The 119,269-nt window shown below is 40.9% G+C and overlaps 3 protein-coding genes and 1 pseudogene across 7 annotated transcripts; 2 read left to right on the top strand and 2 right to left on the bottom strand.

Moving 5' to 3' along the window:
* On the bottom strand, positions 10,978-12,252 carry LOC102160176 (annotated as a pseudogene).
* On the bottom strand, positions 22,708-80,124 carry GLYATL2 (glycine-N-acyltransferase like 2). Of its 2 annotated transcripts, XM_005660879.3 has the most exons (8): positions 80,011-80,124; positions 40,609-41,466; positions 40,356-40,465; positions 29,280-29,396; positions 28,269-28,376; positions 26,756-26,882; positions 26,482-26,662; positions 22,708-23,501 (listed from the first exon to the last, which is right to left on the bottom strand). In XM_005660879.3, exons 4-8 carry the CDS (start codon positions 29,355-29,357, stop codon positions 23,093-23,095), a joined length of 903 nt encoding a protein of 300 aa, XP_005660936.1. In that variant the 5' UTR covers positions 29,358-29,396; positions 40,356-40,465; positions 40,609-41,466; positions 80,011-80,124; the 3' UTR covers positions 22,708-23,092. The 2 variants fall into 2 exon arrangements, with proteins under 2 accessions (XP_005660936.1, XP_005660935.1); XM_005660878.3 differs by lacking the exons at positions 40,356-40,465; positions 40,609-41,466; positions 80,011-80,124 and adding an exon at positions 28,882-28,957 and having other exon boundaries at positions 29,280-29,373.
* FAM111B (family with sequence similarity 111 member B) lies at positions 80,831-91,525 on the top strand. 4 transcript variants are annotated; one of them, XM_003353861.3, is made up of 4 exons: positions 80,831-81,028; positions 81,326-81,375; positions 82,230-82,395; positions 89,247-91,525. In XM_003353861.3, the coding sequence occupies exons 3-4, from the start codon at positions 82,315-82,317 to the stop codon at positions 91,362-91,364; spliced, it is 2,199 nt and encodes a 732-aa protein (XP_003353909.1). In that variant the 5' UTR covers positions 80,831-81,028; positions 81,326-81,375; positions 82,230-82,314; the 3' UTR covers positions 91,365-91,525. The 4 variants fall into 4 exon arrangements, with proteins under 4 accessions (XP_003353909.1, XP_013849754.1, XP_005660933.1 ...); XM_013994300.2 differs by having other exon boundaries at positions 80,888-81,028; positions 82,307-82,395; XM_005660876.3 differs by having other exon boundaries at positions 80,888-81,028; positions 82,281-82,395.
* On the top strand, positions 96,720-109,688 carry FAM111A (family with sequence similarity 111 member A). The gene is made up of 3 exons (XM_021084702.1): positions 96,720-96,760; positions 99,353-99,407; positions 104,864-109,688. Exons 1-3 carry the CDS (start codon positions 96,720-96,722, stop codon positions 106,661-106,663), a joined length of 1,896 nt encoding a protein of 631 aa, XP_020940361.1. The 3' UTR covers positions 106,664-109,688.

Here is a 119,269-nt window from a genome sequence, read left to right as displayed (position 1 = left end):
CAATACAAAAAAAAAAAAAAAAAAAAAAAACGACCCCATCCAAAAATGGGCAGGATATCTAAACAGATGATTCTCCAAAGAAGACATACACATGGACAAAAAAAAAACATGAAAAGTTGTTCAACATCACTCATTACTAGAGAAATGCAAATCACAACCACTATGAGGTACCACCTTACACCAGCCAGAATGGCCATCATCAAAAAGTCTACAAACAATAAATGCTGAAGAGAGTGTGGACAAAAGGGAACCCTATTACACTGCTGGTGGGAATGTAAATTGGTGCAACCACTGTGGAACGCAATATGGAGATTCCTCAGAAAGCTAAAAATGGAACTACCATTTGATCCAGCAATCCCACTCTTGGGCATCTATCCAGAGAAAGCCATGACTTGCAAAGACACATGTACTCTGATGTTCATTGCAGCACTATTTGCAATAGGCAAGATATGGAAACAACCTAAATGTCCATCAACAGAGGAGTGGATCAAGAAGATGTGGTATATATACCCAATGGAATATTACCCAGCCATTAAAAGGAAAGAAATAACTGCATTTGCATCAACATGGTTGGACCCTGAAATTATCATGCCTAGTGAAGTCAGCCATACAATGAGACATCAACATCAAATGCTTTCACTGACATGTGGAATCTGAAAAAAGGACAGAATGAACTTCTTTGCAGAGCAGATACTGACTCACAGACTTTGAAAAACTTATGGTCTGCAAAGGAGACAGTTTGGGGGGTTGGAGGATGCACTGGGGTTGTGGGATGGAAATCCTATAAAACTGGATTGTGATGATCATTGTACAACTACAAATATAATAAATTCATTGAGTAATAAAAAGAAAAAAATAGGTATTTGTAAGACATTCCATCCAAAAGCAACAGAATACACATTCTTCTCAAGTGCACCCAGAACATTCAGCTTTACTGCTGATTACAATTTTTTCTTTCTTTCTAGCCACCCATGCATGTCTTTGGCCATGTGACATCCCCCCTCCAACACAATCGCGGCTTCAGAGCTGCTTTATAGAGGCACACAGTTCCACTGGTTCCAACCACAAGGAAAGGAGATGTGATGCAGATTGTGATTGATTTTCTGTACGGTTTTGTTGGCTTTGTCTGTATGCATATATGTGGGGAAGCCACGTTCATCCAGAGCCTGGATGTGGACACACAGCAAATGGGTGATGAGACCCTGGCCCCGGTACTCAGGCAGGGTGGCCCCCATCCGTATCTCCTGTCTGGTCCATCAGGGACCAAGATATAGGGGTGCCCTCAGGCCCCAGCAAGCAGATGGAGAGAAAGTTGCGGATACATCGCTCAATGAATCTCTGGCTCCTCTCGTTGCCACCAAAATGCCAGAACTTATTCACCAAGGCAGCGTGGGTAACATCCATGGATGAGACTTGAAACATCTCTTGGTTACTATTGAAAACAAGGGGAGAGAACAGCCCATAAACCACACATACTGTGGAGTGATGTATTTGTTTGCCCCCAAATCATCTTCAGACAATCAGAGCACAAGGTATAGATTCTGCATCCAGATGGCCTGGACCCATCGTCTGGCTACTGAGTTGTCTTCAGGAGGCTGTATAATGTTCCTATGCCTCCATTTCTTCTTTATAAAGTGGGACTATTCACCGAACCTTCTTCAAAATCTGATATGAATATAATAAGAGCAATTCCATCAGAAGTACCTAAGACTTGTGCTCACACACAGTAAAATGCATAGTTCTTCTCAGCAACACAGTGACTGACTCTCCAGTTAACATGAGAGACATGCTGCGGCCCCTATTTTACAGGTAAGAAACATACATAAACAGAAAAGAGACAAGTGCCCCAAAGTACATGCCAGCAAGCTATTTATGAAGATCGAGCTTAGAATCCCGAAATCTTAGAATGTTGGTGTCAGGGGGCCCTTGGCCACTGTGGGATGCTGAAGACCAGAGAAGGGCGGTGATGAGGGCAGGCAGCCCCTAGGGTACAGAGCACTGAATGTGAAGCCTTCTGCAAGACATAAAGGGGCTTTAGGAGGTGACCTAGAAAGAATCCTGGAGTTCCCATTGTGCCTCAGCGGGTTAAGAACCCAACATAGTATCCTTGAGGATGCGGGTTCCATCCCTGGCCCCACTCAGTGGGTTAAGGATCTAGCAGTGTCAGCTATGGCATAGGTTGCAGATGCCACTTGGATCTGGCTTTGCTGTGGCTGTGGTGTAGACCTATAGCTGCAGCTCCAATTTGAGCCCTAGCCCAAACAGTTCCATATGCCAGAGGCGTGGCCATAAACAGAAAGAGAGGGAAGAAAAGAATCCATATGAGGAATTACGAGGTATAGACTCAAGCCCATTATGCCCTTAACCGTCCACATGACCTGAACATTAACTTTGACAATTCTTGAAAAGCTTCCAGAGTTATAGAACCTAAGATTTCGAAGAGGACAAGGATAAGTTCTTGGGTCATCACACAGCAAAGATCATAGTAAATTCAAACCCTAGCTGCAGGCCTTTTCAGCTATGCTGGCCTCATACCATCCTTCTTGTAATTATGTAGCAACTATGTGCCCTATGTCCAAACCAGTGGCCCTGCTAATCAGTTTTGCTTCCTCAACCTTGCTTAGTTTTTTAGGTAGGAACACTGTCTGCTCGGGGACGGTGGAGGTCTGGGGCTGCTTACATGGGAAAAACAAGACCATGTATTCTATAAAATTTGCTGAGAACAAAGACCTGGTACTCAGACTCTGGAGGTGACTCCTCTGAGCCCGCACCAGTGCTGAATAAACCTTGCTTTTCCACATCTCCGAGTGTGGTTTGTCTCCTTCCTCTGCCATGGTTTCTACAGTTTCTGCAACATAGTCACCTGTTGAAGTACATTTGAGTTGTTTCTAGTTTTGGCGATTACAAATAAAACTGCTGTGAGCAATCATGTACAAATCTTTCAACACATGCTTTTATTCCTATTGTGTAAATATGAGGAAGTGCATCTTCATGGTTATCTAATGAGCATGTGTTTAAACTTTGTAAGAAACTGCCAAACTGCTCTTCCAAAGTGGCTACACTTTTATATTCCCAAAGCAGTGGGTGAGATTTCCACCTGGTCTACCTTCTCTCCAACACTGTTCCCAATGATTTCTTATGCAGCCATATTCAGAAATCATTGCTAGAGTAAGTAAAATCCTTGACAACCCCCTTCAAGTCAATAAAGCAAGAAAATCTGTAGAGCTAATTCTCAAGACAGACCAAAGACGGGGGCCAAAATGTACTTTGATAGATGCAGTTCTCTGATGGACTGACAATATTGAACTTCACCCAAACCCTATTATCCTGGACAACAGCACTGTTTAAAGAAACCCCTCTATTCCCCTTGTGTTCCTGAAATGTCTTCCTGCAAGGAACTGTCCTTCTCCAAAGTCTTTCTTTGGTTTTGTAAGAACATCCCCCTTGTTACCTAGAACAAGGCCAGATACTAACTCTTCAAATTCCCAATCTTTGCCTTAAGATGATGAGCTGAATTGTGAAGCTTCCACTGATAAATTAGAACAAAATGCTTCTTAAACAAAGCTTGGTTAAGTTTCTCTCCTTCCCCTGCCTAGGTCAAGTTAGCACAGACGCCTTCTTCACAGTACCTACCACAATAAGCTGAATTTAGGATAAAACATTCTCTGAGAGGTGTTGATCTCAACTCTTTCTTCCCACTTCCTCACACTGGATTCTTTCTAGCCCTTTTCCTATTCACTTATAAATTGTTATCTTGACCTTTATCCTCAACTGTACCATCTGAACAAAATGTTCTGAGGTCTTAACCAAGATTACTGGGCTTGGCCAAATATTAAAGTTCTCTCCATGCAGAGATCTGAACCTGGACTCACCCTCAGCCTGAGTCAACACTGGTATCCAGAAAGATCTTCCATAAACATGCTGACTTCTCATTAAAGAAAAACCCTTTTCTGCCTGAGCTTTCAGATGTTTCCAGATCTTATGGTCTGAGAGTTCTCCCTGTTGAAATAATGCCCTCTTCTTATTACAGGAATATCCTCCCCCCATAAACAGTCTTTTCAGATAGAGTCTCTCCTTACCTAAGTCTGGCCTTGTTTTGTATTTAATGATACTTTGGAGTAGCTCCATTATAAGTTAAAGAGACTTGTGTGGTTAGCCTGGAAACCTAAGTGTTGATGTATTGATCTTCCATGCAGTCATTCATGTATTCAACCACTCAATACATATTTATTGGGGACTCATTATATTCTCGACACATGAGGAAAAGGGTCACCCCAGCTAGGCTGAACTACATTTCCCAGTCCTGTGCATTTCCAATTAGGGTGGCCCATGGAGAGATTCCCACAGAGGATCTGGGGGGCAGAATTAAGCAGCAGGCATTTTGCAGCTAACCTCACGACACAAGGTAGAGGCTGGGCTGGCAGGTGTATGCCTCTCTCCTGGGTCTGCCTTCAATTTGTCTGTCACCTGGGTCAGGTATGGGTGTTTAGCTCCCTAACAAAGGAATCCAATATCTGTGGGTCACCCATTCTACCAAGGTCAGAGTCAGTAGGACCAAGAAAGTTTCTCTGGCCCTGTGAGCCCCAGGTTGTGCCATGCTTTTCAGCTTGTCTTTCTCCCTTGGACTTCCCAGTGTGGCTCAACAGAAACGAATCTGACTAGTATCCATGAGGACGTGGGTTCAATCCCCGGCCTTGGTCAGTGGATTAAGGATTCGGTATTGCTGTGAGAAAAAAAAATAGCTTGTTCTTTCTCCCTCCTGCTTTCCTCTCCCAGCTACCTTCCCCTGTGTACTTCAGTCTTCAGAACCAGGTGGGAAGAAACAGCCTCACAGAAACTACAGAAACTGCTGAACTAGTACACGCAATTGCCTAAGGTCAAGTATCTGTATCAAATCTACTTCTGCTTCTCTCTTTGGACCCTAACTGATGCTCAGACACTGAACGCTGTGCAACTGTGAGCTTAGAGTAAGCCATCATAGTTAGAGTCCCTGTGGCCTAAGAATTCATAATCTAATAAGGAAAATACACAACTGAAACATGCCTCATAGAAAGAGTTAACTTATATCCCATATATATATACATATATACATATACATACATACATATATATACATGTATATACATATACACAGCTATATATACATATATACAGCTGCTGTGGGCAGTCCTGGGACTGGTAGAATTCACTTAAGCTCTGTAGATAAATATTTTTTACTATCAAGTTTAAAGCTTTAGTTTCTTCTGTTGTCCTTCTCTTCCACACAAGACCACAGAATATTTCTTTAACTCAGTATCTGATTTATCAACTCTGGCCTTTCTTTATTTCGTTTATGCCCTACATCCAGAAGACCTTCAAAAATACAGCTTTTTCTCCCTTTTCGAAGTCTTACTTAAATTTCATTTTTCTCACTACTGACACCTTCTAGTCCCTCAATCCAAAAAGAACAAATTACTCTCTCTTTCCACACTCCCCTGAGATTATGTACATATTTCAATCACAAAGTGTGTTACAGTAACTTACAGTTTAACTTCTAGATTATCAGTCCTCTGGGCAGGGCCTCAGATTATTATTCTCGATGTTTATTACACTGTCAGATACACAGTATGGATTCAATAAATGTCTGTTTAGCAACTGAATGTATGAAATATTTGTATTAACATGACCATCTGTTTAGTCACTCTACTTACCAAGGACAAAGATTCATTCATTCAACAGGTAACTTTAGAAGGTCATTGGTATTCTGGGCATGGGAATTTGTACCAGGCACTTGGTTGAGAAAAGCCTCAGACCAGAATAGAGGGAACTATGCCATCTATCTTGGAGGTATCAAGACAGCAGAAGCTTACCATTTTTAAAGATTAACCTTACATTGGCTAGGAGCGTTTCACAAAAAGATTACATGAAAATAGGAAGAAAAATTGAATTTGATGTCAGATTCCTAGAGTACATTTGGGAGAACTTTCTGCACATGCATGCACATATACACTGAAAACACAAACATGGAGTAGAGTAAATGCAGTTGACTAAAACTGAGAACACCCATTTTGGTGAGTTGCTAGTATTAATAATGCACAAAGCCCTATAAAGAACACTTTGAAACTTTTGACAAAGTCATCCCAGTACTTGGGATTCATCCAAAGAAAAACAATTCAGGAGTTCCCATCATGGCTCAGTGCAATGAACCCAACTAGTATCCATGAGGGTGCCAGCTTGATCTGTGGCCTCGCTCAGTGGGTTAAGGATTTGGCGTTGCTCTGAGCTGCAGTATAGGTTGCAGACAGTGGCTCACATCTGGCATTGCTGTGGCTGTGCTGTAGGCAGCCAGCTGCAGCTCTGATTGGATTCCTAGCCTGGGAACCTTCATATGCTGCAGCTGCAGCCCTAAAAAAAGAAAAAAAAAAATTCAGATGAAGAAAAATGCTCTGAAAAATTTTATAAAGCAGGACAATATTGACTTGCAGGAAAGTGCTGAACACAGTCTCAGTGTCTCTCTCTAAAGATAGCATACATAAATAATGATCTATCATTTCACTACTCTAAAACCCATTAACATGGAAGTTAGGATATATATGTTGCCATACGAGAGAGCCTTAAGATGAACATGAAAAGGATGAAAAGTGACAGTGGGAAAATTCTAACTATATATATATATATATATATATATATTGTGGCCACATTTACATAAAGCACATACATCAAGATAAAAAAAATTAGAAGGGAACACCAAATAATATAGGAACATTATAGCTGAGATTTTTTTAAATTATATTTGTTATGGTCTTAAATTAACAGTTAATCTCATCTGTACTGCAGTCCTATTACTATAATCCACATTATCTCTTTGAAACCTTTATCAAGGCAATTAATTTCCCTGGTCATCATTTATCCAAAAAAAAAAAAATCTAATTACCTTAGAATGTTACTAGAGTATGTCTACAAGCTGTTATATAAATGTCACTCTGGTTTTTTCCTTCCCAGAGGCTGTTAAATTTTCTGTCACTCATCTATCAGTTGCAGGCTCCCTAATCTCTCCAGAGTCATCAATTCAGTACAAAAGCCTATCTTTATCCAGTCAAAAACTTCTCACAGAATTAGGACACTGCCCTTCACAGAGTAGGTGCTGGATACAGATTTCTCAAAGAGAAGAGCTTCTTCTTTTTTTTTTTTTTTTTTTTTTTTCCTCACCTGGCATAATTCTAGACAGAGGTAAGCTCAGACATTCTATCCACACCCAACTGTAGCATTTTGATTCATTCCACTTCAGTGGGGAAAGAGAAGGAAATGAGTCTGAGAGCAGTGATCCTCCTTTGTCCTCATCTACAAAGCCGTCTTCTCATTCAGACTCTGCAGATTCCCAGACACTAACAAGAGGCAGCAGATGATTCTAGGAAATGAAATATATTTTCTGGGTACAGTATCTTCAAAAGTGTACTTTAATCTGTTTGATCCCAAAACTGCTGAACTGAGGTTCTTAAGAGAACCCATGGACCAACCTGCACCTCTGGCAGCAGAGTGTGAGGTAGAGTCACTCCCTCTGCACCCCATGTTCAAATATATGGCTCTGTAATATTGAGACATTGGCAGAGTGCCCCTTGAGGGTCTTTTTCCATAAGTCTGAGACTCTCTCTGGTCCTAACGATCCTGCCCATACTCAGAAAATCTGAGCTGTGAAACCAGCTAAGATCTAGGAAGCAGGTGGATCTTTATAAGAAATGCTTATTTCCTTCCTCCCCCTTTCACAAATACCTGCAGCTAAAGCAAGAGACAGCTACTGTTTAGGCTTAATGTATAGAATCAGAGTGTTGCCGGAGGCCAGCTCCGGCGGCCAGGGAGTGTACACTTTTTCCCGAAGAAGATGGACGGACGTCGGCTTTTGCATCAGAGACAGCTTCTTTGTCCCTTCTTTCAGGGCGCTGGACTGCTCAAACTTTATTGGCAACAGTGGTTGATTATATAGACAGTTTTTCACTACAGATTACATTACAGTGTTAAAAGTACATTGGTTAACTATTACATGGTATAGCAGCTATACATCATGTTTTAAGATCTCTATCTTAATTAAAGTTAGTGAGTACTTTGAAGAGGCCATAGACACAAGAATTTGGCATTCACAAACCTTGTTTGTAGACTGGTGCTTATCTTCAAAGCGTTGTGGCAGGGAGACAGTGTAAGTAAATATAAACCAACTTAATTAAACTAGCTATCACTTAAAAGCTTTTAAAATCAAAGACAAAACTCACAGCTAGGTTTTTTGGATAATATATGTCTAACTTTTATGAACCTCATTAAGATCCTAACTCTAAAGTTTACAATATAACTAGTTAATAGATAAACACTATGTTTTAACTAAATTGGATTAAAATAGGGGAAAGTCCTTCAGGATGAAATTCTTATTATATTATTGTTGTAACTTTGTTAAATCACAAATCACCACAGGAAAATAGGAATGGAAAATAAGAACAATAAGTAAATAATCAGGAAAGACTGAGGAAAACTGAATAACAAATAAAACAACAGGAAAGACTAGGTCACCCGAGAAACAATCCATGTTCTCTGGTGCAAACATGGAAATTATTATCCCAGGAAAGCCCCAATTCTTCCCCATCAACATCAAAATGAAAGCTGTGTAACCTGAGGCCTGCCCTCGGCTGGCTTGTACCGTGCAGGCAGGCTTTCATCCTGACCAGAGGCCCACCTTCAGCATGCACAGCATGCACCGTTCAGGTGAGTTTCATCCTGACCAGAAGCCCACCTTCGGCTTGTACCGTTCAGGTGAGCTCCCTTCCTTGGTTAGGAACCTGCCTTCAGGGGTTTTTTTTTGCCATCAGGCAAGGTCCTTGTTTTGAGTCCCTGCATTGTCTGGCTCCCCACATCAGAGCTTTTTTTTTTTTTTTTTTTTTTTACCATAAGTAGTTACTTACATGCAAAAACTAAAAGGTTTAGAATGTCCCCCTCCCTTTTAGAATAAGCTCACATAGAATAAACAGAAAGAAAAACATATTCAGACATGTCACAATTAAACTACTGAAAATTCCATAGAAAGATAAAACCTTAAAATCATCCAGAGGAAAAAAAGCATGTATTACAATAAGGGTATAAAGATACAAATAATGGCTGACTTTCAGAAGATACAAAAGGTCTAAAAGATAGTGTTACTGAGTCCAAGCTCTATTGCTTGGCATGCAGCAGCCAATAAATTGAGAGACAACTTGTTGAGGCAAGGAATAGCGACTTTATTCAGAAAACTGGCAGTTTAAGGAGATGGTAGACTAATGTCCCAAAAGATCCGTTTGCCTGAGTCAGAATTCAGGCTTCTTTTATACTTAAAGGGTAGAGAGTAAAGTCAGTCATTTCCTGTTCTGGTCAGCCTCTGGAGGGGATGTGTTAATTTCTTCCTTCCTGTAGTAATTCACAGGTGGGCCTGGTCAGGATGTTTCCTGTGAGCTCAACAAAGGTATTTATTTTATTTTATTTTATTTTATTTTATTTTATTTTATTTTATTTTATTGTATTATTTTATTTTATTTTATTTTATTTTATTTATTTTATTTTACATGTTTTGTCTTTTTAGGGCCTCACCTGATGCGTATGAAAGTTCCCAGGCTAGGGGTCGAATTGGAAGTGTAGCTGCTGGCCTATGCCACAGCCACAGCCACAGCCACACTGGATCTTTAACCCACTGAGCAAGGCCAGAGATAAAACCTGTGTCCTCATGGATACTAGTCAGATCTGTTACTGCTGAGCCACAGTGGGAACTCCTCAACGCTCATTACCCAGGAGGCAGGGTTCCCACAGATGGGCCATTATGTGTAATTTAAGTTTATAGGCAACATCTCTTTAGTGATTAACCTGTAATAGAATGCAAAGTTTCTTCCCTGTCACAATTCCCCACTGTCAATGTCCTTTCCACAGTCCTGTGAGGAAGGGAACAAAGAATGCTCTGGCTACTTCCTGCTGAATGGGGGCAATGAATATGCCTTAAAATCTTTAGTCAGGAGCAAAATCCTATTTGCTTTTTTATTTACAACTATTTGAACATGATGAAACCCCTTAGAACTTTGTTGTCTAATTTATAATTGAACTTAGGGTTTTGGGTTCTAGTTCTCAATACATATGCCAAATTCTTGAACGAATTAAATAGGTTGACCCTTCTCTAGCTACAATGAAATTACTATTTACTTCAGTGGGGTAGGCAGACCTGCTTAAGGCAAGCTTATAAATAGAGGTTAGTATAGTGCCCCAAATTTTAACATAATTGCTAACTGCTAGTACTTTTAGAGCATTTATAGATTCTCCTATCCAGGCAGACACCTAGAATGCCTACTACACAGTATTCAAAGGGGCCTAATTTAAGCCTGCTTCGGGGAGCCACTGATACATACCAGGGCATCTGGAAAGGCCTTATCCCAAGTTAAACTTGTATTCATTTTCTTGTTTTTTCCATTGATTGTGGTCTCTAAGATGAATGCAGTTCCAATGCCTTAACCCAAATCAGGGGATAATTTCCTTAAAGAGAACTTTCAATTAAAGGGTACTGATTTTAAAAACTAATAACTTAAAACTGCCGCGCACAAAACAAATGGTCCACAAAACATTCTCCTTTCCAAATGAAGGTTTTATGATGTATTGCTATAATTTTTTTTTTTTTTTTTTTTGCTTTTTAGGGCCACACCCATGGCATATGGAGGTTTCCAGACTAGAGGTAGAATCAGAGCAGTAGCTGCTGGCCTATGCCACAGCCGCACAGGATCCAAACATCATCTGTGGCCTACACCATAGCTCACAGCAATGCCAGATCCTTCCCACTGAATAAGGCCAGGAATCAAACCTGCAGCCTCATGGATGCTGGTCAGATTCATTAACCACTGAGCCATGATGGGAGCTCCTGCATTGCTATAATTAACCAGTCTTTTACTATTAACCTTAAATGGCCAATTTATTCAAATAATTCTGAGACCATTCTTCCACCATAGATTAATACTGGGGTGGCAGGTATTGCAGATAATATTCTTTTACCTTCTGGGCAGACTTGGTGGCCTTGCAAGCTCTAGCACCCTTCTTGTCCACTGCTTTGATGACACCCACAGCAACTGTCTATCTTATGTCACAAACAGTAAAACAACCCAGAGGAGAATAGTCAGAGATGCTCTCAGCACACATGGACTTGCCAGGAACCATAGCAACAATGGCAGCATGACCAGATTTCAAGAGTTTCAGGCCATCTTCCAGCTTTCGTCCAGGATGACACTCAATCTTCTCCTTCAGCTCGACAAACTTGCAGTCACTGTGAGCTATATAAGAGTCCAAGATGGGGACATATCCAGCACTGATTTGGCCTGGGTGGTTCAAGATATCACTTGAGCTGTGAAGTCAGCTGCTTCAATTGGAGGGTCATTTTTGCTGTCATCCGTCACATTGCCATGATGAACATCTTTGACAGACACCTTCTTGATGTTGAAGCCAACGTGTCTCCCGGATGGGCTTTACTCAAAGCATCAGGATGCATTTCAGCAGTCTGTTCTTTGGTTGTAACATTGCTGGAGCAAAGGTGACCACCATGTCAGGTTTTAGAACACCAGTCTCCACTCGACCTAACAGGGACAGTCCCAATCCCAATTCTATAGACATCCTGGAGGGGCAGATGCACGGACTTGTCAGTTGGACAACTTGGTGGCAGGATGCAATCCAGAGCTTCAGGCAGCTTGGTTCCACTGGCATTGCCATCCTATGGGTGACTTTCCTTCCTATGAGCCAAGGCATGCTAGCACTTGGCAGCAGCACATTATCACCTTTCCAACCAGAAATCAGTACCAATACTGCTGTGTCAGATTTGTAGCCAGTTTTCTTCCTGTAGGTGCTGACTTCCTTAACAATTTCCTCATGTCTCTTCTGGCTGTAGGTGGCTCGGTGGACTCCATTTCATTAACCCCAACAATTCGTTGTCTCACATCCAGAGTGTGGACCAGACGGGCATGCTCACAGGTCCATCCATTGCTGGAGACAGCCACATCAAATTCACCAACACTGACAGCAACAGTCAGGACAGCACAGGCAGCCTGGGGTGTGCCTGTAATCAAGTGTTTGATGAAGTTTATGTCCAGAGGCATCAGTGATGGTCACGTAATACTTGCTGGTCTTGAATTTCCACAGGCAGAGATCCATGATGTTACCATGCTCGGCTTTCAGTTTGTCCAAGACCCAGGAACACCATTCAGAGACTTTGTCCAGGTGGGATATGCTTCCTCCCATCCTGAAAATTTTCGATAAACACTAGCAGGTATCTGAAATTTCCTCTTCCTTTAGGCATTTGAGCAAAGCCCATTTACCAGTCTTTGGTGGGTCACATTCTTCTGGGTTGGGTCCTCATCTGGGGACAGGTTATTTTTAGCACAAATCATACAACCCAGAGTGACTCACTGTATGGTCATTTGTAGGTTAGGACCCTTATATATTTTTGAGTCCATTGTAAAGGGACATCTTTCCCATGATGGGCACTATTGCGAGTGTGCTTCACACAGTGGCCAAGGGCACCTCAGGGATCAAACCAATTCCTTGGGCACTGTGTCTCCAGAGAGTTGTGATCCAAATGAAATTCCACTCTTTGTCCCTCTCTGTCCTTTTCTGAATGCCCTGGCTGGTATTTGGACAAATCAATCTGGGGAAGAAGTAATCCTCTTGCCTCAGGATATTGTTTTAGGTTAGGTGTCCCGGTGACCCTTTTTAGTGGGATTTGTATCGTTCATGTGTTTTTGGCTTTCCCTGGGGTGTCGTTAGCCCATACATCTGGCCTTACCTTTTCTTAGCCCTGAGGGTTGGGGCAGGGGGAGAACTCTGTCACCTTTCCTGGGGTTTTTTGGAGAACCATCTGCAGGCTTGAAGCATGTTCTGATGCGACTCTGATATCAAGCTGTTTTATTGAAAAATGTTGGGGTGCAGTCTATCAGGAAAACTAATTAGCTCTTTCCTCACTGTTAATTTTAACCAGGACTCCGGTGGGGAATTAGGCATCTCAAGTTCAAGAGCGCCCCTGGGCCTCTTCATTCATCGGTGTTCCTCTCTTTCTGCCATATGAGAGGCTCTATCCAGGGCAATCTGTTTTCCACTGTTCATCCTCCTTAGAGTAAGCACATTGTTCCCTCCCCAGGGGTAGTTTGCCTTTCTCTGGTTGCTCAGTTGGGAATCTAATGCTGCTACTAAAACGTTTCATTTCATGTCTTTTTTTTCTTCCCTTGTTGTCTCCTGTTAACACTTTAAAAACAGTATTTACGATTGAGAGGGGTTCATCCCAACTGTGCCCTCTTATTTTTGCAACTTTCTGCTGATATCTAAGGTGCTTTTCCTGCCTCCAAAAGGTCAAATTTACCACTATGATACTTTCAGGATCTGCATTAATATGATATCTGTAGGCCTGATACATCCTTTTGAAAAATTCAGAGAGGTCTTCATTTGTTTTTCTGAATTTCTCATAAGTCTTTTGCTTTGCTTACCCCTTTCGAAGCCCTGCCAAGATGCACCAGTAAGTAGTGCTCTAATCAGGGCATGCTTCCCTCACTGGGGGGGGGGGTCCCCAATTTGGTTCAGCTATAGGTACTGACAACTGGGCTTCAGGTATAGAGGATCCTCCCTATCGGGGGGTGGCAATCTTTCCAGTGAAAGAAGTCTGAGAAACCCAGCTGTCTGGTGTTTTTTGTTTGGCCCCTTTGATGAGATAACAGAAACGGAAGTTGTCCTGCTCTGGCAGTGACTCGACCCAAATTGGGCACTGGATCAGGTCTTAGTTTCTGGGGCACAGGGACTCATATCTGGTATCACTGTCTAACATTTTCTAACTGATCCCTAGAAGGAGGGTAAGTCCTGTGCTCCAGTGTCAGGAATTAGAGCTGGATAGGAATGGAAGGTGGTGCAAGGGGTGACTATATTGGTATAATGGCAAGAGCGGCTGGGAGAGTTAAGGAGGAGTTAAGGTTTGAAGCAGCATATCCTGACTTTTATTCTCTCCTTTTCTCATTTTCCCTGATGTAATAGCACAAATGCTTACATGTAAAGGATTTGATCATTCTTCTCCACTCCTTCACAGAATAGCGATAGAGTCATTCAAAAAGCCACTGTTAAATCATTAATACCAGTTGATCATGTCTAATCATTAAAAGGATGCCCTTTTGCTTTGGTATTAACCAAATGACCTGAATTCTAGGATGGGGCTCAGGCGATTTCAGGAACCAAATGGAACCTTTCTCTTCTCCCTGGAACTATTTCATTCTTGGATAAGAACAGAAAGGGTTTTTGTTTGTTTAATTTTCCTTTTGTCCATTTGACATCAGTAAAAGTTTTAAATATCATAAAATTGGTTTGTCTGTAACTGAAGAAACTGTACCAATCAAAATGAAATGAAAAACCCAAAGGACACAGAAAATCCTAAATAAACTCTGAAGTTTTATCTAGGGGTTTTACATATATGAACAACGCAGGAAACCATAAATGACATAATTAACACAGCAAGGGAGCACAGGGTCCTAAGATAACCCTGTCTAAACCCTTTGTGGAGATCCTAGCAGGTACTGCGGCCACACATTGTTACCACAAAATAGCATCTTTCTATAAGTCGTAAGTTCATAGCTGTAATCAGATCACTTATGTGAATTGTACCTCAGAGGAATTTCTTTAGGGATAGTTGAAACATTCCTCATTTTAAAAGGCAGAAATGCCAGGCAAACAAAACACAAACAGTACACATACAATTGCTAGCATCCAAAGAAACAAACAAACTGGTTCACAAATCCAGTAAAAGTCCAAAATCTCTTTCCTCTCTCCAGCAGGGTACCCCACTTAAGTACAAAACAAATTGGCTTATTCTGGAGAAAAAGCCCCCAGTGGCTAGGAAATAAAGTTTCTGGCTGTGCATGCCAGAGAAACTTACCCTATCATATGGAGTTTGAGGTCTCCCAGATGTCAATTCTTCGTTCTAACTGCCAAGCATTGAGGCTGCTGATGCTGCTTTGGGGAATTTAGGAGGACTGCTCCTCAGGATAGGGGATCCCAGCACCACTAGGGCCTTACTCAGAAATTCCCAAACAGGGGCTGTTGGCCATGAGCAGCAAGACTCCCGGCTGACTTTTCAAAATTTCTTACAGAGTACAAGCTTGTACTACTCCCAGCACCACAAGCCAGTGAATTGAGAGACGACTTGTTGGGGCCAGGAATAGTAACTTTATTCAGAAAGCTGGCAGACTAAGGAGATGGGGGACTAGTGTTGCAAAGAACCAGCTTGCCTGAGTTGGAACTCAGGCTTCTTTTATTCTAAAAGGGGAGGGAGTGAAGCCAGTCGTTTACTGGTTCTGGTCGGCCTCTGGAGGGGCTGCGTTAATTTCTTCCTTCCTGCAGTCATTCACAGATGGGCCTGGTTGGGATGTTTCCTGTGAGATAAACAAAGGTATTTTAGCTTAACACTCATTACCTGGGAGGCAGGGTTCCCAGAGATGGGCCATTATATATAATTTAATCTTATAGGCAACATCTCTTTAGTGATTAACTTGTAGTAGAATATAGGTAGAGTAGGCTCTTCATATGATAATAGAATGATATTTTTTAAATGCTGAAAAAAAATAACTCTCAACATAAAATTCCATATTAAACAAAGTATCTTTTCAACATGGAGGCAAAATACAAAATATTCTCAAATAAGCAAAGCGGATCTGCCCTACAAGAAAAAAGTCTGTGGGCCAAAAAGAAATTAGATTAAATGACATTTTTGGAATAGCAGTTAGAAAGGGAGACCATTGAAAATATGAAATAGTTTTAAACGATTTTTTTTCTTAAATTTCTAAGAAATAATTGACTATTTTTAATTAAATATATAATAACTGTTTATTACAGAGTTAGGACAAATGTAGAGGTAAATTATTTAACAATGCACCAAAAGGGGGCAAATGGAATTACATTATTATTAAGTTCTTACATTATGTGTGAAATGGGATACCATTAATTCAAGATAAAATGTGATGAGGATTCATAGTCATAATTCTTAAAGAACCACTGGTTGAAGGGTCCTTGGAAAGACTGTCAATTACATTCAAAGCCTATGGAATCAGAGAACAACAAGAAAAGATCCAGGGTCCTCTACCAAGGCAGTCCTATCTTATTCATTCAAGCCTCGCTGGGACAATTAACGGATTAAAAGAAGGAGCAGTGAACTTTGAAAAACCCAGGTAAATTTACTGAGCTCTCTAAAAATCCCTCATCAGAAAAATGAAAGATTGGACTTGGTGATCTATAGTTTTTTTTGTTTTTTGTTTTCACTCTGGGTCATTTATTATCTGAAATTTTATTTATTTTTATTTTTTTCCCTACTGTACAGCATGGGGATCAAGTTACCCCTACAAGTATGCACTTTTTTCCCCACCCTTTGTTCTGTTGCAATATGAGTATCTAGACATAGTTCTCAATGCTACTCAGCAGGATCTCCTTGTAAATCTATTCTAAGTTGTATCTGATAACCCCAAGCTCCCGATCCCTCCCACTCCCTCCCTCTCCCCCCAGGCAGCCACAAGTCTATTCTCCAAGTCCATGATTTTCTTTTTTGTGGAGATGTTCATTTGTGCTGGCTATTAGATTACAGTTATAAGGGATATCATATGGTATTTGTCTTTGTCTTTCTGACTCATTTCACTCAGGATGAGAGTCTCTAGTTCCATCCATGTTGCTGCAAATGGCATTATGTCATTCTTTTTATGGCTGAGTAGTATTCCATTGTGTATATATACCACATCTTCCTATGCCAGTCTTCTGTCGATGGACATTTGGGTTGTTTCCATGTCCTGGCTATTGTGAATAGGATTGCAGTGAACATGAGGGTGCATGTATCTCTTTTAAGTAGAGTTTTGTCCGGATAGATGCCCAAGAGTGGGATTTCAGGGTCATATGGAAGTTCTATGTATAGATTTCTAAGGTACCTCCAAACTGTTCTCCATAGTGGTTGTACCAGCTTACATTCCCACCAACAGTGCAGGAGGGTTCTCTTTTCTCCACACCCCCTCCAGCACTTGTTATTTGTGTACTTATGAATGATGGCCATTCTGATTGGTGTGAGGTAGTATCTCATGGTAGTTTTGATTTGCATTTCTCTTATAATCAGCGATGTTGAGCATTTTTTCGTGAGTTTGTTGGCCATCTGTATTCACGATGAGGGATTTTTCAGATTTAATTAAAGCCGATCCTCTTCATTCTGAGGTACAATGCCAACTCTCTTCCTTCCTACCTCCAGAAACAAAGGAAAAGAAATCACAGCTAGGCCCAGACTCTCCTCAGTACATGTCAGGCAATCAAAACACCCCCTAGGTTAAGAACCAGGTTCAGGCTTGGAGAAGTAGTGGTGCGTTATGCAATAATCCCACCTCCCACCCTCTGAGTCAAAAAATGGCTCCGAATCCAAACAGTTTAGAATCCTGACAGTTCTTCTTTTTTTTGTCTTTTTAGGGCTGCACCCGCAGCATAGGGAGGTTCCCAGGCTAGGGATCTAATCAGAGCTACAGCTGCTGACCTACACCACAGCCACAGCAAAGCCCGATCTGAGCCACGTCTGTGACCTACACCACAGCTCAGGGCAACACTGGATCCTTAACCCACTGAGCAAGGCCAGGGATCAAACCCACAGCCTCATGGTTCATAGCCAGATTCCTTAACGACTGAGCCCCTACAGGAACATCCTCCTGACCGTTCTTAATGCTGCAGCTGAGAGAATCTACAAGCCACTTTGGTCATTTGCCCTTCTGTGTTCTCTACTGTCCAGGGTACCAGTTCCTCAGTCTAACCTAATCCTTCCCTGCTGCAGGGTTAAACCCAATCCTTCTTTCTGACCTTGGGGAGATGGCAGTTCCCCAGCCCATCCCCTCACAGATGCCCTAAGGACTCCCTCTCAAAGGATCAGACATCCCTCCTATCCTCCCACCCTCCTAAATATAAATTTAGGACAGGGAAGCTTTAGGGCTCTCCCAGGACCAACAAGACTTAGAAAAGAAGAAGGGGAAAAAAAAAAAGAACCACTGGTTGAGCCATCAGAACATGACAATCTCCTAGGAAGTGTAATGTCAGTCGGAATTTCTCCCTGTGTGTCTCTTTCAGGTTAATAGGTCTCTGGCAGCCAAATCACAGTCATAAGGAGGACGAACCTTAGGATGAAACCAATAGTGATGAAAGAAAGAGAAAGAACCTGGTTTCTTGATGATGTCCTTGAGCTGCTGATAGGCACCTTTCTCAAGCCTGGTCCACATTTGGACTCTCAATTTGGTGAGATAACCGATTTCCTTATTACTCAGGTCATTTCGAATCAGGGCTTTTTTTTTTTTTTTTCCTTGCTTGAAGCCAAAAGCACCCCAAATAATATACCATATAACCATGTCATAAAATCATGTAAACTGTGTTTATCAAAAGACTTTATTAATATGGGAACTATGTATGTCATGACAGTAAGTATAAAAACATTGAATATAAAATGTTAATGCTTTTCCTTCAAGGATTTGAGATATCAAAGGGTCTAATATTATTTTACGAGCTTCTAATATACACCGGATACTGGGCCTGTTAGGATATATTATTTTTTACTCTATCCTTACAACTACTCTATGAAATTTCATTCATTCATTTATTTTTTATTTATTATTTACATCCAGTCATTATTCATTCATTAAACAGGCATTTACTGATAAGTTCCTAGCTAGGGACTAAAGTTTCAGCGATCTTTGCCTTCATGGAAATTACTTTCCATTGTCGAGGAGGGAGCATACATTTTACAAATAATTGTACAAGTATTTAATTGCATTTAGGATGAGTTATATAAAGGAGAAATACAGAGTGCTAAGAGAATACGCATCAGGGGAAACAGGTCTAGGTGGGGTACTAGTGATAGACAAGTCACAGAAAACTTCCCTTTTGGAGTCATTCTCTTTTTTTGGCTGCACCTGTGGAGTGTGGAATTGCCCAGGCCAAGGATCAAACCCAGGCCACAACTGTAACCAGAGCTGCAGCAGTGACAGTAATGGATTCTTAGCCCCCTGCATCACAAGGGAACTCCCCAAAGTCATTCTTAAGTTTGAATCTGAATGCTGCAGAGGTGTTTGCAGGGAGGGAATCAGAGCGTAGAGAACCAGAGGGAATACCTAAGGGAATTAAATTGGATAATTTCTGAGGTCTGTTCAATTCAAACATCTAAAGATATCTTTTTTTTTTTCTTTTTAGGGCTGCACCTGCAGCATATGGAGGTTCCCAGGCTAGGGGTAGACTAGGAACTATAGCGGCTAGCCTACGCCACAGCCATGCCAGATCCTAGCCGCGCCTGCGACCTACACCACAGCTCACAGCAGCACCGAATACGTCACCTGCTGAACAAGTCCAGGGATTGAACCTGCATCCTCATGGATCCTAGTTGGGTTCATTAACCACTGAACCAGGACAGGAACTCCTAAAGATGTCTTAATTACTTCTAAGCTTTGACCTACACATAATAAGTCTCATCAACTTAGAAGCAAGTGGCAGTATTCCTTTATGGGTTTTTTTGTATTTCTGCAGTATCCACTGAAATTTATTCTTTTTCAGTTCTTATTTTATTTATTTGAGTTCTTTCTTTCCTCTTCTTCGTGCGTCTGGCCAGAGGTTTATAAATTTTGTTTACCCTTTCAAAGAATCAGCTCTTGGTTTTATTGATTATTTTCTATTTTTTTTTGAATCTCTATTTTATTGATTTCCTCTCTGATCTTTATGATTTCCTTCCTTCTGTTGACTTTAGGTTTTGTTCGTTTTTATTTTTCTAATTCTTTTAGGAGGTAGCTTAAGTTGTTGATTTGAAATTTTTCTTTTCTTTTTTCTTTTTTTGGCTTTTTGCCTTTTTCTAGGGCCACTCCCGTGGCATATGGAGGTTCCCAGGCCAGGGGTCCAATTGGAGGTGTAGCTGCCAGCCTACACCAGAGCCACAGCAACGTGGGACCTGAGCTGCATCTGCAACCTACACCACAGCTCACAGCAATGCTGGATCCTTAACCCACTGAGTGAGGCCAGGGATCGAACTCACAACCTTATGGTTCTTAGATTTGTTTCTGCTGCGCCACAACAGGAACTCTGAAAAAAGCATATTAATAATTGTTTACTACATGCTTTACAGTAGAAGACAAGACACATTTCTCATATGTGAATGTAAATATGATAAACACACGCCAGGAATGAGTAAATAAACAAAAAGATGTAAGGCAGTTGACGAATGACTGTGACTATAAGCCTGAGTCTTGTATCCAGGTTGTTAATAATTATGGAACTACAGCAATGGTTCTCAACAGGGTGGTTTTATTGCCAGGGGTCTTTTGATAATGTCTGAGGACAGTGCCATCACAACGAGGAGGTGCTACTTTTATCTAGTGGAGAAAAGCCAAAGATATTGTTGAAATCCTGCAATGCAAAGGATAGCTCCCATAGCAAAGAATTATCCACTTCAAAATGTCAGTGGCATCTAGGTAGAGAAACTCTGACTGAGTCTAAACAATTTAGACTTGTACCTGTTGTTCATGTAGCAGTAATTGTTCCTTTATATTGCTTAGTAGTATTACAATGTATAAATATACAAAAACTTTTTTACTAGTTGTTTGCAAGCACTACAACTTTAAATTGATGGACATTGGTGTTATTCCGAGCTTTTTACTACCATAAATAAATAAGGCTGCTATAAGCATTTACCATCTCTCAATGCACATTTTTTTTTCTCTTAGATAAATACTTGGGAGTGGGTTTCTGCATTGTATGATAAGTGTAGAGTTAACTTTATAAGTAACTGCCAAAATATTTTCAAAAATGGTGACAGCCAAAGCTTGAAGTGACCCATATAGTAATTTTTTTAGGGTACTTATTTTTAGGTTGATATATTATGGATACTCAATAATTTTTCATCTTTCTTTGATGAATGTTTGAAGTTTGTTCCAGAAGTCATTTGCATTTCTGGAAGATCACATCGATTCTGTGGAAGCAGTTTTAGACATTGTCAGTCTATTTTGCTCTGCCTTGGTCCTAAAACATAAGCATTATACCTGAGCTGTTCATCTCACAACTCATTATGGTCCTTCAGGGATTTCAAAGGAAAAGCCTGAAGTGTTCACCACTCCCTTACTTTGGTAAGATCTGTACTCTCTTCCGGACAGAATGATTGTTTACCCCCAAAGTCATATATTAAAACCCTATCCACCACTATAAGATAGTATTAGGAGGTGGGGTTTTTGGGAGATAATTAAGATGAGAAGGGGCCATGAGGATGGAGCACTCACGAATGGGATTAGTGTCTTTATAAGAGTCATGAGACAACTTGCTTCCTCTCTCTGCTCACCACCATGTGAAGATACAATAAGTCAACCATCTGCAACATGAAAGATGGCCCTCACTAGAACTTGACCATTTTGTCACCCCAGTCTTGAACTTCCAGCCTCCTGAACCATATGAAATAAATTTCTGTTATTTGTAAGCCACTTTGTCTATGGCACTTTGTTGCAGCAGCCCAAAGGGATGGAATTCCAGTATTAAGAGGCTATTCGCATCTCTGCACAGCTCTTTCAGTCTTCCAGCTCTTGGTATTTACTTGAGTCTTCAGATGTAATACCCACATATGCATCTTTCAAGAGTCAACTAAGGATTTAGAGGAAACTTGATAGTATACATTTTATGAGGTCCTGCTGTATAGCACAGGGAACTATAGCCAGCCTCTTGGGATAGACCATGATGGAAGAAAATACGAGAAAAAGAATGTGTGTGTGAGTATATATATATATATATATATATATATATATATATATGAAAATATGCTAAAATATGAGAAAAAGAGTGTGTATTTGTGTGTGTGTGTATATATATATTTCTGGTATACAGCTGATCATTTAGCTGTATACCAGAAATTGGCACAACATTGTAAAACAACTCTACTTTATTAAAAAGAAAAAGAAGATAGATTTTGTGACTTTTCCCAGTTGACCTCCTTTTACGACATTCCCATTCAATGTCCAGTGGTTAGTGGACATTTGGTTCTGTCCAAGACATCCATATGACATCTGGCTCACGCCAAAGGACTTTGATATTTGGCGTTGCGCAAAACCATTTAGCACGGACCAAATGTCCCACAAGGATAGTAACAAATGTCCTTGTCAAAAGAGAGATAGATGGAGATCTGAATACAGAAGTGAGGGCTGTGTGAAGACGATAGAAGTGGAGGGAGAGCAGATGCACAGCCTCAAGCCAAGTAATGTAGACAGCTTCTGCAAGCCCAAAAGGTAAGAAAATGAATTCTCCTCTAGAGACTCCAGAAAAGACCGACTTCACCAACACTTAGATTTTCATCCTCTAAGACCTCTTTCAGAAATTTAAGATAATAAATTTTTGCTACTTTAAGTCATTACGTTTCTGATAGTTTGTTACAACAATGTCGGGAAACTAATATAGCAAACACATAAAAATCATGTTGAAAATATGAAGTTAAGCCTCACAACTCAACCTACAAAGCCCTTGGGTTAAAAAGCTAGTCAGAAAACCAAACTCTCTGATGGCCATATAATTTAATTCAGTATAGTCCCTCAAAGCACTCTAGAAGGTACCAAGAACCGAAGGCAATGATGGTGGGGTATTCTGAAGGATCCTTTGGAAAAAAAAAACTCTGTAGGAGGAAGAGGACAGTACCGAGAGGACACATTTTTTCAAAACAGATTTTTTTTTGTTTTATTTTCAAACATAGAAGCATGAAAAAGTATGATTCTTTCAAGAAAGGAGTCTTCCAAAAAGAAAATATTGCTTCTAAAGGGTTATCTTGGTGGTAATGATTGACACTGGGTAATTTTAACTGCAATATCTATCACTCAGAATTTTAAAAAGTCACAAAAGTATAACATCCAACGTGCAAGCTTCTAATTTTCTGCAATCTGGAGGAGAAGGAAGGCAAAATTTTTATATGTGTTGACTTACATAATGCACGAACCCCAGATAATTGGATTTTTTTGTGTGCGCTAACATAGATGACCATGTTTTTTGCATTCTTTTTTCACTGATAAGAAAGGCTTGAAATGGGCAATGGCACCAATCAACAATATTTTTTAGGGGTGCATATCCACTGATGCCAGCCACAAAGACTCTCCTTACACCCAACAGTTCTCATTAGCTTTTGAATTTCTTCTTTCTCTTCTGCCACATGTAAATAAAATGGCATGTTTTTTGAAATAAGATATGATATAAAGTGGTAAGCAATTTGCCACATGTTGCCTTGGCCTCTGTATTTGGGAACAGTGTAACCCATTCTCAACTCACAGGACTGTTCCATCACAACCCAAGAGACTGGACACTCCTCTGGACCCCACACACCAAATCCTGGAAAATTCTGGAGACAGCGTTCAACATATTTCAAGCTCCTCTCATTTTTTCCAAAGTCCCAGTGCTCATTTACAAGCCCCGCATATGAGGCATCCAAGAAGATAGTCCTAAAGTTTTCTTTCCTGTCAAGAAAAAAATGTGCATTTATCTAACCAACATTTAAGGAACAATCAGGATTGCAGAAAATGAATATGACACATCCCTTCCCCTAAGGAACCTACAGCCTTGAGGAGGAAATGCATGCACACACATACACACACTGCTTTTTATATGCCTGCTTCAAAATGTTCCCAGATAGTTGAGAGAGAAAAAACCTTATGTCCTCTATGACACATTTCACAGTGGAGAGTCAGCAAAATATAGTATAGTGTATTTCAAAAAGGCCCAACCAAATACCCCAAGAAAAGAGAAAATGCGTTCCTAAAAGAGCGAGGATTGTAGACAAGAGCAACCCTCTATATGGCTGAATTTTCTTCAAAGACCATGTATAAAGTATGGATTTTTGTAGGGGACTGAGAAGTTCACACTGCTGTGTATAACAGGGAAAGGCTGAAGTTCCTGTATGGCTCAGCAGGTCAAGGATCCAATATTGTCACTGCTGTGGCTCAGGTCACTGCAATGGTATGGGTTTGAACCCTAGCTTGGGAATTTCCATATGCTGCAGGCATGGCCAAAACTTTTTTTAAAAAAATAAAAAATAACGGGATAGGCTATAGGGATATATTGAACAGCATAGGGAAATGTGGCTATTATTTTGAGGTGACTGTAAGTACAACTTATAAAATTGTTGAGCCTCTATATGTTGTACACCTGAAATTAACAGGATGTTGTCAATCAACTATACTTGAATTCAAAAATGTGGATTTTGAGTTCTACTCCACAAAATATCTAAATGTACAAGACAACATTTCTTTCGACATATATTTCAATAAAATGTATATTAAAGGGAGATGACAGCCATTTTGATCTTATGGTTTTCTGTGTCCCAAAACTCACCACCACATACTTCTAGGAAAGTACAAAAAGGCAGTTTAAGAAGTGACACTACGGGAAAAAGCGTCTTGGATTTTGGGTGGTAACAATTAGGGTTTTAGTCCTGATTATCTCATTGGGCAAGCTATCTGAGAAGGCGTTTTCTCACCTGTAAAACAGAATAACATCCTCTGTAAGTAGGAGGGGCTGAGAAAGAGAAAAATTCTCAAAGAAGTTTTACTTCTCATGAAAATGGAAGAGTTTTCAGGAATTTGTCAATTTCAAAGTCACTTCACATTTACCAGAGAGTGGGTTCACTGGGCACTAAACTGTCTACACATGGGTGAGGTGTTTTGTTTTTTGTTTTTCTCTCTTTTGCATCCTTGAACTGATCCTGGCCCTACTTCCTCAAAGATCTCAAGCATCCTCACCTGCCTTTTTCCTACGGTACAAACCCAGAGTGGCAAGATATCAAAATACACATTTGGGCTTATAGGAAAGAATCACCTTAGAATAAGCACTTCATTCCATATTTCCAGAATTATAATATCAAGTATTATTTACTTCTCATTTATCATATGTCCCTGTAGATTTGTTTCTCTAAAAACCCTCCTGGGAACATAGTTAAGACAAAGCAGGATTCAAATATTGTTGGCTCTCCTGGCTAAATCAGTTGCATGAATATAATGCATATTTTTGAAGGAATGATACAATTAGGAAGCATAAATGGATATTGATGGAAAATAATTATTTCTTTTTATCTGAAACCCTATTATGCAGTTACCTTCTCTAGATGAAACTATAATATAATATATTTACATAATCTTCTAGAGGCATTCTATGGAAGTTTAGATGTGTACATACTGGGATGGCATATACAGTATACCCTGTTCCGTCCATCTTATTTGTTGTTGTTTCACTTAACAATATATTAGCTATGGAGTTTTTTCTTTATCAATTCACACAGAGCTCTCTATTCTTATTGATGACTTCATATTATTCCAGTGTTTGGATTGTACTGTAACAAGTCTATCCATGTCCCTATTGAAGGACACAAATTTTTTCACATGTTTTGTTATCATATATTCATATGTTATATGTACCATCCAATTTTGTAGTATCTTTCATTTAATAAACATATTATTTTACCCAACCATTTCAATTCCAGGAATCCAGCTTTCAGTAATATTTATGCAACTTGTGCAATGATCTATTTACACAGACATTTATTGCAGAATTTTTGCTATTAGAAAGAACTGGAGATAAATCAAAAGTGTGTTAATATAGGCATACATAATTCTGCATCTCCCTCTTAAGGAAACCTATGCAGCTGTCAAAATAAATGAAAGCTATCCATATGGGCTTACATGAAAGATGCATATAACACATTGCTGAGTGAAAAGAGTAAGTTGCAGGATAGTACGTGCATATTTGGTAGGAAAAAAACTAACAAAGCAACTCACACCTACAGAGTATAAGCATCCACAGCAATGTAAGAGAATTTACACTTGGACAGGAAGATTGTGAGGAATCCCAGTGGGCAACTTTCACTTTTTACTTTGTATACATGTATGCCCTGTATAGCATGCAGTATTTTTGCAAAAAATGAAAAGTTTCAGTAAAGATTTTTCAATGCCATTATGATGTCCAATATTCTTCCAGGAGGATTCTTATGAAACCTAAGGGAATTAATATATGTAAAAAAGATATCTCTCTTTTTTTTTTTTTTTTGGTCTTTTTAGGGCTTCAGCTGGGGCATAAGGAAGTTCCTAGGCTAGAGGTCGAATCAGAGCTGCAGCCACAGAAACTCAGGATCTGAGCTGCATCTGCAACCTACACCACAGCTCACAGCAACACCAGATCCTTAACCCACTGAGAAAGGCCAGGTATTGAACTTATGTCCTCATGGATACTTACTAGCTAAGTTCATTACTGCTGAGTCACAACAGGAAATCCTGAGGATATCTTCTAATGGAATTCCTGCCCATGCTCAGGAAAGATTAGCTAACATAGCTCCCTCCCTTTACATGCACCTATAATTTAGTCTCATATCCTACATTTATAAGTCTGGCCCTTATAGAGACTGAAAGATGCTATCAGGAACTTAGGAAGCAAAAGGTAAAATCTTACTTTCCATCTTCATCCTCTTTAGACATTTTAGGTACCTTCATCAAATCTATCTTGTCATCAATTGTTTTCTTGAGCTTCTTTTCATTTACACTCATAAAGAGCATGGTTCTCTTGTAATCTACTTGCACTGATTTTGAAGCTGAAATCTTTCTTATGGCCTCACCCACGCTCTCTTGGCAACCTGGAGAGAGGAGAAAGTCAGGCATTGATTCACCCCGTTCACATTTGCTATGAATGAACCCAGGCGTCTTTGCCTTTAATTCAGAACAATTACCTTGGATCTGGAAGGCTTGTTCCCAATTGATAACCTGGGGGCATGCCAGGACTTCCTCTAACTTCTCAGGAGCTTTGGTGAAGATGTGGTAAGTGTTGGTATAATAATCCAGATCATCCTTCATCTCCTGAGGTAACAAATACCAATCACATTTACATAGCACTACCATTTACAACATGTTGCATGTGTCTGGAGTACCAGAGACTCGTGTGTTTGACACGCTCTGTTTTTCTGAGAGAGGTGCAGAAAATGTCCTTGGAATTCCTCGTAGAATAAATAAATCATTGTTGCCACACTAAAGGTGGTTCCTTTCTGAGGGTGCATGGAGGTCAGCTACCCTGGGCGGGAGGTGGTAAGTAGCTCCGTTGTCTGAGACGGAAAGTGCTCCAGAAATAGTGTGTGTTAAGGAACTAAAAGAGAGTGTACTTAAGATATGGAGGAAAGTACAAGGAACAGGGTCAGGGTCAAGACTCTGGGTCTGTGAGGAGGTGGTGACCCAGCATTCTGGACTGGCATGGTGATTGGTTCTTGGGGTGTATGTGAAAAAAAAAATGGGACTTTTAGAAAAAGGTTTTATGCTAGAGCTCATGGCAACTCCTGGAGTAGAGGAGCGGCCGCGTGCCTGGTGCTAACTCTCCTCGGGGGGTTGCTGTGGGTGATGTTGTGTTCTAATTTCCCTGATTGCTAAGTATATGGATGAGGGGATGAGGGGTGGCTATTAAAATATTCTTACTCTAGGAAGGAAGGAATCGACTGCCTAGACTTCCCAAATCTAGAAAATAGAGAGGACATTCTTATTAAATATATATGATTTATCTATCATTTTGTAAATCTTTGACACAGTCATTTTTGTCAACTTCACTTTTTATAGTTAAGAAAGTGGAGTTCCCCTTGTGGCTTAGTGGGTTAAGAACCCGACATAGTGTCAGTGAGGATGCAGTGGGTTAAGGATCTGGTATTGCCACAAGCCATGGTATAGATCACAGATCCCACATTGCTCTGGCTGTGGCTGGTCTGATTCAACCCCTAGTCCTGGAACTTCCATACGCCACAGTCGCAAACCAAACCATACCAAACAGCAACAAAAAAACAGTCATCTTCCCAAGGACACACAAGAAGTCATTTGGCAAATATAGATCTTCTCAAATGCAACACTGACTCAAGTATTACTAGATGGTGTTTATTTAGTCACAGGGAAAGAAAAACACTTCCTAACCACTTCCAGCCATAGGCATCTATGTTGAGGAATATGCCTATGATCAGAATCTTGATGGAAAAGTACTGACCAGTGGGATTCTAATGCTATTTACAAGTCTTGGATTATGGGCTATGTGACCTACTCCCATGCCTTGTCTCATTGTCCTGCCCTCTCCCCCAAGCAGCCCCTCTAAAACCTGTGTGAATCAGGGGTATCAAGGTTCTTCTCCTTAGTCCCCGGCCCCAGCTCCTGAATTCCCACATGGAGAAAATCCAGAGGGTGAGCAGCCTGATCTTCAGTAGCTAGTGCTCTCACCTCTTTCTGAGGCCGTGTAATGATTGTCTGATAATCTGGCCAAGCATCCACCAGCACCTCCAAGTTGAATGGATTTTTATTTTTAATGTTGTAAATGGCACCGTATACCTACAAGAGCAACAGAACAAAACAGGAGAGGATGAAGTTTTTCTTTGAGATAGGATCCTGGCTGTGGAATGGGAAATAAAGCCAGGAATTAGAAGGGTTTGGCAGAACATAACTAGTCCTTCTGGGATGGCTTGTTGAACTATTCATTGGAAGAAACTGCAAAACAACCCAAAGGGGTCCACAAAAATTCAAGTTAATAATGAATCAGTAGGAGTGGGCTTCCCTAACATTAATCTTTATTAAAAATTCATACTTTTTTGTATTTTTAAATTTAATATCATAAATTAAAATAAAAATGTAATACTATACCATTTATATGGCATCTATCTATTATATATCAAATTTGTATCAAATACGGAGAATTTAAAGTTGAATGTGGTATGGCCACTGCCTTCAAGTTGGGTCTAGAAGGACAAAGAGATACACAGTCTAGTCATAATAGGACACATGTTCTGACAGCTCTATGCTCAAGGTGAGGTAGGGTCCCCAAAAGGAAATGCATTACCTGTCTAAAAGTGGTGGGAGACTTACAGAAGAAGTAATACTTAAATGCAGTCTTGAAGGATAAGTAAAGTCTTTCCCTGGCAAAGTAAAGAGAAGAGGTCGTCGAGTCATTTCAGGTAGGAGGAAAACCATGAGTACATGTTTGAAAACATTGGAGCTTATACTGTACCTGCTAAACTGTGAATGGCTCAATGATTATGGCACAAGGTGTATGGTAGGAGAATACTGGGAGATAAAGAGGCATTTTGTGGTAAATCTGGATATGGGTGGTAAGATCGTCCCTGGGGAAGGAATGTGACTGTAGACTGTACCTCCGCCTGCCCAAGAAGGATCTGAGCTCTGAACCTATCTTCCTCACACCTCAGTCATCGCTCCCCAGATCTTCCCTTACTCCCTCACCTTAGTGGACTCAGGCAAGCTCTTTTCCAAGGTTTCATACAGACTCTGCAGCTTCAAGGGTTCACGAAGCACAAACATCTTCTGTAACACCTCGTCCCCTTTCCTGAGGAAGATGATCTAAGGAAACAAACACAGAAAACAAAAATACCTGAAGAGATGAGATAGGTGTCCAGGAAGAGGAGAAAGGAGAAATGACCTAGGACACCACGCATTGCCAGAGGCAAAGGGCAAAGCATTATCTAGACCAAACCTTTCCTTTTACAAATAATAAAGTCCAGAGCTGCATCTAGACCTCAGAGCTCCTTGGTGAGCTCTCTACAATTCCACAGTAAGAAGTAACACATCTGTTACTCTGAATCTCCTAGTACCCATTTGATGCAAATCAGGCCAAGACTTGGAGAAGCAACTATCTTCAGCTTCCATTTGCAAATGAAGAATAATGTATCTCTTCAGAAACTGTCTCTGGAGACCCTTGAGATTGAAACACTTGCTCTAATGTTGCCACAGCATCAGTAGTAGTTCCAGCCATCATAAAAGAATGCAACCTGCTGGAAAATATCCTAGAGACCATATTGTGTGTAGTCGCTTTTCCCTAAGGGACAACACCATTGGAAAGAAAAATTGATTCGTGATGATAATACCTAAATACAAATTGGCAAAATCTAGAAACTGGAATTATATTTTAGCAACCTTACAAACAGAGCAAACTCTTTTATTCAATAATTCCGCTTCCAGAAACTCATACCAAGGAAAAAATAATAGACATCTATAAAGATATGAATACAAGGAAATTTATTATTGTACAATGATTGTGTAAATTTAGGAATGATCCAAAATCCATTGTAGAGAAGTGGTTCCCTTAATGATGGCATATCCAAACAATGGGTTAGCAGGCAGCCATTAAAATGATGTCTTCAAAGTGTATTTAATGACACACGGGAAATGTCTATGTTATAAAGTCAACGTATAATCTCAAATTAGTACCCATCTCAAATTCTTTCTGAAATAAAGTTGTATATAAAGAATACTAAGTGAAGTAAGTCAGAAAGAGACAGACAAATATTATATGATAGCACTTATATATGGAATCTAAAATATGGCACAAATGGACCTGTCTTCAAAACAGAAACAGACTTGCAGACAGAGAGTAAACTTGCGGTTGCCAAGCGGGGTGGGCAAGAGGGATGGACAGGAAGTTTGGGGTTGGTAGATGCAAACTATCACATTTAGAATGGAAAATAAATGAGGTCCCACTCTACAGGGCAGGGAACTATACCCAATCTCAAGAGATAGAACATAATGTAAGATAGTATGAGAAAAAGAATGTATATGTATGTCTAGGTTACTGTGCTATACAGCAGAAATTTGCACAGCATTGTAAATCAACTATACTTTAATTAAAAAATTGAAAAAGACATACATGTGGAATTTCTTCCAGTCTTATATACATTAATATCTAATGATATGTAATATCTAATGATATGTATTACAGGTACCTGATCAAAGAATATATGCTAGATTATACAAGTCATCATATTTTCCAAAAATCAATGAATGCAAGAAATTCCAAACAATTTTGGTGTCTTATAAGGGAGTCATTTATTTTTTTCAAGTACAACAGTCCCAAAAAATCCACTACTCATAGCGTGTGTGTGTGTGTGTGTGTGTGTGTGTGTGTGTGTGTGTAGCCAGAATCAAAAGAAAGAGAAGCACAGTGGTTGAGAGCATAACATTTGGAATAGGTATGTCACTCTGCTTGAATTTGTCTGAACTTCACTTTCTTTATACAATGGGCATAATAAACCTCCTTAGGATTGTAGGCTGTCCTTAGGATTTATATCAAGTCACAAAATGCTTGTGAAGTATTTAGTGCAGTGATTGATGGTGTATATATATGGGGTGTGTGTGTATATATATATATACCATGTATACACACCATCAATCATTGCACTAAGTGTGTGTGTGTGTGTGTGTGTGTGTGTGTGTGTGTGTGTGTGTATTCCTGAGGGGAAATCTGAAGACCTTCAAATCCAAGCAAGGGGACCATTCTGTAGGACAGGAACATAACTGAAGAAACTGCAGCTTCAAAGATGGTGCTATAGATAACTTGTCCTATAAATCTATTAACACAAAAATCAGCATTTTGAGCCAAACCACAGCTCTAGAACAAACCAGTGTGTTTACAGCACTGTCTAGAATTGTGAGTATACTTATCAGATAATCCTAATGAACAGATAATCCTGTTCATTTGGGAGGATTTTTGCAGCATATTTCCCCAGAAGAATGTAGTCTCCTCGAATATGGAACCACATTTTATTCCTCCTTGTAGCTCAAGCCTCAGCGCCACACTTGACCTAGTGTACATATTAACAAACATTTTTGTTCAATGAGTGAATGAATGAAATAAGCAAGGCATAGTGACAGAGCTCTTGGGAGACTTTCTTGAAGACTTAGCATATAACTTTCTTTGATTTGATTCCAGGCTCAGTCAACTTCCTGAGGAAAATGTAGCTAATAATAGATGCTTTCAAATAAAGAAGAAAATGTACAACAGTAGGTTGCATTGAACACATTATATCAAATATATAAGATGTAGGGGGGTGCAGTCAAAAGGGATGAGAGAGGAGTCCCTGTTGTGGCTCAGCAGGTTAAGAACCCAACTACTATCCTTCAAGACGCAGGTTCAATCTCTGGCCTCGCTCAGTGGGTTAAGTATTTGGCATTGCCTCAGGCTGTTGTGTAGGTCACAGACATGGCTGGGATCCCGTGTTGCTGTAACTGTGATGTAGGCTAGCAGCTGCAACTCCGATTAGACCCCTAGCCCAGGAACTTCCATATGCCACATGTGCAGCCTCGGAAAAAGAAGGAGAAGAAGAAGAAAAGGGGAAAAGGGATAGGAAAAAGATTGGGCATAGCTTTTGTTCACTGCTGCCACCTGTGTGTCATCCATAGGGCAGGTTCTCTAACTGCCCTCCATGGTAGGATCCCAACTCTGCTCCCACCAACTGGAGAACACACACCACTTTCCTCGGGGCCTCCAGGCAGCAGAATCCTTCCGGCTAAACAAGATCCAATAAATACTCTGTTATAATTATCTATGAAAATATATAGAAGAATATAGATGTCGAACAAGATCAGAGAGGAAGAGGGGCCAATGGAGGAGACTGGGGAAAAGTTGCCAAAAAATAGTGTGAAAAATAAGAAGAGTATCTCAGAAGCCAAACAGGAGAAACTTTATTTAAATGAGGGATGGACCAGAGTCCTCAAATGCTGCTGAGAAGCTAAGAGAGAGGAGTACTATAAATGCCAGTGCATTTTGGAATTATAAATTGATACCTGATTTGGTGAGAGATATGACATGGAATGATGGAGGGGAAGAAAAAAAGGTTAAGGGGATTAGAGATTAAATAAAATGTAAGGAAATGAAGATAAATCTTTCCAAGAGCTTGACCAGGAAAGGAAGAACATAAAAGTACTGAGGGAGAAAAGAGAGTTCAGGAGCACAAAGAAAAACATCACATGAGAGAGTTAAGCATAGTCATGCTAATTACAGAAAACCTGGTAAGATGGACTATAATTGATAAGCCAATGGATGTAATAGGAGAAAAAGAAGGAAAGAAAAACAGCTAAATACATTGACTCTGCACTGTCTCCAATCATTTATGTTCCTTAATTCATTTAATCTTAAATCATACTTCCAAGTGTAGGTGTTAGGATGAGTTAGGGACAGAAGGACTATCCAAGATGGGAAAGAAAGATTTTAATTTGGGTAGACATGTATGTGTATAGGTATATATGTGAGTATGTGGGCTTAGAAAAAAAAGAGCAGGAAGATAACAAGTTTTCTGTGAATGTCTGTTTTTGGACAAAACAGAATGGCAGGTCATCTTTTGGAAGTAAAGAGGGTGAGAGTGTTCAAGAAAAGTGTAAAGAGAAAAGAATAGAGATTTCTGGGAAAAGATTGGCGGTTTGAATGGATTCTGATGTTAGTGGGAGAAAATGCAGACAAGGAATACACATAGGGGTTGATCTATTCCACTGGGGGTTATGGGGGGGCTTAAGCACCTGCAAAACAGCTTCAAGGACATGGCTCAGAATATTATCTATAGGAGATGGGATTAAGATGGTGGAAGAGAAGGACTAGAGCTCAACTTCTATCATAAATCAACAAAATTACAACCAAATCCTGAGCAGCCTTCAACCAAATGGACTGGAAACTTTCAAAAAGATATCCTACTCCAGAAGACAATAAGAAGGCCACATCAAGAGATAGGATGGGTGATTACATGATATAAGCAACCCCATACCATCTGGGTGGGAAGATGCACAGACTGGAAAGTAACTGTATCACAGAGACTCACATACAGGAGTGAGAGTTCTGAACCCCACGTTAATAACCCACACTTGGGGACCTGGAACTGGGAGAAAGAGCCCCCAGAGCATCTGGCATTGAAAGCCAGTGGGGCTTGTGCACACGAGCTCCACAGGTCTGGGGGCAAGGAGACCCCATTCTTGAAAGGCACACACAGAATTTCATGTATACTGGGTCCCAGGGCAAAGCAAAGTCTCCATAGGAATCTGGATCGGACTTAACTGGAGTTCTTGGAGGATCTCCTGGGAAAAGAGGGGGTGACTGGGGCTTGTTGTGGGGGAAGGGATTAGAGGCAAAGCTCTTGGGAATATTCATCAGCATGAGTTCCTCCAGAGGTGGCCATTTTGGGAAAATCTGGCCCCACCTATTAGCACTGAGAAACCCCAGGCCAAACAATAATCCAGGTGGGATCACAGCCCTGCCCATCAGTAAATAGGCTGCCTAAAGACCCCCCAGGCACACAGCCACCTCTAATCTCACCTGCAGACAAAGCCACACCCACCAGAGGGAGAGGAATCAGCCCCACCTACAGTGGGCAGACACCAGGCCCTCCCATCAGGAAGCCTACAGCCAGCCCCCATACTAACTTCAGCCACAAGGGGGCCAGGCACCAGAAATAGGGAGGCTACAACACTATTGTCTGCAAAAAGGATACCACACCAAAAACCTATAAAAATGAAAAGACAGAGAACTGTAACTCAGATAATGGAGAAAGGAAAAATCCCAGAAAAACAGCTAAGTGATCAGGAAATTATCAGCCTCCAGGAAAAAGACTTTAGACTGTTGATGCTGAAGATGAAGCAAGACACTGGAAATAAACTAGAGGCAAAGATGGATAATTTACAGGAAAACACTGAGCAAAGAAATACAAGACATAAAACTTAAGCAAGAAGAGATGCAAAATACAATAATTGAAATAAAAACTTCTTTAAAAGCAGCCAATGGCAGAATACAGGAGGGAGAAGAATGAATAAGTGAAGCAGAGGACAGATTACTGAAGTCACAGATGGGGAACAGAAAAGAGAAGAAAGATTGAAAACACATGAAGAGAGTCTCAGAGACCTCTGGGACAATATTAAATGGACCAACATCAATATTATAGGGGTGCCAGAGGGAGAAGAGCAAGAGAAAGGGGCAGAAAATATATTCGAGGAGATAATAGCCAAAAATTTCCCTAACATGGGAAATGAAGCACTTGCTCAAATCTAGGAAGCACAACGAGTACAATATAAAATAAACCCAAGGAGAAACATCCCGAGACACATATTAATCAAATGAACCAAAATTAAAGACAAGGAGAAAATATTGAAAGCAGCTAGGGAAAAGAAACAAATAACAGACAAGGGAACCCCAATAAGGTTATCAGCATATCTGCAGCAGAAACTCTGCAGGCCGGAAGAGAGTGGCATGATATACTTAACATGATGAAAGAAAAAAACCTCCAACCAAGATTACTTTACCCAGCAAGGCTCTCATTCACATTTGAAGGAGAAATCAAAAGCTTCACAGACAAGCAAAAGCTAAGAGAATTCAGCACCACTAAACCAGCTTTACAACAAAAAAATACTATAGGAACTTCTCTAGGCAGAAAAGAAAAGACAGCAACAGGAAACAAAAATACCACAAATGACAAGGCTCACCAGTACAGGCATATATACAGTAAAGATACAAAATCACCCATGCACAATTTTGCTACCAAAATCAGAAATTGTAAGAAGAGGGGGGTACAAATGTAGAACACTGGAGATGCACTTGCAATTAAGAGACCAGAAACTTAAAACAATCTCGTATGTATATAGATTACTATGTCAAAAATTCAGGACACTTGCAAACCAAACATCTACAATTGATACAAACCAAATAAGAAAAATCAACTCAAATACAACACTAAAAATAGTCATCAAACCACAGGAGGAGAGAAAAACAAAAGATGAGGAGAAAAAAGAGCAAAAAAACCAAATCCAAAACAGTCAATAAAATGGCAATAAGAACATACATATCAAGAATTACCTTAAATGTTAATGGACTAAATGCTCCAACCAAAAGACATAGACTGACTGAATGGATACAAAAATAAGACCCTTATATATGCTGTTTCCAAGAGACCCACTTCACTTCTAGGGGCACATACAAACTGAAAGTGAGAGGATGGAAGAAAATATTCCATGCAAACAGGAACCAAAAGAAAGGTGGAGTAGCAATACTCATATGAGACAAAATTAACCTTAAAAAGAATATTTTAAGAGACAAGGAAGGACATTACATAATGATCAAAGAATCAATCCAAGAAGAAGATATAACAATTGTAAATATCTATGCACCCAACATAGGTTCACCACAATATATAAGGCAACTGCTAATAACCTTAAAAGGACAAATCGACAATAACACAGTAATAGTGGGGAAATTTAACACCCCACTTACAGCAATGGACAGATCATCCAGGCAGAAATTCAACAAGGAATCACATGCCCTGAATGAAGCATTAGACCAGATGGACTTAATAGATATTTATAAGACATTCCATCCAAAAGCAACAGAATACACATTCTTCTCAAGTACACATGGAACATTTGTGTAAGTGGAGTGTTACATTCTCTAAGATTGGTCACATCCTGGGCTACAAATCAAGCCTTGGTAACTTTAAGAAAACTGAAATCATATCAAGCATCTTTTCTGAACAAAACGCTGTAAGACTGGAAATCAACAACAAGGAAAAAAAACTGCAAAAAACACAAACACGTGGAAACTAAACAACATGCTACTAAACAACCAATGGATCACTGAAGAAATCACAGAGGAAATTAAAAAGTACCTAGAATGCAGGGACCCAAGAAGATACAAGGAGCTGAGGAAAGGAGCTTGCCTGAACAGTACAATTCCGAGGGCAGGCTGCTAATCAGAAAAAGGGGCCTGCCTGAATAGTGCAGTTCTGAGGACAAGCTCCTAATCAGGAAAAGCAGCCTGTCTGAACGGTGCAATTCCGAGGGCAGGTTCCTAAACAAGGGGATACCTGCCTGTAGGGTGCAATTCTGAGGACAGGCCCTAGAAGACAATGAGGTTTGCCTACTGACATTGGTGGGGAACTAAATTTTCCAGAAAAAAAATTTCCATTTTGCATTGCTTAGTGGGGATTGTTCCATGGATGACTTAGTCTTTTCTGTTATTTACTTGTTATTCGGTTTTTCCTCAGTCTTTCCTGTTATTTGCTTATTATTATTTTCCATTCTTATTTTCCTGTGGCGATTTGTGATTTAACAAAATTACAACAACATAAAAATTTCATCCTTATGGACTTTCCCCTATTCAAATCCAATTTAATTAAAAACATAGCGTTTATTTACTAACTGGTTATACTGTAAGCTTTAGAAGTTGGAATGTACTATAGACTTAGATAAAGTTAGACATATTATTCATGGTCAAAGAAACCTAGCTATGAGAGTTGTCCTTGATTTTAGAATCTTTTAAGTGATAGCTAACTGAAGTTGATTTTCTCATACTGTCCTCCTGCCATGACACTTTGGAGATAAGCACTAATCTAAAAACAAGACTTGTGAATGCCAAATCCTTACATCTGTAGCCTTTTAGGAAGCATAACCTGGGAGTTCACTTTTAGAACTTGACCTTCGGGTATACTTTTAACATTGTGATGTAATTGAAAACTGTCTTATAAAACAATCATCTACGCCAATAAAATTTGAGCAGTCCAGAGCCCTGAAAGAAGGGACAAAGAAGCTGTCTCCATGTGCATTCACCAACACCATCCATCCCCCGACAGGGTGTGCATCCCTGGCCGCTGGAGCTGGACTCCGGCACTAGAAGCAAGTGACAACAAAGATATGACACTCCAAAACCTATGGGATGCAGCAAAAGCAGTTCTAGGAGGGACATGTATAGCAATACAAGCTCACCTCAGGAAACAAGAAAAAGTTCAAAGAAACAACCTAACTTTACATCTAAAGCAGCCAGAGAGAGAAGAACAGACAAGACCTAAAGTTAGCAGAAGGAAAGAAATCATAAAGATCAGAGCAGAAATCAATGAAAGAGAAACAAAGAAAACCACAGAGTAGATCAATGAAACTAAAAGCTGGTGTTTGGAAAGTTCAACAAAATTTAGAAACTCTTAGCCAGACTTATCAAGAAAAAAAAGAGAGAGGACTCAAATCAATAAAATTAGAAATGAAAAGGGAGAAATTACAATGGACATCACAGAAATACAAATGATCATAAGAGACTACTACATGCAACGGTATGCCAATAAAATGGAAAACCTAGAAGAAATGGACAAATTCTTAGAATAGTTCAATCTTCCAAGTCTAAAGCAAGATTAAGTAGAAAAGATGAAGGGACCAATCACAAGTACTGAAATGGAAACTGTGATTAAAAAACTTCCAGCAAACAAAAGACCAGGACCAGATGGCTTCACAGGTGAATTCTATCAAACATTACAGAAGAGCTAACACCTATCTTTCTGAAACTATTCCAAAAAATTACAGAAAAGGGACACTCCCAAACTCATTCTATGAGGCCACCATCATCCTGGTACCAAAACCAGACTAAGATACCACAAAAAAAAAAAAAAAAAAAAGAAAAGAAAATCACAGGCCAATTTCACTGATGTGCATAGATGCAAAAATCCTCAGAAAGCTAAAAATAGAACTACCATTTGACCTGGCAATCCCACTCCTGGGCATCTATCCAGAGAAAACCATGATTCCAAAACATACATGTTCTCCAGTGTTCGTTGCAGCACTATATACAACAGCCAAGATATGGAAACAACCTAAATGCCAGAGAGTGAATAAAGAAGACATGGTACATATACACAATGGAATATTACTCAGCCATTAAAAGAAATGAAATAATGGCATTTTTAGCAACATGGATGGACCTAGAAATTATCATGCTAAGTGAAGTCAGCCATACAATGAGACATCAACATCAAATGCTTTCACTGACATGTGGAATCTGAACAAAGGACAGACTGAACTTCTTTGCAGAGCAGATACTGACTCACAGACTTTGAAAAACTTACGGTCTCCAAAGAAGACAGTTTGGGGGGTCAGGGGATGTTCTTGTGTTGTGGGATGGAAATCATATAAAATTTGATTGTGATGATCACTGTACAACTACAAATGTAATAAATTCATCGAGTAATTAAAAAATAAGAAAAAAAGATGTAGTACATATACACAATGGAATATTACTCAGCCATTAAAAGGAAAGAAATAACTGCATTTGCAGCAACATGGTTGGACCTAGAAATTATCATGCTAAGTGAAGTTGGTCAGACAATGAGACACCAACATCAAGTTCTATCACTTACATGTGGAATCTAAAAAAGGACAGAATGAACTTCTTTGCAGAGCAGATACTGACTCACAGACCTCAAAAAACTTTATGGTCTCCAAATGAGACAGGTTGAGGGGTGGGGGGGATGCGCTGAGGTTTTGGGATGGACATGCTGTAAAAACTGGGATGTGATGATTGCTGTACAACTATAAATGTAACAGAATTCATTAAGTAATTTAAAAAGAAAGTATATATTTGTAATACGAAGTCACTTTCCTGTACAACAAAAATTAGCACAACTTTGTAAATCAACTCTATCTTAATTAAATAAATAGATAAAATTATATAAAGGAAATAAGGAATACACATAGGGACTGCCAAGTATTGTATAGGACCAGGTGCAGGTAGGAAGCCATCACTCAGTAGTGATAATCATCCACATGCATGAGCTCAGCACCCAGAGACTAGGAGCAGAGAAGACAAATTGCAACAAATTAGGGTTTTGTTTTCTCCACGCTTAGAGCAGCAATAAAAATAAGCTGCGAAGTATTTGAGAACAAGGGGATGAGATGCTTCAAACTGCATATGAGGGATCTAGGAGAGAGAAAGAAGTAAGTAAATTAGGTCCAATCAAGTAGGAAAAGTTGGAGAGAGTGTAGGATGAAACTCCTTTACGAAGTCAAAGAATAGTAATGGTGCTGGGCAGGGGGCGTATATTCAGAGAATAGGAGACTAGAATAAAAAATTAGGATAATAGAGGTTAGGACTTCAGAGGTAGATCAGTTCTGGATCCATGGCTATTGGCTTCAACTTCCAGTCAATAGAGTTGGAGCCAGTAAGGGACTGGGAGTTACAGGTGTCAGAGACTTCACCAGGATGTGGCAGGAGTTTGATGGAGAGAAAAGTTTGTGAGTCAGTTGCCAAATGTAGTGATAAATGGAGAGAAATTTTGCCTAAAGCAATCCAAAAGAGTAAAGCTTCATCTTAGCTGCATGGTCCAGTATGCAAAGGAAGAGTTTTTCTACACAAGTAATTCTTTGAAGGCATGGATGGAAGACCAGGAGAATGCTAATTTTTTTTAAGGTCCTTATATGGAAATTCCCAGTCTAGGGGTCGAATCGGAGCTACAGCTGCTGGCCTACACCACAGCCACAGCAACATGGCATCCCAGAGGTGTCTGCAACCTACACTACAACTGACAGCAATGCTGGATCCTTAACCTATTAAGCAAGGCCAGGGATCGAAACAGTAACCTCATGGATACTAGACAGGTTCATTACTGCTGAGCCACAGTGGGAACTCCCAAGAATGCTGATTCTTATTTTTACTCTGGGTGTCTAGAAGGCAGCAGAGAAAGGTATACAGGTAGGTATAAACAATTATAGTTCAAGGAAAGGATCTAGAAGGCTTACCAGTTTGAAACACTAGCTTTGTAGATTCTTAAAGTACTTCTTTCTGGCTCCAGGGACCTACAGTTTCTTTCAGGAATTTGTTCTCAGCACTGGGATACTGCTGGGTGCTCCTTCCAAAGATTTGAAAGGGAGAATAATACAAATTATTTAGAACTGGGATCCCAATTAAGCGAAAGACTGAGAAACAAACAAACAAAACAAACAAACAAACAAAAAACAAAGGGGTTTTGCTATTCCAAACAATTCTGCTTACCTGCAATTTCTTTGTAGATCTGTATACACACCACCTTCTGCCGTTGTTCAGTGTGTCAATGGAGAGGCTCCTATGGCCGCTACCTTAGAGTTTTATCCACACTAAACCCCAACTGATTTAACTTGTCACAGTTTAGCATAAAGCTCTAAGTTGTGGGTTCCTAGTAGGGAGCAAACTGGAGGTTATGTCCATTGACTGTATGAAGTCAGAGGCTTTGCAGACCAGAGGAAGACCAGGAATGTGTTCTGTAGTGAGCAGCTTCTACAATTATAAGTGTCCCACAGAAGATTTTGATTTATGCATGATCGCTTGTAGACTATTGGCTATTCCAGAGCCATTATAATATGGAAACTTGAAGGAGTTGGCAGAGAGGGCTTCATTGCAGCATTATTCAAATAGCATCATTTGAGCAAACAAAAGACTTAGAAAATCTGGCTTCACTGGGAAATTCTTGGTCTCAAGCCTCTAAACACTTGTGACTTGGGAAAAGCAGAGAAAAACCTCAGGAAAGTCACTGTGAGTAGAACTGAGCTTGGTACACACCTTGTCCTTGGCGTTGTCAAAAATGCAGGGGACAGATGAGGGCAGGGGGGTTGTAATACTAGCATAATACACAGTTACTGGACAAAAGTTAGGGAGGGACTGGAATGCATTTTGGAGGAGAATAGATGTGAAAAGGATTCCCCAAAGTGTGCTTCTCGGAGCATCCACATTAAGGTCATCCAAGTTTGCCTGTTAAAAAAATACAGGAGCTTCCTCACATCAGCTGAATCAGGGCCTCCCATACTACATGAGAATATAATGTACTGTATAAAAAGCTACCTAAAAGAGTCTGATCTGCATTAACATTTTGAAGACCTGGAAATAAAGGAAAGGGATAATAAGTTATCAATATTTTACCCACTTTCAGGAACTTCGCAAAGCAACTTCACAAATTTTAATCATGCATGAAATGAGAAAAGCAAGAGTTATATTTCACAAATTAGGAAGATAATGTTGAAAGAGAATAAACGCCTTTCCTGAGGTCACAAAGCTAGCCATCAACAATGCCTTGTACTTGAGCTGAAGCCAAAGACCAAGTGCTTATAATGAAATCATGATTCTTCAATGAGTGATTCCTTACCCTTAGCTGGTTTTTAGCTTATAAAAAACCTACTTCATTAACTTTGGAAATTCCTCACCCTCCATTTAAAAAATGTTTGTCTATTCCATGCCAGGAAATGCGTAATTTTTTATTTTAAATATAGCTAAGATCACACTAGAGTTCCCTGGTGGCTCATTGGATTAAGGATCTGGCATTGTCCCTGCTGTGGCTCGGGTCCTAGAACTTCTGCGAATGCCATGGATGCACCCCCCCACCCCCCAAAAAGATCACCCTGTAGATAGTTGAGATCACACAATTTTGTATACCCCACTAAGTGTTTCCAAAGAAGCACAACCACATTTAAAGCCACCAGCACTTCAAGTTTGTCTGTTTGAGTGACCTCACTGAGTGTTCGGAGGTGCAGAATCTGCTCACTCCCCAAAGCCCCTGAATTGAGAGTCTGGCTGCTCCTTTGGACCATCACGAGGTACTTTGTTAGGAATTCGGATAGAGAGCAGATGCATTAGGAGAGCCCCCAGCCCAAGTGTCCCACTATCATTTTAGAAGCCAGCAGAGAAGACCCTGGCCCTTGGAAGATATGGAAAAACTGCCCCCACATTTGAGAGCAGGAGGACCTCTTGGTGAATTCCCTAATAAAGATATACCAGGAATTTCCAGACTCTGGAAGAGGTGTGCAAACAGGCAGTCACCGTCTCAAGATAACTTTTAAGGAGTTGGTTTTAATGTAGATCGGGGTAGAGTGACCCTTTGACCTTTAGGTCCCTCTAAGATCTGGCAAAGTCAAGTTGCCTCAGGATCCCTAAGGATTTTATACCTGAGTGTGGACTGCCAGCAGATGGGCACTCCTTCCTAAGGCACCTGCTGCACCCCAGTTTCATACTGCTAAGGGTTAATGAAGGACATCAAGAAGAAAGCAGAATCCCAGGGACCCATGAGATCTTGTGAAGGAATACAGAGGGTGAGACTATACCAGCCTCCCACAGTTTCCCAGCCTTGTAGTCCAGCCCCAAATCTCCAGGAGAGTCAGAGCCTCACAGAGGTTCAGGGATGGTTGGTGTATGGCTATTCTTTGTGGTATTAGGTATATGAAAAAATAAAGACAAAACATAGTTTTAAGAATATAGTTGCTTTATTATATAGCTTTAAAGTGTGTACATTTTATTTATTTTTTTGGTTTTTTTTTGTTTATTGGCCATGACCACTCACTGTTAGGTGCCATATTTTCCTAAGAGAAGAGGCACAGGGTCTGAGTGGAACCTTAGCCCTCTGCACCCCATGATCCCAGACTAAGCCCCAGAGGAACTCCAGAGCTGATTGCAAGGATGGTACAAAGGAGGCCTGTCTAGTCAAGAGGTCAAAGGAGCTTACACGCTCCTAAGGAAGCCCATAAGGAAGTTGCTCTCCTGGCCAAGATCCTGAGACAATGAGTAGGAAAAAACTGGGCTGCCTCGGGGCAGACTGTAGGTAGCAAGGGAACTGGAATTCAATAAGGAAGTGCAGATCTTGTATCAGCCACTGTCTCGGCTGAATGACCTTGAATAAATCACCTTTACAGCCTTGATTTCCCCATCTGTAAAATGAGGATAATTTGGGCTATTGAGAGCACGAAATAAGTCATTATAAGTGAAGGTAGCTAGCAGAAGGGGCTTAATAAAAGCTGACTCTTACTCATTTCTTGGACAAAATATTAGCCATTCATGATTTTCAAATTTATTTTATTTTTAATTTTTTGGCCACTTGGTGGTATATGGAGTTCCCGAGCCAGGGATCAGATCTGAGCAGCAGTTGAGACCTATGCCACAGCTGCAGAAACACTGGATCCTTAACCCACTGTGCCAGTCTGGGGATCGAACCTGCATTCCAGGGCTCCAGAAACACTGCCATTCCCATCATACTCCTGTGGGAACTCTCATGATTCTCAATTTTAATTGTTGAAATGTAATCTAAGAAAATAATTGTAGCTATTTACAAAGGTGTGGAAAGCATGGAAGATTAACCAAGGGGATATTTGGAAAAGTGGAAAGTCAGAAAAATATTTAATTACCCAACCATTAGGAAGTGGTTAAAGGAGTTACATTTTGCCCAGTCAGTGGTATTAAGCAAAAATGCTCAATATCAAGAGGGTATAATCATGAAAATACTGTTAAAGGAAGAAACTGGGTTGCAAAATAAGATGGAGAGTATATCAGTCTTATAAAATGTTGTCCACATGATTTTTGTTTCTCATCAAGGACTCACTCTGGATCCTGTCCCATGCCCAGTACACTGCCCTTCCCCAAAGACTGGGCAGCTGTCCAGGCACCATGGGATCCTGCATGCACATATGCTGTTGCCTTATTGCCAAGATCAGTCTGTGCCCAAATCTCTCCCTTTGCCTGCAGGACAGGACCACCTTAACATTTGCGGTGCTCAGGGCAAAAATATAAATCCACATACCACACTCTAAATATTCCAGCTACCAAAAAATCTGAAAACGATTAAACAAAATATGCTCCATTCTCTGTCTCGACCAATATGCTTTCATAAATAAGATATAAATCATAGAAAATAACATTGGAGGAATATACATTAAAATGTCAGCAGTAGCTATCTCAAGAGAGTGGGACTGTGGCTGTTTGAGCTGCTTTCTTTTCTTTTCTTTTTTCTTTCTTTCTTTTTTTTTTTTTTTTTTTTTGTCTTTTTGTCTTTTTGCCTTTCCTAGGGCCGCTCCCGCAGCATATGGAGATTCCCAGGCTAGGGGTCTAATCACAGCTGTAGCCACAGGCCTACACCAGAGCCACAGCAATGCAGGATCCGAGCAGCATCTGTGACCTACACCACAGCTGACGGCAACACCGGATCCTTAACCCACTGAGCAAGGCTAGGGATCGAACCCGCAACCTCATGGTTCCTAGTCGGATGCGTTAACCACTGAACCATGACGGGAACTTCCTGAGCTGTTTTCTTAGTGCATAAGTATTTTCTAAAAGGTCTGTAATGTAAATGGAGGACTTCTGATATCAGCAGCAATGACTATTCTTTCATTTGTATTTATTGTGTCTGATGGAGACCAAGGATTTTTATAGGCACTTAATAAGAAACAAGCAAAAAAGACTCCTGCTTTCATCAGAGCTCAAAACCTCATGGGGGCAGGAAGCACGCACTAAATTTTTTAAATAATTAAATTGTACAGCATGGTTGAAGGTACCTAATACTATGGAAACAGAAAAGAAGTAGGGAATGATAATGGGAAATCGGAGCATGGCAGAGAGTTAGGGGAGCAGTGGTGATTTTTAATAGGGTGATTGGAAAGGTCACATGGAGAAAGTGGCTTTTATGTGAAGATTTGAATGAGGCAAGAGAAGCGTCTGTGCAGACTAAGGAGAATAGAGAATATAGGCATAGGAAAAAGCCATACAAGAGTCATAGGCAAGCGTGGACCTGACCAGTTTAAAGAATAGCAAAGAAGCCCAGCAGCTGAACCAAGCAGAGTGACCAGAGGCACTGAAATAGAAAAGGAAGCCAGGAAGGGGTATGGAGCCTAAGTCATAGCAAACCTAGGGGATCATTGTAAAGAATGTGTGTCTTTTTTTCTGAATGGGTTTGGTAGTCTTAGCAGGAGTTGGAAAGGAATGACAAGAACTTGCTTTAGTTTTTAAAGGAAAATTCCAGTTTCTGTGGTAAGAAATAAACTAGAAGGAGCAAAAAGAAGCTGGGAGGTGTTAGTGACAGATTGCAGTAATTTAGGCAAGAGTTAATGATGGATGTTTGTAGAAATCAGGATGAGAGTGGTTGGATTCTAGATACATTTTGAAGGTAGAATGGTCAAGAACTGAGAAGGTTTAAAGATTTTACCCTATTGACAAGATAGACAGGCACAATTTCATAAATGCTGGCAGAATATATGACTGCTGATTCAGAGACAAGATTTTATTATTTATGGTATAACAGGCAGAATGAATTTCATGTCTGTGTCAGTTCCCCTTGCCCCACAAGATCTATGGAGGTGACACAAAAGGGAACGGGTGGAAGATGCAAATGTAATGGGATTTGTGTTGCAGGTGAAGAATCCTGAAATAGGGGACCTCGGGGTTTATCATGAAATACATGCAAACATGCTTGACCTGAGATACAGAGAGAGATATTATCTTTGTTGTTGTTGTTGTTGTTGTTGCTATTGTTGCTGTTGCAGTGTCTATTCAAATCTTTCACCAATATTTTATTGAATTGTCTTCACTGTCGACTTTAATTTTTTTTGATTAATGTATAATCGATTTACAAGGTGCCAATTTCTGCTGTACAGCAAAGTGATTCAGATATATATATACATATGCACATATATATACACAATATATATATACACACACTCATTTTTCATATTATTTTCCAACATGGCCTATTCCAGGCAATTGGATATAGTTCCCTGGGCCATACTGTGGGACCTGAGACATTTTCTTTACCTAATTTCCCCTATTGCCTATAGTTCTAGTGGACCTCTCAGTTGAGGTTCTCTACTCTTCCTTAACCAAGTGGTGGTGGGTACGAGTCCCATACTAGTCTAATCAGATCTTTGGAAGCTGAATCTTGAAGGTTGTGGCACATGGATGGAGAAAACAGAATGATTCATCCTTATAATATCCTTAAAAAATCATTCATTCATTTCTTTACCTGAATAGACAAGGCTACCTGATTACTGTCTTAAGCAAGTTATGGGAGTTAAATTCTTCTTGGGTTTTTTTTTTCTCTTTTTTTGGCCATGCCCATGGTATGTGGAAATTCCCAAGCCAGGGATCAACCCACGCCACAGCAGTCACCTGAGCTACAGCAGTGACAACGTAGGATCCTTAACCACTGGGCCACCAGGGGGCTCCAAGTTTTCCTTGGATTTGGACAGCTACCCTACATCTTGATAATTAATGTTCCTTTCTTGCCTAAGTGAGCTAGAACCAGTTTCTATTACTTGCAACCAAAGTGTTGTGGAAGAACTTGATGTTTGAGCGGTCACATGGTAGGTAGTAACTGGTGGAACTGGGATCTGAACTCACGTGTTCAGACTCCTGAATCTGCTTTTTTATTCATTACACTGAATTTACAATGTGAGGAAGGTCGTGGATCTGTGGGGTGGCTCCCCTCTGCCAACTTGCCAACTGTTATGTAGTCTAGAGTTGTTTTTGTTTGTTTGTTTGTTTTGTCTTTTTAGGGCAGCACTCAAGGCATATGAAGGTTCCCAGACTAGGGGTTGAATTGGAGCTGTAGCTGCTGGCCTATACCACAGCCACAGCAATACCAGATCTAAGCCTCGTCTGTGAGCTATACCACAGCTTACAGCAATGCCAGATCCTTAACTCCCTGAGCAAGGCCAGGGATCACACCTGCATCCTTATGGGCGCTAGACAGATTCGTTTCCACGGAGCCGGAGTTCACATCTCAGTGAGCCGTTTGCACAGGAACTCCCTAGTCTAGAGTTTTGATAGCTTTGAAAGAGAAAAGAGATTCAGCTGGACAAGATTATATTGATGAAAAGGCAAACTTTTTTTGTTTTCATAATCCTGATGGTTAACTATAGTTATGGTATCTTACATCTTTTTTTCTAATTTGTATGAAAATTAAAAGATATCAACTGTATTAAAGAAAATTCTGAAATAGGAAGTAAATCACCCATGTTACACTATCCCCCCCAAATTGTCATGTTTACTTGTTCCATTCAAATCCTGACACACATGCATACATATTTTGCATAGACACTATATACGAATTATTACAGTTATATTTTGATTTTTACTGATAGAGTCATTATAGTTGCTTTCATATATAGTGTTCTCAATGACTCCTGCCTGTGTGAGAGTCATGCTTCTTAACTGTCTTTTACAAATTCATTCTTTTTCTTCAGCAGACTTGTAAACTTCTTAAGAAAATTGGTTATGCTTTTTATCTCTGTATTGGAAACACTGCTACTTGGATGACTGGTTTATTTGGCAAACTGCTTTACATCTTTAGGACTTGCTTAAATCAATAAGTATAATTTAATTTAACCGAATGTTTAGGAACCTTCAATCCCTTCTTAGTTCAAACTCTTCCTGTTTACTTTGGGAATCTGAAAGGGTCCATGGGATTTTACCAGTTGAGAAAGATGGGGAGATATTTGCTCCTTTGCTCTTTGTTTTCCTGGGCTTCAAAACTGTATGGTGTGTTTAATAAGAAGAGTCTTCTTGGCATTCAGACCGTGCAGAGGACACAGGAAGAGATGAAACTTAGAAGCTCAGTTGAGATCTGTGATAGCCTAAATATAAAATCAAAGTATTTAGATTCAATCCTGGCCCTTGAAGAGTGGGGTCTGAGCACACTACCCTTTATAATCAAAAAGAACAAAATAGGAATAAATTTAGCCAGGGAAGCGTAAGGCTTACACACTAAAAAGTACAAAACATTGGAGTTCTCGTTGTGGCTCAGTGGGTTAAGGACCCATTGTTGTTTCTGTGAGGATGCGGGTTGGATCCCTGGCCTCTCTCAGTGAGTTGAGGATCCAGCATTGCCGTGGCTATGGTGTAGGCTGCAGCTGCAGCTCCGATTCAACCCCTGGCCCAGGAACTTCCATATGCCACAGTTGCGGCTGTTAAAAAAAAAAAATTATTTACAAAACATTGCTGAAAGAAATTAAAGAAGATCATGTCTCAATGGGTTTTGGAATAATTCATTTATAGTTTGAAAATCTAACTCTGCTTTTCATGTCTGGACAAAATTCAAGGGCGTTACCTTGTCTTGATGAGCTTTGATGTCTTCAAAGTGAGGATGATGATAATCTCCTCGTGAGGCTTACTTGGTGGATACGTGTAAAAGAGCATTTTTAATTTCTCTGGTCTCCAAACACTCTCCCTTAACTTATCTTTTCAGAATCTCTCCTTGAAGAACTCAAAGACTGAAGCATCCTGCCACATGCTTCTGCTGTGTGATTCTCAGAAGCTGCTGACCTAAATCTTTGGCCAGAAGCATCCCTGAATCTCTCAAAGTGAAAAGGAGCAGAGGTCAGGTGTGGAAGTGGGGTACTGAGGATGGGAACGTAGTCGGTCCTTAATTCCAGTCCTTCATCCTTGCCTCTCAGCAGAGGGTTGGAGGTGCGAAAGAGGATGGAGGGGGAGATACATCTAGAGATGCTACTGCTTCTCGGGAGGAAACAATAGGGCTCATTCAGTAGTCCTTTTTATTTGCTTGGAGAGGCGGTGGAAGACGGTGTCTAAGGGCAGAGGTTTTGGAACCAGACTGAATGGCTGTAGATTCTGAGTCTGCCACCTTCCAGCTGTATAGCTTTGGACATGTTACTTTGCCTTTCTGCGCCTTGGTCTCTTCACCTAATGTTAGCACTGTCTTCTTAAAATCGTTGTAAGCACTGAGGTCCATACAGTGTAAGTCTTCAGAGTAGAGCGAGTGCCCAGTTAGTGCCCAGAGGCTGGTCATTATCAAGAGGAAGACTGTGAGTTCTACCTGCCTTCTGGTGACTTCCCTTCCATCAGTATAGTCCTGGAATCCAGCACTTGTCACTGATGTGGTCCTTCTTCGGGAGTATGGCTTTGTTGATCACAGCAATCATTGAGACTCCTTCCACCTGGAGGTGCTGGTGGACTCCTGGCCAAAGTATCAGACTGTCATTATCCAGCTTCAGAAACAGGTAAGCATGAGCTCCCAAAGGGCTGAGGAACTAGTTCGTCAGACCCACCATGGCTGCTTGTGGAGTGAAAGAGAAGGTGGTATGCTTTCACAAGGCTCCTGTAGTACTTGGTACCCAGTGAGCTCCACATCTCCTTCCTTCCTGTCACAGCACAGAACTCATCTGGGCAAGGGCAGGATTTGAGGAGGAGGAGGAAGAACGTGATGAGGAGAAGACTGGCACTGGCTGGTCACCTCTGACCTGATGTAAAACAAGAGCTGACTGAGGTTGGCTGGGGTCAGCGACAGGGGCGGAAAAAAGGAGAGTCCAGAGGGAAAGTTGAGTGTCTAGAATATCAGAACAACAACTAAGAAACAAATGTCAGGGCAGAAGTCCAACCCTAAAAACTGCCTCTTAGGAAACAGGGCTTGGACTCAGAATGAAATGCATGTCAACTACATGGATGCAATGCCTCCAGTTAGTTAGTGTCATCCTCAGAACAACCTTATCAAGGGAGGATTCATATCTCCAGTTTAGAGATGAGGAAACTGTGCTGAGGGATATTAAGTCCTGTGGCTGCGGAAGACTGAATGTCAAACACTGCCCAGCCTTGGCTGGGATGGCCTGAATTCAAGTTTAAATGACTGCTGGTTTTACTAGCTGTGTGACCACAGGCACTTCTCTGAGCTTCAGTCTCATTATCTGTAAAATGGGAATAATGTGCTACCTTCAAAGAATGACCTAAAGTTTAAGTGAGATACTGGTAAGTATATAAAAAAACTTAGTTTATAGGAGTTCTTATTGTAGCTCAGTGGGTCAAGAACCCAACAAAGTGTCTGTGAGGATGTGGGTTTTATCCCAGCCTCGCTCAGTTGGTTAAGGATCCCAGGTTGCTGCAGTGTGGGTCTCAGATGCTGCTGTGATCTGGTGTTACTGTGGCTGTGGTATAGGCCAGCAGCTGTACCTCAGTTCGACCCCTAGCCTGAGAACTTCCATATGCTGCAAGTGCAGCCATAAAAAGAAAAAAAAAAAAAAAGCTTAGTATATATATATAGAGAGAGAGCACATGATTGTAAATGCTACTTTTGTTACTGGCTGAGCTCATAAATGGAGCAAAGGTTTAAACTGAAATGTAAACCTAGGGCTGTTTTTGCCCTAAAGCCTATGAAGTTCCCCATTCCATGGACATCTAGTCAGTGAAGTGTCACTTTGAGGCAAGCCAGCTTTACTGTGGATACAGAGGCTGTGTCTCTAAGTAATAATAAACCAATCTAAGATGATCTTGAAAACCAGGTTAGATAGACCTGGTACAGAAAGTAATGAAGTGACTTCAGTTTGAAGAAACCGGTAAACCATGCTGGCTGGACATTTCATATATCTTCCTTCTTGGCACTTTTCCTACGGATGTGCATTTGATCTTCTAGCTTCCTGACAGTTGGATTTGAAGACTTATGCACAGTTTATTAAATTCCATTGCCCAATTTTTTCAAAGTGTGGTATGCTAAATAATGTTTTATCTACCATTATGGTACACTTGGTCAGATATTTCTTTTCATTTCAATAATTTCAGGATTATATATGTTGGAGCAATGTCACTATAGCCCCAAACCAAGGATTTCACATCTTCATTGCTTTGAACAAGGCTAATTTCTAAAACTAGTCAATAAATACAAATACTGACTTACAAAAGTGCCATTGTATAAAAATTGGGATGGTTATAAGGTAATACACTTTTGGAATACATGCATCGAGTCTAATTCTATAGCATCTCATGTTTAAAAGTCAATCCAATTGTCATGAAATTATGACCAATTTTTAAAACCAAATCAGCTTTTATACATTCCTTAAATTTTCTTTCAAAGTAGAGGGCAAATAGAAGTCACTTGAACTACCCCGCTGTCATCACCTTTAGCCCTAAATTTTAATCCCAAATTATGTTTTGAAGTTGGACCATCTCCCTTTATGCATGTGACCAGATTCCACATTACTTTGCAGTGTTACAAAATTTCAACTTTGCATACGGAAACTTTACTCAGAGAATATTCAAATAAGTGTTCCACAAACATTAGGGATGTTTTCCAAAAGAATGTCAAAATTTGTTGAAACAGAAGTATTTAAGGATGAACTAATCTGGTGCTGGGAGTGGGAAGGCACAGATGAAAGAGAAAACGTCCTAAATTGATCACCATTGAAGCTGGGTCCCAGGTACATTGGAGGTTTACTGCACTTTTCTACTTCTGCGTAACTTTTACATTTCCTGTGAAATAATGTAAAAATAATTTTTTTTTTAAGTTAAAAGAACCAAAAAGTCGGTTAACTCCCTCATGGCTTTGGAACAGTAGCCAGAAAGGGCAGAACAAACCCTGGACTAGTCCTTGCATTTAATGTGGCCACTCTTTAGTTGACCTCAGGAAGGTATCATCTTTCTACTGCACTTCAGTTCATTTGAAAAATAGAGGGTTTTCCCTGCACCCGAGTCCAATGGGAAGACACTTTAAACTACAGGTTTTAAGGTCTTCCCCAGATGTAGCAAATAAGAACCTTCTCTTGGGGTGCAAGAGAATATATCTAGACAAGGTTTACATGTTTTCCTCTTTTTTATTTTCGTTTATTGAAGTATAGTTGATTTCCAATGTTGGGCTGATTTCTGCTGTACCGCAAAGTGATTCAGCCATACATGTGCACATGTCCGTTCCTCTATAGATCATCACAGAACATTGACTAGATCTACCGGTGCTATACCGCAGGTCCCCATGGATCATCCCATTCCACATACAAACATGTTCCTTCGTTACTTTTTAATCACAAAGGTCAAATATGTTGATTACACAAGTGGGATGAATCCAACGGTGTTTTAGGAAGTTAATAAACTCTCATCTCCCCTCTTCTCCTCTCTTCCCACCCCTTGAGGTGGTCATGACTCTCCTTGCTCATACGAACACATACGGGGAAATTTGTTATCTCTTTCTTTCATAACTTTTTCATTTGCCTTTAACACAAGCCTGGACATCCCTTCAGGTCAATCAATATAGCACTAACGCATTCTTTTAATAGCTAGGTAATTTTCTGTAGAGTAGATGCTCTATACTTTAGTCAGCCCTTCTACTGTTGACTTTGAATTGCTCGCAGTCCTTTCCCACTACAAACAGTGCTTCAGTAAACATCCTTGTATACATAGCCCTACACCCTGAAACATTTCCCAGTAGAATTGATTCCCCAAAGTGGTATTACTAAATCAAAGTGCATGTACATTTTAAAATCCAATAGGCACTGATGGATTACTTTCCCCGAAGACGGCCACAGTGTAGTCCCATTAGCAGTAAATGGAAGAAATGTTTCCCCACATTCTCACCAGTCCTAGACGTTATCTCTCTTTTAAATGTGCACCAAACTCATGGATTAAAAAATGGCATCTTGGAGTCCCCTTCATGACACAGTGGAAATGAATCCGACCAGAAACCATGAGATTGCAGGTTCGATCCCTAGCCTTGCTCAGTGGGTTAAGGATCTGGTGTTGCTGTGAGTTATGATGTAGGTCGCAGACACGGTTCGGATCTGGCATTGGCGTGGCTGTGGTGTAGGCTGGCAGCTGTAGCTTCCATTAGATCCCTAGCCTGGGAACCTCCATATGTCTCAGGTGTGGCCCTAAAAAGACAAAAAGACAAAAAAAAAAAGGCATCTTATTATAGATTTAATTTGCATTTCCATGATTAGTGAGGTTGGACCTATTTTCATGTTTATCAGTCATTTGGAATTCACTCCTGAATTTTATGCTTATATATTTTGATGCTTTTAATACCATGTCACTGTGTCATTCTTAAAATTCTGTAAGGGTATTTTGAATATTAAGGATACCAACATTAGCAGGTATGCTGCCAATTTGTTCCCTAACTTATAATTATATTTATTTCACCAGTGGAGCCTTTGACATGTAGAAATTTTTTATTTTCATATGATCAAATATCTTTTTCACTATGAATTCAAAGATTTTTTTTTTAATTAGGAAGATTTTTACTATTCCGAGGTTATAAAAATATTTTCCTATTTTTTTTTCTTATGACAGGTTAATTTTTACTTTTTACATTTTAATCTTTGTTTCATCAGGAATATATTTTTGAATAGCATTAATTAAGGCTATTTTATATTTTTATTCCATATGGCTAGCTAATTGTGCATACTATTTTTTATGTAAATAATTCCACTGAAACTTAAATATCTCTTTTGTTGTATAACACATTTGTATATTTTTAAATCTATTTCTGTGTTTGTTTTCTGGTCTTTTCTTAAGTTATTTCAATGCCTTTATGGTAAGTTTCCATATCTCATAAAGTAAATCTCCCTCCATCATTGTTTTCAAATTTTCCCTTTTTTCTTATGAACTTATGAGCTATGTGGACTTACACTAATTTTTCCACTTGCCCTCCAATTATACCAACTACCTATTGCAGTTGTGAATGGAACTGGATTCATTTTTAATTGAAAATAATTGTGGAAATATTGATATTTTCATGATACTAAATCTTTTCATGTAAAAACATGGTATATATCTCAATTTTCTCAGGTCCTGTTTCACACCATTTGGGAAAATTTTAGGGTTTTTCTTGGGTAAGTCCAATGACTTCCCATTATATTTATCCTTGGATATTTTATGTAATTTGTCACTACTGCTGGTGGGGTTATTTTTCCTTTTCCATTCCTGAGTATTATTACTTTGTTATTGATTTTTATCTGTGTTCTTAATTTCTAAACATACCACAAGATTTTTTTTAAGATACTGTTTATTTATGTGTGTCTGTTGTTGCTGTTGTTGTTTGTCACAGTCTCTTGGGTTTTGTAAATACATAACACAGACGTACCTTAAGCATTGCAGGTTTTGTTCCAGACCGCCACGATAAAGTGACTAACCCAATAAAGCCGGTCATATGAATTTTTTGGTTTCCCAGTCCATATAGTTATGTTTACACTACACTATAGTCTATCAAGTGTCAAATATCATTGTATCTAAAAAAAAAGTAATGTGCATGTATTAAGTTTAATACCTTATTGCTAAAAAGTGCTAATCAATCTCTAAGCTTTGGCCCATCATAATCTTTTTGCTGGAAGAGGGTCTTTCCTCTCTGTTGATGGCTGCTGACTGACGAGGGTGGTGGTAGCTGAAGGTTGGGTGGGTGTGGCACTATTATAAAATAGGGCCACAGTGAAGTTTGCCACATCAATTGACTCTTCACAAACAAATTCTCTGTAGCATGCAATGCTGTTTGACAGTATTTTACCCACAGATGAAATTCTTTCAAAGTGGGGGTCGAACCTCTCAAATCCTGCCACTGCTTCATCCACTGAGGTTAAGTAATATTCTGTATCCTTTGTTGTCCCTTCAACAATATCCATAGTGTCTTCACCAGAAGTAGACTCCATCTCAAGAGACCACTTTCTGTGCTTGTCCATAAGAAGCAACTCCTCATTCTTCCAAGTTTTATCATGAGATTGTGGGAATCTAGTCACATCTCCAGATACCATTTTTAAATCTATTTCAGTTGCTATTTCTGCAGTTACTTCCTCCACTGAAATCGTGATGAACCCCTCAAAGTCATCCACAGGGATTGGAATCAATTTCTTCTAAACTGCCACTAATGTTTATGTTTTGTCTCTTCCCACTGAGACAGAATATTAACTCAAGTCATCAGTGTAGGAACATGGGGTCTGATACATTCTTTCGATAGGGATATTGATTAACATTTGCGGCTTAAGGACTCCAGGGAGTAAAACTTCCACGGGCCTTGTTTTATTATAGGAAATGCGCATTCCCCACAGACTTTGTTTACTATAAGAAATGTGAATCTCTAGCCCACTCCTCAATTGACAGAAAAGGAATGAGAGGAGGAGTTCCCCTTGTGGTGCAGTGGTTAACGAATCTGACTAGGAACCATGAGGTTGAGGGTTCGATCCCTGCCCTTGCTCAGTGGGTTAAGGGTCTGCCGTTGCCATGAGCTGTGATGTGATGTAGGTTGCAGACGCAGCTTGGATCCTGTGTTGCTGTGGCTCTTGTGTAGGCCGGTGGCTACAGCTCGGATTCGACCCCTAGCCTGGGAACCTCCATATGCCATGGGAAACAGCCCTAGAAAAGGCAAAAAGACCAAAAAAAAAAGAAAAGAAAAGGAATGAGAGGAATGGTGACTTAATCTAAGGACAGAAAAGGACAAAAAACTTGTAAAACTTACAGGACATTTATTTCTAACCCTAAAACCCCTATTGGACACAGGACCAATATAGGTAATTGAACATGGGAGAAAAACCACATCTTTCAAGACTCCATGTTGGTGCCCCTCCCCACATTTAAGAGATAAAAATCCCTGTAGGACAACAAAGAAGGGGGATCTTCCCCCCCCCTCCCAGCTGTCCTGGGAGCTTTCTGCTTTCCTTTAATAAAGACTTTGCTTGCTTGCTGCGTGTGTGTTCACAGAGTTCATTCTTCGACAGCCGTGATCAAAACCCAGATTCCAGTATCATCTCTCCAGTATTACCATGATTCATAAGTATTATAATGGCACCTAGAGTGGTGAATCCTTTCCACAAGGTTTTCAGTTGACTTTGAGGGCTCCTTGATCTGTGGGCTGCAGAATGGATGTTGTGTTAACAGACATGAAAACAACACTAACCTCATGGTACATCTCCGTCAGTGCTCTACCGGGTGATCAGGTGTATTGTCAATAAGCAGTAATATTTTGAAAAGAATCTCTCTTTTTTTTTTTTTTTTTTTTTTTGAGCAGTAGATCTCAATACTGAGCTTAAAATATTCAGTAAACCATGTTGGAAACAGATGTGCTGTCACCCAGGCTTTGTTGTTCCACAGAGCACAGGCAGTTGAATTAGCATAATTCTTAAGGGTCCTAGGTGTTTTGGAATGGTAAATGAGCCCTGGCTTCAGCTTAAAGCCCCCAACTGCACTGACCCCTAACGAAAGAGTTAGCCTGTCTTTGAAATTTCGAAACCAAGCATTGACGTCTCTTCTTTAGCTATGAGAGTCCTAGATGGCATCTTCTAAAATCAAGCTGTTTCTTCTACATTGAAAATCTATTTTTTAGCATAGCCACCTTCACTAATGATCTTAGCTAGATATTTTGGATAACTTGCTGCAGCTTCTACACTAGCCCTTGCTGCTTCACCCTGCACTTTTATGTTAAAGAGCTGGCTTCTTTCCTTACACCTTATAAACCAACATCTGTTGGATTCAAACTTTTCTTCTGCAGATTCCTCACCCCTCTCAGCCTTTACAGTGCCAGGGTCCCTCCCCGGCGGTCAGGGGAGGTCCCGGGAGAGGAGGGGCGGCAGGTGCAGGAAGAAGAATGGAGACGCAGACACTCTCGAGGAGTGCTCAAGCAGTCTCTAATTTATTGGTGGACAACTGCAAATTATATAGGGGAAAAGGCTAAAACCGACATCAACAATGGAAGATCAATATCTCAAATTTTTCCAAAAAACATAGATAAACCTTTAAGATTAAAAAGCACATGATTTGGGTAAAGTACAGTCTAAAAGCATAAAATAGAATTGAACACCATAAAAGAACAATCAAGCAGAAACTAGGAATCACGTAAGCCACACATGACCTTTGTAAAAGTTACAAATATATTGTTTTCTTAGAACAATCATCTGACTGTAAACCTAAAAACTATTTTTACTTTTAACTTTATTATTAATAGATTTCTATATTTAAAATACTTAATTCAATAAATCAATAATTATCAATAACTACCTATAACTCCTAAAACTTATTTACTTACTAAAAACTTAAAATAGTTTTAGCTAAATAATGCATACCAATATTATCTAAGATCTTGTGAAAAACAGAAGCCAAATCAGAGGCCCATTTGAATGTAGACAGTGGGGAGCTATTCTCCCGGAGGTAAGTTGGAGGTTTAGCAGGCAAAGACAATAAAAGTTAATAAATTCCTTTCTTAAGGTAAGGGACAGGGAGTTAGGTACAGTAAACAAAGCACAGATTGTTTACAAAAGAGCAGAAACTTAAAGGTATGTTTCCTCAGGCATAACGTCCTCTAGTTTCCGGGGTCTGGCAAGCCTGTTGTTTTGCAGCCCTTTCTTCAGAGTCCCCTGGACTTTGTCATCAGGTGGATTCCATTCTTGAAACTCAGCTTCCAGCATTACAGAATTGATGAGCGTTCAGGTCTTGCTCTGGATTAGCCTTTGGATCAAGGAAATGTGGCTGGTTTGATCTTCTGTCTTAACCGAAACTTTCTACATATCACTGTTGGGAAAATAAAATGACTCTGGCTCAGGTTGTCAGTGTCGGAAAGTGAGACACGTGGATAAGGGGAGATCTCGACAAGGCTCTTTACTTCTGCAGGAGGGCACGGGTACTCCAAAAAGAGCCTCCCTGTTTATCCCTCATGCAGGTGATGTACCTGTCCTCTTCCTATTGGCCAGGTCAGGGCACACTGCTGGCTAATTGAAACAAACTGTTGCTGGCTAATTGAAACAAACTGTTGCTGGGAGAAGAGGTAAAGAGGAGGGGGTCGCAGGAGGGTGGTTCAAGCAGAAACCTGAGCAAAATAGAGTAACCAAGATTTCCTTTGATAGGAAAGACATTATGCTACTTTCCACATCAGCAATAAGACTGATTCACTTTCCTATCTGTGTGTTCACTGGAGCAGCACTTCTAGCTTCCTTCAAGAACTTTCCCTTTGCATTTACAACTGAGCTAACTGCGTGGCACAAGAGGCCTAGTTTTTAGCCTGTCTCAGCTTTTGACATGCCTTCCTTACTTAGCCTAATCGTTTCTAGCTTTTGACTTAAAGTGAGAGACATGCAACTCTTCCTTTTACTTGAACACATAGAGGCCATTGTAGGGTTGTTAATTGGCCTAATTCAGTATCGTTTTGTCTCAGGGACTAGGAAAGCAGGAGGAGAAAGAGGCAGACAGGAAGTGGCTGGTCGGTGGAGCCTTCAGAGCATACACAGCATTTCTTGATTAGGTTCATTTCTTGCATGGGCACACAGGGTGGAACCCCAAAACAATGACAGTAGTGACATCGAAGATCACGGATCACAGATCACCAAAGCAAACATAATAATAATGAAAAAGGTTAAAATATTGCAAAAAATTGCCAAATGTGACACAGAGACACTAAATGACCAAAAGCTGTTGGAAAAATAGCACCAACAGACTTGTGGAATGCAAGGTTTCTAGAAACCTCAAATTGTAAAAAAAAAAAAAAAAAAAAAGGAACAAACAAACAAAAAACAGAAAAACCTCATTATCTGAGAAATGCACTAAAGCAAAGTCAATAAAACAAAGTATGCCTACACTGCTGTGGCAGTGGCGTAACTTGGTAGCTGTAGCTCCGATTTGACCCCTAGCCTAGGAATCTCCTTATGCCGTGTGTGTGTGGCTCTAAAAAGCAAAATAAAATAAAATAGAATAAAATAAAATAAAATAAAATAAAATAGAAGCAAGGAGGAAAAGATTACTTTTTAAAAGAAGTATGCTGGTACTGTAATATACAAACAAGGATAATCTGCTTCTTCTTTCCCATATCTGTATTGGGTTTTTAGTTCTTTGCCTTACTGCATATAGTAGAACCTAAGAAAATAATATCAAATGACAATAATATTTCTATCCATTTTTCAGTCCTAATTTTAATGATAGATGTTTTAGTAATTCATATTTGGAATTATATTTGATTCCGCCTTTATACGTTTAGAATATTTTTCTATGATTCCCATTTTCTTAGAATTTGTATTTAGAATAGTAAATGGATTTTATGTTATTTCATATTTGTTTATTTCTTTTCTTTTCTGTTTGACAATTACTATACCCATGTAGTTTTTCCTCCTTTAATTTATTACGCTGAAGGTTCTGATTCTAAGCCATTCCTGCTTTTCTAAAAGAAACTCTGCTTGTTCATATCTGCTATTCCTTTGGCATAATATTGAATATCTTACTGAGAATTTTTGCATCTGTATTCATAAATGAAATGCTCAATAAAATCTTTTAGTCCTTTACCAGATTTTAGACTGAGAATCTTCCTGTCTGTTACTATGATTTAATGTTATAATTATGTATTCATTTTTATGTAAAACTTAAATGTAAATAAAACAAGCTGTTTTGGCCATTTTCTTTTTTTTTTTTTTCAGGACCATGCCTGTGGCATAAGGAAGTTCCCGGGCTAGTGGTCAAACCAAGCTGCCTTTGTGACCTACACCTCAGCTCGTGGCAATGCCGGATCCTACCGAGTGGGGCCAGGGATGGTTCCCACGTCCTCATGGATACTAGTTGGGTTTGTTACTGCTGAGCCACGAAGGGAACGCCTTGGCCACTATTTAAATAGTAGACATTTTGTTTCATTTCCATTCTTTTTTTCTATTAGTCTGTTGAGGTTTTTGATTTCTTTGAAGGTCAGTTTTGATGGTTTATCCTTGAAGGAAGTAATTTCTTTTATCAGTAAATAATTTGCCTTTAAGTAACATATAACCTCTCTTATAACTCTATTATTCCCTTCTCTGGCTTCTTCATCTTTAATGCTTTTTTTTATTTCTCTTTCTTTCCTCTTTCATTTCTTAAAGTTTTATTGCAGTATAGTTGATTTACAATGTTGCAATAATTGTTGTTTTTATTTCTCTTATTTTTCCTTAAAAAGTCTTACCAGGAATTTATCTTTTTTCTTGCCATTTAAGAATGGATTTATGGTTTTGTATACCATGGATACTATGTCTTGTTCTCCATTTCATTATTTTCAGATCTCATTTTTATTGCCTGCTTCCTTTGTTTTCTTTTTTCATTTTGATATTCTTTTTACAAATCATTGAATACTTTGTCTATTTCTGATCATTCTTTTCCAATCAGACCTCTTACATCTACTTTTTTGAGTACATTAAGATTTTGGTTTGGGTCACACTCAGAAACCTGCATTTATATAAGCACCTTCAAATTCCCGAAGGATTCTTAAATGAACTCGGATAGTATCCACAAGGATTCTTTAAAATGAATGACAATATTTTACTCTTTATTCTTTAATCATATAATTTCCAACATTATATATTCTGCTAAAACTCTCACACTTATGGTTGATATTTCCTTCCAAAAACAAATATTTGTCTTCCCATGGAACTTTTGTCTTGCCAAAATGTGATTCCAATTCTCTTTATTCCAAGTCCATAAGAATAATACCACATCAAATTGCCCAGAGCACTACCAAAAATTTCAGTTACCTTATTCCATTATATAGCTTCAGGCTTTGAACAAAGTATTACTATTCTAATAGGTTGATAGTCTATTGCATTGGGTGAGGGTAGCATTTCATGCAAGTTTGTGTCCACTAGAGTATCTTGCTATGCCCTGGAAATTGTAAATTCTCAGTAAATGAGAGCTGAAGAAAAAGATCAGGGGAAAATATGACCTGTCCTCATCCCATATAGGAGATGACTCACAACATAAACAGATACCATATATCCTCCAAAGAGCCTCAAAAACTACAGGAAATCTTTAAAAAGTGTGCAGTCACCACATGGAAACAAATGCTTCAAATCCAAGGTCATGAATCAGAGGTGATGAGCAGCAGCTCTGGTTCTCAACATGGGTCCCCAGCCCACAGCATCAGCTTGTGAGAAATGCAAATCCCCAGGCTTACGACTGAGGGATGGGAGGTGGACAGCAGTTGTGGCATAACAAGGCTCTAGCTGAGTCATGTGAGCTTGAAGCTGAGAACTACTAAGCAACTGTATTGAGTTACTAGTCAGATGGGATCAGCAGAAGCAGAGAATCCTGAATCACTGACTGTATTGCTTTCTTACCTCTCTTCCCAGGAAAGTTTGGATGAAGAGATAAGAACAGTTGCATTTGCAAAGTCAGTGAGAGTGGAATACCTGAACGTAATCTTCTAAGTAACAGAAGATATTCTGAAGCTCCGTGCCTTCCATAAGAGCAAACTTGGAAGCTGGTGTGAGGCAAACCACCCAGATGATAAGTTTGAGAGGCATGGAAAACATGGGTTCATCGCCCCTGTGGCTTTTCTTTTTTTTTTTTAAATTTTTTAAATTTATAGTGATTCTATTAAATATATGTACATTTTGAAATTGCTTGCCCTCCTCTTTGGGCTTCAATTTTGATACCTTTATCATATTTTAAATTGTATATGCTAATCTTTGAAAATATAAAGAGAAACATTGCAGAGAAAGGAATAATCATTTAAAATGCCACCATTAAAAGGTCAAAATTGTTATTATTTTTTATTCAAGTGTAATTGATTTACAATGATGTGCCAATTTCTGCTGTACAGCAAAGTGACCCAGGCATATATACATATATATATACACATATACAAACACACACATTCTTTTCCTCATATTATCTTCCATCCTAGTTTATCCCAAGAGATTGGGTATATTTCCCTGTGCTATACAGTAGGGTCTCATTGCTGAACCATTCTAAATAGTTTTTTTTTTTTTTTGCTTTTTAGGGCTGCATTTGCAGCACATGGAGACTTCTAGGCTAGGAGTCGAATCAGAGCTGCAGCTGCAAGCCACAGCCACAGTAACGCCAGATCCAAGCCACATCTGTGACTAAACCCCAGCTCATAGCAACACTGATTCTTAACCCACTGTGCGAAGCCAGAGATGGAACCTGCAACCTCATGGTTCATAGTTGGATTTGTTTCTGCTGCACCATGACAGGAATTCCAAAATGGCTTTCCTTTTAATATTGTGAATTCTTACACATTTTTGTAATTCTCATAAATTAGTTTTGGAGTGAAGATAAGATGTCCATTCACTGGGATGAATAAAGGTTGCCAAGAGTCAAAATGAGCAATTGTGCAAAGGTGGATATTTAATCAAGGAAATGAGTGCCAGGGAGCTCTAGTGTCAGGATGGTGTCCAGAAATTACAAGAGCAGGGGTGAAAGTTTTGTGTGCTTTGTTTTGTTTCCTCAATCAGGATCTGAACTTGAAGTTTTCCCAGCCCGATGCTTCTCATTCTGGGTGAGTGACTGCTGGTGAGTGACTGCTGGAAACCAGGTCAGAGTGAAACCACATCCTGCAATGCACACAGACCCTGCCAGCATTCAGTCTTCTGGGCCTGGAGGGGGTTGCAGTCACATGGGCAGCCACAGACCCCACTAGTGAATTGGGGATGGCCTACTCCTTGGATGGATACCCAGAAAAGGACATCCTGAAACAGTTGCTGTTGTGCTACATCAAATTGCTGCCTCAAGAGAAGATTCCATTTTACCCCTCTGTGCTGGCAGAGGATTGAAAAAAATCCCAAAAATTTGTGACGTGGGCTTTTTTGTGTGTGTGGCCTCATGCGCACGGCACCAATAGACCTGCAGAAATTAGTTCCCTTTGGGAGTTCCCATTGCAGCTCAGTAGGTAAGAACTTGACTAGTATCCATGAGAATGTGGGTTCAATCCCTGGCCTCACTCAGTGGGTTAAGGATCCAGCATTGTTGGAAGTCACAAACTTCGGTGTAGGTTGCAGATGTGGCTCAGATCCTGAGTTGCTATGATTGTGGTACAGGCCTCAGCTATAGCTCTGATTCTCCCCCTAGCCTGGGAATTTCCATATGCTGTAGGTAAGGCCGTTAAAAGAAGAAAAAAAAATGGAAAAAAAGAAATTAGGTCCATTTGTTTAGATGATGAGGCTATTCAACCATCTTGGGGAAGTCTTTTTTTTTTTTTTTTTTTTTTTGGTCTTTTTGTCTTTTTAGGCCTGTACCTGTGGCATATGGAGGTTCCCAGGCTAGGGGTCTAATCGGACCTATAGCTGCCGGCCTACACCAGAGCCACAGCAATGACAGATCTGAGCCTTGTCTGCCACCTACACCACAGCTCATGCAAACGCCAAATCCTTAACCCACGGAGTGAGGCCAGGGATCAAACCTGCAACTTCTTTGTTCCTAGTCAGATTCGTTTCCACTGTGCCATGATGGAAACTCTGTCCTTTCTTAATATTGAAGCAGACACCACAAAATAAACCAATGTTTATTGGGCAGTCATGATACACCAAGAACTCTTCTAAAATGCAGATGTGATGTTAAAAGATACAGCCTAAAGAACTCATGGTCTGGCAGGGGTGGTAGTGGTGACACAGTCTTTCAAAATGTATGTTAAATGTTGTTGGAAAGAAAGGGGTGACTAGCTAACATGTGACTGGGAAGCGTGGGCCAGGTTTTACTTCTGGAAATGAGAATTCTTTAGGAAACTGGATTGAGGGAATCTACCATCTGGAAGATGAATAAGGAACTTTAATAAAATTGTCAATAAGAATTAGGAGGGGGAGGGAGTGGGATGGACTGGGAGTCTGGGGTTCATAGATGCAAACTATTGCATTTGGAGTGGATAAGAAATGAGATCCTGCTGTGTAGCACAGGGAACTATATTTAGTCACTTGTGATGGAACATGATGAAGGATAATGTGAGAAAAAGAATGTGTGTGTGTGCGTCTGGGTCACTTTGCTGTACAGTAGAAAATTGACAGAACACTGTACATTGATGGAACATTTTTATGGAAAAATAAAAATCATTTTAAAAAGACATTTATTATAAATACACTTGTTACTATAATGGAGAAGAACAAATCTGACTCTATATTGGATCTGTTTCTTTTATTAACCTTTGCATTCTATTGCTTTTACCACAAGATAATCACTAAAAGGATGTTGCCTGTAGCTTAAAGTATACATAATGGCCCACTTCCTTCACCAGGAACTCTGCCTCCCATGCCTGAGTGTTAAGCTCAAATACCTTGGTTTAAGCTCACAGGAAACATCCTGACCAGGCCCACCTGCCAGTGGCTGTAGAAAGGAAGAAATTAACACATCCCCCCCGCCCCAGGAGTCTGGTTGGAACCAGGAAATATTTGCAACAAGGTAACATCTTTTTACTTTGCCTCTTCACCTCCTCATCTTCTAGGAAAGAAGTTAGCATCTAAACCAGGGCAAGATGGTTCTTCCGGACACTATCCTCCTTGATCTGCTTGCTGGCTTTCCAAATAAACTTTCTATTCCTTGCCCCAACAAATTGTCTCTTGATTTATTGGCCTTTCACGCAGAGAGCAGTAGGAGCTTGGACTCAATTACACTACTTATGGATTTATGAGGCAAAGCCACACAGAAGAAAGAAAGTCAGTCTCCTGATTTGTGACTAGCAAGGTATAAAAGGTGAAGTCCCAAACAAATGACTTCCAGAGGCTAACTTGACCTCCTCCCACAATTAGCTGTTATCACTGCATCCTGGGAAATGGAATCCTGAGAATGGAATCTGATGGCCTCTGGGCCTCTGTGTTTGCTGTGATTCCTTCCTCCTACCCTTTGCTAATGATGCTGGGTAAGGCATTTCCTGGGAGTCTGGTTGTTTGCTCAGCCTTGGGGGTTTGCACCAGGAGTAAGATCTGATGTCAGGAGGGTTCTGGGAAAAAAAGTAATAACTAAGGTGAAAATTAGAGTGAGTATGAATGATCCAGACAAAAAAGAGGTGGGGAGTTCTAGATGAAAGATGTAACACATTCTTGGAACCAATTCAATAAGTTTACAAACAAAATGAAAAAAAAAAACAACAAAGCCTTTATAATACCTGCTCAAAATTCTTGATCTAAATAATAATAACAATACACTTCAGGAGCAGCGTAGACATAGCAATGTCCTCTTGTAGTTTTTTTCCTGGCACTGGAAATCGGGCCATTGTAGACACTACAACTATTGCCTAAAACAAGAAATCTTCACAGAAGTGGCTTTGGATGATTATTCAATGCAAACCCTCATCTCTCCGTAAAAAGTAAATCTCTGCAGAATTTAATGTTTATATTTGGTATGATTTTATTTATTTATTTATTTTTCTTTTCCAGGGCCACACCTGTGGCACATGGAGTTTCCTAGGCTAGGGGTCCAATCGGAGCCACAGCTGCCGACCCACAGCAGAGCCACGGCAATGCGGGATCCGAGCCGAGTCTGTGACCTACGCCAGAGCTCATGGCTACGCCAGATCCCCAACCCACTGAGCGAGGCTAGGGACTGAACCGGCAACTTCATGCTCCTAGTCGGTTCGTTAACCACTGAGCCACGACAGGAACTCCTGGTATGATTTTAAAGGGTGCGTTTCCAGCAATTAAAGAATTATGTCAGTTAACAATCTTTTTAAATAACTTCAATTCATCTTAGAAGTCTGTGGTAGGTTTGTCACTCACATCTTAATATAAATCCGTCCAACCGGCTTGTTAAACTCCCAAGACCTGGGTGATAGTTATACTGACTAAATGAAAGGATGGTCTGAGATAGGAAGGAAAGATATAATTTTGGACAATGAAGGGTGGAGAAGTCTTAGATAAAAAAACAAAATCGAATGCTTAGTGTTATAGGAAAACAACTATATTCTGGCACTCAAAATTCAGGAAACACAAAAGGTGAAAGAAGAGCAAATAACATTTGCCTTTTTCAAAATGATGCCTCAGGAAGTCCTGCATCCAGAAAATAATCTGGATCCAATCATCCAGTCTGAGGCTCAGACCATCTTAGCACAGTCCAGCTGACACTGAAGGGCTACGTTAAGACATTGATTCCCAAACCCTATCATCCACCTGAATTAAAGAAACAATAAAAAAAAATGGCCAAATAAGAAGGAGATTTTTTTAATATGGAAAAAAGCATATAATTATCAATAATCACATTAAAAGTAGGTGGATTGATTTTCCTATTGAAATAATTATCTCTCATATATTTTTTTTGAGGTGAGGAGGGGAAAGGTAGGGGGCAGAGGGAGGAGGGGGGAGGGAGAAGGGGGATGATGCTGGGAACAGAAAGACTGGGTGACAAGGTTGTGGATCTTTTTTTTTTAATGGCCACATCCCCACTGTATGGAAGTTCCGGGGCCAGAGACTGAATCTGAGCCACAGCTGCAGCAATGCCAGATCCTTTAACCCACTGTGCCTGGCTGGAGATCAAACCTGTGACTCCACAGCTACCCAAGGTGCTGCAGTTGGATTCTTCACCCACTGTGCCTCAGTGGAAACTATGGATCTCTCATATGTTGAGTTTAAAACAAAGTCAAAGTATTCTGCTCAGGCTACCATAACAAACTTCCATAGACTGGGTAGCGTAAACAACAGAAATTTATTTCTCACTGTTCTGGACTCTGAGAAGTCCAAAATCAAGGTGCCCACAAGGCAGATTTTATGCCAAGCCTCTGCTCTTGGCTATTGGTGATTGCCTCCTCACACGATGGAGAAATAGACAGAAAGGGGATCTGGTCTCTCTTCCTCTGCTTAGAAGGACACCAATCCCACCTCCAAAAACCATCACATTGGGTTTCAACACATAAATTTGGATGGAGGAAGCACACAAACATCCAGTCTATAATAAGGCACACCTGAAACAAACAACACATGAGGGTTAAAAGGATGGAAAAAGATAGACAAATGTTTAACTGAAAGCAAGGTAATACCATCAATATCTGGAAAAAAAAAAAAGAACTTAAGGTGAACACCTTATAAACAGAGTCCTCCCACAAGATAGGTCATGAATCTTGCTAACAAGAAAAGACAGCTACAGATACATAGACATACAAAGAGAGACTGGTAAATCCACAGTCATAGTGGGAGAATTCAGGACACTTTCCTCAGAAGCAAAAGATCAAGTAATTTTTCCTTTTTATGGCTACACCTGTGGCATATGGAAGCTCCAGTCCAGGGGTTGAGTCGGAGCTGCAGCTGGGGACTACGCCACAGCCACAGAAACACCAGATCTGGGCCGCATCTGAGGCCTACACCCAGCTTCAGTGGAATCCTTAACCTGCTAAATGAGGCCAAGGGTTGAACCCACATCCTCACAGAAACATCAGGTCCTTAACCTGCTGAGCCATAATGGGAACTCCAAGTAATTTTTTTTTAAGTCAGATTTATAGAATAGTATTATAACCTGGTATTTTTGATGATTTCTGATTATCCATCTATTATGTGTTTGGTAACTGTTCACCCCTTTGTCTGGTCATTATAGCAGACTACAGGGACCCTGGGGGAGGGGATGGATGTGCAGCCACATGGGGAGCCCCGGAAACTTGTTCCTAAGTTTTGTTTCTGGTCCCTCAGCTGTCTATTGGGAAAGCTCTATATTTCTAGCCTAGTGCTGATGCTGAAGACTTAAGCCTGTGGATAAATGCTTAGGGCAAACCAAGATGTGAGGATGGAGGGAAGAGAGGGGTTGACTAGATATTCTAGGCCGTCTCCCACCAAACTTCTTACTTCTGTTGTGACCAAACTTGAAGGTTTTGTTTTTGGTTTTGTTTTTTTTAACAACTCCTATCTCCGCAACAATCAGCCCCCATGAGTGTTTCAATCTGGTATTTCCTCTATGTTCATCTGTCTGCTCAAAATTTCAGGCTCAATGACAGTACTTCTGTTTGGCAGATTTATTCTGGTTTTGTTTCTTTTTATTTCTTTCAATGTTTCCTATAATTATTGGTGTGAAAAAGATAGACATGTGTTTGGTTCACCACCTTGATCCCCTTCCCACCCAGCATTCACTCTCTCTCTCTTTTTTTTTTTCTTTTGTCTCTTTTGGCCATGCCCGTGGTATGCAGAAGTTCCCTAGCCAGGGATAGAACCCGTACCACAGCAGAGACCTGAAACACAGCAGTAACAAAGCTGAGCCTTAACCACAAGGCCACTTGGGAACTCCTAGCAATCTCTCTCTTCACTCTTCCTCCCAGGCTGGTCCCACCTGCCCCATTGCATCAGGTCCTGCCTGTTTGCCTCATACCCTTGCTCTGACTGACAGGTGAACCTGGGCCGATCCTCCCTTACCATGGACATGAACTCCCTTGAAGTGGTACCCAAGCCTCAACGCTTTACATTGCAGATCTTCCCATGACATGGTAAGTAGTCTTTTACTTTCAGTGAAGGCCTCAGCTCAGTAGCACAGGGGACATTTTAAAAATTGATCCCAGTGGACTTCCTCTGCTCAGCCCTTTTCAAATCCTTTGAATGGGGAGAGGGAATCAGTAACAAGAGACTTTCCCATTTCCTTCTCCCTAAAGGAACACTTGTTCTCCCAGAGGAAAATTAGGGACAGTCCAACAGAAGTTCTTGGCAACCAAGCCTCACCTTGTCATCATGGGAAGAGTAGCTTGTGTGTCTGGAGTGATATTTTCTAAAATTTAGCAATATCCCCAGGAGGAATAATAAACATATTTACAACTGTCAAGGGCACCGATCTTTTAGAACAGTTTGTTTATTAACCTGTTAGAATGGTTTGTTCAATCGTTTAGAACAGCTCGTTCAACCTTTTAGAACAGTTTGTCCAAGGGCCTCCCTGAGGACCTACCTGTCCCTACCAAAACATACACACATATACACACAACCATACACACTCATACCCACATGCACACACATTCACACACACGCATACACACATATACATACACACACCTCCACTTTTGCTCTGGATCTCATCTTAACTTAGTCCAGATTTCTAGCTCTCTGTATCCCAAACTCAAGTGTTGTAGGGTTTGGGGAATCCCTTTTTGAGCATACTCGCTGACTGCCCACAACTATTCCTGGAAAACAGATCTAAGGTAAAAGTTTCTTCATTTCCTGCCATACCAGCCAATCTTCTTATGTATAAACCCTGAACTGCCTAGCTGCTGCAAAATATGTTGGAAAGGAGTTGTTATGCTTGTGTAGTCATAGATTATCTCTGGAAAAGTAGTATATTAAGAATGGAGTGAAAGTTAATTCATTTCCCCTGTATATGCTTTTTTTTTCCTTTTGAAAATTGTACCCTGTATCTATTCAAAAGATTTTGTGTGTGTGTGTTTTTGCCATTTCTTGGGCTGCTCCCACGGCATATGGAGGTTCCAGCCTAGGGGTTGAATAGGAGCTGTAGCCACCGGCCCATGCCAGAGCCACAACAACGCAGGATTCGAGCCACGTCTGCAATCTACACCACAGCTCATGGCAACGCCGGATCCTTAACCCACTGAGCAAGGCCAGCGATCAAACCCGCAACCTCATGGTTCCTAGTTGGATTCATTAACCACTGAGCCACAAAGGGAACTCCCAAAAGGTTTTTTTTGAATCACTTTGTTGTTTAGCTGAAATTATCATGACATTGTAAATCAACTAAACCTCAGTAAAACTTTAAAAGATAAGAAATACAAAAAGATTTTCTTTGGAGTTCCTGTTGTGGCTCAATGGTAATGAATCCAACTAGCATCCATAAGGATGAGGGTTCAATCCCTGGTCCCACTCAGTGGGTTAAGGCTCCAACATTGCCATGAACTGTGGTATATGTCATAGATGCAGCTCAGATCTTGAGTTGCTGTGGTGTGGTGTAGGCCAGCAGCTACAGCTCTGCTTTGACCCCTAGCCGGAAACCTCTGTATGCCATGAGTATGGCCCTAAAAAGACCAAAAAAAAAAGTGAGATTTTTTTAAATGGGGAAATTGGCTCTACTAAGGAATATTATGAATTTACTTATCCATTAAGTAAATTTTGCTTATTAGCTTTTTATTTAACCAATAGTATTTTTCTTCCTTTGACATAGATTAACTGACCATAAGTGTGTTGGTCTTTCTGGGCTCTCTATCCTGTTCAGTTGATCTATGTGTCAGGTTTTGTGAAAATACCATACCATTTTAATGACTGTAGATTTCTTATATGGTCTAAAGTCAGAGAGCATGATAATTCCAGTTTTGTTCCTTTTTTTCTCAAGACTGTTTTGACAATTTGGGGTCTTTTCTGATTCCCTATAAACTTTAGGATTATTTGTCCTAGTTTTTTTGTTTTTTGCTTTTTGTCTCTTTAGGGATCTACCTGTGAAATACGGAAGTTCCTAGGCTAGGGGTGGAATCAGAGCTACAGCTGCCAACCTGCCACAGCCACAACACTGCCAGATCTGAGCCATATCTGTGACCTGCACCTCAGCTTGCAGCAACACCAGATCTTTAACCCACTGAGTGAGGGCAGGAATCAAACCTGCATCCTCATGGATACTGGTCGGGTTCTTAACTCACTGAGCAACAGTGGGAACTCCTGTCCTAGTTTTTGTGAAAAATGTCATGAGTATTTTGATAAGGATTGCATTATATCTGCAGATTGCTTTGGGTAGTATGAACATTTTAACAATATTAATTCTTTCAATACAAGAACACTGGATAGCTTTCCATGTCTTCATATCATCTTTAATTTTCTTCATCAGTGTTCTATAGTTTTCATAGTAAGTCTTTCAACCTCTTAGTTAAGTTTATTTTTAAGTATTTTATTTTTTAATGTGATTATAAATGGAATTGTTTTCTTGTTTTCTCTTTCTCATAATTCATTATTAGTGTATAGAAAGGCAACAGATATTACCCCCACTAAGAAATCTTGTGAATTAATTTATTCATCATATTCTCTTATTAGCTTTTGATTCAATCAATAGTATTTTTAAGTGCTCAGAGTCAAACACAAACTTCTCTACTAATTTTTTTTTTCTTTTTACAGCCACACCTGCAGCATATGGAAGTTCCTGGGCTAGAGGTCAAATCTGAGTTACAGCTGCTAGACCACATCACAGCCACAGTGACACCAGATCTGAGCCATATCTGAGACCTACGCTCCAGCTTGTGGCAATGCAGGATCCTTAACGCACTGAGTGAGCCAGAGATTGAACCCACATCCTAATTGATACTAGCCTGGTTCTTAACCCACTGAGCCACAATGAGAACTCCATATTTCTCTACTTATTATATATAAACAAAGTGCCAGTTATTCTCCCTCTGCTTCCACTTACATCCAAATAAGATGACATCTCTCCAAAAGATTGACCCCCCCCCAATTCATCCTGAAATCCAGAAGAGTGTGACGGATGAAACAAAATGCCACTACTCCTCCACTTTTGGTCCCCCTAAGCCACACCGTGGATGTTTCAGCTCCAGATACCATAGAATTTCCGTTGCAGTGAGTCCTTTCCATTTAAAGTATCCTTCTCCAAAACTTTTATTACACATTCCCATAAAGTCTGTCACTGTCCATTGAGGTTTAACTACACACATAAAATTGGCCAGATTTTTTTTACTCTCCTTTTTTTCTGTTCCCATCTGAGGTCTCTGTTCCTACTCATTTGATGTGTGGTTAGAATTGTTACTCTAGTATTTTCTACGCATGAGTACATTGTGATATAGTTTCTGAAAGCTTCCAAATCCACACTATCTTTCTTTGACTCTCAGGAGGACTGATGCCCTGTGACCCCATGGTTTAGACTGACCAAAATTTTTTCCCTCTATTTTACACAGGAGGAAATTGCGGCTCAAAGAAAGACAGTAACCTATTCAAGGTCACATAGCCAGTAGGAAGTAGAGGACTAGTAACTGGTGGGTTTGGGGGGGCTCAGATAGCAACAAACACTCAAAATTGGAGGAGAGAATAGGGAATGGGACTTTTAACCCAATTTCAAGCTCAAACAGTGTAAGACTGCAAAGAGTGGAAGTTCCCATCGTGGCTCAGTGTTAATGAGCCCAACCAATATCCAAGGGGATTTGGGTTTGATCCCTGGCCTCTCTCATGGGTTAAGGATCCGGAGTTACTGTCAGCTGTGGCATAGGTCGCAGATGCACCTCAGATCCCATTACTGTGGCTGTGGCTGTGGCTGGCAGCTATAGCTCTGATTAGAACCCCTAGCCTGGGAACTACCATATGCTGCAGGTGCTGCCCTAAAATAAAGAAAGAAAGAAAGAAAGAAAGAAAGAAAGAAAGAAAGAAAGAAAGAAAGAAAGAAAGAAAGAAAGAAAGAAAAAGAAAAAGAAAAAGAAAGAAAAAGACTGCAAAGAGCTTTCGGGAGGCGAGGCTGCATGTGTGTACACAGGTCAGCACAGGGAAGCTCATACCTGTCTCCGCCCTCCATACCTTGCTATTCACCCTAGGTCTCCAAGGGTATGTGACTGGTTTCCATCCTTGCAACCCTCATAAGAAATCACCTCTACACCCTTTGTAGGTTTCTCAGCCTGTTTTCCTTACAAAACATAGAAAGTGGCAACCCTGCAGGATTCCTCCTTTCTCAGTAGTTCAGGACACAGCTTGGGGTAAGAATCTCAATCCAAGTTCAACTCGTGGGTGTCCTTCGTTCCTATGTATGGGGGTGGGGGGCATTAGAGAGTGTGGGAATAGGGTATCCAACCATCTGGTTTATGCCTTTCTTCAGAAGCCAATTCAGTTACAGAGATTAGGTCTTCTGGCACCTAGCCCAGAACACTTTCTTCAACCCTTCAAATATCTCAAGTGAGAAGGTGCTGAGAGACAACCAATTGAGTCCTTCCTGAACTATAGCTGAGTCTCCCTGGGGGTCTTTGTGTATCAGACTTTTACCTCTGCTACTTGTGAAGGTAAGGACTGAAAATGTGCAATTCCTCACTAAAAATCAGAGAGAAGGAGTTTCTGGTTGTGGCTCAGAGGAAACGAATTTGACTAGCATCCATGAGGATGAGGGTTCCATCCCTGGCCTCGCTCAGCAGGTTAAGGATCCGGCATTGCCGTGAGCTGTGGTGTAGGTCACAGACAAGGCTCAGATCCTGTGTTGCTGTGGCTGTGGCATCAGCCAGCAGCTACCGCTTCAATTCACCCCTAGCCTGGGAACCTCCATATGCATCAGGTGCAGGCCTAAAAAGACAAATAATAATAATAATAATAATAATAATAATAATAATAATAATAATTAGAAGAGGGGAGATTAGGCTCTGAGGAGAGGGAAGGGCTGGGTGATCCTGGCCTTGAGGACTGCGAGACTGTAGGAGATCAGGGGAGGCATGACAAAACAGTCCCCCATCTTCCCTCTACTCCTGCCCCAGCCCCAAGGGCTTTCAGGATGCTCTGGGCAAGGCTTTTTCTCTCTGCATCCCCAAGCCTCTGGCTAGGATGCTTTCCTCTCCAAGACTCCAGTGTTCAAACTCCTTCCTGCCTCTCTTGAAGTTTACATTTTGTCTCCAATGCCAGGTGACAAAAACTAAACTAACAAAAAAATAATCATATCTGCTATAAGGTGAAATGTAGCATATGAAAAATTGGGATAAGGGGACAGAATATTACAGAGGAGTGGAGGACAGTATTTTTTTATTTTTTTAATTTTTTTTCATTTTTTTTATTACTCATGAATTTATCACATCTGTAGTTGTATAATGATCACAACAATCTGATTTCATAGGATTTCCATCCCACAACCCAAACACATCCCCCACCCCCCAAATTGTCTCCTCCGGAGACCGTAAGTTTTCCGATATCCGTGAGTCAGCATCTGTTCTGCAAAGAAGTTCCGTCTGTCCTTTTTTCAGATTCCACATGTCAGTGAAAGCATTTGATGTTGGTGTCTCATTGTATGGCTGAGGACAGTATTTTAAAGGGAGTGGCCAGGGAAGGCCTCTCTGAAAACCTGGCATTTGACAGAGATCTGAAGAAAGAAGCGAGAGAGTCAGGCGCATACCAGTAGCGGGGGTTGCAGACTGAGGAAGCAGTCCAGGAAGTGTTTGAGATGGTCCACTGGAGTGAATGAAAAAAATACCTTAACCTCCATTTATGCATTCATCCAAAAAATAAAATGAACTAACATTTCATATATTAATTATAAAAGAATATATGTACATATATAAATAATATTATATGGGTAGATGCTCAATTTGTTAAAAATTATAGGGATGGGACATTAAAAGGTCAAAAGTTACTGCCTATGGCCTCTGGAAAGGCAAGAGTCTGTATCTTCAGACACCATCATATCATCTGAAACAAAATAGGTATCGATAATCTGTGTGTGTATATCCTGACCATGTCCTTGTCTTGTAGAAGTTCCCAGGTGCAGAGATCAAACCTGCCACACAGCAGCGACTTGAGATGCTGCAGGGACAAGGTGGGACCGCTTAGTCACAACAGCACTCCCCAGACTTTCTATTTTTGGTGGTAGTGAGGGGGATATTTTTAAAAGCAACTAGGCCTCTGTCTCCAGGGGGAAGGGCCCCTAAGAAATGAATAAATGAAGAGACGATCAGAAGGATGAATCAGTGTAGGAAGAAGTGATTCACAGGATCCGTGAGCATTGAAATACTGCAAAAGCAGCCTTGGCACAATAAAAGACCTCGGGCATTGGCATCTGACGAGTTAAAATCATCCAAGGACTGCCACGGCAATTTATTCATTTTGTTTCCTAATCTGTAAAACAGGAAATGGATTAAATAAAAAGATGATGTAATGAGACACTCTGATGGAAATGGTGAAACACTATGCATTTAGTGGATGCTTCCCACCTGTTACCTTTCACTCTCATCTCTTCATCCTAACCGCCCGGCAGCCTGCCCCACATTGTCAGTGCTGCAAACAGTCTCTAAAACAAGGATGGTAGTAGTGCGCCTGCTTTGCTCCCAGGCTGCCTTTCACCAAAACTGCGAGGACCCAGAGTGATGGAGAAATAAGTTTGCCAAAAACAGGTGAGGTGAGCCTTAGTTAACTGGGAGGAAGATACGTTGGGGGAGAAGGGGGTGGGGGAGGTGAAGAGGAGTAGTCAACATGAGCTATTGCAACCTTGAACTAACAGGGATACCCTCAGGGAGCACAGGACACAGTATCTACCACCCCGACCTCTCCATTCCCTGTCACAATTGCACCCACTAAAGGGGTGGGAAGCTCTTGGGGCCAGAACACGGAAGGGGGGGGGGCCAAACCATAACAAGCTACCATTGGCCACAATGACTGTCAATCCTCACCCAGCTCCGATTTTCCCCGCCTCCCTACCACTCCCCGTCCCTCAGGCTGATCCTCTGGCGCCATCTTCAGGCCGCATGAGGAACGTCATCCGCCCTGAAGAAGCTATCGCTGGCGGCCAAGATTCACTGCCCTAGGGCTGGGGGAGGTTCTTTCTGGCTCCTGGAGTGCCAGGGCGGTCCTGGAAAGGGACTGCCAACGTTAATCTCGGTCCCAGGAGCTGTGAGGCAGAGTCACGGAGGGACATTAGGTTGGGAGCAGGACTGCAGGGGAGCGGACACAGGAAGTGCTGGGGTGAGCTGGGGTAGAGGAAGCTGATTAGAACAGAGAAGCAATATCTCAGGACTGAGGTCATCGCGCCCGACTGCGTGGGTAGTAATCCTGGCTCTGCTAATTGCTTTGTGCCTTGAAGCCAATTGCTTGGCATCTCTATGGCCACAATTTCCTTTGAAAGGGGAATAACTGCAGCTGCCTCCTATGGTTGTTGTGGGGATAAAATTAGTAAATTTTTGTAAAATCCTTAGAGTGGTTTTGTTTAATGAAAACAGAGGTCACCAACAGCACTAGCATCACCTCCTGAGAAATGCAGGCTACCCACTCAGCCACACTCTAGCCTTAGGGAATCAGGATCTCACAGGAGCTGGGAATCCCCACCAGTGGATCCTGATGCATCAGAGACTTTGCAAAGCCCTGGTCTCAGTTTCCCAGGCAGACCTGTTGATGCCTCTGCTTGTTAAAGGATGCAGTTTACTGAGCCTTGCCCCGGACCTATTGAATTTATACTGGAATCGATTCCTAGAATCTGTGGTTTTTCAAAGCTACTCAGGTGTTAAGTTTGAACAGGAATGGACCAGGGAATCATAAATGGGCAGCCCTCTTTAATGAACAAATAGGGAGTCTAGACCCTCAAGAGGCAAAGGAGCTTGTCTAAGGTCTCCCTGCATGCTCCTAAGAGGCTTTGAGGCACTTGGGTTAAACTCCTCTAACTCACCTCCTTCCTCTCAACTAGTCCTCTGGTAAACCATCCTGTTTCCTAATCTGTGAAATGGGGCTAAAGTCAGACCTAGCTCAAAGGGTGACTGTGAAGATCCAGTGAGACCCACAAAGTCCCCACTAGGGATACGGATTAAGTGAAGGGGTTCATGTGTGTCCAAGTCCCAGAGCCTGAAATTCCTGCAGTGGCCTGGAACCCTGTGGGGCAGGTCTCCTTGTAGAAATTCTCATGATTAAATAAGGCTTGGAAATGCAAGTCACCAAGAGACAGTGGGATCACTGGGCCTCTTAGTTGGACCTAAAGCTGGCCCAGTCCTGAGCCATCCCCTGAACTGAGAGATGAGCACAGCCTGGGGTTCCCGAGTCCCAGTGTGCAAGTGAGGACACGAAACCATAGGGCTCACAGTGGCGTCTTGGCCCCAGGCAACCTCCACCCTGTATTTCTTTTACTGAAAAGAGATAGATAGATGACAGATAAATAAAGAGATAAAGATAGATAGATGATGGAGAGAAGCATACCCTCCTGGCTTTCTGGCAGCCTCCTTATTGGAGCGGCTGGTGTTCTGGGAGGGAGGACTTTACCCTCCCAGGGTGCATTATCGTCCTAGCATAGGGTGGGTACTGTTAGGACTTCAGGACTGACTCTAGGCTGGTGCTGGAAACTTAGAGCTCCCTCTCTGATCTTCCCTTAAAAGGGGGGAGAGCTTCCAAACCAAAGGGAGGGGGGTCCCACTGTTAACTCATGGGGAAGAGGAAGAGACCATTGCCACCCCTGCCCCCAGCCCCAGCCGTGCTTTGATGTATCCAGGGTCAGCTCTGGACTAGGATATGCAGGCCTTCAGCCCCAGTCCTCCCAGGGGCCAGGACTCTAGATGCTTTTGCCTTTGTGCATCTGATGACAGCTTCCCTCAACTCTGCCATAAAACACCTACCCCTCCTCATCCATTGAGTTCAAGTCTGAATCTCTGATACTCTCCCAGGTAGAGGCAATGGGGTCTTTGTTCCCAGAACATGTGTTTGCAATTCTAAATACAGAAATCATCCCACTCTGTTAGGATTTGGGGGGGCAGTGGTGGGGGCGAGAGGCATCTTCGAGGGTTCATGAAAGAGTCACTATCCCAAAGCACTGACCTTATGCCCTGGTTCTTTCAGGCGTGGCTTTAGTATCTGATAAATTCTCACCTCTCCAAACCTTGTGAGTGGTCTTTACCACATGATGATGTTTGTTTGGTTTGTTTTGTTTGAAGGCCACGCCTGTGGCATATGGAAGTTCCTGGGCTAAGGGTCTAATCAGAGCAACAGCTGAGGCCTATACCACAGCCACAGCAACAATGGGTCGAAGCTGCATCTACAACCTATGCAGCAGGTTGTGGCAACTCCAGATCTTTAACCTACTGAGCAAGGCCAGGGATCGAACCCACATTTTCATGGAGACTACATTGGGTCCTTAACCCACTGAGCTGCAATGGCAACTCATCATGGGTTTGACCACAGTAAAATAATCCAAACACCTGCAACTTGGCCAGAAGTATTCTTGTCACATATATAATGAAATGCGGACTACTTACTATGTGCAGCCAACATATGTGTCATATAAGTGTCAGCTGAAAGTGAAGCTTTTTTGGTGGCTCAACAGATTCCCTGAGCACTCCCTATTCCGTCACTGCTGCCAAGCTGCAATGGGTTTGCAGCCAAGCTCTCAGAGCACAGCCTCGACCGGGAAAGCAATACTGGAGCCCTATCACAGACCTATAGGTCCTGGTTCAGGCAGTGCTATGCTGTTTTTGGTTAGGGTCAGTTTTACACTTAAGGCAGAAGTGGAAGACTGCCACCTGCTGCTAAAATATCAGCTGCCTTTGTACACTGACGCCAAGAAGAATGCAGAGACAGAGTTGGAGGAGACAGAAAAAGTAGCTTTAGTTGCCAGGCAAAGAGGGAACACAGCAGGCTAGTGCTTCAAGGACTGTGGCCACCACCACTGCTCCCCACTCCCTTGAAGGAGTAGTGAGAAGTCTTACAGGGTTCAAGGAGCAGGGCTTGGTCAGCTTGGGGATATTCTGCGGACTGGTTGGTGGTAATTGGGAGTCAGTGTCATCAACCTTCTGGTTCCAACCAATCTGGGGTCTACCTGCTCCTGGACAGCATGCAATTGATCCTTCCACCTGGCGGGGGCTTCAGCACCTGCAAAACAGTTCCAAGGGCATGGCTCGGAATATTATCTAGAGTTCTGGAGGAAGAACAAAAGGTTCTTGACTTTGCTGAATGGCTGAACTATTACTCTTCTGTCTTGCTTGGCTGTTTTCCATTTTCTCGCTTCCCTGATTAAATGAATTCTTTGACTAAAGTTTTTCTATAGACAAAACGGCAGGTGGAAGACATGAGTGGGGGACCCCTCTAGGAAGGCCTCACAGGGTCCTGCTGGGCTACACACCCCAAATGGCATCAGGCCAGCAATTGCAAACATATGGTTCAGGTGCTATTCCGATGACCAGTAAATAGGAAGTGACAAGCATCAGCAGTCCACTGGGCTCTGGAAGCCAGAGCATTCGGGGATTGGCAGGATCCTGTGCTGGGTGGGATGCCATTACGAGTAGGCAGACGCCCACTGGGAGGTAAACATTTCAACGTCACCTAAGAAACAGAGGATCTGGGGACACAAGGCAGGTTTTTTTCTTTATCTTCTACTGAGCTATGGCCCTTTGAATTCTTTTTTTGCCTCTTCCTTTTCACAGCACCTCAAATAGACTTGTCAGTGAATGGCCAACATCGTTACCATCATAAGTCCAAGTTTCTCTGTCTCTCTCTCTCTCTTTCACTTTGGTCTATGTTATTCCTTGGCATGTTCAGTCTTCTGTCCCTTCCTGACCCTCCCTGGGGACTCACTATCATATATTGAATGTGATTGCTTTTACTTCACTCCTCGTCACACAGTTGGAATGGATTAGGATCTTTAAATCAACATGTCAAAGCAGAATTCACACACACACACACACACACACACACACACACGCGGCGGCGGCAGCAGCAGCAGAAGAAGAAACACCTCCTGCCTGGGATCTCCCATACCAGTTAATGGAGACTTTATCCTTGCTCAGGTTGCTCCATTCAAAAGCCCAGGAATCATCACTGAGCCCTCTTTTTCTCTGCTTTCCTGAACTTCCCATCCATAAACAAAACCGGTGGACGTGCCCTTCAAAATCAATGCAGCATCAAAACAGCATTCGCCCCTCCATCACTACCACTGCAGCCTGCCCCTACCACATCTCTGGAAACCTGGGGTAACCTCCCCCTCATCGCTTTCTCCTTCTGTATCTACTCTTGTCCCCCAGAGTTTGTCGCCCTTATAGCTGCCAGTGATTTTTTTAAAAATCAGATTATATGACTCCCTTGCTTCAAACTCTCTGTTTAGAATAAATCTCACATTTGTAATAAAATCCAGACTCCTTAACGTAACCTACAGTTTGCTTAGTGACCATGGCAAATACGAGTACTCCTGAAGTTATGATCCTTTCCAGGACAAATTCTCCGTCCTCAGAAACATCAGGCAACATCAACAGCACCCTCCCCTACGCCTCTTACTTTTCATAACTTTTTTTTAACATCTCCAGTCTACAAAGAAATGAGAATCAGCAAGTCCCCTTGGGCAAAAATTTGTCCTCCTTCTGTGTATGTTAGTACCGGTCACTTGTACCACTTTAAGATGATTTAAAGAAGAGCCGTGATTTGATCAAATTATCATAGTTTTTCTCTTTTCTTCCAGCCTTTTCATATTATTTTTACAATTACACTTCTAAGGTTCACTCTGTCCAAACCCCACTGAGCACCTGGAATTTAAACAATGATCACAGTTGCTCTGTATATAGTTTACATTAAGTCCAGAAAAGCTGTCAGTAGTATCCCAACACCATCAGTCTTTACATAAACATCCATTCTACTTCAAAAGGAAGGGTTACTCATCACCTACCAGTTCTATTTTCCCCTTCTTTGACCAGCTTCTCAAAAATAGCATCCAAAACGAAGGCACCCCCTCCTGTTCAGTTTCTTAAACGGTAAAATGTTTTCTCAAGCCCACTTTTTGGTCATCAGTTGGAAGATGGGTAACGCTGCAGCCCCCTTAGGACTGGAAATTTCTAATGCACGTTCTGGGAACCGAGAGGGCAGCTGCTGGTCTCTTCCTCCTGGTTGGAGAGTTTCTGTGCAACAGCCTCTAGATGAAGTTGTCACTTTTGCGGGGGACACCAAGTCTGCCGCCTGCTTTGGGCCACTTCATGCGCTGGAAGCTGGCGAAGTGTACGGCCACAACCCCGCAGGTTCCGGGCCAGGAGCCTCTCCTGGGAAGCTCAGTCCACTGCTGCTGCCCATCCTGGAGTGGCTGAGGGGATGCGATGGCCGCTCACTCAGCTTCAGCGACCAGGCTGTTGGGCCTGCTCTTCCGACTCCGGGGCTCACCGTTCCCACCCCAAGCCGCCACTGTGTAATTTGACCCTCGGGCAGAACGCTCCTCCCTCTACCGCCCCTCGCTAGCTCAGCAACTCTCCCGACTACAATAGATGCAGATTTGGCGGGCAGGGATGAAGGGAAATAACTGCTCCAAGTTTGACCCGGAACAAGGAAGCTGGCTGTGGACCTAGGGTGGGAAGGGAATGGATGAACAGGACCGGGGCGGGGTAATCACGGCCATCTGCGCGGCTGGGCACGTCTCTCCCCGTTACCCCGCGTGATGCAGTCCACACCCATCTTTTTCTGGCACCCGCTCAGAGGCCGGAATCGGCCAATCGGCTTCCAAAGTGGATGAGTGTCTGTCGGAAGAGCGCAGACAGCCTCTGCAGCTTCCCGCCCGACGGTCTACTCCCTGGCGCATTGCTCGCTTTCACTTGCTAGGGTGAACATTCCAGGAAGCCTCAGCGAAGCGCCGTCATCGCCCCTCTTCTGGATCCCAGCAAGGCTGGCACAGACACTGTTGGGGCAGATTCACAGCTTCTGTGAGTGGCTCCTCCGGTGGGAGTTCTTAGGGGATGGTTGTCAAGGGCGCTAGCTAGAAGGATCTCAGTCCAGATCCTAGGAGGTTTTGGAGGGAGAGGGACTGAGGCATCCTCCCGTTGTGGTAAACCACTCCCCAGCCTCAAGAGTTTTACACCTGGAAAGGCTTTGAGATAGTCTAGGTAGCTGTTCCAACCGAGGTGCGGTGGGGCTTTGGAGGGAGGGAGGGGGGCGCATGTAAGTTCCTTGGAAGTTACTGTTCCATCGATTTTGCCTACTTTTGTCCGTTTTGCTTTCAGACTGGAGGGTAAATCCGGTCCCTGGCACTTTATTTGGCCAGACGTCTAAGGTAATAACTGTCTTAATATTCTCGTCTCCTAGTTCTGTCAGCTGTGTCCACTTCTGGATCTGTTCCTTTTCACTAATTTTTCTCCTCATTGTGGATCATATTTTCCTGCTTCTTTTTTATGCCTGGTAATTTTTGACTGGACATCAAGCATTGCCGATTTCACATGGGGGGGGGGTGTTCAAGAAATGCTTCTATTCTCATCAATATTCTAGAACTTCCTTCTAGTGCACAGTTTGGAAACAGAGTCATCCTTCCAAGCCTTGCTTTTAAACTTTGTCAGGTGAGACCAGAGTGGCCTTTATCTAGGACTAATTTTGTCCTATTGAGTGTAGAGGCAATACCTTTCTGAAGAGACTGCCTGGTATATTATGAATTATGAAGTTTTCTAGTTTGCCTTTGGGAAACAGAAACTATTCTCAACCCTGTATGGGCTTCAGAATTGTTCCTTTTTTTCCTGTTGGGCAGTTCTTCTCCTGGCTTCTAGCAGTTTCTTACACTCATGCACTGAGCAATATTAAGCTGCAGTTTCAAGGGAAGGGAACCCAGTACAGATCTGCCACACTTCCTCCATCTGGGCAGCTGTAGCTTTCTAGTACTCTTCTCTACAAACTCTAGCCCCCTGGGCCCTCCGTGACTCTTAGTTTCTCTTCTCAACTCAAGGAAACTGACAGGCTCTGCTTGTGTCCCGCTTCCCTGACACACAGCCTGGAAACACTCCCCAGGCTATAAGCTAACAGCTCTGAGGTCTTACCTCTGATTACCCTCTCCTGGGGTTAGACATCACTGCTCTGCCCTGCCTGACAACAGGTGTTCAAAACTTATTGTTTCATATATCTTGTGTTTTATTGTTTTAGTCATTTCAAGTAGGAGGGCAAATCCAACCCGTGTTTCTCTGTCTTGGCCAGTGGCGGCAGTGGTTATATTCTCTTAGGAATCATCATGAATTTCATGAAGGCTGAAGAGAACAAGTCATTCAGCACTGTAGGAAATGACCTGAGTACCGGACCTGAAATTTCAAAGGTATGTCTATTTTTTAACAACTCTCCTGAGGCCACACTCTAACCATAGCACTACTTTAGGGTCCAGGAAGGGAGTAAGCGCATAAAGAATGGCAGTTATCAGAGTTCCCGTTGCGGATCAGTGGTTATGAACTCCACTAGTATCCATGAGGACTTGGGTTCGATCCCCAGCCCCACTCAGGGGGTTAAGGATCTGGCGTTGCCATGAACTGTGGTGCTGGCCGTAGACACAGCTTGTATCTGGCATTGCTGTGGCTGTGGCATAGGCCAGCAGCTGCAGCTATGATTCTACCCCTAGCCTGAGAACTTCCATATGCCACAGGTGCAGCTCTAAAAAGACCAAAAAAAAAAACAAAACAAAAAACAAAAAACAAAACAAAAAAAACAAAACAAAAAAACCCACAAAAAAAGGGAAGTTATAACCCCATTTCTTGTATTGTTTAAAATATAGAGAGATCATACCGTATAAGTGTTTGTGTAAAGCAAGATGATAGTGATGAACTAAAGCAAACGCTACCTTGTTAGACAACAAGGTGACCAATAAACAGTATAGACACTTAAGATAATTGGAAATATAGATGGACAAAAAGCAGAATGCAGATAATGTTTCCTGAGAGATTACTGGAATCAGGCTTGTCATTTCCTATGGATCATCTCATTTAATATTGAATAAAACTCTGTGCAGTAGATATAATCGTCCCTATTTTACGAATGAAGAAACTGAAACTCGAGTTTCATGAAATTGAAAACGGAAGGGACTTCAGAGCAAGGATTCCAACCAGGCAATCAGACTTCGGAGCCCAATTTTTGACCAACACACTGATTGACTCAAAATATGCACAATGATAATACTAAATCAAGACATAAACAAAGACCTAAGAAAACAAGACCTAAATAAATAGCACTGTTGAATCTTCCAGTCCTGAACACAGTATATCTCTCTATTTATTTAGGTCTTGTTTAATCTCTTGCGGTATTTTTTTAGGATAAATGTCTTGCATATCTTCTGTCAGATTCATCCCTATAAATATCATGTTTTTTGATGTTATTGTAAATATAACTTTTAAGAAATTTATGTTTCTGATTGCAGCCTGAAAGTTTGCTAAATTTGCTTCTTTCTGGTAGTTTTTTCTGAGGTTCTATAGGATAGTCTATGTAGAGGGTTCCATCATCAGTGAATTGGGGCAGACTTACTTATTTCTTTATGCTCTGAATGTCTTTTCTTTCCTTGTTTTGTTGCATTAGCTAGGATTTCCAGCAGAATGCTTAACAGACGTGGCAAAAACAGACACCCTTCCTTTTTTGATAATGTTAGGAATACTCTCAGTCTTTCACTGCAAAGTATGCTGTTACCTGTAAGTTTTTTGTAGATGACTGTTATGAGATTGAGGAAGTTCCCTTCTGTTCCTAGGTTGCTAATCACTTTTATCAAAAATGGACGTCAGAGTTTGCCAAATTCCTTTCCTTCTGTCTGTTGAAATGATTAAATGTTCTTTTTCTTTTTTATTCTCTCAGTATGATTAATTACATTGATAGGTTTTCTTTTTAAAAAATGTCCCCAGGTTTTCTTGTGATGTCATTGACATATAGCATTGTATTAATTTAAGGTGCAGAACACAATGATTGGCTCTATGTATGTACTGCAAAATGATCACCACAGTCCTTACCTCACGGAGTTAAATTTTTTTCTGGAGATGAGAATTTTTAAGATCTACTCTCATAGCAACTTTCAAATATACTATATGGTGTATAGTATGTCATTAGCCATAGTCACCAGAAATTATCTGTTTTACAACTTGAAGTATGTACTCTTGACCAACTTCAACTATTTCTCCCACCCCCCAGCCCACCTCTGGCAACCACCTATCTGTTCTCTGATTATGTGAGTTCAGTGTTTTCAGATTCTACGTGTAAATAAGAACATAAAGTATTTATCCTTCTCTGCCTGACTTATTTCACTTAGCATAGTGCCTTCAAGGTCCACCCATGTTATAACAAGGGGCAGAATTTCCCTCTTTTTTATGGCTGAATAATGTTGCATGGTATATATATATTGTTGTGAGCCACATGGGAAGTCCAAGTTGCATGGTATATATAAACCACATGTTCTTTCTTTCTTTCTTCTTCTTTTTTTTTTTTTTTTTTTTTTTTTTGGTTGCTCCCATGGCATGTAGAAATTTCTGGGTCAGGGGTCGAACTCACTCCACAACAGGAACCAGAGCCACCGCTGAGTGACAATGCTGGATCCTTAACTGGCTGCACCACAAGGGAACTCCCTAAACCACATTTTCTTTATCCGTTCATGCAATGATAGACACTTAGGTTGTATTCTTGTCTTGGCTATTGTAAATAATGCTGCAAATATCAAAGAGGTGGTGACTTTGTTTCATTTGAATATATATCCAAAAGTAGAATTGCTAGATCATATGGTACTTGCATTTTTTTTTTTTTAATTAGGGCCACACCTGTGGCATATGGAAGTTCTCAGCCTAGGGGGCAAAACATAGCTGTAGCTACTGGCCTACTCCACAGCCACAGCAACAACATATCCCAGGTGTGACTGAGCCCAATACCTTAGCTCACAGCAATGCAGAATCCTTAATCCACTGAGAGAGGCCAGGGATTGAACTTGCATCCTCATGGATACTAGTCAGTCTCATTACTGCTGAGCTATAACAGGAACTCTGATAGTTCTATTTTTAATTTTTTGAGGCATTTCCATACTGTTTTCCATAGTGGCTGCATCAGTTTACATTCCCACTGATAAATTTTCAAGTTAAACCAATCTTGTATTGATATATACCTTAGCTGGTCATGAAGTATTAGAATGTTTGCATTTATATACATAAGACGACGTAGTGGTTTATAGTTTTGTTGTAAGGATTTGCACTTCTGTGATAGAGTAGTGTACACAATGCCCCAGGAATTAGGATATTTACCTTATGTATTATGGAAGCAGCAACTATTTTGATGGATCTTCACTAATTGTTCCTTCCAATCCTTTTGGATAGTTTTTTCCCCTGCCTTGAGTGATTTTTCAGATGCATGTATTGATCAGTACTCAACTAAAGACACACAGGGAATTTCTCTGTTCCACCCTCCCCCAAATGCTTTGCCTTTCAAAAGTTAAACCCATTGACTTCCCTTCAGTCTCAGTTCTATCCCCTCAACTGAGAGAATTTACTGAGCTTTGCCTGGATTACCTTCCCTGTTGGCCCAGAATCTATCTTCAGAGAGTGATCTGGAGCAATTATATGGTTTGCTTCTTTTTTTTTTCCTCCTATTTCTCAAGGATCACTATCCTTTCTTGCCTAATGTCCAGTGTCTTGAAGAGCATATATTTTGTCTGTTTCTCTAGTTCTTTCAGGTAGGAATGTAAATTAGGTCTATATCGGGTCTAATATTACATCTTGACCAGAGCAGAATTTTGAGACATTGCTTTTTATATTCTTTCCAGAGGTTTTCATTGTAACTACTGGGAATAATAGCTATCATGAGATTAAGTCATTTTGGCTACTTCCTTCTGTTATTCTTAAAAATATAAGTGTGACATACTAGAAAGTTAATTAAGGACATCTTCAAAAATTCTACAGGAAATATTGCGTGAAATAATCATTAGAAAACTTTCCTTTACCATCAGGGAGAATAAAGGAATACTCACTCTTATTGACTCTAGTTAGTTGATGATTACATAATAATCATTACATCACACTATACTAGTGATGCTAGCCAGTACAATAAGATAAGGAAAATAAATAAAAATACAGTTAAGAGTTGAAAAGGAAGGAACAAAGCATATTCATGAAACATTTACAGATGATATGATTGCCTATTTTGAACACCAAAATTATCTATGGACCAAATATTAGAAATGATGATAATTTAGCAGTTGGCTAGCTTTAAGACTGATATTTACAAAAGAGGGATTTATTTTGATCAGCAATAATCAGAATGCAGAATATCAAAAAATTATTTTATTATGCCTAGAAAAATATCAGTTACCTTGGAATAAATTTTAAAAATAATTTTAAGTCCTTTATGGATAAAATTATAAACTTTTTTTGTAAGACATGAAAGGAGACCTAACTGAATGTCAAGATATAAGAAGGGGTGAGGGAGGGATGGGGTGGAAGTCTGCAGTTAGCAAATGCAAATTGCTACATATAGCATGGATAAACAACAAGATCCTACTGGATAGCACAGGGAGCTATATTTGGTATCCTGAGATCCTGAGATAAACCATAGTGAAAAGTAATGTGAAAAAAAAAATGTGTGTATATAGCAAAGCTGAGTTGCTTTACTATTTAGCAGAGATTAATACAACATTGAAAATCAGTGTTTCAATTTTAAAAAAGTTATAAGATATCCAAGAGTAGGAAAACTCATTATTATTAGGATGTCCATCCTCCTCAAATTCATCTATTGGTTCAATACAATGCTAATGAAAACTCCAACAGTTTACTTTTCTGGCACTTAAGAAAATGACCAACATTTATTAGAAGAGCAGAGGGCCAATAACCAATACATTTCTGAAGACAAAGAGTAAAGTCAGTGAATTTATATGATCAGATATGAATGCTCATTATAAGGTGGTAATTAAGAAAATATTTAGCACAGATATGGAAAAAGATACCACTGGAACAGAGCAGAGACAGATTCATGAAATCTATGAAAATATCTTTGTATTACTTTGTTGGGGATTCTGTAACAAAATACCACAACCTGGGTAACTTAAACACAGATACGTATTTTCTCACAATTCTGGAGGTTCAAAGTTTAAGGTCATGTTTTCATTGGGGTTGTTGCCTTGTGAACTCTGCGAGGGAAGGTTCTGTATGAGGCCTCTGTCATTGCTGTGTTGATGGCTATCTTTTTCCTCTATCTCTTCACTTCATCTTTCCTTTATGTCTATCTCTGATCAGATGTCTCCTGTTTATAAGGGTATCATTCATATTGAACTCGGGGCCCACCCATCTCCAGTACTGCCTCATCTTAACTAATTATATCTACAACAACCCTATTTCCAAATACAGTAGCATTCTGAGGTACTGAGGGCTAGGAATTTCAACATATAAATTGGGATGGGGGACATAGTTCAACCCATAATCTTACAGGGCATGAGTGACAGTTCAGATCTATGGAGAAAGGATGAACAATTCCATTTATAGCGCTGGGACAATTAATTATCATTGTAGGAAAATCAAGCCACAAGCTCAGAAAATATATGTTTAATGCATATGATGAATAAACAATTTGTGTGCAGACTATATAAAGTACTTTCAATAATAGAAAACTAATGCAGTAGAAAAACTAGTAAAAGAATGTCCAGGTAGAAGCATGAAAAAGGGGTTCAACCTCGTTAATAGTTAAACTACCAGCAAAATGCCATTTCACACGCACAAGATTGGCAAACATTAAAAGCTGGGCAATATCAGGAATTCCCTAGTGGTGCAGTGGGTTAAGGATCTGGTGTTGTCACTGCAGAAGTGTGGGTTCACAGCAGTTTGATCCCTGGCCTGAAAGCTTCCATATACCTTGGGCATGGCCCAAGAGGGGAAAAAAAAAAGTTGGGCAATACCAAGTTTTGATGAGGATGTGGAAGCAGTGAGAACTCTCATTTCCTGTGGCAGAGATGTAAGTTGGCACGACCTCTTTGTAAATGATTTGACAGTATTTAGTAAGGGTGAGTACGCATATGTCCTAAAGTTAAGCAATTCAACTCCTACGTCTATACCTGAGAGGCAGTCTTGCACATTTGCATCAGGAAACATATTCAAGGGTATTCACAGCAGAACTGTAGCACTAGCTTAATAGAAAAAGACCTGGAAACAACTGACATGTGTGTAAACAGTTGATTTCTTCAGTGGGTTCTCTTTACCCGTGAAAGTGAATGTAAAACTCCATCAACTAGAATGAGCCTCAAAAAAGTGGTGAAACAGATCACAGAAAGCACATTCAAAGGATGCATTTACATAAAATCAAAAACAGGCGAAGCTCAAGAGTATGCTATTTATGCTTTTACTACATATATGCATGTCTCTAAAGAATCTGTTGCCGTCCGATTGTCAATACTTTCTCCTGGGTTATTGCCAACTGATTTTGTATGTATTGGTAAATGGTTTGATTATGGATTTGTATATCTCTCCAATCCTATGATTTACTAATCTTTTTAGTATCTTTTCTTAGTGCTGTTGAAACCAGGTAAAGAATAGAAATTAAACAGTAAATACTTAATTTGAATCTTTGAAAAGTGCTATTTCAAATGTCCAAGAGATGTGCTAACTCCATTTAGTAATTAAATAAATGTTATTATTAAAAAAACAAACGAAATGGCATTTCATCTCTCAATTGCCAAACATTTAAAATAATAGTACTGAAATCCTTTTGAAGAATTAACTATAATGTTGATCTCCTTGAGTAGCAGGGGAGAATGCAGAGGGTGAGTTGCAGTAACTTTTCTCCAAGGCAGTTGGGCAGTGGATGTGCTGTGAAATGCATTCATAATCTTAGTATTTCCACTGCTGGAAGTTGGGTCTAGGGAAATATTAAGACTGCAGAAAAATGTTTTATGTATAGAAAACTTTTTCATACTTAGAGTAGTAAATAATTGGAAACAACCTAAATACTTAGCAACAGAAAAATGGATTAGAAACTATTGTACAGTGAACTGTCATATAGCCCCTCAAATTGTGTTTTCAAAGGTTGTTTCATGACATGCAGAAGGACTGGAAGACTGCTTAGTAAAAAACAAACTCATGTGCAGCAGAGTACAATTTAGTCTTATTATTAGAAAAACACGAAACAATTATTAAAGATGATTCCTATTAAATTTTTAATCTTTCTTTTTTTAAGGATACTACCATGCAACAGACGTGTTCTGACACACCTGCTGATCAGTTGCTGGCTAACCTACAAGTGAGCATCAGAACCATTAAGATTAAAAGTGAAGTCAGTGAGCAGAAGATATCCCCTGAAAGTCAGAACCCACATTTGAGCACCAGTAAAAAATATTTCACCTTTATGCTTCAGATAGGCTCCAGGAAGTCAGATCAAACTAGGAAAACAGCACACGGTGGACTCAATGAGAATATCGACTCAGCTCTGAAGAATAATGAACATTTCAGAAGACATGTGCAGGATCCGTTTAAATGGAACATTATGGCTTATGAAGAGACAACAATTAAAGGATTTGTAAATTTAGGAATGCCTCTCAGGTGCCTACCTGAAAAGTCCCATTTTAAAATAACCATTGTCCCAAGAAAAAGTAAGCAGGAAAATTATGATCCGATGTTACGCTTATGTGAAAATCCAGACATTGAATGCATTCTTTTCCACGTTCTTTCTATTGGGAAGAACATAAAGAAGATTGTCAAGATCATGGACCTTCATGAAAAAGGAAGTAAACTTTGTGTCTATGCCTTCAAGGGTGAGACTATCAAAGAAGCCCTCTGCAAGGATGGCCGATTTCGGTCTGACTTAGACTCGCTCGAATGGGAATTAGTAGAAGGTCATCAGAACGTTCATGGGAAAGAGTCCACAGTGGATCAAATCTCTGGGAAACTTTTAGAAATGGAGGTTTTAATAAAAAAGGATAAGAAGAAAGGTACCGGTACAAAAATTAAACAGAGGAATGAAAATGCCACTGATGAAATCAATCACCGTGATTCAATATGGTCTAAGAGCACAGTCCATGAACCAGGGCCAAATGGAGAGACTGAAGACACAGAACACAACAGAGAAAAAATTCTCCCATTTCAAAGTCTAGAGAGTAAGAAACACCGGACAATTTCCGAAATTAAAGGTTATTATGATGGAAGTTTCAACACAAGTTGTATGGGGGAAACCTCACAAGTTAGGCTAAGGTCCCCTCTTCCTATAGAATGTGCTTTTTATACGGATAGGCAAAAGGAAGCGACTAATTCCTGGAAGAAGAATGTAAAAATTTTGGGAAAAGCTATAATGCATCGATATCCATTTTTTAATGAAGAGGTGCTTAGGGTAAGAAAGTATTTGGAGGAAGAACAAAAGAGAAACCTGCCACCATTTGAACAATTCAACATATATAAAGAGTACTTTGGAAAAGTGACAGAAAATTCCACTTCAGTTGAAACCTGTGAACGTCTTATTCATCATAGCGAGTCTGTTGGGTTTATGAAATGGGACGTTAATGGAAACTCAGGCAGTGCTACTTGCTTTGTCATAAAGAATGGTTATATTTTCACCTGTCGACATGTTTTAGATCTCATCCTGAGAGACAGTACAAATCCAAGTTTGCAGTTGGATATAATAAGCAGCTGTGTAAAGGTGACTTTCTCTTACAAAAGTTTCTGCCCTAAAGACAATGATTGGTTTTCCCTTGAGAAATGTTTTGCAGTGTCTGATGAAACTCTAGATTATGCCATATTAAAACTAAGCAAAAATGGACATAGATTTCCTCCAGGCCTGTTTCAACATGTTTCCCCTCAACCATCAGGTGGTTTGATTTATTTAATTGGTCACCCAGAAGGCCAGATCAAGAAAATAGATGGTTGTATGGTGATTCCTCTGGAGCAACGGTTAGAGAGTTACCCAGAAAATCATCGAGATAGGGTGGCAGGAACCCATGCTCCCATTTATAATGCTTGTCCTGTGCTTACCCAAAGAAGTTTCCTGACAGAGGCTTGGAGCCGTGAAACACTTAGTTATGATACTTGCTTCTCCAGTGGGTCCTCTGGCTCCCCAGTGTTTAATGCATCTGGCCGTTTGGTTGCTATGCACTCCTTTGGGCATTTTTATAGACATGAAAATAAGGTTTATGCTCTTATTGAATTTGGCTATTCTATGGATTCAATTCTTAGTGATATCAAACGGAAACATGAGCGCTTGTACAAATTATTAGAAGAAGAGGAAAATGAGAACCATGAAGAAGAGAGAGAGAATACACGAGAGTCATCACTTCGAGATCATCAGGTTGAACCCATGGAACATTAGGAAAAGGATGCTGCTTTCAAAAAATATGCCCAAAATTCAGTGATTTGGGGCGGTTTCTGTAGAGTATAATGGATATTATTTCTTTTAGAAAAGTTCCAGAGAATCATGTAGATACACAAAATGTATTAGAGCTCAAATAAATATTGATTTTTTTTTTCTCACTGGCTTTTTTTTTTTTTTTTTTTTTTCTTGTAAACAATCTTGGGCCTTACTTCAAACACTTTGGTCAGGAGATACAGAGTACTGGGTGTGAGATAGGCTACAAGGATGTAGCCTATCTACAACATGGGAAACATAGCCGATGTTTTATAATAACTGTAAATGGAGTGTAACCTTTAAGAATTGTATAAAATTTTTAAAAATATAAAAAATTAAAACTAAGTAGGTCACTTATATAAATAGTTTGGTATCTGCCATTCTAAATGCCTAAGATGGTATATCCTTTCCAACTTTGTAACCTGTGAAATGACTAGTTATTCTCTACATAACAAGATAATGGGAAAATACACCTTTAGAGGTACAGGGGGGAAAATGTATTGTTTCTCTAAAGTCCAAAATTTCTTGGTAATCTTAATTTATTTCCCTTCTATGCCCCTGTGACATCAGCCTTGATTATAAATGCCCCCAGAAAATCCAGCTTTTCCGTTGTTTTCTCTAGTTCTGTCCTTCTCTGGCAGATATAAAGAGTGACTCAGCCAGGCTGCATCCCCAGCCTGTCATATTCAGAAATTCTAACTAAGCTTCTGGATATAAACCAGGTTCCTCTAAATAGATGCACTTGCATGTTATTTAGAAGACAGAAGTAAAATGGAAGTCATCTTTCTTCTCCATCTTCTGGCAAACTAAGTCACAGAAAAGTGAGTGTCTAGAGATAGTATTGTCAGCCACATTCAGGGTCAGTGTCTAGTCAGAAGATTCCTGGGTTTCAGGACTAATAGAAGCAGTATCAGCAGCCAGAATCAGCATTGCAGTGTCTGGTCTTCACTTAGACCTTGTGGAGAGGCATGTGTAACAGCTTCCTTGTCCAGCTTTCTGATTCCTGTATTTGCAGCTAAGAGGATGTATTCTTGAACTCAATAATTCCAGTGTTGGCCTTCTGAATGCCACTGCTTTTGTCATCCGAAAGGTTCTCCAGCACCAACCACTTCAGTTAAAACTCTTTTACCTACAATGACCTCTGACATACCCTCCATACCAACGAGCAATGGGTGGAATTGTCCAAGTGTGTAATAGTCTCCCAGCCATGCCAAAGCCAGAAATCTGACTCAGGGAAACTGTTAGTTCAGAAACTCTAGATCTGTAGGTCTATTTAGAAAAGATAGAGGAACAATTGTTAAATTTCAAAAATAAAAAGAGCTTTATTTCTCCCTTATGTAATCATCGAAACATACTCTCCTCTGTGGGAATTCCAGATTGTCAAGGTATTGGGTTTCTCCAATCAGGTCACATTACACCCCAGCCTTCCATATGCAACACGGTCCAAGATGACTGCTAAACTTCCAGCCAACACACAACCATCACAGCCAGGGATAAGTGGAAAACTGCACAATTCGTCTTAAGAACGCCATCCAGAAACTGCCTATATCATAGATGCTTACACCCAGTGCCGACAACTTGGTCATATAGCTCACTTAGCTGAAAATCAGGCTGTGAAATGTAGTGTTTATTCTGGTTGACCAGATGCCCAACATAAATTCTATTACTGCAGAATGAAAGGAAAATGGATATTGGGTGAACTAGTAGGCTTAGCCACTGTTCTAGCCATCTAACCTCTCTAGTATTTTATATGCTCTTCGTTCCACATGTGAAGCACGCCTACCCACTGCCCAAGATAACCTGCATTTCTGGGTAATGTGCATTTCTCTCCATCACATCTGAATGCAGCTCCTCATGGTCCAGAGATGTATCTTCCCATTTCCCCTCATCCTAGTCACACACCCAATATACCATAGTGGAGTATGGCCAGAATCTAATACCTTAAGTTTTTTCACTCAGAAAAGAGACTGGAAAACATGAGAGTCACAATCCCAAAGCAATGATCAAATTCTGTTTTGCAGTAATTGCCAGTATGCCTGCTCCAGCAGGGAATTCAAACTATGATTAGTTCATGTTACAACTATTGGTGGGTGCTCTTTGGAGCTAGAACTGCCTTGACCATTGTCCCTCAAAGCCCCAGATTTTGTCTTTCAGGCTGTTCTTGTCTGACTACTGTTTTCTGTGGCCATTTCTATTTTTTAATGTTTAGTTTTATTAGGTTGGGATTTATGTACAGTAAAATACATCCTTTTTGGTGACTAAGTCTGAATTCTGATAAATCCGTATACTTGAGTAACCCAACCTAAAAGCTGAGCAGCATTTTTATAAAATGTGAAAATTTTTTATAAAATGTATAAAATTTAGTGATGCTTTCTGTCAGTGTATAACTTCCTCTGACTTCTCCTTAATTTGTTGTTAATTTTTGTTTGTTTTCCATCTGGATCATTCAAATCACATTCCAAAGAGTCTTCCCATTGTTTTTGGCTCTATGAGTCTCTTAAGTCCCTATTGATGTGTGAGCTTCCCTCCCTCTTCTGCTTAATTTTTTCCAGACATTTATTTATTGGTGAAAATGGGTGCAATTAGGAAGTAAAGGGTCAATATCTGAGTGAGGAGGGAAGCCCAAAGGGGTAGGCTCCATTGTTAGGGCTGCAATTCTGGAGGTGATGGCTGAGCATATGAGTAGCTAACCAGGTGTTTCAAAAGAGTCATGAAGCTGAGAAGAGCAGGAGCAAAAGTTAGAGTTTGAGACCTATCAAGTGGTAGGGTTCTAGTAAACACACAGGACTTTTTTTTCTTTTTAAGGCCGCACCCAGGGCATATGGAAGTTCCCAGGCTAGAGGTCAAATTGGAGCTGTAGCTTCCAACCTAGGCCACAGCCACAGCCACAGCAACATGGGATCCCCAACCCACTGAGTGAGGCCAGGGACTGAACCCACATCCTTATGGATACTAGTTGCATGTGTTTCCACTGCACCAAAACGGGAACTCCCTAAATACACAGGATTTTGAAAGGGAACAAAATGTTGCATGTTAGGGGTAAGAACAGCACCCCTCTATTATCCCAGCCTTCACAGGGACACAAGTCAACTAAAAATCATTCTCAATCCCAACTAAGTTGAGATGACCTGACCGAGGTCAGGCCAGTGACTCCCCCACCCAGCCACCTCCCAGAATGAATGGTAAAGTCTCTCTGGAGAAAGTTATATCATCCTGAGTATCATTTTTTTTTCTACAAGATGATATTTGCTACAGAAAAATGAAAAGAAATCTTATAATTGAAAGGTCAAGAAATTTGGGGGGGTGGGCAGGACAAAGACAATTTGCCAATTACCAAGAAAATTTGCAGAGATCTGCAATTAATGAGAAAAATGTGATCGTAGTCTTCTATAATACTAATATGTGAGATATATATGAGATTATAATTATTTACAATCCAAGAGCCTATGCAAAAGACAAGCCTTCTTTCTTGTGAGCCACACGGGAAGTCCAAGAAACAAGCCTTCTTTCTTGATTAGTGCCTGAGTAACAGGGAATTAGGGCCTTCTCTCAACCTTTAACTCATTCTTTCTCTACCAGACAATGTGGGTTGACATTTCCTGTTTTAGTGGAGGGGGGGGAGAGGGAACAATTATGCAACAAAAGGATACCCTTAGACATTTTCATAAGGCTGTGGGCCTTCTTGTCAAACCCTGCTCCACCCAACACTCAAAGTTTTCAAATCACTTGATCCTGATGCTCCAACTAAATTTCCACTGCAGATGATTCTTGGAAGTTCCAAATTAGGTGAATCAGATCCTCAGATTTATTTTTTAAAATAGTACGTACATGTAGGCTGCCTCTCTCAGTCCATTCTAAGAGCCTTGTCATATGCCACTGCTTGAGCTTGCCTGCCCATCAAGGTAAGGCAGATCACTGCCCCATCTCTCTGAACCAAAGATGGGTCCAACAGATGGGCCAGACAAACAGTGGTTCTCAGTGGTTACAGTAAAACACATTCTCCACTGATATCGTAGGTGTAGCTTATCATTGGAATGTACAGGAATCAGACACATAGACCCTGGGGGAGTCTTAGACACAGGTCAATGACAGCTGAGTAAGAACTACCCCATAAAGCATATTCGTGGGACCTCTATCTCAACAGAAAACTGTACTGGAACCATCCAAATCAGCTAAAGATGAGGCCCCAGGCTCAGGCTACCCCAGCACTCTCCATTCTGTCTTTGCTGCTTGATCCTCCTGGGCTTCATCCAACCTTGGAAAGGCCAGCCAGGAAGAAAAAAATCAGAGACTGGTTGACATCTTGCTGAAGCTATACAAGGCCCATCCATCCTCACTGGACACACTGGCTTCAGCCCTTTTTGTTTGTTTATTGTGAAGGTTAGTTACACAGATGGACAGCCACTCAAAACAAAATCTGGCTAATTATTCTATCAGTCCAATTGTGTGGTTCAACTATGTCCTCTATTGCCAGCAAAGGAGTAGAGGGAGGGTAAAATACATTAATTTCAGAAAGTGCCTGCTATTGGCTTCGGCACTGCAGTGTGCTTTCAGCTATTGCTTTACTATAAAAAGACTAGGAAAGGGAGTTCCATGGTGGCCAAATGATTAAGGATCCAGTGATGTCACTGCTGTGGCCTGGGAACTTCTGGATGTCTGGGGCACAGCCGAAAACAAAAACACAAACAAACAAAAAACAAACAAAATAACAAAAAAGACTAGGAAGAAAAGCTAAGGTTTATGTTTTGTGGGCCATTTATTTTGTGTGTGGCAGCTTTAAGTTACTAGTTTTTAAAATCAGTAATTTTTTTTTTTTTTTTTGCTTTTTAGGGCCACACTGACAGCATATGAAAGTTCCCAGGCTAGGGGGCGAAGCAGAGCTGCAGCTGCAACTGCAGCTGCCAGCCTACACCACCGCTACAGCAACACAGGATCTGAGCCGCATCTGCACCCTACACCACAGCTCACAGCAATGCCGGATCCTGCATCCTCATGGAAACTAGTTGGATTCATTTCCACTGCACCGCAGTGGGAACTCCCCAAATCAGTACTTTTTAATGGAAACAACTTCACCAAAAATCTGTCACAGAATTTTGGACCCATTACAACAAAGTTTAATGAGGGAGGGAAAAAAAACCTTCCTAATGGTAGCATGTATTTATATACAAGAGAAATAATTTAAATATATTTAAGGAATCAGCCTACTCTTTCCTTTTCAGGGCCAGACAACTTGGCAGCTAGGTTAATAAAAGCAGACTACTTAACCATGAGCCAAGAATCCCCTTTACACTTTTACAATAATCCATGGTATCACTAGTGATGGAGAAAAAGGCATTTGAGACTTTCTTTACCCAGGGAAGGTGAGGCAGGTCATTATTAAAATGAAAAGGCAGTGAAGCAGTCCCCAAAAGGCCAAGCCAATCTCAGTTCTAGCACCTTCAGAACAAGAGATGGATCTTGGAAGAGCGAGCGAGAAAGACCTAGCAGATCTCCAACTTCCCAGCTCTCTGCTAATCTCTTCCACACCCAGCAAGGGAAAAGCAGCTTTCCAAAGGCTTCAAACTCTGCCCCAGAGACCTGAGGATTGGCGAAACCACCTCCATCTCCGGCTGCCACCTGGCCTGAGAAATGTCAGTCCCCACCCCAGCTCTGCTCGCCCTCCCAGTTCATCCTCTGGCGCCATCTGCAGGCAGCGCTCGGGACTCCACCCGCAATGAAGAAACACTTTGCTGCTGGCACTCAGCCTGGGACTTTCCTGTTGGGGAGCAGTGGGCGTTATCTCATTTCTGTGATCTGTTGAGTCAGCAGTGCTGACGCCTCCAGAGTATCTTAGAGGTAAGGGTAGGGCTATGGGATGTTAAGTAGAGCGGGGCAGGGAAGAGCTGAGGTGGTCTGGTGTCACAGACACGGATCTAACCACTGGAAAGGAAGCAAATTCTAGAGGCTAAAACCTAGGGCCCCGGTTCCCCCTCGGCCCCAATTCACAAAGGTGTCGTGATTATTTAAAAATTGTAAAAACTGCATAGAACAGAGCCTGGCATAGAGAACATGCAATGATTGTTGATTAGCAATTGGCTCTAAAGTTGGTCTAACCTACATAAATTGTAGCGATAGGTAGATAGATAGATAGATAGATAGATAGATAGATAGATAGATAGATAGACAGATAGACAGACAGATAGATCTGTCTCCTAAGACGAAGGGAGCAAAAGCAAAGATGAACAAATGGGACCTAATTAAACTTCTTTTTTAATCTGATTTTTTTTTTTTTTTTTGGCCATGCCAGGGCATTTAGAAGTTCCCAGGCTGGGGATCAAACCTGTGCCACAGCAGTAACCAGAACCACTGCAGTGACAATGCAAGATACTTAACCTGCTGCACCACCAGGGGAACTCCCAGAGTGATTTTTAAAAGGTGCAGATTACCAGGCCTCACCTCGGACCTGTTGAACTATAGCATATTGAGTGGGCTCTGAGAATCTACATTTTTTGAAGACTTTCCCAAGTGTTTCTTCTAGACAGTAAAGTTGGGAAATGGCTGGTCTGGGCCAATTTTTTTTTTTTTTTTTTTTTTTTTTTTTTTTTTTTTAGTGGCTGCACCTGCACCATATAGAAGTTTCCAGGCTAGGGGTCAAATCAGAGCTGCAGCTGCTGGCCTACGCCACAGCCACAGCAACACCAGATCAGAGGTGCTACTATAACCTATGCCTCAGCTGGCAGTAACACCAGATCCTGAACTCACTGAGCAGGGCCAGGGATCAAATCAGCACCCTCATGCATACTAGTCAGATTCTTAACCTGCTGAGCCACAAAGAGAACTCCTGGGCCAAATGTTTTGAATTACAAATGGAGGAACTGAAAAATGTACCTGTCTCTCTGTAGGGCTCCTGGGAACCTATTGAGACAGAATATTAACTCAGGTAGTCAGTGTAGGAACATGGGCTTTGATGCATTCTTAGACATGGCCACTTATTAACATTTGTGGCTTAAGGGCTCCAGGGAGTAATGTCCCCACAGGCCTTGTTTACTATAGGAAGTGCACCTATACCCAGATGGACATTAATCCCTAATCCCCTGTGACTCAGTTTATGGGAAGAAAAGAGCAAAGAAACTATGAGACTTACAGGACATTTCCACACCTAAGACCCTATTGGACAAGGACTGATATGGGTAATTGAGCAAGGCCAATGGGAGAAAAAACCCACATCTCTCTGGACCCCACCTTGGTACCCTCCCCACCTTTAAGAGATAAAAACCCCTTATAGGACAATAGAGAAAGGGGGGCTCTTCTCCCGGCTCCCAGAAGCCCTGGGAGCTGTTTGCTTTCCTTTCATAAAGACTTTGCTTGTTTGCTGCCTGTGTGTTCCTGGAGTTCATTCTTCAGCTGCAGTGAACAAGAACCCAGATTCCGGTATCATCTTTCCGGTATCACTGTCAGGGTAAAGCTCTTGTGATTGTGCTTTGTGAAAATCTGCCTTACTAGCAACACTGAAGTGTGTCTCTCTCCTCGCCACCGTCATTGTACTTGTGTAAAGGAAAACTCATAGGGAAGAGAACAGACACAGGTTCTGATGGCTCTGTTTCTCAAGCTGGTCCTGGGGACCAGACATTCAAAAGGTTTTGTTTCAGCCTGGAGGGACCATCTGAAACAAACAGAGCATGGAATATGCCCCCTCTGGAGGCCCCCAACAGTCAGGTTCCCAATTCCCCAGTTGTCCAAAGAATTGTAGCCATCACAGCTAAAGCTGCGAGGGTGGTAGGGTGTGGCGGCTTAGGAAGGAAGAAGCTGGGAGGAGTGAAAAAGAGAAATTCCCCCAAGGGCGAGCTGAGCTGTACTTCTCAGAAGTCAGGCAATCTTTTCAAGCCTTAGCTCCACCTTCCTCCTTTCCTGTTTAAAACGGGAGTGGGAGAGGCCAGTAATCTGCAGAGTTGAGAGACTTTCGCCTAAATAAGAAGCCACTTGGGCTGGGCGCTGGCAGCAGCCAAGGTGAGCTGTGACCTGGAGCAGGCAAGCAGTGGGCAGGCTGGTATGCGCCAGCCCTGGGGGCTGGGAAGGGAAGGGACTGGGGTTCCAGGCCTGGGCCAGACCGTGCCCTCCAACTGGGGGGGCTGAAGAAGCATAGGATTTTTATTTCTGTAGCTTCTTATTTTGTTGCATGCTGGGAGGGGTGGTCAACTTGGACGTAGCCTAGGGTCAGAGGCGACCTGATCACTGCCCCTCCACCACTGGCCAGGCTAGGTTCTGGCCAGCAGAGGCCAGAGAAGAGGGAAAAGGGGGATGGGGAAGAGGGAGAAGAGGAGGAGGGAGAGAGAGGAGGAGAGAGGGAGGGATACGGAAAAAGGACTAGGAGAGAAGTGGGGGGGAGGAGGAGGAGGAGAGCAGGAGGGAGGGAGAGGGAGGGAGGAAGGGGAGAGAGAGGAGGGAGAGAATCCCTTATTTTACAAAGGGGACGCTAAGGCTCAGAGAGGCTGAAGAGTTTCCTGACTAGCTCATTTCCAGTAAATGATGAAGCCTGCTCCACTGCGCAATAGTGAAGTGAATAAGCATAGTCTTTTTTTTTTCTTCTGGATCTAGTCTTTATTTTTAAAGTATTACATTTTTCTCATTATAATAATAATGAGAATATGATTATATTATATAATCATATGTCATGGATATATATGTAAAAACAGTCAAGAAGTGAATTTGAGAAATACGCAAAGTAAAATAATAATAATAATAATAATAATAAATATCCCTCTATTCAAAGGAAGCATAGTCTTTATGACTGCTTCTTGACAAGAAATGCAGGGGCTAGAACTTAAAACAACAACCAGAAGAAGCAACAGAGTAGGTGAACAATCTACGACTTTTCTGTTCTCTTCAAAAAATCAGTGCTTTTTCTAGAATAGAAGAGACTCAAGATGATAATTAAAAACAACTTATGTACTTGGATCTTGGTCTAAATAAATCAGTATTGGGATGATATAGGAAAAAAGTCCAACATTTTTAGAGGTGAAAGTGATAATCAGGGTTACAATGTCATGGTGTCCCTAACTGTGAAATAATGGCATGAAATAAAAAGAGGATGTAAATAAGTTTGCAAAAAATGAGTGCATTGCCGTATATGATAAGTGCATGGAGGCTCATTATACTATTTTCTTTTTCTTTTCTATTTGAAAATCTTCATAATCAAAAGTCATCAAAAATAGGCTCTCTGGGGCTTTGTGACCTTGAGTACATCATGTGATTTATCTGGGTGTTCAAAGTCTTTTTCAGTGAAACGGGACTAATAATACCTGTCTCACAGGGTTATAAGAATTACATGAGGTGGTTTATGAAAAGCAATTAGTAACCAGGCCTATTCCTTCATATGCGCAGTTTATTCATTCATTAAATGTATCTTTGTAAATATATTTTTGCAGCGGGGCTTGCCCTGTGCCAGGCTTTGTGTTAGATGTTGGGATTCTGAAGACAGATGGCTACTACCCTCCATGGTTTTCCTTCTAGTGGTGTTTACCTTACCACTATTAAAGATTTCACTGTTTTATGTGCATTGTTCATTCTCTTCTGGGGAGACATCAGAGGGAAGATAGATAGGGAAGTAGCTTTTCAAACAAAAAACTCAAGTTGCAGCTAAAGTTTCTCGCTGTCTTCCCAGGTGGACTTTCGTTTTATTTTGTCTTCCTGGCATTACCCCATTTTTTTCTCCATCTGTTTCCCTATTATTATGCCCTCTTCTCATCTTCATCGTCAGTGGAGGCCAGACTATAAATAACATCAGTGTAGCTAGGACACACTTTTGAAAACTGCAACCGAAAATCCATCCACAGAGTATTTTTACCTGCATTTGAATTCCATGTATGCCTTGCGCAGGTCACCTGTTTTCTCTGAGTTATTCTTTCCCCATCTGCAAAATGCAGATATAACTATGTGGTAAGTGTAGGCATTGGCAATCCAAGATAACTTTTGTAAAGTATTTGGTATACTGCTCTATAAAAAGGAACTTTTATTGTTTGGGGCATTATAATTAGTGGATAAGCTGGCTGGGGAAAGTTAGGCTGGAGCTGAGCAGGAAAGATGGGCTAAGGGTCCCCGCTAATGTTATCCTTTGTACAAGAAATGATAGCTATAAAGATACTGCTATAATGTGACACTTTTTCTTTTTTTTTGTCTTTTTGCCATTTCTTGGGCTGCTCCCGTGGCATATGGAGGTTCCCAGGCTAGGGGTCGAATTGGAGCTGTAGCACTGGCCTATGCCAGAGCCACAGCAACGCGGAATCCAAGCCGCATCTGCAACCTACACCATGGCTCACGGCAACTCGGGATCCTTAACCCACTAAGCAAGGTCAGGGATCGAACCCACAACCTCATGGTTCCTAGTCAGATTCGTTAAGCACTGAGTCACGACGGGAACTCCAGCGTGACCCTTTTTGAAATTTGTGCTTCAGCTGGATTGTCTGTTCATCTTTGAGCCATCATGAGTGCTAAGGAGCCCAGGTCACAGATGAACTCAGATGAAAAGAATAATACAGGTGACTGTTACTTTTCTAAGATAAGGTTTGTAAATACTATTTATGGCATCTACCAATATTAGACTTTGCCATCCTTGGCACTGGACTTCACGGTTCTTCTTGCCAAGAAATGACCTCATTGTATGTAGGGAATAGTAAATAAAGTCTGTCTCATCCATTTTATGATTTTTATTTTAGTAGCATGGTGGTAGGAGTTTTAATAAAAACCTTGGCGATAACTATCAAAAGACTTTAATAAAGAGCTATTGTAACACTTCCTGAATAAGAACAAAAAATCAAATGTAACATATTTCATCTGGAATAAAAACAAAATCAGTGCTCTTTCGTAGCATGCCAATATATACCTTCCCACACATGGCTGGTCTATTCAATAGCAATAATAACCTACCTTTGCATAGTGGTTTATTTATAATTTATAAAATTGTAATTGTAAAATTATAAATTTTAATTTATAAAACAATGTTTTAAATGTTTATTCTTACCATAATCTTGTTAGGCAGGCAGGGAGAATTTTACCATCCTCAGTTGGTTTCTGAGGAGAGAGAAGTGAATTGTCGTGTATGGCACAAGTGGAATGAAGACTTGGACTTAAGCTTCCTGACATGACGTCGGGGCTCTATTATCATATCAAACCACCATCTCCTTTACTGAGTCTAAAACGCTTAAAAAAAGAGAAAGAGAGAATTCTGGCTGCTTGTGGGCTGGAACGAACTGTGCCCCTCACTCTGTATACTCCATTCCCCTGGCTTAGTTCTAGGTCTGACTTTCTTCTTCCTCCTCCTCGATTGATATGGTCCACCCCTTTCTGTTTTACTTTCTTGTACTTAATTAATCAACAAGTAGACCAAGAAATAGTAAGCATTCGGGAATGCAACTTTAGGAGTCCCCTGGTGGCTCAGGGTGTTAAGGATCCAGGGTTGTCTCTGCTATGGCTTGGGTTACTGCTGTAGTGTGGGTTCCATCCCTGGCCTGGGAACTTCCACGTGCCGTGGGTGTGGTCAAAAAAAAAAAAAAAAAAAGGAAAAGAAAAGAGACTTTAACTTTTCTTTTATACTTGTTCTAACTGGAACACCCAAATATCTAGAAAAGCCAAGATCTGGTTTCCTCTGTCATACTCCATAACCGAGCGAGCTGATAAATGTGTACCCCCCCCATCCCCTTTTGAAAGAAAGTGTCTAAATCTGCCTAAAAATCTTTTGACTAATCAGAAATCCATTACGGCGCTCTGATGGGGTATACAACAAGCATATTTCTGACAGCAGTAAGGGATCCATTTTGAGAGTGAGTGTATGCCCAGAGTATATTTATACCACCTTTTGTTCCTTTTTTGGCTTTTTGGTTTTGTTTTTGTTTTTTCTGCTGCACACTCAGCTTTGGGAAGTTCCCGGGCCGGGCATCACATCTGATCTGCATCTGCACACCTACACAGCAATGCCAGATCCTTAACCCACTGTCCCAGGCCAGGGATGGAACAGGCAATACCACAGAGACAAGCCGGATCATTAACCCACTGTACCACAGTGGAAACCTGTTCTGATTTTTTGGGATCCAAAATATTAGTACCATTACTAAAGAAGGAAAATAAAAGTTTACCTATTAATGTGCCAGTCAGTGTGCTTGGTGTTGTCACACATGATGTTACACTTAATCTTTACAGCAATCCTGGCATTGTTAGTCCCATTAGAGCAAATGGCATTGCTGGCACGTGAACCCATGTCTCTTGACACCCAGGCCATGATGATATAACTTGAGAAAAGTGTATCTTTTACACATAGGAACTGGATGCTCTTAAATTTTTTTTTTTTCTCTTTCTTTTCTTTCCTTTAGGCCACAGGTAACTATGAAAGTTCCCAGGCTAGGGGTCGAATGAGAGCTACGGCTGCTGGCCTGCAACAGCCACAGCAATGTGGGATCCAAGCAGCATCTGCCACCTATACTACAGCTCATGGCAATGCCTGATCCTTAACCCACTGACTGAGGCCAGGGATTGAATCTGCATCCTCATGGATACTAGTCAGTTTCATTTCTGCAGAGCCCCAGTGGGAACTCCAGAAGCTCTGAAATTTTTTATTGAATTTTGCCTTTGGATTACTCCTTCTCATGTAATTCCTCACCCCTGACCAGCCTCTGGTTTTTAAAATAATGCCCTATAAAAATAGGAATCATGGGCATGAAACTTACAAAAAAGAGGATAAATTGAAATGGAAAAAATACTGGAGTTCTGATACCAGAGTTCATTTATTGGTTGTTATGTGACCCTAGGATGGGCACCTACAGGAAAAAGTTTCTGTGTCTCAGTTTTTCTATTGAAAAGACAGAGAGGCCACATTTGTTCCTCCTCATTTCGTAGGATTTGGGGATTAATAGCTACAATAGAGGAAATAATTAGTGTTCCTTGCCTAATAGATGCTGGGCGAATCAAGGTTTTTATTATTAGAAATAACTATATTATTATGTCCAAATGATCATCTAATGATTTTTTTCAACATTTAATGCCTGATAGTAAACCATGGTTACTTATTCTTGCGGAGTTTGGTGCTTTAAGAACAGATTTTTGGTGCAGTCCATCACTTTGCTTGAAAAAAATAAATATTTTAGAGCTGAAAATAGTAAGCAAGACTTGAAGTAACACTGTAACAGAGCTAACAGAAGAACCTGTGTTTCTAATGCAGCTGGAAAAAAGTTGTTTATTTCCTTATATTTCTCAGGGGGAAAAAAAAAAAAGGATGCACCAGCGTGGCAGTTTTAAAAGCTTATCTGATTGATGAAATAAGAAACTCAGTTTATATTTTGGATCCCAGCTCGAATTCTGATTTAATTATATTCCCTGGCCTTTTTGAGATTGGTTCTGAGTTTCCTAGATAAATTTTGTGAAAGGCATGCTAAAAAGAGAAACAAGAAACTAAGGTTGCATTCATAGTTTTAAAGTATTTAATGTTTTATGTTTAGGTCAATGAAAACCAACAGAATAATTGCAGTACTTCTCCAATGAAGATGGACTCAAGAAATATTTCAGAGAGTATACCTAGCACCCAGGCTGAAGGACCCAAAGACCAAACTGTGTCCCAGAACAAGGTAATTTATGTTCATTTTGCTGTAAACAGTAGAACACACAAAAATAGGCCATACGAGGTCAGTTCTAAAGATGGCGAGACCTTGTATATGGCACTCCAGAAACTCAAGGCTGTCACAGACGAGATAAAAACTCATTCAGGCCAAGAAATGCTGGTATGTGGCACAGAAGGGATTGAAGGATACTTAAACCTTAGCATGCCCATCAGGTGTTTTCCCAAAAGCTGCCATGTGAAAATTGACTTTGCTAAAAGTCAAAGTCAGCAGACAGAAGAGAATCAGGAAGAAGATCAAGAAGAGAACCAGGAAGAGAATCAGGAAGAGAACCAGGAAGAGAACCAGGAAGAGAACCAGGAAGAGAAGTGTGTTGTTGGCCAGCATAACAATGCATCTACTGACTGTGTCAAATTTTATATTCATGCAGTTGGGAAGACTAAGAGAAAGATTGTCAAATGCGGGATGCTTCGCAAAGAAGGGAACCGCCTCTGTGTCTATGCTTTTAAAGGAAAAAGCATTAAGAGTGCTCTGTGTGAGGATGGCAGATTTCTTTCCATCCTGAAGAATGATAATTGGAAACTCATTGAAAAACTGAACGTAGTTTTAGAAAGCTCACGATTGGTTGATGACTTAGAGGGCAAGTCCTTTCAGGTTGAGTTTGACAGAAAAGTGGGCACTGGGGCAGATGCCACTCGGAATTCTGAGTCACAGAAAATAAACCCCCGTGTGTTGAAAGAAACAATTGCAGACCGGTACCCTAGTTTGAAAAAAGAACGTGATAAAATTAGAGAAAGCTTTAAGAAATCTATGGAAAGAGGAAAGGGGAAAAAATTATTTGAATCACATAAAACAGACTTTGGGAACCTGACCAAAAACTCTACTTTGGTTAGAGTACACAGACTTCTTTGTCATCGCAGTGAGTCGGTTGGGTACCTCTCATGGGACAACAGAGGAGAAAAGGGTTCAGCCACTTGCTTTGTCTTTAGAGAGTTGTACATTTTCACTTGTCTGCATGTAATAAATGAAATTGTGAGAGAAGAAATAGACGAAACTAAGTGGGAAAACATAATTAGTCAATGTGTAAGGGTGACTTTTGTTTATGAAAAGGCTGGAGAAGAAAAACAGAAGTCCTTTTGCATTGAACCTTGGTTTGAGATATTTGATGCAAATCTTGATTATGTTGTTCTGAAACTGAAGACAAATGGACAACAGGTACCTGTGGGATTATATAATGAAATAGCGCAAAGTGATCCTGAACCACCTAAGGGGTTGGTATACATGATTGGCCATCCTGACGGAGAGGCAAAAACTACGGATGCTTGTGCTGTGATCTCTCATGGTCGGCAAGAAGAGGATCAGGAACAACCTCCGGCTGGAGAAGCAGAGGGTCGTGGTTATGACATGCGGTATATCCATATGCACACTCAGAAAAGTTTCCAGGAGATAGTTCCCAACCCTGAGGGAGTTACCAGTAACACCTCTTTTTACGTTGGGTCTTCGGGCTCCCCAGTGTTTGATTCGGAGGTTTCATTGGTGGCCATGCTCACTGCTGGCTTTTCTTATGAGTACCAGAAGGGGACTTCCAGCATCATTGAATTTGGCTCTACCCTGAAATCTATCCTCTCTCATATTAAACAAAATCATGGAAGGTGGTATGAAACACTATCTGTAAATCCATAGGAAGTAGAAATTGTGAGTGTTTAGAATGGAGAAGAGAGAGAATTCAGTCTATTTACCAGCTTTAAAGGTATTGCCCATGGAATTATTATTCCATGGGCAATGATGATAGCTTTCTAAATTCCAAAATGGTCAATCTCATAAATAATAATAATAATTAATATTATGGACCACTTCCTATGTTCTGAGTATTTTTCTAAGCACAGGAAGAAACTAGTTTTAACAACTTTATGAGGTGAGTTAGTATCCCTGTTTTAATGTCAAGCAATGTAAAGAAAGATAAGATTAATAATCAGTTTTATGACAATAAGAATAATGTAACCATTGTTTTTTTTTTTTTTTCCGTCTTCTTTATCTCCCCCAAGTTCAGTTACTTAAGCATGATCCAAGACTTGTTCAACTCATTATCTACAATGTCTGGTACATGGAAAGTAAGTGCTTAGAAAATGTGTGGGTTCATCAATAGCAAAACTTAGAGCTAGAGTTAATCTTAACCAAGTATCTAAATGCTCAGTTAGAAATTATCTCAAATAAAATTCTTTAGAATTTCCAAAATCCTCCTATTACTAAAACTGTTGGTATATGTGCGTCCCCAAATTCAGAGCTAAAGTAGTATTTATCAGGTTTCGGTACTATAAAGTTACTCTTTTCCCCATCCTTTCTACAGGGTACTCTTTGCAGTAATTCATTTTGCATAACCCACGGGTAAGGAGTGGGGAGTTATGCTCCCCTTCCTTATATGAATACTCTTGGAGTACTTACATAATTTACTTTGGAATCATTCTACATGGAGACATTCTAGCCCACATAGAAGTCTTTACTAAATATACCCAACAAGACTTAAATGATGACAAAGCCTGTCTTTGCTGCACGTGGAAATGTCTCTGATGAGAAAAGCTCCAAAATGGGATGGCTTTGGACATTACTGCTGCCTCACAAGGAAGTATCTTTGCTGTTACCCAAGCAGATTGTTGTGTTTTCATACCTGATGGGTCTACGAATGGGTCGTCTTTATTAAATCACAGGAGGACACAAGTGAATATCCTGAATGATCCCACCCTCAGCCTAGGGGACTTAATCAATGATTCAGCTCATGGTGCTCTTGGTGGAGAAAATTGTTACCTGTCTGGGGAATCATCTTAATCTGTGTGTTCTCTTGCACATGCCTATATTGTTGCTGTGATATCTGCCTCCGGTACAGCCAGAGAGCCATCCGACGAGCCCCCTCAAAACTGGTGACATCTCTTGTTGACCACTCAGGGCATATTGCGGAAGAGGAGGGCGTGTGAGATTGTAAGAGCTGGTCACAAGGGGTGCAGTGTTGGAGGAGGTCATCAAGAGGACGGACCACCCACTGACCCTTGAGTTGGACCCTTCTGTCCTTGGAATGTACACATTACCTACTGTTCCCATGGTGAGAGCTGTTCCTTCACTTTAAAATGCCATGCAATACCTTGAAAATACTTTATCTTTAAAATACTATAGGATATCACTTATATGTGGAAGCTGAATAATAACACAAATGAATCTATGTACATGATAGACTCACAGACATAGAAAACAAACTGTGGTTACTAAAGGGGAAAGGGAGGAAGGGAGGGACAAATTGGGAGATTAACAGATACAAATCGCTATACATAAAACAGATAAGCAACAAGGATTTACTAGCTAGCACAGGGAATTATATTCACTGTCTTGTATGAACCTATAATGGAAAATTATCTGAAAAAAATAGCTGAACAACTTTGCCGTACACCTGAAACTAACAGTTTGTAAATCAACTATATTTCAATTAAAAAATAGATTCTGGTGGGAGGGTGGAGAGATCTCTCTTGTGATCACTCCAGACATAGGTGTAAATTCCCATGCTTATTAAACCCACCACTTTGGAATGACTGGCGTCTTTCTTCAGTCTCCCCCCTGCCCTTCGGGGACAGGGGGCAGTTTTCAATATATAACAGCCTTTGCCTCAACCACTTTAGAAGGACTAGATGTTTGCTACCCTACTCTCCTGTCTCCTACTCACTCATAATTTGGGATGGAGGACAGCCCTGCCAAACCTGGCATATTGCTCCTCACCCCACCTTCTAGGATCTGTTAGTGATTCTGTTTCCTTCATATGGCTATATTGAAACTAATGCCTTTGATCCCAAAAATCCCATGGGCTTCACTTCCCTTCCCCGCAGTGGGAGCTGGATGCTGAGGAGGCTACCTGCTGACCCTGTATGGCTGGTTTGTGCCCCTCATTCAGCAGGTCATCACATGCCTCTTCTCGATTCTACCAGCTCCAGCTTCCCAACACACTTAGAAATACACGATTAAATTTCCTCTGTGTGTTTTCATGGTTAGCTAGCTCATTACCTTTTATCACTGAGTAATAGCCCATTGTATGGATATACCACCTTTGTTTACTTATTTGCCATTTGAAAGATATCTTTAAGGAAGTTCCAAGTGGCTCAGTGGTAAGAGCCCAACTAGTATCCATGAGGATGTGGGTTCGATCCCTGGCTTTGCTCAGTGGGTTAAGGAACTGGCATGGCTGTAAGCTGTGATATAAGTAGCAGAGGTGGCTCGGATCCTGCATTGCTTTGGCTACTGCATACGGCGCAGATCCAGCTCCGATTTGACCCCTAGCCTGGGATCTTCCATATGCTGCAGGTGTGGCCCTAGAAAGCAACCAACCAACCAAACAAACAAACAAACAAACAAAAAAAAAAAAAAAGGAAGGAAGGATTTGTGACTTCACAGATTTCAATGTCACATTTAGGGTTACCAGGGGTCAACTGTGTGGGAGGGTAGAAGGGATAAACTAGGAGGGTAGGATTGTCACATATACACTACTATACCTGGAATAGATAATTAACGAGTTACTGTATGGCACAGGGAGGTCTGCTCAATGGTCTGTAATAACATATGGGAAAAAAGAGTGGATATATGTATATGCATAGCTGATTCACTTTGCTGCAATCCTAAAGCTAATACAACATTACAAATGAACTATACTTCAATAAAATTTTTTTAAAAAGATTCCTTGTTGCTTCCTGTTTGGGGTGATCATCTAAAGCTGCTCTAAGCATTTGTGTACCAATTTGTGTATGGACATCACTTTTCAACTCAATGGTGAAATTCCTGGGAGTGATGATTGGACTGTATGGTAATATGTTTTTGGGTTTTTCCCCCCCTAACTTTACTCTGATTTTTTTTTAATTTTTTATTTTATGGCCACTCGCATGGCATGTGGAAGTTCCCAGGCCAGGGATTGAATCCAAGCCACAGCTGCAATTTACCCTGCAGCTGCAGCAACACCATGTCCTTTACCCACTGCACTGGGCTGGGGATCAGACCCTTAGCTCTGCCGTAACCTGAGCCTCTGAAGTTGGATTCTTAACCCACTGCGCCATGACGGGAACTCCTATTGCGATATTATTGCTATGTAACATATATTATTTTAAGGCGTACAGTGTGATGATTTGATACTTTATACATTGCAAAATGATTACCATAATAAAATGAGTTAATATTCATATCCTCTCACATAATTATTGTTTCCTTTTGTGGTGAAAATATTTAAGATCTACTCTTTTGGAGTTCCAAGTATGGCTCCGTGGAAAGCAACTCGACCAGTATCCATGAGGATGTGGGTTCAATCCCTGGCCCAGGTCAGTGGGTTAAGGATCCAGCATTGCTGAGAGCAGTGGTGTAGGTTGCAGACGTGGCTCTGATCTGATGTTGCTGTGGCTGTGTTGTAGGCCAGCAGCTGCTGCTCTGATTCCACTCCTAGCCTGCAAACTTCCATATGCCGCAGCTGTGGCCCTGAAAAATTTAAAGAAAAACATTTTTTAAAAATCTACTTTTTTAACAACTTTCAAGAGTATAATATATTGTTAATTATAGTCACCAAGGTGTACATTAGATCCCCAGAACTTACTCATTTTATAGCTGAGTTTGTACTCTTTGACCAATATTTTACCATTTCCCCTACCTCACAGGCCCTGGTAACCCCATTCTATGAGTTAGTCTGGTAAGATGTTTAACTTTGTAAGAATCTGCCAAACTCTCTTCCAAGATGGCTGTAACCATTTCACATTCCCACCAACAATAAATGGAAGTTCATATTGCTTCACATCTTCACCAGAATTTGGTATTGTCAGTTTTGTTTTGTTTTGTTTTGTTTTTAATTTTAGACATAGTAATACTGTCAAAAGGCCTGGTATATTTCAGGGGGTTCAGAAAATTGGGGCTGTCTTGGCTGATCTAGCATATGTATATATAATTATACTATCAGCCTGGATTCTGCCAGGAGAATAAAGCCACTACAAATATACAAGAATAAAGGACTTACCTAGGACTTAGGGCTTAGATGAGAATGGAAAGAGAAGGGGAAGAGAAGATCTGTAAAACTGCAGCCAGAGGATGTTGGCTTAAAGTATTGGAAAGGGGAAGAGAAGCTGCTGATTGATGTGGGAACATCTGAGAGGGTGCCTGTCTTGTTACCATAGTGAAGTGGTAACTTACAGACAGGTTGCAAAGTTGCTGCATCAGATGCAACCTACAAACAAGAGCTGCTGGAGATATTACACAGTCCTGACTGCCACAGTCTTCCAAAAAAAGAACAACTCCCTGGTCTTCCAAATTTCTTAGGAGTTTTTCAATAGACGAATGCTAACGCAGAACACACAGGGATTCTGGGAAAAATTGTTCTCAGCTTTATAAGGAGGTGGTGGTGCTGCTAAATTGACAATAGGTAGCCAGCCTGCATACATGCATGTGTGAGAACACACACACCACATGCACATATATGCATACATTATCATTTAGCAAGGTTGTAACATAGTGCTTACTATAAAGTGTATGTTACAACTTTGCTAATTGCAAGTCAGCTGTGCATTCACTATGCCTGGCAAATAAATTATGCTATACATAAATCCTATCACCATCCAACTGAAATATTCTGCCATGTTTAATATTGGATGCCATCATAGAGAAAGAACAAGTTAAAAATCAGGCTGGGATTTCCCATTGTGGCTCAGTGGTTAACGAACCTGACTAGTATCCATGAGGAGGCCGGTTCAATCTCTGGCCTTGCTCAGTGGGTTGAGGATCCGCTGTTGCAATGAGCTGCGGTGAAGGTTGCAGACCATGCTCAGATCCCATGTCGCTGTGGCTCTGGCATAAGCCAGCAGTTACAGCTCTGATTCGACCCCTAGCCAAGGAACCTCCATATGCTGCAGGTGAGGCCCTAAAAAAAAGACAAAAGACAAAAAGAAATCAGGCTAAATTTGGACACAGGAAAAAAAGGTTTTTTTCCTATTCCCTTTTGATCTTTTGTGCAGCCCAGCTCTTTTCTGTCATTGCTTATTTTCCACATGAAAATTCCAGGTGAGCTCACAAAAGCTTTAAACACGGACTTTCATTTCTCTTTTCTCCTTCCATTTGGCTTCTTTTCCAAAACATTTATTTCCTCATTTTCTCCCTTCCCCTCTTTCACACTGACACACAATCTCCTTTTCTGTCACATGCCTTCCCCATGAAAACCCTTTGAAAACAGCCAGAAAGAATTTTGAATTAATCTGAAAACTGGGCTGTCCAACATGCCTTGGAAAAATTACTTAAAATCTCCGGGCCTTGACTTCTAATTAATTCTAAGAAATTATATTGCATGTTTACAGGTTAAATATAGTCATAAGGGCTTTATTTCTGTTAACTCTAAATCCTTACCTCAGCCCTATGAGATAGGTACATTCAGGATCCCCATTTTACTGATGAGGAGACTGAAGCTAAGCTTCAGGAACTCAACCAAGCTTGTACAGCTCTTTTAAGAATTGGAGATAGGCCCTTAGGCATCCGGCCTCAGAGCTCATGCTCCTCACTCCTAACTCTTGTGTTTAGTCTCCCAAAGTGAAAGATGATTCTTGGAAGTGTTAAATGAGGGACTCCATTCCTTTCTCCTTGTCCTTTAGACTTCCAAAATGTTTTTTGTTTTTTGGTTTTTGTTTTTTTTTGCTTTTTAGGGCCTCACCCATGCCAAATGGATGTTCCCAGGCTAGGGGTTGAACTGGAGCTGCACCTGCCAGCCTACCACAGCCACAGCAACATAGGATCCAATCTTCAAATCCACATCTTCGACCTACACCACAGCTCACAGCAACACTGGATCTTAAGGCACTGAGCAAGGCCAGAGATCAATCCCGTGTCCTCGTGGATACTAGTCTGGTTCTTAACCCCCTGAGCCACAACGGGAACTCCTGAATGATATTGATATTAGCTGGTTTAGGAGATTTTTTTAAGGTCTGAGGAAGCATAGATCTAATACTTTTTGAGTTCTCCATGGGTATCATAGAAGGAGTGAGGAAGGAAAATGGGACAGGGAATTCTAAAGATGGGAGAAAAGACAGCTGCTCTTTGGGATGTCTGACCTCTGATCAACTTCATTGACTTTTTATCAATTTCTCTCCAGGCTTTCCTTTTGTCTTTCTTCCTTCCTTCTTTCCTTCTTTCCTTCCTTCCTCCCTTTCCTTCTTTCCTTCTCTTTTTATAAATGGCCACACCTGCGGCACATGCAAGTTCCTGGGCCAGGGGTCCAACTGGAGCTGCAGCTGAGGCCTACGCCACAGCCACAACAACACCAAATCTGAGCCACATCTATGATCCATGTTGCAGCTTGCGGCCATGCCAGTTCCTTAATCCAGCGAGTAAGGCCAGGGATTGAACCTGCATCCACATAGACACTATGTCAGGTTCTTAACCTGCTGAGCCAAAAGTAGGAACTCCTCCATTTATATTTCTTAGTTTATATACAGGTAGATGCATTCATATTTCTGCCATACAGTCCTATGAGTTTTAACGCATGCAAATGCTCTTGCCACCACCACTTCTAATAAGACACAGAACAATTCTGATACCCCTTATAAATCAAATAATAATATAAAAGTCATGCAGGAAATCATATCATCTATTGGGAAAAGTAATAAACAAAGAATTTGTTTTTTGATTGTTATTGTGTTAATTGTGAAGATGTGACTCCAGGATGAAAAATTTTTGCTGTGGCTTAGCTGTCCCTTCAATCATTAGAGGTCATGTTTGTCTCTCATCTTTCACTTAATAATTGGAAAGCAAAGTGTTGGGTACATTTAACTTGTTTATTTCTAGCAATAAATGATACTATGCTTAGATGCCTAGCAATTAATATTTCCAAGTACATTTTGGAAGAAGAAAAACAAGATTCTGGTGGGATATGTTTGAGGATTTAAGAAGATTCTCTGGGATTTGATAGCAAGTGCACTCACCCAACTGATGGGGGAGGGATAGGATTAAGGTCGTCCTTTCACTCCCCCCCCCCCCCCCGCCCCCTGACCCTGCACTAACCTAACTTGTTAATGAATCTGGGTGGCAAGGGGTAGGATTAAAGCAAACCACCCAAAGTTTTCCTTGTTGTTACTCACCTCACACCATTCACTCTCCTCTGGGCAGGAGAAGGAAGGAATATTTTCATGACAGTGGGGCAGCAAGCCTCATGGCCAGCACAAAAGCAAGGTGGCTCTGGCTTCTGAGTGAAGGGATCCCCAAGGCAGAAATCAAGGGTGTCATCAATGAGATCTTGCTATCTAGTGTCTAGCTTTGAGTAAACAAAAAACAGATGTTCATTTGGTTGACCCCAAACTACTCACCAAACCACTCAACACCAAAAATAAATGCATGTAGTCACGTCCATCTCTCTCCTTTCCTCTCTACCTTAACCTCAGATGCTTGTGAAGATAGTTAGAGATGGAGCTGAGACTTCTCTGTCCTCCAGGGGGATCAAAGAGCAAAATCCTTGTGTGACTATGTTGGGAATTTCAGGGGGTAGGGACTGAAACGTATGGCCTTGTTGAATTCAGACACCCAAGTCACTTCCTTGCCCTGTGGTCGTGGGAGAGAAAAGGATTCTGGGCACAGGAGGGGTCAAAGACACCAAGAGCTGCGGGATGGAGCTGAGGCAGTGTGTGTGGAGGTGGAGAGAGGCCCCTGAGCTTGGTTCTCACTAGACACTGAGGAGTACACAGGCAAGGACCCTGGAGCAAGGGGCCAGAAGAGGAAAAGAGACTGACAATTAAGCTTCCCTCCTCTACCTCCATTACCATCCCTTCTCCACCCTAGCTATCCTTTCCCCATCACCCTGCACTTCCCTGGGCTCCTAGGTGTCCACCTGTGTTGGAACCTCTGGTTTGCATTGTGATCCTACAGGAGGAAAGCCCCCTAGTTCATTTGATGGGGTTTAGGAAAGGTTTGAGGTGGGGGCAGGAAACAACATGAACTTGTGGAGGAGGCCCCTTGGATGGACTCCATGTCCTGCTGCTGTGGAATTGATGTGTCGTATGCCTGCACCCCCATCTCATAAGCACCAGAGGGGATTCGATTCTCCTATTCAGGAACAGCTTCACATGGGATGTGGACTTAAACAATATGCACAACCTCACAGCCATAGAGAACAGACTTGTGGTTGCCAAGGGGAAGGGAGGAGGGAGTGGGATGGACAGGAAATTTGGGGTTAGTAGATGCAAACAATTACCTTTGGAATGGATAAGCAATGAGGTCCTACTGTACAGCACAGGGAACTATATCCAGTCTCTTGGGATGGAATATGATGGAATATAATAGAATAAAAAGTGTGTATATATATGTATGACTGAATCACTATGTTGTACAGCAGAAATTGACTCAACACTGTAAACCAAATAAGCCCTAATAAAAAATAAATTAGAAAAATATGCACAACCTAAAAGTTGAGAGTTAAGTTTTATTTGGGACAAAATGAGGATGATAGCCTGGGAGGCAGAATTTCTGATAGCTCCAAAGTGGTAGAAGGGAATATCCAGATACATGTGATTTTGATTAAAGGGGGAGTACATGCAACCAAACACACACTTTATAGAAGGTCGCTGCTAGTCATGAGGAGCAGAAGTCACCATGAAGGATTTTAGTGCTTTTCTAGATATGAGGAGATGCAAGAATCAGGCTCATAAAATCTTCTTCTGAAAATATCTAACTACCTAAAGACCTGCTCTGCCAGTTTTCCCAGAGCACAGAGTGCCTCACCCTTGATCTCCACCCTGAGCTCCTTTCAGAGGGTATTGAGGGTTGGCAGGTGCAGTGGCTCAGGATTCGGTCTTTGCAGCAGATGGCAAGTGCCAATCTCCAGTTCACAGGGGTTGTAGATTGTCCCCAAACCATTTCTCATCCCCTCTGGAAAGTCCAGCAAAGATAATACAGAATCCCAAAAGGAAAAAAGAAGTCAGTCTCAGCCTTCCTTAAAGGCTGAAGGGTGACAGGGAAACACTCAGAGAGGTCATTTACCCAGCACCACATGGCCCCCTGCAGGATGTAGCTACAAAATGCACAGCTTCTAAACAAAGGCAGCCATTAACTTGTAGCCAAACTGATAGTGAAACTGACCTCCAGATCTTCCATCTGACAGCCCCTTTTGGGAATTGTTCAACTCAGAACCATTGACTAACATAGGAAAGATCAAAAGTCTTTAGCAGGATTTCCCGTGGTGGCACAGCGGTAACGAACCTGACTAGTATCCATGAGGAGGCAGGTTTGATCCATGGCCTTGCTCAGTGGGTTAAGGGTCCAGCATTGTCATGAGTTGTGCTGTAGGTCGCTGAGGCGGCTCAGGATCTGGCATTGCTGTGAGTGTGGTTTCTGGCAGCTACAGCTCCAATTCGACCCCTAGCCCAGTAACTTCCACATGCCGCAGGTGCCAACCTAAAAAGACCAAAAAAAAAAAAAAAAGGTCTTTAGCAAACACAAATGGCTCAGCCATCCCCCAGCCTGGGCATCTTCTTGGATTTTACATGATAAAGTGACAGTTGCCCTTCTGGGGGAAATTTTATCCCCTACTTCCTCCCTGGGATTTTTTTGGGGGGCATCCTATCTTCTGACCAACAGACTGAAGTCAGGTCATCTTAATCCAGTCAGGGATGTAACCGTTGTTACATTGTCAGTTCTTTTCTACTTGATCTATCATCAGTGTAATCCTAATTAAAATCCCAGCAAGTTATTTTGTGACTATCAACATTTTGATACTAAGGTTTATAAGGAAAGGCAAGAGAATAGTCAACACAATAATAAAGAACAAAGTTGGGGGGCTGTCACTACTCTACTGCTTATTATTGCAAAGCTGCAATAATCAAGACAGAGCTGTATCAGTAAAAGAATAAGCAAGTAGAATAATGGAACAGAGCCCAGGAATATATCCACTAAAACACAGACAACTAATCTTTGAAGAAGGAACAAAAGCAATAGGATGGAGCAAAAATGCTCTGTTCCAGACATGGTGCTAGACATCCCCATGCCAAAAAACAAACAAACAAACAAACAAACCTAGAGATAGACGACATACTTTTCACAAAAATTAACTCAAAATGAATCAGAGACTAACTGTAGAATACATAACTACAATATTCCTAGAAGGTAACAAAGGAAAATTTAGGTGGCCTTGGGTTTGGCACAGAAGCATGACCAATGAAAGAAAAAATATTGTGTTGGATCTTGGTAAAATTTAAAACTCTGTTCTGTGGAACACACTGTTAAGATAGTGATAGCCACCTCATCCCCACCACCACACAGTGCCAAGGAAAGTGATGGCAAGATTGGAGAAAAATCCATGTCAGCCTAAGCACTGGGACACAAGGCACTTCCTGTCCCCCTTGGGCCCTGTGGCACCTATAGCAGGCCAGACGGGGCAAGCTCCAGTTATTTTAAAGAGAAAGAGACAGAGAGAGACAGAGACAGATAGAAAGAGAAAGAAGGAATAGACAAGTCACAGATTGAGATAAAATATTCATGAAAGGCACATCTGATAAAAGACATTTAAAATACCAAAAACACTTAAAACTCAACAATGAGAAAACAAATAACCCTATTAAAAAAAAGATGGGCCAAAGACCTACACAGACATCTCACCAAAGACAGATGGCACATAAACTGGTGAAAAGATGCTCAGTGTCATATGTCATTAGAAAACTGTGACTTAAAATAGCAATGAGATACCACTACCTGTGGTCTACGGGTTCTATGTCAAAGAATTTAAAAACCAAGAGTGAACCTTAATGTGAAATGTAGACTTTAGTTAATAATGATGTATCAATATTTCTCAGCAACTGCTAGCAAAAACATCACTCTAACACTAGATATTAATATTAGGGTGGAGCTCTGAGGGGACATATGGGAACTATGTACTTTCCACTAAAAGGTTCTATAAATGTAAAACTGCCCCCAAAATAAAATGTATCAAATTTAAAAATCATCAAAGGGATAGACATAGGGCAGGGTCTAGGAAAAAACAGATGTGGTAGGGTTGGGGTGCCTGATGACAGCCTGGCAAGGATGTAGGTTCCCCACTCAGCCTTTGCTGGCATAGGTCAGGATGGGAACCACAATTTTTCTGTGCTGTTTGGCTTGAGTAGAGAGGTTATTATTTAAAAGTTTTCAATTTTGCTGTGCTACCCCTTTCTTTGGGTTTTTTTTGTTTGTTTTGTTTTGTTTTTTGGTTTGTTTTTTTTTTTTTTTTTTTTTTTGGTTACAGGGAATAAGCTTTTCACGTTGTATTGTGTTCTTTTGTTTTGTTTTATTTTGGGTCTCTGCCCATGGCATTCCCCAGTTGCTGGCTTCTACCATTCCAAGTCCGGGTTATATGAGGCAAAAAGAAAACTAGGGTACTCAACGCCATTTTATTCCTTGGGTCCCAAGGTCCCTAAGTGATCTGCCTGTCCTCCAAATTTCAGAGTCTTCTCATGGTTTTCCAGAGTTTTTAGTTGTGCTGAGCTAAAGGCATAGGCTGCTTCTTCTTAAAAGTCAAAATCCTTTTTATACTTTTATCATTTTTTGGACCTATTCATGAAAGTCAGACAGTGGCTCTTCCATGGTGGTGGTCTATCGGACAGGCAGCTAAGGATGCTACAGATGGAACCTCTTTGTAAAGGAATGACAATATTCCGGAAGAGCACAAGGGACCAGAAATATTGTTGAGGCCATTTTTGGGAAATATAATCTACCACCCTCTTTGCCTTGGGAAACTGATGAACAGCTGCACTACAGTTAAAGTAGTCAAACTTGTTAAGTAACAACGACTCGGATGACTACCTATTTGAAAACAGGAGTCAAGTACTCTCTGATCTGATTTGCCTAACTTTAGAGGATTCTTCATATCACAGTCAGCATGCAATACATAGCACTGTAGGAAAATGAATAGAGCCAAGTAACTGCAGAATAATGATCAGTCAACAGAACATGACACTGTCTGATGTGGCCTTAAAGGTATATAGAGGAAATCCTGAAGGCATTTACAAATGAGAGAGAGAATGAAAAGAAGCAAAGGGAAGTAAGGTTTCCATACTTCACTTGAACTGTTAAAATGACTACATTAGTAGATTGTGATGTTGTAAATATATTGCGTAATGCCTAAAGCAACCTCTAAGCAAGTTATTCAAAGATAAACAGTGAAAAACACTATACAGAAGTCAAAGTGGAATCTTAAAAATGTGCAAGTAACCTGCAGAAGAAGGAAAACAGAGGGAGTAAACAGAAGACAAAAAACCTGGCAGACGTAAGCCTTAACACATCAAT

Source organism: Sus scrofa, chromosome 2, assembly GCF_000003025.6.
Source record: "Sus scrofa isolate TJ Tabasco breed Duroc chromosome 2, Sscrofa11.1, whole genome shotgun sequence".
NCBI lineage: Eukaryota > Metazoa > Chordata > Mammalia > Artiodactyla > Suidae > Sus > Sus scrofa.
Note: the sequence above shows the minus strand (reverse complement) of the source record. Positions and strands in the feature narration are given on the sequence as shown.

Bases quoted from the DNA above. Each gene is read 5' to 3' on its own strand.
- GLYATL2 (XM_005660878.3), bottom strand. From the start codon at position 29,317: ATGAAACCTTGGAAAAGAGCTTGCCTGAGTCCACTAAG. The intron at 28,377-28,881 runs GTAATGCATTTC...TTGCTCTTGTAG, and splicing joins CTCCCACCACTTTTAGACAG to GTATACGGTGCCATTTACAA. The intron at 26,663-26,755 runs GTAATTGTTCTG...TCCTCTCTCCAG, and splicing joins ACAAGCCTTCCAGATCCAAG to GTTGCCAAGAGAGCGTGGGT.
- FAM111B (XM_003353861.3), top strand. From the start codon at position 82,315: ATGAATTTCATGAAGGCTGAAGAGAACAAGTCATTCAGCACTGTAGGA. The intron at 82,396-89,246 runs GTATGTCTATTT...TCTTTTTTTAAG, and splicing joins CCGGACCTGAAATTTCAAAG to GATACTACCATGCAACAGAC.
- FAM111A (XM_021084702.1), top strand. From the start codon at position 96,720: ATGGAGAAAAAGGCATTTGAGACTTTCTTTACCCAGGGAAG. The intron at 96,761-99,352 runs GTGAGGCAGGTC...CGCCTAAATAAG, and splicing joins ACTTTCTTTACCCAGGGAAG to AAGCCACTTGGGCTGGGCGC. The intron at 99,408-104,863 runs GCAAGCAGTGGG...TTTTATGTTTAG, and splicing joins TGAGCTGTGACCTGGAGCAG to GTCAATGAAAACCAACAGAA.